This window comes from Trichosurus vulpecula, chromosome 2 (assembly GCF_011100635.1).
Source record: "Trichosurus vulpecula isolate mTriVul1 chromosome 2, mTriVul1.pri, whole genome shotgun sequence".
In the NCBI taxonomy this organism is placed as follows: domain Eukaryota; kingdom Metazoa; phylum Chordata; class Mammalia; order Diprotodontia; family Phalangeridae; genus Trichosurus; species Trichosurus vulpecula.
The window spans coordinates 317080495-317224673 of record NC_050574.1 but is presented as its reverse complement, the minus strand read 5'-3'; the positions used below and the strand labels follow the sequence as shown (position 1 = coordinate 317224673).

Genomic DNA, 144179 nt, shown 5'->3' with positions numbered 1-144179 from the left:
TGATGGATTTACCCCCAGTATAAAAAGTACCATCTATTTATACAAGAGGTGTGTATGGTTACACTCCTTCTCTGCCCTGTCTGTTTAATATGACATAGCTATGTTAGGAGCCATGTTTGACATCTCTGATTTACAGCCCGTTCATACATCCTCCACTACCCAAAAGTGACACTTAAACATTTGCTCTCAAGGATCTGAAACTCACACAAAAGTACACGTGAGTGATGACAGCCTTCATAGGATAGTTTTTTCCATGGGTATCTGCATTTTTAACCAATGGAAAAGCTTTAAGTTTTTCCAGCATGGGTATGTTGGAACCAGCTCTGAACATATCCCTAAAGTGATTGTTCACTTTTCATTGTGAGCATTTACACCTTGGGAACTGGCAGATCAATTCACAGGTAGCTTGGTTATAACAGGAACAAAGGAGCAGATGAACAAGGTGATTGGATGGACAGATGTAGAACATATCAGCTGCTCCCATTTGGGGAATGAGGAAACAACGTTCTAAATGCTAGATTAGTATTCTTTGTTCTAGGTTTGGTCACTACCCTCAATCCTACTACCCTCAATTTCTCAACCCTCATCCTAGGTCTTAATTTTTTCATTCTTAACTTTCTATTCCCCACCCCTGGCCTAGAATGTTTAGGTTGAAGGGGTTTTGATTTTCTGCCATTGGAGGAGGGAAACTAGACACATATGTGATGCCTCTCCCCTATAGGAGACCCATTTTAGTGTGGACAAATTTCAATCCACTTCCCTAAGTGGAAAAACTCTGAAAGGATTTTAAGGTAGAAGAATAGTTACTTCTTAATATTTTTAGGTGAACTAAAAAGGAGGTTTTAAATGTATTTTGATATCTTTTAGCAAATCAGAACTCTATTGTTTTGTTGATTGCCTGCATTTAAGAAAGTGATGGAAAAATTATTTTTAGGATCTCCATGCCAAGACCACCCCTTTCTTTTCACTCCTCTCTTTTTACTATTGAGAGACATCCTGTTTTCCAAAACTAACACACAACAAGCAAACTGTGCCCTCAGCCTGGCATAACAATAGTCCTTTGCATGTACCCTCTGGATGAACTCAGCCAAAGCAAAATCTCAAAATTATTTCACACCAGCATCAGGTGGTCTCTGAGCTTGGATAAGCACCTATAGTATCCATGTTCCGGTCATGAAGTTCTGCCATGAATCAAATTTGTCTCGTTGTTAGCCCTCACTGTCAGGGTTACAACTCATTGAGTAGCCATTGGTATAAGTATTGAGATTTGTCCACACTAAAGTGGGTCTCCTATAGGTGAGGGGGTGTCACTTATGTGTATAATTTCCCTCCTCCAATGGAAGAAAGCTTTCTGCTTATGAGCTTTATTAGCTCTTTGGGTTTATTTTGTTTTGTTTTTAGAGTTAAATGTGGTTTTTTAATCTGCTTGAGCTCTCTGGTTTTTTTTTTTTTAAAGAGGTAACAGCAGTTGCAGAGCTGCTGTGGCTTTTTGGTTAGGGTTGACACTATTAATAACGCAGATTAAATTTAGAAGTGATTTTTGCATAATGCGATTTGTCCACTGATGATGTGGGGAAGGGAGGGAGGCAGGAAGGAGGCCAAGGTGTGTGTGAGGGTGTCACACAGTTCCAGGACACATGGGGGCGAGGGACAGAGGAGCCACAGCTGGAGGAGGACCCTGCCAGTCTAGCCACATTTGGACCAGAACATACATGAATATGGAGAAAACACAAGGCCCATCTACACTGGTAAAAGAAATTTCCCCAAAAGGAGTTTCCTATACCTATGAAATCACAGGTATGACCTCAAATCAAATACACCTACCTCTCTCCCTTCAAAAATTGGCACAAAAAATTCTCTTGGACATGTGCTTATGAGGATTGGTCAGTAGCTTGAGTAGAGTGCTGCCTGGTAGGCAATTCATATAATTAACTCAGCCCATTAAACCTCCTTGCTGGATAATTAGAATAGTGGCAAGCTGTCTCTCACAGACTTAAGGAAGGTTACCATATAGTGTGATACAAAGGATAGTATGAGAAGTGGAAAGGGCAAGGAAGAGATCCCTTTCAGTTAGATGGAGAGGTGGCATGGGAAGGGATGAACTGCTTTGTAGAGGAAGTGGCACCTGAATTGGACCTTGAAGGAATGGAAGCAGTTCAAGTCATGAAGAAGTGAAGAAAGTTGGTGGCCCCAAAAGTAGTCATAGAATTGTACAGCTAGTCACACCAATAGCAGCAGAGGGAGTGCAGCAGACCATTGGAATGTATGTAAATATTTTTTTATCTTGGGATTGTAGGTAAAATTGGGACAAATTCTGGGATGCTACAGACCTTCAATTTATTGTGATTAGCATATTTAAGTATATATGATGGCAGTAGATTTTGCTTTTCTTTACATAAAACTTCTTTCTGACAAATTTTGGTCATTTAATTTTGAAAGTTGAAAAGTCGGCACTAGTTTACCAGGCCATCCACTGGAGAGATTTTTCATTGTGGTGGCAAAATATTGGAAATTGGGGGGATATCCATCAATTGGGAAATGGCTGAATAAGCTGTGGTATATGAATGTGATGGAATACCATTGTGCTAGAGAAATAATGAGCAGGCAGAGTTCAGAAAAACCTGGAAAGACTTGTACGAACTGATGCAGACTGAAATGAACAGAACCAGGAGAACACTGTACACAGTATTAGCAACTATGAATGACTCAGCCCTTCTCAACAACACAATGATCCAAGACAAGTACAAAGGACTCATGAAGGAAAATACTTCCACATACAGTTAAAGAACTGAGGGACTCTGAATGCTGATTGAAGCATATTTTTTCACTTATTCTTTTTCATGATTTTTTCCTTTTGATCTGTTTCTTCTTTCACAACTGTGACTAATATGGAAATATGCTTTACATGATAGGACATGTATAACCTATATTCCGCTTTTTAATGATCTCTTTGGGATACAGACTTAGTAGTGGTATTGCTGGATCAAAGAGTATGAATAGTTGTATAGCCCTTTGGGCATAGTTCCAAATTGCTCTCCAGAATGGTTGGATCAGTTCACAATTACATTACGTGATAGGACATGTATAACCTATATCAAATTGCCTACCATTTTCAGAAGAGGGGATGGGAGGGAGAAAAATTCAGAAGTCAAAATCTTGTAGAAATGAATGCTAAAAATTGTCTTGACACATAATTGGGAAAAATAAATACTGTTATAAAGAAATGCTTGTCAATTGATTTGATTTCCCTCGATTACCATTGACCTTTACCTCAAGACAAGAGCCAGTGATAATATTTTATTTTAACTGATATCCAGCTTAGAAATAAATGTAGCTCTCGATGGAAGATAAATGTATTTTAAGAAAACTGTAATGGAAATGCATTGTAGAAACTTCTATATTAATTAGATAGCTAAACATTTTTCTGAACTTAGTCAACTCTGTCACCTGGTTCATGTACTATTCATTATGGGTTTAAATCAAGGCCCAAGGGTGACTTGTGCAAACATAATTCACAGTGGCAAGTAAAGGGCATTAATGACTTGGTTTGAACTGCGATGGCTGGTTTGAGCAGTTATTAATGCCCTGATTATCAGCTTGGGGTGGGAGGAGAAGACTCTTTGAACACAAGTGTTTACCAAGAAGTCTAGGCCAGGTGCAAGAAATGGGAGACAGGTATGTTTAAGAAGTAGCAGGATAAGCTGAAACAAAATCAAGTAGGATTAACAAAGACGAAAAGGACTGGAGTTCTGGTTCCTGAGTCAAATGGCCAATGAGAAGCAAGGAAAGAAGTGATATGGGGCTATGAGCTTTGGGCCCAGAGGTCAGAGAGGCACCCCAACTGTCTCCAACTCTCACATAGCAGCATCGATTCATTTTTGTACCAGATAGTGCTGCAACCACTTTGTGCTGCAACCACTTCCCCTTCTCACAAGCTTCAAAGTGGTTGAGACAATTTCCAAGATTGCTCCAGCTGATACTGCTGGGAGCTCAGTCATGAATGTGCAGTGTGGCTTTTTCATAAAGAAATTTCCCTGGCCATTTCAACTTTTTACCCTAGCCTTAGGCCTCAATATTTTTAAACACATAACAAACTGATAGGTACTAAAACAAACCACAAGACAGTGAAAAATACCAAGTTTATCACTTTTAACCAGCTGGGAGTCCCTGGAATAGGTAAGAGCTACCAGGTTCATGGAATTCCCAGAACATCTGGGACACAAGCTACAGTCACACAGTGGGCCCCTGGTCCCAGGTGATCTGCTTCCTGATGCTAAGAAGAAGGTGAGGAAAACTGACCTGTAACCCAGGCTCTTAGAGTTAGGAACATTCTCCCTTGCTATCAGATGTGCTTGGAATCACCAGAGTTCTCATGCTGGGTGAAATTGGCTTATTTCTGAACAGCAACTGATTTAAAGATGTTAAAGGAAGGGTTTATGCTAGCATAATATAATAAGGCTTACCATCTACAATACACAAGGTTAGGGAGCCACCAAAACTGACATGAACAATTAAGCAAAATAGATTTGACCTTTCTCTCAAAATGGTTAGATTCTGCGACTTTAATCAGAAATCGGTGAGGATGGGATAGCTTTCCACATAAAAAACTTCCTATAAAGGTTTAAAAGATCCCTCACCTTTATTTAGTTGACCAAGAGGTATAGGAATATATGTAAATGGTACCATTAAACTTTTATTTGAATAATATTTTATTTTTTTCCAATTACATGTAAAAACAATTTTAAACATTCACTGTTAAAAATTTTGAGTCCCAAATTCTCTCCCCCTCCCTTCCCTTCCTTCTCATTGAGAAGGCAAGCAATTTGATGTAAATTATACATGTGTAATCATGCAAAACACATTTCCATATTACTCATATTGTAAAGAAATCATAGACAAAAAAAAACCATGAAAAAAGAATGTGAAAAATAGTATGCTTCAAACTTATAATCAGATTCCTCCATTAGTTCTTTTTCTGGAGGTGGATAGCATTTTTCATCATGAGTCCTTTAGAATTTTATTGCCAATTGATTACTGTGTTGTTAAGAATAGGTAAGTCACTCATAGTTGATAATTATACCTGTTAGTGTGTACAATGTTCTCCAGATTCTGGTCACTTCACTCTGCATCAGTTTATGCAAGTCTTCCCAGGTTTTTCTAAAATCATCTTGCTTGTCATTTCTTATGGCACAATAGTATTCTGTTACAATCATATACCACAACTTGTTCATCCATTCCCCAATTGATGGGCACAATTTCTAGTTCTTTGCCATCACAAAAAGAGCTACTATAAATATTTTCGTACAAATAGTTTCTTTCCCCTTTTTAATGATCTCTTTGGGATACAGACCTAGTAGTGGTATTGCTGGATCAAAGAGTATAAACAGTTGTATAGCCCTTTGGACATAGTTTCAAATTGCTCTCCAGAATGGTTGGATCAGTTCACAACTTCACTACGTATTAGTGAATGTGTTAGTGTATTAGTGCCCCAATTTTCCCACATCCCCTTCAACATGTATCATTTTCCTTTTCTGTCACATTAGCCAGTCTGATAGGTGTGAGGTGGTACCTCAGAGCTGTTTTAATCAATAGTGACTTGAAGCATCTTTTCATCTGACTATAGATAAATTTGATTTCTTTATCTGAAAACTACCTGTTCATATCCTTTAACCATGTATCAATCAGAGAATGACTTGTATTCTTATAAAATTGACTCAGTTCTCTATATATTTGAGAAATGAGGCCTTTATCAGAGATACTTTCTATAAAAATTGTTTCCTAATTTTCTGCTTTTTAATCCTGGTTGCATTGGCTTTGTTTCTTCCCTTATTCAGAGATCTGACAGGTAACCTATGCCCCCCTAATTTGCTTATAGTATCACCCTTTATGTCTAAATCATGTACCCATTTTGACCTAATCTTGGTACGCAGTATAAGATATTGATCTATACCTAGTTTCTGTCATACTGCTTTCTAGCTTTCCCACCAGTTTTTGTCAAATAGTGAGTTCTTGTCCCAAAATACCATTAAACTTTTGAAGAAAAAATATTACACTAATAATGTATTTTGAGATTTAAGCTCAAGTCTTCTAGAAGCAATGCTATTTTTAGTAACATAATATGGTTTTAAATATACCATTATCTAATACTATTATGTTATTCTATATCTAAGCTGTTTCTAGGAGACACACATGCACCCACGAGCACATGCGTGCATGCCTTCCCCCCTCCCAGAGACAGAGATAGAGACAGAGAGACACACTGAGAGACAGAGATCCAAACTGTCATTGTCTCCCATGTCCTCCAATATGACTCTTCCCCAAAACAATTTGAGGTAATATTTATAGGAATTTTGGACAAGGAAAAGGTCATAATATTTTAAAATGCAGTTTTGGGTTAACATTCCAGAACAATCACAGCACGGTTCTTTTGTGGACTATTTTCCTTAAAGGAGTAAGAAAGAGTTCCTTTTTGTGACCGTTATTTTAACTTTGAATACAAAAGAGATCAGTGCCCTAAGGTGGGTCACAATGCAAATCACTTCAGGTGGTAGTGAAGCAACTGTATTTTCTAGACTGAGGAAGAACCATGGGACCCTTAGTCTGTGGGGATCACAGCACCTCCCTAGGCAGGGTCAGACCCTGAGGAAGAACCACATGATGGCCCCTTAGTACAGTTGTGGGAATCACAAGACTTCCTAGGGTCGGACCCTGAGAAAGACCCAAGTGATAACAAAACCCCTAGGGAAGATAGTGTAAACCACAGAACTCCCTGAGGAAGACCAAGTGGTAACCCCACCTTAATCTGTGGGGACCACAGGGCTTTTTAGGCAGCATTAGACCCTGAGGAAGGCTTCTTACGACAACAGTAAAGATCACAGGGCTCCCCTGAAGAAGACCCAAATAGTAGCCCTCCAAGACACAGTCAGGAAATGAGCCAAAGACTTTTTTCCACAGCTCATTGCTTTTCTGGCAGCATAACCTTAGGAAGACCCATGCAATTTGCCCATTCTCACCCAATTAACTCAGCACCAGAAATGGATGAAAAAAACATTTATTATTTTCCTCATGAGAGAACAGGCACAAAGTTCACTAAGAACAGTCATATTGATATAGAAGGGGAAGAAGTAAGGGTAACTAGTTCCTCCATACTTATTTGAGTTAGGGTTAGTTTACATTCTTTACTTTTCTACATACTTTTTTTTAACTTCCACAGTTTACATAGGTAGGATAGTAAGGATACAGAAGCAAAAGTGAGATTAATTAGTTCTATCTTCCTTGTCTGAGTTAGGATTAGTCTACATTCTTTATTTTCCTACCTTTCCTCTTTAGCATATGCAAATTATGCAGATTAGTAGACCTAGACATTCGACTAGGACCTGACCCTTGAACTGTTATGATAAGCTTGAACTGGTTCAGCAGGTTTAGCCTCCCTAGCTTCCCTGACACCAGGATGGCCATTGTCTTGGTAAGTAAACTTTAAACTCAGCTATATGGATAACTTCTGTGGGAGCAAAACCAGATACCATACTATCTTTTCTTACAAATGTCTTAGCTTTTGCTCTAACTACTTTCCTGAAGGGATATTCTGAAAAGGGTTTTGGCCTAGAGAAATATTATTTCTTAAAGATTCCAGGGAAACCAAAGAAGAGGTTTTTATAAAAACATGCTTCCAAACAAACATAGTGAAAAATAACTTATTAACATAGCTATGAATAATGCGTGTAGGTATATATCCATCCTCTTTGAAGCAATATAAATTCACTTGCATTCTGGAAAGATGGCACTTGCATTTACCTAACTTCTAAGAACCAAACATGTCCTTATATACTTCTTAATAAAGGTCATGACAATCTCAAGACAGATACTATGAAATAAATCATGGAAGTTGTAGTTTAATAAGCCTTGCAACAATCTTCCCTCATGGCTGATCTCTCTGCCCAGAGAAGAGAGGGTATCCAGAGAAGGTGACTGACAGGTTCAAAGACAGGAGATAGGTCCAGAAAAATGAATATTGAGAAAAGGCCATCAGGTTTGGTAATTAAGGATTATTGCTAACTTTGAAGAGAACAGTTTCAGTTTAATGATGAGCCTGGAAACTAGATTGCAAAAGGTTTAGAACTGAGTGAGAGGAGAAGTGGTGTAGGTGCCAAGTATTGAGGAAGTTGGGGATAACTAGGAAGTTTGGGAAAGGATCCAGGAAGTGAGAGGAACGTAAGGCTACTGATTCGCCAATTTGCTGAGAATTTTGTGCATCAGTGTGATTCCCAGTCTGAGGACCCAAGCTCTAACCAATATAGATAATGGATTGTTGCGTTTGTCCTTCATTCTTGAATAGGATCATGACGTCAGGGAAATGATGACATGACTTGCAGTTGACTTTGATTTGAGTGAGGGAGGGCTGTGCAAGGTCACCAGTCTCACTTTCTCCTCCAGAGCCATCTGAGTCCAGTGGCCTGATATTCACCAGGATGACTGGAGATGGCCCAGGATACATTGGGAGACCCTGGCCCTTTTAGGCTAAGATCTTTTTAGGTTCTCACTTTGAGTGAGGTAACTCTCCTATTCAGTGAGTAGGCCTCTTTAAGAAGTTAATCAAGGGATGGCCCCTTTAATCAAAAACTCAAAAAAAAAAATCAAACTGGTAAGGGAAGACCCTCAGAGTTCCTGGCCAAAAGAGAAACAGTTACTATTTAGTATTTACAGATGTATTAGTATTTTATAGATAATGGATAATGCTTAGATGTAGGATGACCCTGGACTGTGAAATGTTGTTGATGATGGAAACAATGATGATCTTCTGTGGAAGGATTCAGCGTGAAGCAAACAGAATTTCTTTTCAAGTAAAAATATGTTTCATGGAATAATGGGGGTGAAAAAACAATAGTCACACAAAAGAGATAAGGGAATATTTGGAGATACTTTTGTTTACAAGCTTCAAGTGTGTTAAAAACCTTGAGAAAAGAGACATCAAAATCCTTCTGAAAAGGAATTTGAAATTACACAAAAAATAAAGTGATTAAAATGTCTCTAGTCTTTGACTCAGAATTTCCAGTTAGGCACAAGGAAAGGCTCTATATATACCCAAATATTCGCTATCACTTTTTGTGATAGTAAAGAAAAAGTGGATCTCCATCAACTGGGGAATAGCTAAACAAACTGTGGTATGTGGACCTGATGGAATATTACTGTTCCAAAAGAAATGATGATCACAATAAATATGGAGACCTGGGAAGCCTTATATGAACTGATGCAAAGTGAGTTAAGCAGAACCTGGAAAACAGTATACACAATGATTGCAGTAATGTAAATGGATAGAACAATCAATAAAAAAATCAATAAATATTAAGCACCTACTGCATGCCAGGCATTGTGCTAAGCATTGAAGAACAACAAAACAACTGAAACTAAAAGCTGCAAAATTATAATGACCAAGGTTGCTCCAAAAGAAAAGAGATGGGGATTGATTAGTATGGAACACTGAATATAATTTTGAGTTTTTTGTATGTTGGCTAGTTTTTTGGAACTTTTTTCCTTTCTTCCTCCTTTAAAAATATTCTTTATTACAAGGAAGAGTTTTCTAGGAAGGGTGGGAGAGAAGAACACAGCAGAAATACAAATAATAAGAAAGGACAACAATAAAATGTATATTAAAATTAAAAAAAAAAACCCAACATCCTTTCTAGAAATTTCTTAGAATCTTCCAAAAGAGGCCTGAAGGAAAAAACAGTGTTCTGTAGGGCATACGAAGGGAAATGCTGCTAATTCTAATGCATAGTGTTAAACCTGAAAATTTGGTTGAAGGAAACAACAGAGCTAGGTGATAGAAAAATCCATGTTGTTTATTATCTTCCCTTAAAGCATAGCAGAGCTAGCTTACTTGTACGTACAAGGAGTCAGAGCAGAAGCTCTGGCTGCCTGAAGAAAGCAATGAGAAAACTTATATACGTTATTTTAGCAGAGCTAGCAAGCCTGTATTACCTCATTTTTTATGACCCCCATGTATGTTTAACCATGATACAAGAAGAGGATTTTCCTTAATGGAATAGAGTTGTAAAGGATGTTGACAAAAGTCAGTTGAAACTACAGCCCAGCGTCTCTGTGTCTCATTACATTCCATAACATAGTATATACCTGTAGAATATTAAGCAAGGTAATCTCTCTTGGGGTTAGGGTAATGTCCTTAATGATCTAGCCTTGTTGACAGAGGTAAAGGTATTGCCTGAGCAAACCTTTAGAGAGAACAAAGAAGCCCAGGTCCTGGATCTTCATCCAGTTACTCATTAATACAGGCTCTGGGTCTAGTTGAAATTAAAAATGATATAAAATAGTATAATATTTTCCACAATAGCAACAAGGAAACTGGAGAAAATTTTATTCCTTTCTATTGGGGAGGCAGCCCCAGCATACTCATATTCTGAGGAGGGAGATCCCTCTGATTTTTCCGCGTCATTCAGAAACCAACACTTTCTTTCCCCAGCCCTCTCCTCATTTTAGAGATAATTATATCAGTCTCAGCATGGGTCCTGTAGGGAATGTCTGAGGCTGTCTTAGTTATTTTTCTCACAGAAAAAGTTCCTCCTAATCCTCTCTGAGTCCTTCCTCAGTCATAGTTCCCTAGCCTTCCTTCTTCTCCTTTGGGTTATATCTAATAACAATGACAGTGACAGTACCTCTTAATTCCCATGCCTTCCCTTGGCTAATTATTTCCTATGTATCTTGCATATAGCTTGTTTTTTTCCGTTTGTTTGCTTGTAGGCTCCACCATTAGAATATAAACTCTCTGAGGGCAGGGGGCCTTCTTTTGTCTCTTTTTGTATCCTCAGAATTTAGCCCAGTGCCTAGTACATTGTAGGTACTTAATAAATGTTTATTGATCAATAGATCAGCCTCAAGTAAGAATGACACTGTGAGAGAGAGAATGTCTGAGGTGGCCTTTTTTCATGAACCTCATTGCCTTATTTTGACTGTTGTAACTTAGACCTTACAGTTATTGGTGGTACTGACATATGAATTTGTACCTGTAGAAGTGAGGCTAAGTGATGGGTTATCAGCATTATTATTTGAATTACTACTATGACTGCTATTTATTGTCAATTTATTGAAACCTCAAGTGTAGCCTCCATTAAGCAGAGGAAAATTTATATTAAGTATGACTTGTATTTTGAGTTGATAGTTAATCTTTGAAACATAGTCACTTGTGGTCATATAAATCTTCATGTCAAAAGTTCAATAAGTTTTTCTTTCTTTCTTTCTTTCTTTCTTTTGTAACTTCCTTAAAAAGGGTTTGTTCCTCTCCACTCCCTGACCCTATCTGCCCAACTCTAAGATAATGGTAACTTCTGTCTACTTCTTGACCCTCCCCGCCCCGTCCCCATCCCCACCCCCTTTTTAAGATAATGGTAAATTCTGGCTAGGTTATTCTCAGGATATTTGTTAGTACCCAAACTGAGCAGATTTCATGTACCCTGTTACTTACTTTTCATTTAAGATCTCCATGTCTGTAATAAAATCCTTCAATAAACCCCATTGTAATATATGTCAGTTGAGCATTAGATTTTGTTTTCAGCATTTACTGGTGTGGAAGTAATATTTACTCTGTATACAGTATAGCTACAGTATAGCATTGAGACAGTATTTGGGGCAAAACGCTGAGGAATGGGCAGGAGTTCCTAACCACCTTTCCAATCCTTAGAATTAATCACTAGAACATAGGACAGTGGATCAGAAACGCAAATTCCTTGCTTACTCAAAGCTAGAAGGGACCTTGGAAAGCACACAGTCCAGCCCCTTGTTTTACAGGTAAAGGAGTGTGGAGTATAGATAGTTTCCTTCGATTTAGAATAACCTGCCTTTTTTTGGACATTAGTGGTAGATAGTCAGGTGCCTTCCAGCAGGGTCGTCTAAAATATCTACCCAGCATGCAGTTTCCTCATAAAACACCAGGTGGTGCTCCAAACTCAAGCTACTACCCCAGGTCTCTAAGGAAACAGTAGCTGCCTGCCTGGATCTCTGTGCATCTACCATCTGTCCACTAAGGCCTTCCCAGGCTTCTCTTGGCTTGATGTTGGGTTTAAAATGTCAAGAAACTTATCATACAATATTTTATACACTGATCAGAATTGACTTGGTTGTTGTCCCCATCCCAATAAGATTTGTGTCTCCTTCCCAACTTCACATGATCCAAAGGAATACATATTCACATAATACATTAGAGTACTGAATATAATTGTAATTAAATAATGGAACATAATCCTAGCCACACTGACTTTCTGGTCCTATCATGGTTTCATGGTGTGTTGTGGTGGGACTGTCTCAAAGAATTCAGAGTCAGACCACCTCTAATCCAAGTATAGGCATTTATTGGGAATGACACCTTCAACAGGCTGAGTTCCAAGAGGAACCAGCAACTTAGTAAGATGACAGGCAATTTTATAGTGTAATGATGCTGATTACACAACAGAAATTATTAATATTAGAAAGGCAGGAGAGGTTGTTAAGGAGTTAGGTAATGGGGAGGGATCCCTTCTATGGTTCAGTGGTCAAACATCCTGGTCATGCTGCCTTCTGATTGGTTAGCTATTGTGGTCCTGTCTTGGGCTAGATGAATGATGTGGTTGTGGTTGGACACACCTGTTTAAATATGTGAACTGGATCTGAGGGCAATGGCTAGCTAGGGGCAGTAGCTATATTGAGTCTGGGGGCAATGGCTCACTAGGGGTAGTGACTGTATTGAGTCTGGGGCCTGTGATGTGGTTAAAGCCAGATTGTGTGGTCAAATCAGGACATGCTTGCTGTTCATTGGGGCTGGGGGCAGCTTTATTAGGATTCCACCAGTTCTCTGCTTCCTACTTCCCAGTCTTCAGCTGGGCATTCTCAGTATATCTGAGTGACCTTTTAGGTGAGCACATTTCTGCATTCCACTACCAAAGTCAAGAAAAGAAAGGGGCAGAATTGTCTCATTAACATCCTCTCCAGCTCCCAGAGTTTTGACAAGCTGATCATTAGGAGAAAACCTATCTCAGACTTTTCCCAAGGGCAAAAACTTATCTTCCCTTTTTCCCTGCACCCCATTTCTGCTCAGCACATAGCTCTGCCTTCTCTGACTATGCCCTGGCAAGTCTTTGTGGTGTCTCCAGCATCTAGGAGTCCTTGGCTTTCCCAGCAGCTCAGGTGCTGCCAGACTTGACATACTCTGAAATCCTAGTTGGGGGACTGGGCTCCCAATTCCTAATTCAGAGGCAAAATTACCTCATTGGGAATCTTCAAATATCAGGCTCACTAGACACAGGTATCTCTAGAGTGTAGTTGTCATAAAGTAGTCCATGCTCCTTGTTTTAAATAAAACTAGCACATTTTGCCAATTCAGTTTACACAAATAGTTTGAAGAACTTTGCTCTTAGCTCCCTGTACTTACTGTCCTCATCTGATAGATACCTAAAGGATCCAGCAGGGGCCAAACTGTTTCAAATATAGTTTTAGATACAGATGAAGAAACTGGAACTCAGCAAAGTAACTTCACAAACTTTCAGAGCTGAAGGGGACTCCAAGGCTTGTTGTTGTTGGGGCAGCTAGGTGGTGAAGTGGATAGAGTGCTGGGCCTAGAATCAGGATGATTTATTTTTGTGAGTACAAATTGGACTTTAGAAACTTTCTAGCTGTCCTTACTAGTCGACCCTGGGCAAGTCACTTCACTTTGTTTGACTCAGTTTCTTCATCTGTAAAATGAGCTGGAGAAGGAAATGGCAAACCACTCCAGTATCTTTGACAAGAAACCCCCAAATGGGCTTACAAAGAGTCAGATAAGACTGAAAACAGCGCAACAACTTAACCGATTTTCAGAGCTGAAGGGGACTCCAGGGCTTACCTGGTCCAATTCATAGTAGAATGATAAGAGCTAACATTTCACTTTTGCAAAGTACTTTATATATATTGTCTCCTTTCATCTTCCCAACAGCCCAGTGAGGTAAGTGTTATTATTATCCCTACTTAGCTAACAAGATTAAGAGATTAATTGCCCAGGGTCACACAGCTGGTAAGAGTTTGGATTTGAACTCAGATCTTTCTAATTCTAACATTCCACGTAACACCAATTAACCACCTCTTGAAGCTGCTAGAAGCAATACTTCCCTTACAACATACTGCATAAGTGGTCACCTAACTTCTACTCTGAATACCCTCTATGGAGCCTAAATCTGCCTCTTTGTGACTTCCACTTATTGGTCCTAGCTTTCACCTGTGAGGTCTGGTAAAACAATGCCAGTCCCTGATTGACAGTCTGGTCATTTTCCTCTGGAGAAATTCCAGGTTTTCAATGTCCTACCTAAATGTAGCCCCCAAGCTGAACACAGTGGTTTTGGTATGGTCTGAGCAGGGCATATTGGGACTGTAACCTTTGTTTTGGAAATTCTGCTTCTACTAATACCAAATAAAATCTAGTTATCTCTGTTGGCAGTCAGCCAGCCCCTGGTGACTCATCTACTAAAACCATGAAGGCTTTTTCACAGGAACTGTTTACTAATCAGACCTCCTTCATCCTGTACTTGTGCAGTTGATTTTTTTAAAATTCCAAGGTAGGACTTTACCTTTAACCCTATTAAATTTCAGCTTATTAGATTTGGCACATTATTTTAACCTGTCAAGATTTTTTTTTTAAATCTCAGTTCTGTCATCTAACTCATTTTGATCCAGCTTGGCATCCTCAGTAAATTTTATATGAGCATTTCGTATAAACCCATATCTAACTCATTGATTAAAAAAAATTAAACAGAACAGGTTTAAGGATAGATCCCTGTGATGCTCCATTAGAGAACTTCCTATAGGTCAGGGTTTCTTAAGTGTGTGTGTGTGTGTGTGTGTGTGTGTGTGTGTGATGGGGTTTCTGTTTTGGCCAGAGACTCTGAGGGTCTTCCCCTCCCTGACTGATTCTTTTGTGAAGGCAAAGTAGGCCATCTTTAACCTCAGTTCTTACCTAGTCTTTAACATGGGCATTGCCTCAGACAAATTGAGACCTGGGAAAGACCTTAGCTTAAAAAGGCCAAGGTCTCCCATTGTATCCTAGGCCATTTCCAGTTGTCCTGACCTATGTCTTGCTACTGGACTCCGATGAGTCTGGATGAGAGAGCAGGGCTGATGACTTTGTACAACTTTGCCTCACACATCTAATTCACTTGCAAGTCAAAACATCACCCTATTGATATCATTGGTCCTTTTTGAGAATGAAGGCCAAACAACAATCTGTGTCTTGGACTCCTTCGGCAGTCTAATCTACCCCTTTTCAGAATAATTAGGTTAGATGCATGAAATAAAATACATAGGATTATGCAGGAAACCAATTACATTGAATTATATTTATCAAAATATTTAAAAATAAACAAGTTCACAGACCTTTGCTTTAGGTTGACTTTAATCCACCAATCCACTCTTTGCAACAGTATTCAATTAGTTACGAATATGCCTTAATGCACAGTCATTCAGATGAAAATTCTTTTTTCTTGCTCAGAATTATAGCATAAGAGGCTTTGTCATTCCTCAAATGATCACTAGGTATGTTATGTTTATAGCATTTCCCTGACCTACTAGATTAGTCATACTATCAAGAAAGGAAATGTGGTTTATCTAGTGTGACATGTCTTTTAAAAAATGCATTTTTTTTCTGATGCCTTTTGTATTTATATCACCATCATTTCTAGGGGGAAAAACTCAAATAAAATTGAATTTTGTTGTAGTTGCCCCTGGATCCCAGTGATCATTTAGGCTAGTATAGGAGACATGGAGGTGATGGATATGTTTGGAATTGATGATATCCCAGGTTTATTGAAAGTAATTAGGGGTAATGGATTGTCTAGTCTCTCTAATGCTCAGTGGGATAGTTGGAGGGGTGGGGAACTGAGCAGCTGTGATTGAAGAGGAATAATAGTATTGTGTCTGGAGGCTACAAAGATATACAAAAAATTTATACGGACAGAACTACAAAACACTATACCAATAAAGGAAGATAAATAAGAGGGTTATTTACTTCTTATACTTGACTGTGTAAAATCTGGAGTCCCAAGGTCAGAGTGCCCCTCTCCCAGTAAGGGGCCCCAAGACCTGTACTTACATGGACCAAGTTTAATACTGGGTGTCCTGACCTTTAAAAGAAGTGAGTCAGGTTCTTTTCATACTCTCTAGGTCATTATACCCCCATGCTGGAGGTAAAGCTTAGTTTTGGCTCATGTATCTGGTCTCCATAAAAGGGATTATCAGGGTTCCTTCTAGAAAGGTACTCAGTGTACAAAGTAGATCAGACACAGGGCAGTTATTTATTTCTCCTGCCACAAAAAGAATGCTTAAAACACATGTGACTAATATATGCACACTGACAAGTTCTTGTTGTTGTTGTGTTTGTCCTACATTTTTGAAGAGGACCATGGCATCAGGGAAATGATGAAGCAGCTGACTTTGATTTGAGTGAAGAGGGGCTGTGCAAGGTCACCGGCTTCACTTTCTCCTCCAGAGCCATCTGGGTCCAGTGACCTGATATTCACCAGGACTGGAGATGGCCATGATGCAATGGGAGACCTTGACCCTTTCAGGCTAAGATCTTTTCAGGTTCTTATTTTGAGTGAGGTAACACCCATTCAGTGAATAGGCCTCTTTAAGGAGTTAATCAAGGGATGGCCCCTTTAATCAAAACTCAAAAAACAAAACAAAACAGAACTGTGAGGGGAAGACCCTCAGGGTTCCTGGCCAAAACAGAAACAGTTACTATTTACTATTTACATTCACTCTGTGATGAGGGTTTGGGGTGAGAGGTGCTCGACACCCCAAAGTACCAACACGCCGGGTCCTGCCGAAAGAATTCGACTCAAGCCTTCTCAGCCAAGGGAAGGGATAAAGTTTATTAAGAGTTAGCCAAATAAGCCTGCCCCGAGAGATCCCACCCCTTGCGACGCCTGTAAGGAAAAAGGGCCAGACCCATCTGAGCTAGATTGGTTCTGACCACCCTCATGGAGGCAAGATGGAGATTATATACACAAAGGTTGTGGGAGGGATTGAGGGGTGGTCTGGGGTGACCAGAAGAGGGGTCTAGGGAGGGACTTAAGGAGGAGTCTAAGGAGGAGCTTGAAGCAACTGGGGTGAGGTCAGACTCCCGGGTGGGGGAAATAGCTGAAGGCTATATGGAAATGACAACCCATCAAGGGCTGGGGTAGCAGAGCTAGGGTATAGATATTTTGATCAGGATTAAGGATGGGAAACAGGATTAAGGGTGGGAAACAGCTGGACAATAGAGGACTGGGCAAGGTAGGCATTTGGGCTTAATGGTTATAGCCTCAGGCCAAGGCCAGGTCGAGTGGCAAGATTCAAGGAGAGTTCAAGGGTTCAAGGGGTTCCCAGAGACTGTGCCCTCATCATCTGGGCTGGGAGGGCAGGGATCTATTGTCCAATCTAGGAGCTCCCCAGTGACATTGACAAATACTTAATATGTGATATAATAGCTCATCATTCCTATTGTAATCTCCTGGGAGATTGTTACTTAAAACATTAAGAAGTGAAACACACCGTGGGATTGTAGGAGAGGAATTTTGTCTTTGCCTTCAGCTCTGTATGGTTTAAAGAACTCATTCAAGTGAGTATCTTCTAGCAAACAAGGGCCTGGTTTGGGATTATCCTCCTTCTGGTCAGCATCTTTTCCTGTGAGAAGGTGTTTCAAAGGTTACCTCCTATCGGGCAACCAGCACCTGGATCTAGGAGGAGCTCTTGATTTCTTGAACTCAGAAGTTTGCCACCAAGTCTAGAAACTCTTCTTAAGATTGATATTCAGTCGCCTGTGCTCAGATTCTTAGGGAAAGAAATACAAAGCTAAAAGGGCCACAAGGGGGAAGGGGAAAGTAGACAGAATAAGCATTTATATAGTACCTACTATGCCAGGCACTGTACTAAGTGCTTTACAAATATCTAATTTTATTAGATCTCACAAGAGATTTGTGGGTTCATCTCAGGTTCACTGAGACAAGAACACGTACTTGCAGCCATGAACTTGCAACTGTCATAGCTGTCATAGTGGAGGGGAAGAAAAAAAAAACCCTTCCCTATTTATTGGAAATCTGAATCCCAAGGCTTATATTCATAAGAAAGGAAGAAGAGAACAAAAGTAGAAGTTGCTTTTCCTTTTAAAATCCTTTGGTCAGAAGGTTCTTCCTGATCTGCAGTCAATCTTCTTCAATATGTTCTCCTGTCATAGGGAAAGAGCAAAAGGTGGCTGACTAGAAACCTCTGGCTGCATATGTCCTTTATCAAGAGTCCAAAGCACAGACCTTGCTGGCTGTGGTTAGGCCACAGGCTCAGTACTTCTTGTGGAGTGTACCTGGTAGAAATCTGGAAATCCCCTCAGTGCCTGCTCAGCTTTATTTTGAAATGTTTTTCTTTATAAAAAAAATAAAATTTATTTTTTAGATCTACATTCTCCCTCTCTCTCTCTCTGTCTCTCTCTCTCTCTCTCTCTCTCAGTTCTCTTCCCTTGCCCCTTCCCCCTCCTCAACAGTGAAACTAAAAGAAACAAAATCCCTGTTACAAACATGTACAGTCAAACAAAACAAATTCCCACATTGGCCATGTAAACAACAACAAAAAAAGGCTCTATGCTCTGAGTCAGTCACCTCCCTATCAGCATGTTTCATCTCAAGTCCTCTGGAATTTCGGTTGGTCTTTGTGTTGCTCAAAGGAATGCTCAGCTTTACTAAGAGGCCTTAGCCTGGGGGCTCCTGGAAAGGGTCAGTGTATGTTTAGGCCTGTCAGTTTTGTTAAACAGCTGATTATACTTCGTTCTAGACTTCAGGGGGGGATTGGATTTTAAATCACAGATGGATCAAGTGACATAATTGGAGATTCTCATCTTCATTTTCTTTTCAGCAAAGAACAGGAAAAGGCAATTTTCTGCTCCTAGAGTTTATAATTTCTTAATGAAAAGTAGTATTCTATTACATTTATATGTCACAGTTTTTTTTTTCCAACTATTCCCCATTGATGGTGTCCACATTTCACTTTAGTTATTTGCTACCACAGGGATTATTTCTATGAATATTTTAATATATATTAGACAACTGTTTCTGTCTGTGACCTCCTTGGGATATATGCCCAATAGTGAGATCAATGTGTCAAAGAATATGGACCATGTGGTCACTTTTCTTGCATAATTCCAAACTGATAACCATTAAGTATTGGAATGATTTACAGTTCCAACAACAATGTATTGGTCATGTTTGTGTTCCTACAACCATTCCGACATCCACTGTTTCCATTTTTTTGTCATCTCTGCCAATTTGCAAGGTGCACATTAAAACAACAAATCTCTTTTAATTTGTATTTCTTTACTATTAGTGATTTGGCAAATGTTTTCAAATGATAACAATTTGTAATTATTCTTCTGAAAACTACTTGTTCCCAATAACTTTGAATAACGTAAGAACTCTGATTAAAGCAAGAAAACATGATTCCAATGGAACCATGAAGTGTGCCTTATCTTTTGATACAGAGGTAACAAATTCAAGACACAGAATAAGACACACTTTTTCAGATACAGCCATTGTGGTAATCTGTTTTGCACATTTGTCACAAGGGTATTGTATGTCTTTTTTCTCACATTTTGTGGGGGAGTGTTGGGAGGGAGAAGGGGAATAGGGAAATTGTGAAAAGAAAAGAAAGAAAAACATTTGATTGAAATATTTAAAAAAATAAACAGAAGAGCAAAAAGGAAGGCTAGAAGGAATCACAGACAAGTAGGACAGTTTTGAAAGTTGCATTTTGAATTTATTATGTTCTTAAAAAGAAAAGTAAACTGCACATAATAGATAAAATTTAATGTAAAAAAAACCCAGCTTGTTAAATCAAAACAATTATGAGGTTTCACCTTACACCCAACAAATTGACAAAGATGACAAAATATTTGAATCATTGTTGAAGGAATTATGGAAAGAAGGTCATACTGATGCCCAATTGGTGGAATGAATTGTTGGTAAACCATTTGGGAAAATAATTTGGAATTATAGAAAGTGACTAAATGATCATGCCATTTGATCCATAGATAGTATTCTGAGGTGTGTACCCCAAGAAGGTCAAAGACAGAAAGTCAGATCCCATGTATAACAAAATATTTGTAGCAGCACTTTTTGTAGTAGCAAAGACCTGGAAACAAAGTAGATGACCATCAAATAAGAATACTAAATAAGTTGTGATACATGAGTGTGATAGAATATTACTAAGCTGAAGAAATGATTAATATAATGAATACAGAAAAGCAAGGGGAGATTTACATGAACTAAAGGGAAGTGAATTAAGCAGAACAAGGAAAACAATATAAATATTGACTATAACAATGTAACTGGAAAGACTACCACCAACAAAATAATTGAAACTGAATGTGGTGAGATTAAAAATTTGGCCCTAAAGAAAATATATGAAAAGGCACCTTCTTCCCTTCTTTGCAGAGGTGTAGAACTGTAAGTATGGACCACTGCAGATGTTAGACTTTTTTTTAATGTGTTGGTTTTATTCAATTGTTTCCCCCTCACCTTTCAAAAAATATTATAAGAGATGATTTTCTTGGAGAGGGAAGAGAAAGAGGGATACAGGGGCAAATGTAGCTGATGTACAAATAGTAGATACAATAATATTTGTTTCAAAAAGGAAATAATTTGTTTATATCTTCTGATTATATATTGAGGAATGTCTTTTATTGTGATAGATTTGTGTCAATTCTCTAGATAGTTTGGAAATCAGACTTTTATCAGTCATAATTGATACAAATATTGTTCCCACTTAAATTTTTCTTATTCTGCCTCCATTGGTTTTGTCCATGGAAAAATTTTAAAATTTTATATTTTTATATCATTAATTATAAGGATTGTTTTCCTAAGTTTGAACTCTTCTGCATCCTATTATAAATTAACTCAGTCATTGTAAAATTCTTTTTGGATATATTTTATCTTCTTTGAAAATATTTTATTTAAAATTTATATAATTGTTCCTTAGGGAAATTGTTTTAAAAGTTCTCTCTCTCTCTCTCTCTCTCTCTGTCTCTCTTTGCTTTGTCACTTTCTGTTTTGGGTATCAGGATAATATTTGCCTCACAGAGAGTTTCACAGAATGCTTTCTGCTTTCTGACTGTTTTTGAGAAGAATTTTTTAGCATAGGTATCAATTGCTCTTAGATATGACTAATTCTTGATGAACCCATGCTGAAAGATAGGAATGACTGCTTCACTTTTTAAATGCTCAGAATTTTAGAATTTTGTCAGGAAAGAAGCCAAGTTCATTGGCCTGCGGTTGAAGAGCTTCCCCAGAGTAACACAGAGTTCTGAGTAGAGCCAAGTCTGGTACCTGGGTCCTCGGACTCTTAATATAGTGTTCTTTTTGCTCTCCTATACTGTCTTCTTCTTGAAATTGTTTGTCCTTCATTTTTGAAGAGGGCCAATGACATCAAGGAGTGATGTCTTGAATTGTGAGTGAATTGGATTTAAGTGAGGAAGAGTTGAACAAAGTAGCCTTATTCTTTCCTCCAGAGTCATCAAAGTCCAGTAGCAAGACAAAAGTCAAGATGACTGATGATGGCCCATGGTGAAGTAGATTACCCTGGCATCTTTCATATCTGACCAAGCTCTAAGCATTCCACAGTACCTGCTTCAGCTGCCTTCTTGGCCATTCAGAAAAACAATTCAATTTAGCAAACACTTATTAAGTGTATACTCTATGCAAGGCACAGTGTCAGACATGGTGGGGATAAAAAGACCAAAAAGAAGCACTTGCCCTTAAGGAGCTTACATTCTACCTGGGTGATATGACATACATACATAAATAACTATAATGTATAAACAAAGTAATACAAAATTATTTCAAGGGAGAGAGAGCAATAACAGCTGGGGGTGGGATCTGTAGGAGAGGGTACCTAATTTATCCTTTGAAGAAAGCTATAAAGCAGAGATGAGGAAGGAAGTACATTCTAGACCACTTGTGTAAAGATAGAAAATGGGCTATCATGGATTTGCGGGACAATTTGACTGGAATGAAGAGTGTCTTATTCTTCTTAGGCCCAAGATGACTGGGGCAATCATAATTGGCTTTTCTAATAGCAGAGAGAAAATAAATCTCTCTTTGTTTTCAGATTTTCCGTTTACCCAGGCTCATAAAAATCAAAGTAATGTAGGAGGTAGGGAAGGAACAGTGGATCTGTGGCTCTATCTGGAACAAGAGAAGTAACAGAAAACTTTGGATTAAATTTCCCTTTCTCCTACCAATTTCTTCCCATCTGCCCTCTCCCATGGAGAGACTTTGAAAGTGTTAAGGTGTGTAATGACAGTCCTATCCTGAAGATGTTGGGAAAATGTCATCTCGATTGTGTAAATTCATACTGTTTGGTGAGAATCATAACTCTTCTCTTCTATTAATTTGTTTTGCCAAGTTGCTAGATGTCAGTGCTAATGAAGCCAAGGTCAGAGTTGTTGCCCTACTTTTCCTGCTGTTTCATGGCCCTTTGTATGATTATACTCAGTTTTGCTGAGTAAATTATTCTTGGTTTTAAGTCTATATTGAATATTGTTGAGGGAGAAATGAACCCAGGAATGTAGAAATCCCAAACCAAAGTTCCCAAGGCAAGGCCGCCTGGAATGAATTTGCAGACCCAAGCATTCTTTAAGTCAAGGAGGCAAAGATTTATTACGCTTTATGTAAATAAAGCGGGCAAGAGTTCTTAGGAAACCTGCAACCACACAGGGCTACAAGGAAAGTTTAATTACGAGATTTAGGGACGAAATCTGTCAATTAGATGTTTTGGGGGGGGATTAGGGAGTGGTTTAGGTGTGATTAAGGGGCGGTCAGTTCTTAAAGGAACATGAACTTTTTGTATCTACTGTGCAAGTATCTTACCCAGAGCTCACTGGGAAATAGTCCAAGTTGGGGCTACCTGGGGGTGTGGTTTTGCCCATGAAACGTCACTAAGTCACCAAAAGTTCATGGCTGACTGGGAATATCCAGGTGCACTCCATCACATGTCTTGTTAGATAAGATCAATGTAAGGGAGTATACATTTGACTATGCCTAGGATGTGTGTTAGACTCATCGTATCATCCGGAATCAGTCTATAATTGTGCATAGCTGCTTACCGAGGAAGAAGCAGAGATAACTTTGGGCACTCTGCCCTTTAGCTAGAGAGAGAGACTGCTAGGGCCAATGCTTTGAAGCTAGGGAGAGGTGTTATTTTAGAACTGGAGTTCGGGCACAGGCATCCAAGCAGAGGTTAAGGGGAAATGTGATGTTAGAATTAGGGTCCAAGCACAAGCACCCCATCAATATCATGTCGTAAGCCTTCTTGTTTATCATATTCCAAGCTCTCTGCTTCTTTAGAGCAGTGGATGTTAAACCATGTTTGATCCCTAGTGTGGTTCCTTGGTACTTGAATTTTTTCTTTTTGGATTCTTCCAATATTTTTTCTTTGACCTGAAAGCTCTGGATTTTGGTTATGATGTTCCTAGGAGTTTTTATTTTGGGATTTCTTTCAGGAAGTAACCAGTAGATTTTTTCTTTTTTCTTCTTTATCTTCTGATTCTGAGGGATATAAGCAATTTTCTTTCAAGATTTCTTGAAATATGATGTCTAGGGTCTTTTTGTTTTGGTTATGACTTTCAGGTGGTCTAATGACTCTTAAATTTTACTTCTTAATTTGTTTTCCAGGTTAGCTATTTTTGTTGTGAGATGCTTGACATTTTTCATCTATTTTTTTCAGTCTTTTGACTTTTAAAAATATTTTGCATTGTCTCATGGAGTCATTGGCTTCTGTTTTGCTATTCTAATTTTCAGAGTTTGTTGCTCAGGCAAAGTTTTGAACCTCATATGCCATGCTGTTAATTCCTTTTCCAATTCTTTCTCTCATAGTTTTCATTTTCTTTCAAAAATTTTCCCTCTAACTCTCTCCTTAGTTAAAAAAAGTTTTAAACTCTTAAAAAAAATTCTGCTTCAGCTCTCCCAGGAATTCTAGTTGAATTTGTATCTAAGCTGTGTTTTCCTTTGTTGCTGTGCTAGTCTTTACTAGCCCTTAGTCATTGAAAGGGTGTTGCCTCAGACAAACTGAGGCCTGGAAAAGACCTTAATTTAGAAAGGCCAATGTTTTCCACTGCATCCTGGGCAATCACCACTCATCTTGACTTTTGTCTTGCCACTGGACTTCCATGACTCTGAAGGAGAGAGCTAACAGTTCTGCCTCACTTAAATCCAATTCATGTGCAAGTCAAGACATCACCCCTGTGATGTACTTGGCCCTTTTTGAGAATGAAAGATGAAAAACAACAACAGCAAGATGTTTGTAGTCATTCTCTTCTTTTGGGTTTGTGTCTTGAGCATCTCTGTTACCATAATAGTATTTTATTGCAGGATTCTTTTTTGTTTGCTCATTCTTCCAGGCTACTTCTTGATTTCACACTTGATGTTAGGGGTTGTGTACTTCTGAAGGAAAGGTGCTGGTCCTGTTGCTGCTTTCTTGTGGGGTATTGTATTGTTTTATTTTAAGATCTCAGGGACTGCTCAGGTTGCAGACCTTCAAGATTTCAGTGCTCCTAAAGAGGTTTGAATCAGGGCAATGTATGATTGCGGGCCCCCTCATCTGACCTCTGCAAGTTGTTGACCTTGGTTTAGGACTGAGCAATAGTGGACTGCTACTAGGCTCATCCCTCGTCAGCTGGGGATGGAAAGCTCTGCTGGTTCAAAGTAACAGAACTAGAGGCCTGTTTTTTTAGGTCTGGGATTTTTACCCTGTATATCTCTTTGTAGGCTCCAGCCTGGGATAGAAGCTGCAACTGAGAGCCCACGCTATTCCTGGGTATGAGCCACATTGCTACTTCTTGCTTCTAGACTTGGCTGGTCTCCGGGATGATTCTATATTCTGGAACACCATCTCTAGGCACAGGCCCCTTTCTTAGACTACTGTGGATCTGTTACCCAGAACTGAGTAGTAAGTGACAGAATTACCACCTGTTCCTGCACCCTGCATGTGGTGCCCTAGTAAGTATAGGTCTGGGACTCCTTCTTATTCTGGTACACAGCCTCTCCCTGGGCTAGTGCTCCCCCTGTCTTGCTCCTTGTCAGACCATGTTCTCAAGCTTCACAGACATCCCTGTCTGCCTCCCTATGCCAACTTTTCTGGAAAAATGACTCATTATGAATTTTTCTTGGGTTTCCTCACAAGAATTGAATCTAGTGTGTTTCTAGAACTGTTTGGAGGAGGATTTTTTTTTTTTCAGGGAGCAATTTAGGCTGTACTTCTTTCTACTCTACCATCTTTAAATGAGCATGTCTAGCTCCCAGGCACATCTACCCTAAGACAATTATTTCAGTTCCTGGAGTAACGATACTGTGCATAGTCACTCCTTATAGTCAGGTCCATTCTGCTTCATGCTACTCTATCTTTTCAAAGTCTGAGAGAGAGCATAGCTATTTGTTATGGGAATAGCAATATAAGATACTAAATAACTATAGTAAAGGAAAAATGTGGTGAATGCTATGTTCAGTTGTGCCTGACTCGTCATGACCTCATTTGGAGTTTTCTTGGAAAGATACTAGAGTGGTTTGCCATTTCCTTCTCTAGCTGAGGAAACTGAGGCAAACAGGGCTAAGTAACTTGCCCACGGTCTCATAGCTAGTGAGTGTCTGAGGCTAGACTTGAACTCAGGAAGGTGAGTCTTTCTGATTCAAAGCCCAGTGCCCTATCCATTGTGCTACCTAGCTACCCCAAATGCTATGAGGGAGATACAAAAACATTGCACTGGGGGGTTCAGTGGTGTTTATTCCCACTATTGCAGTTAAATATCATAGCTTATGTCATACTGACTGACAGTAGATCAGAGGTGCTCTTCATTTTTTGGTGAGTGATGCCCTTTCTCCTTGACCTTCAACAAAACTCCCTTTCTGCTAGGCATGTAGAACTATAACTTGGGATTCTTTTATTTGGGGAAAGAAGAGTTGATTGCAATAAGGGGGCATGATAATGGCCCAGAGGAAAATCCACCCCATGGGTGTGGCTGTAGTAGAGAGGCACTGAACCATTCACTAGAGAAGCTGGCCTATACTCCCATGCAGGGTTAGAGGAAAGTGGATCCTAGGGTGTCATGGCAGTGGGATTCTAGGAGTGGCAGCCTGGGGCCAGACAAAGGAGTAAAACTTCACTATGCAGTACAGGCTAAAAAGAGGACTGTGAAGGGAAGGACTGTACAAAGATCATCATAGTCTTAGAGCCGGCAAGACCTTAGACATGTTCTAATCCAACTTCCTCATTTTAAGATGAGGAAACTGAAGCTCAGAAAGGCTGATAGACTTGCCCAAGATTACACAGTGAGTGAGTGCAGAGCCAGGGTTTGAATTCATATTCTTTGACCCCAAACTTGGTGCTCTTTTCACTGCACTACTGCTGCTTCCTACACAGATGGTTGATTCAGAAATGACTCCCACATTTCCCATCTGTTGACATATAATCTATCTCACTTGAAAAAAAATATTGCTAAAGGAGCATGACCATCTTAAGGAAGGAAGCATTCTCTTCTTCTCTCTCTTCCTCACCCATCTACTCACCAAATGTCACTAATTTGCATTTTGGGTGACTGGTTGGTTGGATACAACAAGATTTTATAATGTTATGATGGGGTTTGGTTAAAATGTATTAATAACAGTATCGATAATTGATCTTAGTGAGGCATCATTATGTACGTTACACTTATACTGTGAAAGGCAAGATAAAAGGTACACAAATAACAATACTGTAATATTTTAAAAAAAGATATCCCTAGCACTTATGACAGTATCTTGCACATAGTAGGCATTTACATAATTAAATAAATAATAGTTTAGTACTTATATAGTACTTTAAGGTTTGCAAAGCATTTTACAGATATTGATGCCATCCTCACAAAAACCTTAGGAGATAGGTACTATTATCATCTCCATTTTACAGATGAGGAAACTGAGGCAGATAGAAGTTAAGTTACTTGCCCAGGGTCATGCAGCAAGTGAGTATCTGAATTAGCATTTGAATTCAGATCTTCTTGACACTAAGTCCTGCACTTTATCCACTGTGTCATGAGCTGCTTCTTAATACGTATTTGTTTAATTTAATCAGTCTGAGTACTATAAGGAGTTTGAGAGGAGAAAGGTGACTTAGCAGAGGGAAAGGCAGGATCAAGGAAAGCTTCATAATACACCCACAGGTGGCATCTATAGGAAGTTCATCATCAGAAGTTCCCTATACAATACACACACGTATACACATGTTATATACAGATATACATTTAGTCATATGCATATGTACCATATATGTGTCTATATATGCATATGTATGCATGTATATGTATGTCTCACAAATCTTACCTCTGCTCCCTGTGATTTCCTTTGCATGCTATTGACTATCAACTCCATGAAGATACAGATCTTTGGATTTAGCTTTATACCTTTCTCAGTTCCTGGCACAATACTTCCTTACTTATGATAATATTAAGTCTTCCCTCAAGTTTTATTAAACTGAATTCATATCGCAGAAATAACCAGCACTTACTTACACATATAAAGATTTAAGGTTCACAAAGCATTTTGCTTTGTAAATATCTCATTTGATCTTTACAAACGGTGGCATGAAGTACATTCTACCTGTTTTATTTTCTATATTTTATAAATGATTTAGAGATTATTACTATTATTCTATTACTCCTGAAATATAAATTATTTATATATTTTATTTTCTATATTTTATAAATGAAGAAACTGAGGCTCAGATGATTTAAGTGGCCTGACCTGGGCCATGAAGAAAGGGAAATATTATCCTTTGTGGTGAGTAATAGATTTGAGGTTCAAAGTCTAGCTTTTATATTTGTGTGATCTTGGGTAAATTATGTAAACATTTAGAGCTTCGGTTTCTTCATCTTCCTCACTTATACAATTTACTTAATTCAGCAAACGTTTATTAAGCCTATACTACATTCAAGGTACTAGCTGCTGAGTGGTACCTTCAGTGAGCATACATTCCGCTGTTTGGACTCTAAGGGTCCCTTCCAGTTCTAGCTCTTACATGGAGGCTGAGAAAGGGGGAATACCTTTAAGACATGCAGAGGTGGGGAGCCTGTGGCCTCGTGGCTACCTCTGGCCTTCTAGGTCTTTGGGTGTGGCCCTTTGATGGAATCCAAACTTCACAGAACAAATCCCCCTAATAAAAGGATTTGTTCTATAAAACTTGGACTCAGTCAAAAGGCTTTACCCTTTTACAGCACAAATCCTTTTATCAAGGGGATTTGATCTGTGAAGTTTGGATCCCTTAAAAAAGGGCCGCACCCAGGACCTAGAGGGCCACAAATAGTCTTGAGACCCACAAGTTTCCCACCCCTGGGTAAGGGAAAGGCCATGGAGGAAGAAGATAATATGAGAAAGGGAGATTGAGAGTAGTCCAATGGGAAGTGAAGGAAAATGAATAGACACAAGATTTTAAAAACAGGTTGGAGACATATTGTAAAAGACTTTGAATGCTAGTCTAATAGTTTGTAGTTTTATTCAGTAGGCAGTGGGGAGGTCCTGATGTTTCTTTGGATTGTCACGTGAAAAAACCAGTGCTCTACCCTGTGAGATATTCAGTCAAGCTGAGTTTAATTGAATAATTTCTGCTGGTTCTTCCATACCATATGTTTGTTCTCACATCCCCCTCTCAGGCTTGCTGGATCATAGCAGCAACCTCCTACTGCTGACTCACTCACTGTTTCTAAAAGCTTTAGCTCTGTAGTAGGGAGGTATGGAAGCAGCAATATGACCAAGCTTCTTTTTGACTGAATAAACAACCCTCTTCCTTGTCAAACAAGCTTCTTTTCTTCTGCCCACAATTGTATGCATAGGGATGACTTTCAAAAACTTGTACATGTAAATATGCTTCTTTCCCTTGTACTAGAAAGTAGTTTTATATCCAGTGAAACATCCAAGAGTCACCTGTTGCCTGTTGGCCAGCCATTGCTTCCGTGGCTTCAGACATCCCACTGAGAGTCCTGGGGCAGGGGAGCACAAAAATAGCCTACCTCTTCATAAGTACCTTAGAAGGTACTTTAGAGGGGCAGCTAGGTGGCGCAGTGAGTAGAGCACCAGCCCTGCAATCAGGAGGACCTGAGTTCAAATGTGGCCTCAGACAAACTTGACAAACTTACCAAACTTATGTAGCTGTGTGACCTTGGGCAACTCACTTAACCCCAATTGCCCTGCCTTCCCCAGTCCAAAAATTAAAAAAAAAAAAAAGAAACAAACAAACAAAAAAAGAAGGTACTTTAGAAAGTAGCCAATGATTAGTTATGATAGATGGGAACACAGGAAGAGTTAATTTAAAATAACATGTAATGGAAAGATCTTTTTTCTTTTGTTTGAGAACGTACTTTATTTAGGAGTTTGAGCCAAACGAGTGTCAACATGGTTTAACCTGGAGACTGTTGTGAAATTCCAATTTTGTTAAAAATAGATACTTCAATAGTCCGGAACATCTATAACTTCATCAATGTAGTTACTCCTAATCATGTAGATTGTAACCTGTCTGTGCTTGTCCAGTCAGTATGATACTTGTCCGATTTCTTCTGTAATTTCACCACAGTGAATCTACTCAGCATACTAGGGGCCCTGTATCCCCTTAAAATTGCATGCATACTATGGAGCCTAAGGGCTGCCCATCTGTCATTCCTTGCTCTTGCTTCATGGTGTGTGTGTGTGTGTGTGTGTGTGTGTGTGTGTGTGCATGCGCGCGCGTGTATGTGTGTATACATACATAAACTATTATTATCATAAATATGGATTTAGAAGGAATATTACAGATCATTTATACCAAACTCTTAATTTTACAGATAAAGAAACTGAGGTAAAGAGAGGTCACTTGACCTCTAAGGTTATACAGATATTTGAGATTTGAGCTCATGTCATCTGAGTTCATAGCAAACACTATTTCCACTGTACCATCCTCTGCCTTGTCATTTATACTCTGTGTATGCATGTGTATATATGTATCTCTATGCATAAAGGTGAAGTTCTGATTTGAATGTGTTTTTTGGGGCGGATGGATGGGAATCTTTGCGTTTGGAATTTATAGGGAAAATTATTATTTGGTCTTTTGTCTTGTGGTTTAATATGGCGGGAAGTGACCTCCCTTGACTCAACAATCCCATTATTGGGCATATACTCCAAGGAAATCAAATGCAAAAAGAAAGTTCCCATGTGCCCTAAAACATTGATAGAAGCACTTTGTGGAGAGATAAAAAATTGGAAATAAAGTGTATGCATATCTACTGGGGAATGGCTAAACATACTGTGGTATATGGAGGTAATGGAAGTTTATCATGGAGTAAGAAATGAGAACTATGAGGAATTCAATGAAATTTGGTAAGACTTGTATGACTGACACAGAGTAAAATAAGCAGACCTAATGAACAATGTACACAAAAACTATAGTAATGCAAATAAAAACCAACATAAAATGGCAACCAAATTAAAAATAAATGCAATGACCAATACTGATTCCAGAGGTCAGATTACTACAAAAGTCAAATGTGTCAGACATGGAGAGAGTTGTTGTAATGGTTGGTTTTCCATTTTTAATTATTCCGAATAATTTTTTGTTGTTATAAAGGAGGGCTCCAGGGTATACAGAGGGGAAAGTATATAGAGAAATAATGTTGATATTAAAAAAAACACAAAAATAAAGTGACATCCTGGGGACTAGGGATGCCCTCTTCCACTAAGATATACCTAATTCTTATTCACAAGTCAAGATATCACTCTCATGATGTCATTGCTCTTCTTCCAGTATGAAGGATGAACAACACCAAGCAACAATTCTGAATTTGTACAGGCTGTATTCAGTCCTAGAGGACCTGGAGTATAAAGAAAGAGATCAGACTCTTTATCATTTTCTTCAGCTCTTTATACTCACACACTGGAACCCTGAGGAAAATTACTTAGGTTTGGCTAAAGTCTAGGGTCTTCCTAAAAGGTATCAGCAGATACTCAAAGTAAAATGTAAATTAGGTGTAGGATAGCTACTTATTACCTCCATGTGAAAGAAATGATTAAAATACAAAGGATTCATAAGTGTAAATTTACAAAGACTTAAAACATAAAAAGTAACACATAATTCCTTTCCTGAAGGTTGTTAATGAGCATGCTCTACATTCTAGAAAGCCTCAAAGTCTCACTATGCTGTCAGCTCATGATGAGATGTTCCTTTCAAGGAGATTTCATTTTAAGAATGTGATTTATCTGGGCACATGATCTGTTAGTAGTTCAGAGGAGAGGTCAGGACTAGAAATAAAGATTTTGGAGTCTTCTGCTTAGAGGTGATAATTAAAACTATGGGAGTGGTTAACATCAGTCAAAACAGAGAATGTAGAGTGAGAAGAGGGCTGAAGTTAGAGCCTTGGGGGATACCCACACTTAGAGAATGAGAAGTCAGTGAATCAGTAAAGACTGAGAAGGAATGGTCAAATAGGATGGAGGAAGCAAATTAGCAGAGAGAGAGGAGTCAGGGAAGTCAAGTAAAAGATTATCTGGAAGAGTATGTGCAGAAAAATTAAGGGAGATAAAGACTAAGAAAAAACCGTTATCTTTAGCCTATAAGAGGTCATTGGTGACCTTTGAGAAGAGTTTTAGTGGTGCAGTAGGGAGGGAAACCATATTATAAGAGATTGAGAAGAGAGTGGGTTACGAGGAAGTAAAAGCAGTAAATGTAGACTGTTTCACCCTTTGTCCTCAATACTCTTTATCTTGTCTGTTCTGCTTAATTTATCTCTCTCTTTCATTTCATCTTATCTCATTTTGAGCAGCTTCGTCCTCTTATATTGGTTGAATATACTTATTGATGATGGAATGTTCAACCCAGTACAGTACATGAAAGTTTGTGGTATCTTAACTTTTTCCTATAATGGTGATGGTGATGATGACAATAATGTGAGAATGAAGATGACAGTTATGAGACAGATGATGATTTATTTATTCATTCAAGAAATATTTATTAAGCATCTACTATTTACAAGGAACTAGTTCACATGCTGGTGGATTAGGAAAATAAACAGGAGTCCTCTTTAATTCATCCTCCACACAGCTTGATATTCTTAAAACATGGATCTGACCGCGTCAGTCTCCTAGCAAAATTTTTTCACTGGTTCCATATTTTCTGTAGTATAAAACATATACTCCTCAGCCTGGGTTTTACAACTTTTCACACCCTGGCTTCTACCTACTTTTCCGGCCTTATTTAATATGATTCCCTTTCCTGAAGTCTCCATTCCAGTCAAAGGAGCTTGCTAGTTATTCTCTATATAGGACATTTAATTTCCTGTTTCCCTGCCTAATTCTTTATCTCTGCCTCTTAGAATCCCTATATTCTTTCTAAGCTTTGTATAAGTTTCACAAGACCTTTTCTACATCTTGACATTGTATTACTTTGTATAGACTTTATCTGTTGTCTTGTATTACTTTGCATAGACTTTATCTGTTGTCTTGTATAACTTTCCCTTCCCTCTCAATTGGAGGTCCTTGAGGCCAGGAATACTACTACTATTTCTTCCTCCTCTTCCTCCTCCTCCTCTTCCTCCTCCTCCTCCTCCCCCTCCTCTCTCTTCTCCCCCTTCCCCTGCCCCTCCTATGGTGGAAGTACATGGAGCCTATAGAATAGAGGAATTAATGTGTAAGAAGGTCAGAAAGATAGGATGGGACAAAGTTGTAAAGAACTTTAAGTGCCAAACAGAGGTATTTGTATTTGATTATAGAAATATTAGGGAGTGTCTAGGGTTTATATGCTGATGGAAGACCAGGGTTAAAGTGTAGCTTCTGACATACACTGGCTGCATGACCCCTGACCACTGGCTTGGTGCTCCAGGCACCTCTGTAAGATAACAAATTGTAGAGCTGGTGCCAATTTGTATCAGCATAAGCCGTTTCCTCAATGGACATTCCCTATAAAAAACAACAACAAAATACTACCAAGGACCATTCCCTAGAAGGTAAATAGACAAAAGATATTAAGTAAAGATTTCTTAAAAGAATTACCAATCGTTAACAAAATTCTGAAAAATTTGATCTAAATCACTAATAATAAGAGAAATGAGAACCAAAGTAACTCTGAGATTTCACCTCACCTTCAACAAAGTGGCAAATATGTTCATATTGGAGGGACTGTGGAATGCACACTAACATATATTTTGTGGAGCTATGAATTGGTAAAATTATTCTGGAGAGCAATTTGGAATTATGCTAAAAAGAAGTAACTATGTTCATATATTTTGATCCTAGATTGCACTGCTGAGCATATAGTCCAAGGAGGCAGACACAAAGAAAGGTCTCACATACACCAAAATATTTATAGCAGCCATCTTTTTCTTCTGATAGCAAAGAACTGGGAAAAAGTGGGTTGTTTACAGTTGAGAGCACAAAAAATATAAACAAATTATGGTAGAGAAATGTAGTGGGTATAATGTACAGTAAAGAATTACCAATGTGAGGAATTCAGAAAAGCATGGGAAACTATATGAACTGAAGCAGAGTGAATTAAGCACAACTGGGAGAAAACAGGACTACAACAATGTAAATAGAAAAAATAATAAAACCATTAAATTCTGCTTTAAAAAAAAAACCAACACTGAACTTGAGTCCTTAGTTCTAGTCCTTCCCTTACCCTTTCAGCTGAGGATCTTGTCTCATACATCACTGAAAAAAATTGAGGGCATTCAACAAGAGGTTCCTCTTGTCCTCTCCTTGTTTTATATTCCTTTTACACAGGAATTCTTAACTTTTCTGTATATTGGCCTCCTTTGGCAGTCTGTTTAAGCCTATGGACTTCTCATAATTATGTTTTTAAATACATAAGATAAGTTAGGATTACAAAGGAAACCATTTATATTGAAATAATTATGTACACACACACACACACACACACACACACACACACACAGAGGCACAGAGTTCACGAGAGCCCAGGTTAAGAACGCTTGCTCTAAAATTATCCTCTAGTCTCTCCTCCTTCACTGGAATCTCTGATAAAGAGGTCTCCAGTTTTCTTCAACAGACTGCCTTCACTATCATATTTCTCTCTCTCTCATACTGTCTCTCTATAGTTATTGGTTCCTTTCCTGCTGCTTGCCAGTATGCCTGTGACTTCCCTATTCTTAAAAAAAACAAACAAACCCCAAAACCTCACTGGATTCTGCCATTCTTGGTATCTATCATTCTCTATCTCTCTTCCCCTTCTCAGCTAAATTATTTGAAGAATCCATCTACACTTGGTACTTCCACTCACTCTCCTTCTAAACTCTTTGCAATCTAGCTTCAGACCTCATCATTCAAAAGAAATTGCTCTCTTCAAAACTGCCAATGATCTCTTAATTGCCAAATCTAATGGTCTTTTCTCAATCTTTATCCATAACTTCTCTCCAGCATTTGACAGTTGGTTGACTTTATTCTGGATATTTTAAACTCTCCGAGTTTTTGTGACTCTTCTTTCTGTTGGGTCTCCTTCCACCTGCCTAAACATTCATCAGTCTCCTTCATTGAATCTTCATTTGTTTCATACTAAGTGCGGATGAGCACCCAGGGCTCTGTCTATTCTCTCTCCTTCTCTCTCCCTCTGTCTCTCTTTGTCTCAATGTCTCTGTCTCTCCCCTTTCTAGGTGATCTCACCAGCTCCCATGGGTTCAGTTATCATCCCTCTTGCCTATGATTCCAAGATCTATACATCCAGTTCTAATCTCTCTCTCATTCCCCAGTTTTGCATCACCAACTGCTTATTGTACATTTTGAACTGGATGTCCCCTCACTTATCTATTTAGTTGCCAAATTTTTTCATTTCTTTCTCCACAACGGCTCTTGTATGTGTCCCCTTAAATCTGTTCACAAGGGTCTGGACCCGATGACCTTTAAGGTCTCTTCCAGTCCCACCCGTCCCTGATTTTATGGTAAAACCAGGGAGCTATGCAGTCTCCAGGCTTGAAAGTGACTTTCTGACACATTTTGCTTATGAAAGTGACTTTCTGACACATTTTGGTGATGAAAAAAGCAAAAGGCAAAGAAACAAAGGAGCAACGTGGCTGTATCAGCACCTGCCTCTCATTCAGAGCAGAAAGGGCCAACTCTAGATCACGAAGCAATGTTTGTGTGAGGCGGGGGAGGGGTGGCAAGAGAGCAGCAGCGGCGACTGGGAGGGAGGAGGGGGAGAGGGCGGGGACGGCGCTGGGACCCAAATCCCGCGGTACCCGCGGCGCCGCCGGGGCCGGGTCCCAAAGAACGAGGCTCCCGGAGCCGAGGCTGCACAGCGCCGTGGGGCCGGCAGGGGGCGCAGTCGGGAGGTCGGCGGGCTCCCTCCTCCCTCCCTCGAGGAGGCGGGGAGGGCGCGCGGAGGAGCCGAAGCGGAGGCAGGACGGGTCGGTCCGGCAGGAGTCCGGGCCAGGGCCGGGGTCATGGGAGGTGAGGGAGAGGCCGGGGCTCGGGCGGGCTCGGGGGTTCGGGACAGTGAGATGGACTGGCTCAGGGGAGAGGGGCGGGGCGGTGGGGCTTGGGGCGCCAGCTCACCCCCACCTCCCCCTTCAGTTTTGGGGTGCAGTGCGAGGTAGGGGGGAATGGTAGGACTGGAAGAGGAGCCGGGCGAACGGAGGGGAGAGGGAGACCAGCTTGGGGGGAGGGCACGGAGGGGAGAAAGGGGGGCTGGCGGCGGGGGGAGGGAACCAGCTGGAGAGAGGCAAGGAGGAACGGGGAGGCGGGGAGCCACATTTTTCACCCCTTCCTCGTTCTCTCTCCCCCTCCCCATTCTCTTTGCTTCCTTGTCGTCTCTCCATTCTCTCTCCCCCTCCTCATTGTCTCCCCCCATTGTCCCTCTCCCCCTCCCCATTCTCTCCCCTACTCCCCATTCTTTATCTATCCCTTTCTATTTTCACTCTCTTTGCCCTTCTCTCCTCACAATTCTCTTCCCCTTCTATTCTCTCTTCTTTCCCATTCTTTCCCCTTCTTGGTTCTCTCTCCCTCCCCATTCTCTCTTTTCCCCTCTCCATTCTCTCTCTTCCTCCCCATTCTCTTTCCCTCTCCCCATTCCCTCTCCTCCCCATTCTCTCTTTCCCTCTCCCCATTCTTTCTCCTCTTCCTCCTCATTCTGTCTTTCCCTCTCCCCATTCCCTCTCCCCATTCTCTTTCCCCCCTCTCCATTCTCTCTCCTTCTCCCCATTCCCCCCCTCCCCATTCTCTTCCTCCTTGCACTCTGTTCCCCCTTCCTGCTGCAGGTGGTAGAGCAAGCTTGTCCCTCAAATTCTGAAAGGGCAGGAATGTTTCTTGGGAGGAGTTAGTCCAAGCCCTTACACCCCCCAGTCTACTGCCCCTTCTTACCAAATCTTTGAGCCCTTCTCTTTCTCTAAACCCCGGTAGTAACTTCTCTACCTACCCCCACCCCCACTTAAAGTCCACTTTTTCTCCTTCCTCGCTATCCCTGCTTCATTCTCTTCCCTTTCCTTTTCAAAACCACAAACCTCCTCACCTTTTTTCCCCTTAAATAAACCTTTGCTTTTTCCCCTTTCGTCGAAGAAGACCTTAGCATTTTTCCTTTACCTTCTGTGTTCTACCAACTCTTCCATAGCTCACACTTGCTCTCTTCTCACTCAAATTTCATTCACCTCCTTCGTTTCCCTGCCCCATCATTATTCCCCAGCATAGATCATGGGCATTATTTTTGGAATTACTTTTCCTCTCTACATGGAAAATCAAGAATCAGTTCTTTAGGTAAGAAGGTAGGAATAGCTTATCTCCATTGTGATGTTTTTCTGTGGGTTGCTCTATAGATTTTTTTGGGGGGGATATGTGTTTTTTCTTTTTAGTTGTAAACCAGTTGGTGAGGTAACATTGGCTATGCTGGGGGACAAACTGGTTAAAGTGGAGAACTAATTTATAGAGTGTGGGATTTCAATTTTTTCTAATCTTGTTTTCTGGCTTTTGGGTCTACTGTGGTAGTTCTTTTGTCAATGATTTTCTTTGAACAGGCTTATGTCGTCAAATAACTTGGATTCCCTCATGATATTAATTTCTTAAGTATGCCAAAGCCCTGATGTGGTCTTATACATATTGATAGTTTTGAGTTATTGGTAATGGAGGAGGACTTGGAGCCATTATTTCTCTCCACCTTTTTATTCACTTATTTTTCCAGTGTTCTGAAAAAAAAGGTTGATGTCTGACTGGCTCTTTGAGTAAAAAGAATGCATTATTGCAAACATCAAATAAGTAAAATCAAGGGAAAAAATCCAGCAGGAGGGCATGGGATAGGGAGAAGAGAATTTAGGCATGTTAAAACTCCAGAATGACCAAAGGATGGGCATTGGTGTACCAAATTTCACCAGAATGGAACTTATTTTATTTTTATAATAAGCATGAATGTGTGATCAAGGTATAAGTCCATCACTAGAATGTTAATGAGATATTAGCTGAACCCATTTTGGCAATAAATCATTCTTACTCAGTGATGTTGTTATTATTCACTTGTTTTAGTCATGTCTGATTCTGACCCCATTTAAGGTTTTCTTGGCAAAAACACTGGAGTGGTTTGCTGTTTCCTTCAACTCATTTTACAGATGAGGAAACTGAGGCAAACAGGGTTAAGTGTCTGGCCCAGAGTTACACAACTACTAGGTGTCTGAGGCCAGAATTGAACATATGAAGATGAAGTCGTGAAGGTGAATTCTTGACTTCAGGCCTTGTACTCTGTCCATCGAGCCTACCTACCCGATATTCAGTGATAATGCCCAATTTTTTAAATTTGTGAAAAGCACCATATGTTTTAAATTATGAGGAAGATGAAAAGCAAAAGCTTTCCTTAGCAGAGAGCATCTTAATTTTTTAATCGTGACAGCTGCTTGAGAGTACAAAACCCATTTCATAAATATTCTTTTGTCAGATTTTTTTTTTTGCGGGAAAGGCTTATATTCTGGATTAAATTGAACTGTAATGGTTTATTTTGGAAGGAGACTCAATCAGTTAAGGAGTAAATATTTATTAAGTGTCTACTGTGTGCCACGTACTATGCTAAGCCCTGGGGATAACAAAAAAGAGGTAAAAGGCATTTCTAGCCCTCAAGAAGCTAATGAGGGAGGCAACAAATAGAAGATAGGATTTTAATTAGGACTTAAAGGAAGCCAGGGAAGCCAGTAGGCAGTGATGAGGAGGGAGAGCATTCCAGGCATTGGGAACAGCCGGAGAAAATGCCAGGAATTGAGAGGTGGAATGTCTTGGCAGAACAGTAAGGATGCTGGTGTCGTTGGGTCATAGTAAGTGGACTGGAAAGGTATAAGGGAGCTAGGTTATGCAGGGCTTTGAACACTAAACAGAGAATTTTATATTGATCTTGGAGGTGATAGGAAGCCAAAGGAAAGTCCTTCGAAGGGGGCAGGGATGACAGTTGGATTTGCATTTTAGGAAAATCACTTTAGTGGCAGAATGGAGGATAGATTGGGATGGGGAAAGACCTGAGGCAGGTAGACCTATCAACAAGCTATTGCAGTAGTCCAGGACAGTCCAGGGCCTGTCCCAGAGTGGTGAAGTGTCCCGGGAAAGAAGGGGGCATGTTGGAGAGATGTTACAAAGGTGAAATCAACAGGTCTTGGCAATAGATTGTATATAGGTGATGAAAAATAGTGAGGGATAGAGGATGATTCCTAGGTTTTGAGAGACTGAGAGGATGACGTTGCCCTCGACAGTAATAGGGAAGGGGAGGAGGATTTAGGAGAGAGAATGCGCTCCATTTTGGACATGCTTACTTTAAGATACCTCCTGGCCATCCAGTTCAAGTTGTCTGAAAGGCAGTTATGCCCTCTAGGGGTATAATTCAATTTAACAAAGATTTATTAAGTTTTTATCATGTGCAAGGCATTATGCTCTGTACTGGGCATACAGAGTCTTTTCTCATGTTTACATTCCACGAGGGGATGCTACATGTACTTTAATTATAGTATAAGGCAAATTGTAGAGAGAAAGAACAGGGCCAGTTGTGGTGATAAGGGAAGGCTTCACAAACGAAGTGGCACCTGAGTTGTGTCTTGAAGGGAGAAATGGATTATGAGAGATAGAAATGAGGAAGGAATGCATTCTCAAAATAAGGGACACTCTCTGTGTGAATACCAAGAGGCCGAAGGTGAATTATTGCTCCTACAAGGAAGGACATCCTGGGGTCCATGCATAAGATCCTAGTTGAACATCTAGCGCTTTCTGCTTGGGGGATGTTTGGAGATGGAGCCTGTGAAGGAAGTACATAGAAAGTTGGGGAACTTTGTGTCTCCAAGTCTTTGAGATGGAACAGATTGCTAAGTAGCATCTGTGCAATTATTAACAGCTTAGTAGTTCAGTTTGGTTAGAATGTAGAATATGTGAAGGATAGTGATGTGGCCTTAAATGCCAGGCTAAATAAAGAGTTTATATTTTATCCTATAATAATAATAGCTACCATTTATATAGTGCATACTGTGTACCAGACACTGTGCTAAGTGCTTTACAATTATAATTTCATTTGATTCTCACAAAAACCCTGGGAGGTAGGGGCTATTATTATTTTTATTCCTATTTTATAGATGAGGAAACTGAGACAGAGCCTAAATAACTTGCCCAGGGTCACACAGCTAAGTGCTTGAGACTGGACTTGAGTTAGGTCTTCCTGACTCCAGGCCCAGTGCTCTATCCATTGTGCCACCCAGCTTCCACAAGGCAAGCTGTAGGCAATAGGAAGCTATAGAGAAGTGACATGATCAGATCTGTTTCATGTAAAGGTTACTCTGGCAGTTGTGTGGAGGCTTGATTGGAGACTGAAAGTGGAGGAAATAACTGGGAGGCTATTACAGTAGTCTAGGCAGTTGGTGATGAAGGTCTGGATTAGGCTAGTGGTCATAGTAGAAGAGGTAAATTGGAACAAGTTCATAGGCAGTGGAGAAAGAGCCAAGAGAGGATAGGATTGATAGAGGGGTTGGCCTTGTCAAGGAGAAGGGCCATCTTTTTATCACAGACTGAAGTAAAGAAGGAATGGGGGATGATATAGAGGAGTTTTGAGGTGTGATATTGGAGAGAAGAGAGATCTTACTGCACATGACTCTTTTCTCAGTAAAGCAAGAGGCAACATTTGCTGAGAGAAAGGGTGCTGAGAAGGTTTGAAACAGCTGTCGAAAGAGTGATAGAGAGTAGAGAGAATAAAAGTTTTGCTATACAACAGTGTGGGCTCAATTGAGATTAGATAATCTCCGTTAGATAATCTGAAGAAGTGGAGAAGACTGGTGTGGGTGATTCAGGGTGTAGGTAGGGCAAGAGAACAAAGAAGTCAAGTTTTGAGAACAGCGGATAGTTGGACTAGTCAGTTATAGGATCAAGACTGTGAAGAGAGGAAAAAGAAGCCAGAAGATGAGGGAATTGGTTAGGATGGAGAGACTGGGGGTTGTAAGACAGAAGGAAAGGAGGTTGTAGTGAGGGCAAAGAATAGATTTAGGAGCAAAGCAGAGGAGAAGATGAGAAAGGATAGGAGATTCTTATTATGAAGGTGACATAATTTAGGGTGATGATAAGGCCTGGGGGTGGGGTATGGTCATCCCTGTGAGTGGTTGAGGTAGATTGTTTTAGATCAGACCTGACATTACATTACTATATGAAAAACTGTTGATAAAATCCATCTCTTGGCTGTAGCCATGTCCCTTGGAGAAAGGTGAGGTGGTTGGGAGGCCTGCTGCTTCTCTTCCTTCTGTTTGATTAATGAAGGGCTATTCTGCTTTGTCTTGAAATTTGGGCTAGGTTTGGATTAAAAAAAAAAGTTAGCTACTGAGAGTTAAATTTTTTTCTTTATTACCAAACTAGAGCACCCCTCATCTATAGCCATTGTGTGTATCAAATTACAAAAAGGTGGTGAAAGTCTGATTTATAAGAATATTGACTATACTTTGATAAGAATTATATAATTCAATTAGGAAACTTTTATTGCTTATTTTGTACAAAGCATTGTGGTGGGTGCTGGAAGGCACCTTACATAAAATCATAGAATCACAGATTTAGAGCTGAAAGATCTTAGATATCATCTAGTCTAGACTTCTCAGAGGGAGAGATTTGTATGGGCCATAATAATTCACCTTTAATATTCCAAATATTTTACAAGTGTGTAAAGCACTTTCCTCATAACAATACTGTGAGCTAGCTTTTTTTTTTTAATGGATGAAGAAACTAAATCCTAGTCACATTGCTAGAAAATGTTAGAGCCATGAATCAAATCCAGATTTTTGGAGTCCAAGATTCATGCTTTTTCATCCTGTAATCCACTGTACTACTTAGGCTTTGGAATAGGAAGGCTTTGAGTAGAAAATGGGTCCTCAAGGGTTTGTTAAATTTAAGTGAATAGAGAAGAAGAAAGGTATTCAGGAGTTGGCAATATGAACAACAGCACAGAATGGGAATGATTACAGGGAGATGTTTAGTGAAGCAACCTGAATAAAACAAAGGGTGGTTACTAAGGGGCAATGAGAAATCGGTTTAGATAGGTCAAATGTAAATTTGGAGTCAAAAGATCCAAGTTTGAATCCCAGCCTTGTCACTTAACTACCTGTATGGCCCTGGGCAAGTCATTTGACCTCTGTGGACTTCAGTTTCCTTGCCTGTAAAATGAGGGTGCTGGATTAAATAACCTCTAGCATTCTTTCTGGCTCTAGATCCATGGCCCTGTGATCTTAGGAAAAAGGCCAGATTATGGAGGGAAAACCGAAAAGTCCAGGCTGAGATATTTGAGCATTTTGTGATAGGTTATAAGAAATTATTATAGTATAATTTGAAGTGGGTAGTATAGCTAAGTGAAAGTTTTTCAAGAATTAGGTAGACCTGGTCTTGTTTGTAGATTGCAAGGGAGGATTTTTCCCCAGTATATTTTTATTTCATTATATATTTCTCAATTACACGTAAAATTTTTTTTAACATTAATTAAAAAAAATTTTGAGTTCCAAATTCTTTCCCCTCTTCTCCCTCTCCTTGAGAAGGCAAGCTGTTTGAAATGGTTTATACATGTGAAGTAATGCAAAACATATTTTGCCCTGTTGCAAAAGAAAACACGGATCAAAAAAACCCCAAGAAAAATAAAGAAATTTTTAAAAGTATGCTTCAGTTTTCATTCAGACTCAGTTCTTTCTCTGGAGGTGGATAGCATTTTTCATCCTCAGTCCTTTGAAATTAATTGTTTTGGATCATTGTATTAATCAGAATAGCTAAGTCATTCACACCTGATCATCATACAATATTGCTGTTACTATGTACAGTGTTCTGGTTCTGCTTACTTCATTTTGCATCAGCTCATATGAGTTTTCCCAAGTTTTTCTGAAACCATACTGCTTGTCATTTCTTATAGCCCAATAGTTTTCCATTACAATCATATACCACACCTTGTTCAGCCATTCCCCAGTTGATGGGCATCCCCTCAATTTCCACTTCTTTTCCTCCACAAAAGGTGTTGCTATAAATAGTTTTGTACATGTGGGTCCTTTTCCTTCAGACCTAGTAGTGGTATTGCTGAGTCAAAAGACACACACAATTTTATAACCAGGGAAGGATTTTTTGCAAATCTCTTTTACTTCTACAAAGAGGCTTTTGGGGATGAGGTGAGATGACCTCCACAATCCAGAGACTCTGTGTGTATGTATGTGTGTATATTTAGATATCTGCATAAGCATTTAATATCAATAAAAAGTCATTGTAGATTCTTTAGCAGGGGAGCAAAATGATGAAAACAGCATTTTAGGAGAATGGCTTCCTGAACAGTATGCAGGGTGTATCGGAAGGTAGAATACCTTAGGCAGGAGACACTGGAAAGGGAATTGAGTAATCAGGCACAGAGGAAGTAAGGTCCTCGATTAGAGTGATTTTAGTGGGGATGAAGAGAAAGGTGAGAATGAGACCTCTTCAAAGAAATTACAGGACTGTGTTGACAGATCGATAATATGGGTGAAGTAGAAGTAAGAATTGAAGATGACGCTAGGGTTTCCGGTTTGGGAGCCTGGAAGGACTGTAGTGCTACCAATAGAAATAACTAACTAGTTCCCGTCTTCTAGTCCCGTGAGAAGTCTAGATTTCATTTGACTTCTACAGATTAATCTTGAATGTGGAGAGAGGGGACAGGACAGTTGAATAGTGAATTGGAGTCAGAATTTCATCTTTACACTTGGGAACAGCAAAGTAGTTCATTTCCTCACCTTCCTCTCTTCCAATTCTTACCTGTCAGAATATACCCCTTAAATTATGTTAGAAAACACATGATCTTCATGCAAAAGACTACAGGGAACTGTTTAGGAATATACCTCTTAAGCAAAGCAAAGGAATTTGGTGGAAATATTTTAACAAAAAAATCTCTGCATTCTGTATTTGGAGAATATGTGATTTTCTTTGCTTGTCTAGCTCTTGCGTTCTCTGAATGCTTGGTCATTTTAGAAATGAATGGGTTGAGCTGAGATAAAAAGGAGAGAAATTGAAGCATAGTAGGTACAGTATAGAATAAAGGACAAATATGTTTCCTTGAGCATATGAAATGGTAAATGGAGTCAAGGAGAGGGACATCTACAGGAATTTTATTTTAGGTCTTGATCTGTGATTTTATTGGTGTTAGGATTCCCAGTGTGAAACTGCCTGTACTTATGCAGATGGGTCAGTTTTCTGTAGTCTTACAGAGCTGCCTGGAGCACCGAAACGTATTGGACCTTAAAAAAAAATTGAAAGAAGTCAGATTTTACATATTGGTAGTACTTTCCAGTTGTTTACACTTGGGTTTTTTTGGTTACAGGGTGCATGTGTAGAGTGGAAAGAACACCAGCCACAGCTTCATCAGTCAGCTAGCTGAATGACTTCAGTTAGGTCACTTGACTTCTCTTGGCTTCAATTTCCTCTTCTGTAAAATTATTAGGTTGGAATAGATAATCTCTAAGATCCCTCTCATTTTAAAAATTGTACTATTCTATGATTTTTAACGTCTTATGTTTCAGTTATTCTGTGGAAGTTGTAATAAAAACTAAACTCTAGTTTTTAAATTGCCACTTTTCCTCCTTTCCTTCACTCAGAAAAACCCTCTTACCTATTGTGGATATGCAGTTAAATCCTTACTTATACCAGCTTTTTAAATAGTGTGAAAATGTTTTAGTTGGTGTGAAGAATGTTCCTTTTGTTTTGTCCATCATATTGTATCTTCTGCATTACTCTCAAAAAGCAAATAACCCCCCAAATAACCATGTTTTTGTTAGTGGCGGCATAGTTTCATGAAAAGATGCTGGACTTGGAATAAAGTCAGAACTGGGTTCAAATAATCTCTTTATCACTAGTTGTTTATAGCCATACTACCCTGCACCTCCCCAGCTCTTACCTGACCTCAGATGCTAAGCAGGGTTGGGTCTGTTTATTACTTGGATGGGAGACCACTGGGATTAATAACATTGTCAACTTTTTCTTGTTTAAATTCTGGGTCTGCTACTTACTACTTTTGTGACTTCTGGACAAAGTTAACCTCTCTGGGCTGAAGTTTCCTCTGAAAAAAATGGATTAGATGACCTTTAAGGTCTCATCTGACTCTTAAGTCTGATCCAGTGAAGCTGTATGACCACAGGCAAGGCTTTTAACCTCTTTGAACCTCAAATATCTTTTTTTTTTTAAGGGGTTAACAATCTTACAGCTAGGTGGCACAGTGAGTAGAGCACTAGCCCTGGAATCAGGAGGACCTGAGTTCAAATCCAGCCTCAGACACTTGACATACTTACTAGCTGTGTGACCTTGGGCAAGTCACTTAACCCCAATTGCCCTGCCTTCCCCCCTGCAAAAACCAAAAAAAAAAATTGCTCTGCATCCTCACACTGCACTATAGATGTTGGCACATAAGTTGCAACTCCTAGTATGATGACCTTTTAGCCACAGCAAGAATGGCGTGTGACTCTGGGCCAGCCGTTACAATGAGCTCCCCGGCTGAACACCCAGATGTTGATAACTACAAATTGTATTTGGTCTGTAATTCAGGGTGCTGTTTTTTTCCCTTGAACTAAGTAAATGATATTTGTATGCTGGATCAAATATCTTTTAAAAAATGTATTATATGTACATATACATATGTGTGTGTGTATGTATATATATATATATATGTTCATACACCCACACACATATATACACACACACATATCTATTATGGAGTTGTGAGGATCAAATTAATAATGTTTATAAAGTGTTTTGTGAGTTTTAAAAGGCTACATGAATTCCAGCTACTATTGTTATCCCTGTCCGTAGGATTGCTCATTCATAATGCTATATAGCACAGTGCCTGGAATATAATAAGGACTTAATAAATGCTCTATTTCACCTCTAGACTTCAATGACAGCCAGGAAGATTATCTCAGTAACACAAAGCATAAAACTTGACTGCTTATTCTTCTTATGGACTTAATCAAAATACAGGTAAGTCTAAGGGCATAGCACTGAAAATTTTTCACTTTTGGAAATTTTGGAAAGTGATCCGTTAGGGTGCTTGGTATCTGCTAGAGGGTGAAGGTAAGAAAATCAGGAGTAACCTCCTCATTGTCCTTCCTGCTGCTGTGATTCTCTTGTCCCTAATAGATCGAATTCTTTTTCTTTCTTGTCATAGTCCATACTTAGACGAGTCTGTAAGGTTCCCAGATTTAGGTTCCCTGGCTTGGATATTAAAAGCATGTAGGTGGCCCAGCTAGAGAGTTTATTAGCTAAGTTATTCACATGTTTCATAGGTGTTATGGCATTTTTTTGATTTACTTTTGGAAATTGGAATGTTCTTAGACCTAAAGTTGCATGTGTAAACTATAGGTGTTGCCTTTCTTTGTATTTCCAGTGTTTAGCAGAGCACATAGTAGGTGCTTAGTATATGTTTGTTGACTGACTGATTGACTGTTGGCTAGGAAGAACTTTGTACCTCTGTGGGCCATGGAAAGCTGTTGCCTTTGCATTTCTTGTTTGTCCTTAGAGAGTGGTTCCAGTGGGTACAGCAGCATAGGCATTCTGGCTTGCCCAGTATTCATATATGGAACTTGCCCTAATTATGGTTATTTGCATAGCTATGTCATGATTGTATGTGGAGTATCTGTGGTACTCTATAGTCATAAGTAGAATAATTAGTACCCATGTACTGAAAATTTTTATCTTTTCTGTTGCTTGAATTTCAAATGAATGTAATTTTACTACTTTTTGAAAATACTTATTTTCATATTCATATAAAAAAAGAAAAGACACTTTAACTTTGGTTATTCAAGCCATACATTTTTGGGAGAGGCTGTATACATATAAGTTAGAGCACTGCAGTTAGTCAGGCAGACCTAGGCTGAAATACTTCTTCAGATGCTTAAATAACTATGACCTTGTGTGAGTGATTTAATTATTACGAACCTCCTTTTCCTCATCTGTAAATTGGGGTTAATACCAATCTGATTGATTTATTGTAAATATCAAAAGCACTTTGCAAACCTTAAAGCACTATATGACTATGAGTTGTGGGTGTTATTATTGGAGCAGGAAGAAATTTGAAGAGGGAAGAAAGATCAAAGCTTTGGTTTTTTGTACATGGCTTAACAACTTTGAACTGTTTTCTTTGGTTCCTTTGTTTTTCTTTAATTCAGTGCCCAATTAAAACAAAGATCTGAAATGTCAAAATTTAATGCATTGTATTCAAAGGTAGGGCATAAATGGATGATTCTTGTGGATTTCCTTAAGGATGAAAAATCGGTCTCTTATTTGAGTGAGATGATTTATTATAGGGTGTGACTTGCTCAGCAGAAAAAGGAACCTATATATTATCTTTCCTTCTGTTCTCTCAATTTCCTATATTCCCAAGTTAGTACATTTTCTTCTTTTATATGTCATATTCTAGTACCCACTGATTAACTTGAAACAGCTGCATTAATTGATGGATTTTAATAACTATTTACTATAAGTAATTGTGGTTTGTTAGGCTAAGTATAGTACGTGCTTTTTACATGCTTTTTAGTTCGAAGAACATTGACTAACTGTGCAAACACTAAAAGAAGGGAATTTTACCCACTGGGACTCATTCCTTTCTCCCTACATCTGATTTGGTTCTATTCCCAGGTAGTACTTAGGCTATAAATAGAGGCTGTCACTTGAATGCCAGCAAGTGGTTGGTGAAGAAAATGAAATCCGACTTTACACTTTGGGGTATATGCCAGATAGTCAGTAGAGATTCTGTGGAGCTATGAGAATAGGGTTTTTAAGCTGGTTTGAATTTTTTTTCCCTGTTAGATTTTCATCATCAACTTTGGCTATAAGTTGTAGTTTGTCTATACTTACCAAATCCATGATTGTAGCCATATTGCTATTGAATGACACCCTTTAGGCAAGGGGTGGATGGAAGGCCAATTAAAATGAAAATTTAGAGCTGAAGTTCCATTATTTGGTGTTTGCCTTTTTTAGAAAATGCCCTATGCCTTCTTGTCTTTGCCTCTGATGGATCTCTTCTCTGTCTTGTTGGTTCTTTTCTGTGTAGCTGGATGAGATTTGACCTCTGCAGAGGTCATAGAGATCCGTATGGGGTAGATTGTAGTTGAAGCTGTGAGAATCAATGAGATTGCCAAATGAGAGTGTAGAGAGAAGAGAAAAGTTCAAAAAGGAGGCACTTAAGGGCCTACGATATGTACATTCTAACAGTATTCTACAGTGCCTTCAAAGATCGTGACTTAGATTTGCTAGTTAGTCCAATTTAGTGTCCACTTTTAAAAAAAATTTATTAAAGTTTTAAACTTCACCATAGTTGCCCTCATTATCCCTTCTAGACAGCCATCCTATATAACAAATACTATTTTTTAAAGACAAAAAAAGGAAAAAGGAAAAAAAATCAGCATAACTAATAGATACAACAGCAAAGTCTGAAAATATGTACAATGTACAATACTTCTGAACCTTCCACTTCTGCATAAAGGGTAAAGTGGGAATGGCTCCTCATATTTCTTTCAAGCTAGGAGTGCCTACTTTTTACAGCTATGTTTTATTGTCAGCAGGAGTACTTGTTAGTAAAAACCTCTGCAGTTAAGCCTCTTGAAGTCTGTTTTGGAAATAATGACATAAAACACATGAAAAGTTAAGTTCTGATATGTGAGATAAATAACATTTAAAATACTATGTAAGAACTTGCATTATTAATTGACAAATAAATGGTCTAGATGAATAATTCCTAAACTTTAAGCTCAGGCTTGTGGGGTGGGGGTAGGACTGGAGAAGAGTGTTGTGGAATTAATGCAGAGTTCACAGATCTCTATATGTGTCAAGCATTGTAATTTTGATCTTCAGCTCTAGCAAAATATGCAATTTAACTTAGTACAGTAAGTGAGAAAATGCACCTTCTGTGGACTGAATAATTCCTCACACACTATGTATGTATTGCTGTTTTTCAGATGTATGTGAGTGCTGTTGTGATTAATAACACATAACTTCATTTAATTGTTACTGAATTCATAGTAGCTTTTTGTCATCTATTTCCTCAGTCAACAGATAGTAGTTGTATAATTGTTATCATGTGAAAGCCAATACATTTTTTTTAATATCTTAAAGAGTATCGTACTCGGAATGATTGTGAGCGACTCTTCTAAACCAGTGGGCCCTAAACTTTTTCGATTGCACACCTTTCTTAATATAAAAGATTTTGAGTATCTCCTACCCAATATGTGTGTGTATAACTTATTTATAAATTGTACGTATGTGCTACCATACTAATTATTATGTACCTTAAAGCTTATAGAAAATAGAAATTAAAAAAGGATGAGCTAAAGGTGAAATAATATTTGATCAATATGGAGCCACTGGAGTTTATTGAATTAGGGGAGTGATCGGGTCAGACTTGTACTATAGGAAAATTACTGGCACCTGGATAAGAGTTTTGGGGAAAGAAGTTACTTGAGGCAGGGAGACCAGTTAGGAGGCTAGTGCAGTAGTCCAGGTGAGAGGTAGTGAAGTGGTGGCTATATGAGTAGAGAAGGGGCAGATACAAGAGACATTGTGGAGATAGAAACAGCAATATTTGACAAGTAATTGGATATATAGGGTGAGGGAGAGTGAGAAGTTGAAGATGACATCAAAGTTATGAGTCTGGGTGGTTGGAAGGGTGGCGGTACTCTAAATAGAAATAAGGAAATTTAGAAAGGCATGTTTTTGGGGGAAGGGTGCCTGCTGTAGCTACAAGGTGATCTGAGGGATAGGAGATGCGTATGCTGGTGGGAAGATTTTCCAATGGCCTCTCTGGAGCTTGACTGTGAATTCTCAGTGGTTAGATTATAACTGCCCTGAGGGACCAGTGCTTGGTGCAAAAGAGAGGAGATTGAGAACTTGAACAGTTAGAGGGAGTGGGAGAATGTTGGGGGACAAGGGTAGGTGTGGTTGTGTTGGAGATAAATTCTGTAACCTGTTCCCAAACTCTGATTAGGTGATCATCTACCCTTTGGGGTCAAGCCACACCTTTCCGGGGAGACCTGGGCCCTTCTTTGGAGATCTCTGGTCGAGACAATAGATACTATAGGGATTTGGAAGAGCATTACTGGGTAAAGTCGTGAAGTAGAGGCAGTGGATCTTAAGCTGGGCCTTGAAAGAAAGGGAGTATTTCAGTAGGCAGAAATAAGGGGGGAGAATATTCTAGGACAATAGAATGTACTGAGCTAGCAGTATGACAGTGGGAATGCACAAAGGTTGTTTGGGAGAATGAATAGACTAGTTTTGCTAAGATGCAATTCTTTACATGCAGTCAGCAAGTGAGAATGAATATTTCATGTTGATTACATGTAGCAGAGGGCGTCTATATTGAGGAATGGTGAAGCATGAAGTTGGAAAAGTTGGCTGGGGTTATAGATAACTTTGAAGGCCAGCCTAAAAGGTTTTAATTTTTTTATTCTATAGGAAGTGGAGAACTATTGAATATTTTTGAGCTATTGAAGATTATTAAAGATTGAAGAGCTATTTGAGATTTTAAGTAATCTGATCAAAGCAGTGTTTTAAAAGGACCTATATTATGGCAGGTAGGTGGTTCAGTGGCTAGAGTGCCAGGCCTCGAGTCAGAAAGACTGATCTTCCTGAGTTCAAATCTGGTCTCAGACACTTATTAGCTGTGTGACCCTGGGCAAGTTTCTTAACCCTTTTTACCTTAGTTCCTCATCTATAAAATGAGCTGGAGAAGGAGATGGCAAGCCACACCAGTATCTTTGCCAAGAAACCTCGAAATGGGGTCACGAAGAGTTAGATGTGACTGAACGACAACTGAACAACAATAACAAAAATCTCTTGAATTCTTAGTGGATGTACTTGAACATGTTAATTTGTGCTTTGATAGCAAATGCAAAGTGTTGACAGTGATCATCTAAAACCTTCCATATGCTGATGTATGTATGTGCTTATGACTCATGATCAGAATAATGTTCAACAATTGTTAGATTGGTTTGCCAAGTCTGTGTTTTGCTTTAGTTAGTCTTTCTGGCACTGACAGTGTCTTTCTATAGTGTTTTCCTTAGCAGTACCATATTCAGCTTCTGTGTTTGCTTTGACTCTGAATGTTACTGATAACTACCAAGACCTCAGAATGATCAACCCTTCTAAAAGAATGGCAGCTTAGTTGACAGAAGTCAGTGCTAGTTTCAGAAAGAGGTTATTATGAATAGAAATCAAACCAGTTCTATATGCTTTGATGCTCAACCTTTTAGTAAGTGACAGTGACATATGTTGCTGTTTTGTTACATTGACCACTTTGATATAGACTATCTGTGTAGCTTACACAAATGTGACATTTCAGAAGAAGAAATATAATACAATCCAGTAGTGCTCAGGAGGCAGATATATATATGTATATATATACACACACACATATACATATATATATATATATATATATATATACACACATATATATAGTAGAAAGTTCATTGAACTATGGAAGGGAAGGGGAAGGGAACAAGCATTTATATAGCTCTTACTATGTCTCAGGCACGGTGCTAAGCGCTTTACAAATATCTCATTTGATCCTTAAAACAACCCTGTGAGGTAGGTGCTATTATTTATTATATCCCATTTTTTAGTTGAGGAAACTAAGGCAGACAAGGGTCAAGTGACCTGCTCAGGGTCACACAGCTAGTAAGTATCTTAGGTTGGATTTGAACTCAGTTTTTCCAGACTCCAGGCCCAGTGCTCTATCCTCTGTGCCACCCACCTATCTCTTGTACATTCCATTAACTGATGTAAAAATTTTCTAAGGTCATGGAGTTTGTCTCTTTAAAGCATGATCATAGCCATGCTGTACCTTATGAATAGCATATTGCTGCATCATTCAGTTATTGAAGAGTGTAATAAACAAGTTTTAAAATGGCACAACACAGGTACAGTGATGGCAGCAGTTTTGCTATAACCCCATAGGTAATTTTGGTGTCTCTAATTCTAGATATTTTCACACCAAAAGAACAATCAGTGGGATTAGTGGTGTATTCTCTCACATATATATATGCATTGGTATACAGTTACATAGTTGTAACATTTCAATGGAAATGCTGATTTTTATAGAATGAAAGTAATGTAACATCATTTATCTGATGATTAACAGCTGCAAATATTATCTAATGTTCAACTGGTTACTACATCTGTCAAGACCTGCAGAGGCTTCTGTCTTCAAAAGTTATTTTAAGATGCAAGTTTCCATCTTGTGCCATGAAATTTCTATTTTTTTACATTTTCACCAGTTTAATGCTGTTTTCCTTTCAATTCAAGGCATTTAAAAGAACAGATTTTACTTACATAGGCAAAACAATCAGCTTTATTTTAAAAAAAACTTGTTTAAAAAAGTACATTCAATATAGTTAAATGATATATACTTTTATATCATTTTTGTTTAGGTACCTTACGTTGTTTTTGACAGCCTGAAATAGTAAAACTAGTTTCAAATGCTTTCATGTAAGGTATTTGAAGAGAGAACCTGAGAATGGGGCAGGCAGGCAATTTGGACTGACATCCTCAAAATCTAACAGGATACAACATATAAAAGTGAATATTACAACTTGATGAACCAGTAATTGAAGTCTGTTTACCTTGAAAAAGCAATCACCTGCCATCGTAAGTGGTATGTGTGGTTCAGTTGTGGGTCAGTGTGGTTAAAAGGCTGCCTGGGACCAATTCCTGCCACGCTTGAGTGAGTTTTACCACCCATGTTCCTTAGTTGTCATCATCTTAGTTTTCACATACACTGTTTTGATTTCCATTGATACTCTTTGCATCAATTATTTCTCTTTGTTACTAATTAATTAATTCTTGAATGATTTTTGATTTCAGAATAGTGACAAAAGGATCCTTTTGGCAGAATTAAAACTATTGTCAAATGAGAGAATGGATAATAGGATCATTTGGAGCCTCAGACATCATCTAGTCCAAGACTTCTTAACCTGGGGTCCGTGAATAGATTTAACTGGGTGGGGGGAGATTTGGTCTGTGAACTTGGATGGGAAAAAAATTACATCTTTATTCTCACCAACATCTAACTGATATTTAGTATTTCCTTCAATTACAGATTTAAAAAAATATTCTGGGAGGAGATCTGCAGGTTTCACCAGACCACCAAAGGGTTCTAAGACACAAAAAAGGTCAAGAAGCCTTTATCTCATCTAATCCCCTTATTTTGCAGATCAGGAACAGAATCCCAGAGAAGTTAAATGACTTTTAGAAATAGCTTTTGCTCCCTTTCTGTCCAACAGAACTCATCCTTTTATCTTTGGATTCTGAGTCCCATGCTCCTTCTACTATACCATACTTTACAAAGAAAATTATTTCATATTTTGGAGATCTAAAAACTCTATAATCCTATAGCTTTCCATAATACAAAATATGAAACTAAGATGCCATTACTCAGAATTTAAGTTGGTTATTTTTATCCAAGCATCTTTGATGTTGCAGTTAAACTCCTCATTGAGATGATCTTAAAAATCAAGAGAACTACTAAGTATGTATTCATATGTGCACCTTAGTAGAACATGTTCATAGTCACTAGACTGAAATATACTGCTGTTACTTGTTACTGCTTAATTATGTGTGATTAAAGCAGCATTGCTTATTTTACCTATAATTAAGGTTGTATGTGGTTTGATTGATGGACTTGAAAATGCTTGTTCCTAGCACTAGATTGCTATCGTAGGGAAATTTTTTGAGGGAGTTTAATGCATTGTAAAGCACTGTAAAATTATAGGATATTTAAAACATAATCAGGAATGAAGTTCCAAAAGATCAGAAGAAAACAAGTCAGACATAATTCTCTTAGAATAGTCAGGAACATTAAAGTCCAGTATGGGCTGAGGCTTGTGATAAATGTTAGTGATAATAAAAAGGCCCTTTTTTAGTTATGTTGGAGGCAAGAGAAGGAACAAGAAAGGGATAGGACTCCTGCCTGGGCTGTATAGGACAACCACGAAGAGATGGCAGTACTCAATACCGATTTTACATCTTTTTTCTACCAAGAACAATAATCCTGAGATTGGTTAAAAAAGTGGAAAAAAGTGGTTCACTGGTTGTTTTGGAAGTCCAAATAAGTGAAAAGTACCAGAGGAGCATCTTTTTGCTTTCAAGTTTGGCAGTTGGCTCAGTCAAATGCTATCACTTAAGTTTTGATGAAAATTTATGAATAGGATGACCACAATACTTTAAGTGGTCTTTGAGGAATCATTAAGAAATGATGAGAAAAAAATTAAGAAAAGATTAAGAAAAGATATGTACCATAAAAGTGGAGATAATCCCCCCCTTTTTTTTTAAAGGGGAAAGAAATTAGATTCTTCAAATAGGCCAATAAACTTGATAAAGATTCTTGGAAAAACACTAGAAGAGATTATTAAAGATGTGCTTTATGAACATATTGAAAGGGAAGTAGTGGTCACTGTTAGCCAACTTCATCATCGTAAAAGTTGGTAGTGCTTTAAGGGTTTCAAAGAGACTTACATATATTATCTAATTTCATCTTCACAACAACTTAGTGAGGTAGATGAATTTATCCATATTTTGCAGATCAGAAACTTTAGGTTCAAAGAGATTAAGATTACCCAGGGTTACACAGGTAGTACACAGCAGTTGAAGTAGAATCTGAACCCAGGTCTTCCTGACTCCAAGTACTGTGCTTGAGGATGGCATCAGATTATTGAGAGCTTTGAAAGCATAGAGGAGAAATTTATCTTTGATAGGATAGGTATTAGGAAGCCATTGAACACTATTGAGCAGAAAGATAATGATGAAAGTGGTGTTTTAGTAAGATTGGTTAGGTAGTAATGTGCAACATGGATTGTGGATTGGAGATGATTATTGCATATAATAGAATTTTTTTTTAGTTTGGATTATCTCTATTAGACTTCCCTTTTGGTTTGTTTACTTTTGGAGGCTATTGAAGACAGAAAAAAGAGAAAGAAAAGCAAAAAAGCATGTATGCTCTTATAAAAGTTTACTTACAAGGCTTTGATCTGTCAAACTCTACTAAATTTAGTTATTTATAGATACTTTAGGACTACTTTTAGCAAAACCCTTTCATTTTGTTGCATATCACTGTGCTATAATTGCAGAGTATTCTGCCATGCATCATTTGAAACAAAATCAGCAAATGTTGGTTTGCAGTTTCATTGGAAATGTTAATGAATGCTGTGAATTGGTACAAGCTGTTGCCTGAGGCTTTCAGTAAGCCAGTGGAGTCTGTTGGGCCTTCATTACTCAGAATTGAGGTTGGTTACCCCTAGCCCAAGCATCTTTGATGTTGCAGTTAAACACCCTTCATTGAGTTGATCTGAAAAAAAAAAACAAGGGGACTTGTTAAATATATGTTTATATATCCTCCTTAGTTATAGACTTAAGCTATTGTTAAAAATTATAGTAGTATATTATAAGGATCAGAAATATATTTTCACTTAATACTATCTTTCTGTTACCTATAGTGGTTTAAACTGAAGAGTGAAAGATAAGTGGAAGCATATTTCCAGCAATTTTCTAAATGCTTGAAAACTTAAATTGACTTTTTTGAAAGGGATGCTTTATTGTATTGTCTTGACTCTTTCTGGGGGTGGGTGGTGGGGAGCAGTTTCTTGGTGTTGCTAGATAGTTAGATTCCTGCTCCCTGCCCACTGTATATCCTTATTGGAGAATTCCAGTAAACTTTCATACTTAGGACTTTGAGAGCTGCTATCAATTTGATGACAATGCTATGGATGATTCACATTTCTTTTGCACTTTAAGGCTTATAAATGGCTTTCTGCATAATGAACCGGTGATAGAGGTATTGAATTATTTAAACTTTTAAAGGCTAAGATAATGTACGCATATAGTGATGTAGATACAGTGTTACTGGGAACAAAATTGCCATAGTTGATGTTTCACAGATAGGAGTATGGAAGGATTATAAATGTAATATTGGTTGGACAAGCTGTAAGTCTAAAATATTAAATCTGGCAGAAGAAGCAGCCCTGTTGCAAAGACTAGGACTAATCACCCTTTGTTCTTTTAGAGAGATAACTCATGAAGCACAACTAGCACGTCAGATATCAACAGCAATTTTATGTGAATGTTTCTAAAAAGTATTTGGACCCAGTGCCACCTTTTACACAAACTGATACCACATTATGACATCTGTGCTGATACAGGAAATTCATTCCTGGATCTATTCTCTCCTGTTGAAATAGGGTACCATCTGAAACACTGCAACAACATAGCCTCTGGACTAGATGGCATTAGATACTGGATTTTGAAGAAGATTGACCCAGAGGGGCGTATTTTAGCAACTTTTTTTTTAACACGTCACATAAATTTAATTATGTCTTGAAGGAGTGGCAGCTGTCTACCACTGTTTTAATTCATACGAAAGGCAATACAGACCTGCCCTCTGTATCCCTAGGCAGTACCTACAGTAGTAGGATCTGTCTTGTCAAAAAGACTTCATGATTAGAGTATGAGGAATGGAAATATCAGCCAGAAGGGTTCATGCCTACTGATGGCTGCAGTGAACATAGTTTCTTGCTGTAGTCTGTCTTGGATGATGCCAAGCACAAAAAGAAAATGTGTAGGGTAGCTTGGCTTGACATGACCTATGCATTTGGCTCAGCGTCACATAGTACAGTCTGGCTGGCACTAAGATAAACTGGTTTGCATGAAGTAGCTCTTAGCATTATATAAAAACTATCAGGATAGTAAGACTTCTATCTATTCTAGGGGTGGCCTTACATCAAGCATTTATATCCAGGCAGGTGTAAGGCAGGGTTGTCCTCTTAACCCCATAGTTTTTAAGCTAACCCTGAAACTAAAAATCATGCCCTGAGAAGGACGGGGTTAGTCTTTAAATTGCATGGCAGGAAAGTTAGTGTCCTAGCCTGTATAGATGATTTAGCCATAGTGGTTGACACCTGGACTCCCTTAGTAAAGTGTTGAATAATGTGAGTGAGGTTACCAGATAGGCAGGATTACATTTTAATGGGGCAAAATGTGCATCCTTGTTAATTGATGCTTGAAAAAAATGTGCTCCCACTTAATTTCGAATTCAAGATCAGGAGATTTCAGTAATGTCCAAGGAGAATAATGACCTTTACCTTGGAATCCCTGTGGAGTTCTATACCACAGATTATGACAGGGATGTGATAATATGCCCATGGATTTGGATCTCATATATGGTTAGGTTGAAATTGACACCCTGGCAGAAAGTAGATGCAGTAAATACTTTTATTCTGTTCTGCATTTTGTTCCATATTAAGAATGGCGTGGTTCCAAGAGTACTTTCAGTCTCTCAGACCAACCAATTAAGAAAAAGAAAGCCGAGAGATGGCTGTACCATTCCCAAAGAGCCAGTATTGCACTCCTATATTTCCCATATAAAATGGGTAGGTGGGGGAATGAATCTATTGCCTTTAGTCATAGCAGTAGACATTGGACAGGTGGTTCATGGGGTGAGACTGCTGGCTTCATTTGATCTGGGTTGGCCTTCCCACCATTTCCTTAGTGACATGGTGAGGAATAGAATCAAGCCTGACCCTTATGCAGAAGACTTTGCCACCTATCTGAATGGTTCCATAAAAGGAGAATTTGGAATAGAGTGCAGCAGCATCAAACATTTGGTCCTGACTGCTGATAGCCTGCTGGCAATTGTCCACAAAAATTTCATCTGATGGAGGATAAATAACAGTATCCTGTCCCCATGGATAAATGATAGACCTTTGATTCCAGGAGTGGAGAGTTTAAAACAGGCACTTAGACATTTTTATAAACAACAGCTAATTTGCAGACCTGAACAGGGTGAAGTGTGCTCAGTTACCTCTGTGACTCTGGCCTCTAGCTTTTTTTATGGGAGAAGGATCTTTTATCTGACTTGTAGATTGGCATTTTATCCACAGAGCTGAACTGGTCTGTTGTCCAGGAGATTTGGCTCTGGTGACAGGCGCTATTGTCTGTGTTGGTGGAGGGCATCAAATGAAATATACCCACAGACCTCTGTCACTCTGGTCCTCATGCCCAAAAGCGTGACTCCGTGTTAAGTAAAACTAATTAACTACTAGAGAGCTGGAAACCACTGAAGTGAGGATAACTTTGAAGGACTTGGAGAGGTACTACCACTGTCAGTATCTAGCTCAGGAAAGCTACAGAGTGCATCACAGTACACCGGTAGTTGGCGCTTTGGGAAGTTGGGATACAGCAGTGACACAGTGTTGTCTAAATTAAAAATCAGCACCATGTATGCAGACTTAATAAGGAAACTGATGGTGTAGATGGTGTAGAGACATATAGCGACTCTATCACTGGGATGAGACAGTACACAGAATGAATTTTTGAGAAGAATATTTCTTTTTTTGTCTTAGCAAGGGCAGAAAATGCCTTTTTTAGAATCCAAAGAGAAGCAACTGCATTTTTATTCCACACAGAATGTTGTTATACAATATTTCCTCTTTTAATATATATACATATATAGTTATATTTATGTAAATATATGTATACTTTTGTGTGTATACATACATATAATATATGTATATATGCATGTATTTAAAACTTATGCTTGCATGTTATGCTACTAGGTACTTAGGTGTTAAAAATTCTGAAAAGAATCTTATAACAAAAATTCCTATAAGTCTGTGCACTTTAGATGTTATCTGAATAAAAGTAAAATATCTGTATTTTACTGAGGAGGGCATTGTGCCTTAGGAAGTAAAATGATTTATCCAGAAGCACAGATGGATTAAGTATCAGATTTGGGATTTGAGCTTTGGTCTTCTGGTTCTCAATTCTGGGCTCCTTCCATTATTGTCACTAAACCTGAGGTGGCTTGGAGGCACGCTCCAAGACACTGGCATCCTGCATTCTGTTTAGAACTTTGAGCCTTTTAGGTTCTTACAGTGTGTAATTTCTGTTGACTGAGCAGTCACCCTCCCCTGTCAGCATGCTATACCACATGTCTCCCATTGTACTTGTTGGAATCTATTTTGATGTACCTGCTATTTCCTCCTGAAATTTCAAACATAATCAGATCATCTCTAGCTCATAGATATCTTGATTAGTTTTTATCCTGGGTCATTCTGTTCTGTCCTTTACATCACCTGTTTTATTATTAGCAAATTTCTCAGTGCCCTTGAACTTTTTTTTTAAATAATCCTTCCACCTTTTTTGCTTTAACTAAAATTTGGCCTTAACTTCAGAATGGCACAAATCTCTCTTCATTGGAAACTACTTCTATTCTTTTTTTACAAAGTCTGGAGGAGAGAATTCTTGTTTCTTTTTGTTATTTCTGAGGGCAGCTAGATGGCACAGTGGATAGAGTTCCTCTTCCTGAATTCAAATGTGGCTTCAGACACTACCTGTGTCACGTTAGGCAAGTCACTTAACCTCATTTGCCTCAGTTTCCTCATTTGTAAAATGAGCGGGAGAAGGAAATGGCAAATCATTCCAGTATCTTTGCCAAAAAAATCCCAAATGGGATCACAAAGAGTATAGAGCAAAATAACAAACGACAACAACATTGCTATTTCTAGCCCATTCTTTGATGATGACCCCCAATAATCAATCAATTAACAAGCAGTAATGCTGGGGATACAAAGCCAAAAAGGAAACAATCCATGTTTTCAAGGACTTTGTGTTCTTTTTTTTTTTCCTATTTTTAAAAATTTTAATATATTTAGTTTTCAGCATTGATTTTCACAGGAGTTTGAATTACAGATTTTCTCCCCATTTCTACCCCCCCCTCCAAGATGGCGTATATTCTGGTTGCCCTGTTCCCCAGTCAGCCCTCCCTTCTGTCACCCCACTCCCCTCCCATCCCCTTTTCCCTTCCTTTCTTGTGGGGCAAGATAAATTTCTACGCCCCATTGCCTGTGTATCTTATTTTCTAGTTGCATGCAAAAATTTTTTTGTTTTTGTTTTTGAACATCTATTTTTTAAAACTTTGAGTTCCAAATTCTCTCCCCTTTTCCCTTCCCACCCACCCTCCGTAAGAAGTCAAGCAATTCAACATGGGCCACATGCGTATCATTATGTATAACCCTTCCACAATACTCATGTTGTGAAAGACTAACTGTATTTTGCTTCTTCCTAACCTATCCCCCTTTATTGAATTTTCTCCCTTGACCCTGCCCCTTTTTCAAAAGTGTTTGTTTTTGATTACCTTCACCCCCATCTGCCCTCCCTTCTATCATCCCCCTTTTTTATCTTCTTCCTCCTTCTTTCCTGTGGGGTAAGATACCCAATTGAGTATGTGTGGTATTCCCTCTTCAGGTCAAATCTGATGAGGGCAAGATTCACTCATTCCCCCTCACCTGCCTTCTCTTCTCTTCCTACAGAACTGCTTTTTCTTGTCACTTTTATGCGAGATAATTTACCCCATTCTATCTCTCCTTATCTCCCTCTCTCAATATATTCCTCTCTCATCCCTTATTCATCTTCAACTCACCCTGTGCCCGCTCTCTCTCTCTCTCTCTATATATATATATACACATACACATATACATAGATACTCACATATACATATATATACGTAAACATATATATGTATATATGTATATACACATACATGCATATTCCCTTCAGCTACCCTAATACTGAGGTCTCATGAATCATACACATCATCTTTCCATGTAGGAATGTAAACAAAACAGTTCAGCTTTAGTAAGTCCCTTGAAATTTCTTTTTATTGTTCTTTTTCTTGATTACCTTTTCATGCTTCTCTTGATTCTTGTGTTTGAAAGTCAAATTTTCTGTTCAGCTCTGGTCTTTTCACTGAGAAAGCTTGAAAGTCTTCTATTTTATTGAAAGGCCGTAATTTGCCTTGGATCATGATACTCAGTTTTGCTGGGTAGGTGATTCTAGGTTTTAATCCTAGCTCCATTGACCTCCGGAATATCGTATTCCAAGCCCTTCGATCTCTTAATGTAGAAGCTGCTAGATCTTGGGTTATTCTGATTGTGTTTCCACAATACTCAAATTGTTTCTTTCTGGCTCCTTGACCTGGAAACTCTGGAATTTGGCGACAATATTCCTAGGAGATTTCTTTTTGGGATCTATTTGAGGAGGCGATCGGTGGATTCTTTCAATTTCTATTTTGCCCTCTAGAATATCATGGCAGTTCTCCTTGATAATTTCTTGAAAGATGATATCTAGGCTCTTTTTTTGATCATGGCTTTCAGGTAGTCCAGTAATTTTTAAATTCTCTCTCCTGGATCTATTTTCCAGGTCAGTGGTTTTTCCAATGCGATATTTCACATTGTCTTGCATTTTTTCACTCCTTTGGTTCTGTTTTATAATATCTTGATTTCTCATCAAGTTACTGGCTTCCACTTGCTCCAATCTCATTTTTAAGGTAGTATTTTCTTCAGTGGTCTTTTGGACCTCCTTTTCCATTTGGCTAATTCTGCCTTTCAAGGCATTCTTCTCCTCATTGACTTTTTGGAGCTCTTTTGCCATTTGAGTTAGTCTATTTTTTAAGGTGTTGTTTTCTTCAGTATATTTTTCAGTATTTTTTTGGGTCTCCTTTAGCAAGTCATTGACTTGTTTTTCGTGGTTTTCTCGCATCCTTCTCATTTCTCTTCCCAATTTTTCCTCTACTTCTCTAACTTGCTTTTCCAAATCCTTTTTGAGCTCTTCCATGGCCTGAGACCAGTTCATGTTTTTCTTGAAGGTTTTTGTTGTAGGCTCTATGACTTTGTTGACTCCTTCTGTCTGTATGTTTTGGTCTTCTTTGTCACCAAAGAAGGATTCCAGACTCTGAGACTGAATCTGGGTGCATTTTCGCTGCCTGGCCATGTTCCCAGCCAACTTACTTGACCCTTGAGTTTTTCAGCAGGGTATGACTGCTTGTAAACTAGAGCGTTCTATGTTCCAAGCTTGGGCGGATGCGCTGCCACACCAGCACTCCTCCTTCCCCAAAAACCCCCAACCCAGACTGGACTTAGATCTTCAGCAGGTTCTTCACTCCTGCTCTGATCCGCCACTTAATTCCTCCTACCAGGTGGGCCTGGGGCCAGGAGCAACTGCAGCTGTAGTTCTGTAGCTGCCCCACCTCCGCTGCCCCCGGGGTGGTAGCTGAACCACAAACTCTATCCCTGTCCCCAGCAGCTTTTCGCACTAACCTACTCTGTTGTCTTTGGTGTTTGTGGGTTGAGAAGTCTGGTAACTGCTGCAGCTCACTGATTCAGGGCGCTAGGGCACGCTCCACCCGGATCCTGGTCTGGTTGGTCCACACCGCCCACGCTGGGCTCTGCTCCACTCCCCTCCACTCCCAGCTCCGTGCAGGATAGACCTTACCCAGAGACTATCCAGGCTGTCCTGGGCTAGAGCCCTGCTTCCCTCTGCCACTTTGTGGATTCTGCAGTTCTAGAATTGGTTCAGAGCCATTTTTTATAGGTTTTTGGAGGGACTCGGCGGGGAGCTCACGCTAGTCCCTGCTTTCCAGCCGCCATCTTGGCTCCGCCCCAGGACTTTGCATTCTTTTGAGAAAAACTGTCTCCTTTGAAGTCGTGGCAATAAAATTATACCAGCCCCTCACCTCATCCTTGTGGTCAGGCAACAAGCATTTATTAAGCCTCTACTGTCTGTTAGATACTACAGTGATAAGTGCTTGGGATACAATTACAATAAACAAAACAATCCCTACTCTCAAGGAGGTTACATCTTAACAGTGCACCTCTGAGCCACTCTCAAAACTTCTTTAATATTAGAATCAGGTTCCTGGTTTTCTTCACCTAATTCCCTGCCATCACCCTCAGAGATGTTAGAATTTCTGTTGATAGCCTTTATAATAATACACTGTCCTCAGAATCACAGAATTTGAGAGTTCTACCCCAACTCATGTATGAAAGGAATCCTGACTAGAGCATATCAGACAAGTAGTCATCTAGCCTCTGCTTGAAGAACTTCAAGGAGATAGAAACCACCATCTGCTGGAGAAAACCATTCTATTTTTGGACAGCTTTCATTATATGGAAGTTTTTCCGGACACTAACCCTAAATTCTTCTCTTTGCATCTTCTACCCAGTGCTCTCTCTTCCAAAATGACAAATATTTGAAAATAGCTATCATGTGTTTCTTACCTTCTCCACTCTTCCTGTTTTAGAGTGCCTGTTTTATTATTAGCAAGTTAGTCCTCTATCCACCTCATGTCTCCTTTTTCCAAGCTAATCATGGAACCGGGGTTCCATCAACCAATCCTCATATGATAAGAACTTAAGGCTTAGAACTGAATATAATATTTTAGATGGCATCTTAACAGCATTTTATTGTCAAATATTTCTGTACAGATGATTTCCAAATCTGTAACTGCAACCCTGACCTCTCTCTGAAACTCTGACTTACATTTCCAATTGCTTATAGGGCAGATCTGGACAGAGCCATTTCAGGAGTCAATGAGGACATGAGGCAAAGGATAGCTTAATAAGCCACATGATCCAGGGCCACATGGCTTTCAGAGAAGAGGGGACAGAGGTATGCTAGCTTAGGATAGCTGTTGGAGAAGCTAACTTAACCACAGAGCACACAATTATCCAGAACAATTGGCTAGCAAGTTTCCTTCAGTTAAAGTAACCAGCACAGAGAATATGGTAGGAGAGAATTTCCAGCTACCTGAGCCATTGAGAGCTTTAGAGAAGGGTTCTGTATTTATGTAGGAGGCTTATAGTCAAATAGATCCAGGAAGCATGGGGCAGGGACAGTATTTTAACAGACCTCATAGCCAATGAAACTGAAGGGCAAGGAGGTGGCTGAAGGCTTAAAGCCCAGGTGAGGATGCTGTTAAGGCCCATAAAAAGAAATGGTTGTGCCACAAAGCAAGGGTCCTGTATACCTTGAGGAAATAGATTCCAGAAGCACTAGTTGACTAGTGCTTAGTTTAAATTACCTTGTCTAAGTACTTTGACTGTCCTAGAGCTGGATCTAGCCTCTGTCCCCGATATTTCTGGCTGAATTCTTGGATGAAACATCAAAGAGAGGAGTTAGACAAGAAAGGTGAGTAAGAAAATTGAAGGTCCCTACATATTTGCAGTTAGGAATAGATTAGCTTAGGACCTTCATATTTTCCCCTTTTAGTTATTTTTAACCATTTTCTTTTTCCTGGTAGTACTTACTTGTACAACCTTGTTAGAATAGCAAAGATTCCTTGTCATTTTTAGGCAGCAGAGTAGGATAGGAAAAAAATTTCCATTTTTCCTTGAAGTCTAGGAGTGAATGACATACTTAAACATGTATTAAGTGCTTACAGTGTGCCAGGCACTGTGAGGAGGAATGAAGGCCATCAGGAGAGTTGATGACAGTAAGAAACCAGGAAGTAAGTGAGTAAGACCAGCCCTGGCAGGTTAGCTATGGTGTCATATATTTGGAAACCAGAGTCTGTCTAGACATGTAATTTACAACTCTGAAAAGGTAAATGTGCCAAATCTTTTGATTTGGAATTGAAAACTAGTCATAGAGAGTACTTTTAAAAACATTTCTGAATTTTTATTTTTTCTCATTTATTTCATAATTGATGTTTAGTTCCCTCTTAGCTAGGTGCTATCTGAAATGTTTTGTCCTTCATTATTGGGTTCGTTATTGCCATGGCTCTGGAGTTGAATGCAAATAAGTTGAATTGAAAAAAGCAATGCTGTCAGGTCTTTAAGTTTTTAACTTGTGTGCATTTATGTGGAACTGTGATTTCATTGGTAAAGGGAACCCTGATGAGAAGACTCCAGTAAAAATCAACACTGTGGTTTATAGTCTTGGAGAGTTGGGGCACTGAAAAGTTAGGTGACTTGCCCAGGATCACTCAGCCACTGTGTGTTAGAGGTGGGTATCTTTCTGACTAAAGGATAGAAGAGCTTTCTATCCACTATACTTCCTTGCATTTTTCAAAATAATGTAAAATAATGAAAATGAATATTCAAAACAATTGACCACATGAATTCAGCTTAGATATGATAAGTGTTTATTAAATATTTTTAAATGCAAATTCTATATTACCATATTTTCAGGTGTTTTAATAAATTATTTGAAATGGCTTACTCTGATCACTACATTCTTTACCAAACTTTTTTTCATTGCTGAATAAAACATTGAGTGGAATATGTTAAAGATCGTGATTTCAGTCACCCAAGCTTTCAATCTTGGTGTGATTCTTGACTCCTCACTCTCACCCTACATGACCACTCACTTCCTAGATCTTGACATTTCTACCTTCACAACGTCTCTCTCGTGTATCCCCTTCTTTCTTCTCACAGAGCCACCACTTTAGTTCGGGCCCTTATCACCTCTCATCTGGACTCCTGCAATGGCCACCTAACTTGTTTCCCTGCTTCAGGTCTCTGCACTTCAATCCATCTTCCACACAGCTGCCAAAATGATTTTCCTAAAGTTCAGGTCTGTCACTCTCCTAATAAATAAACTCCGGTGGCTCCCAGTCACTTTTAGGATCACATATAAACTCCTCTCTTCAGTATTTAAAGCTCTATACAACCTGGCCCCAATTTGCCTTTCCCGATTTATTTCACACTGCTTCCTTTAAGACATGATAATTAGCCATACTGTCCTAACTGTACCATCTTCATGCCTATGCATTGACTATTCCGCATACTTGGAAGATACTCTCTCTTCCTCTCATTTTAGAATTCCTAATTTCCCTCAAGGCTCAGCTTGAGAGCTTTTCCTGTTTCCCTCTTCCTCAAATTACCTTATATCTGTTTTGGATGCACATGTTTTTGTCCTTGATAGAATGTAAACTCCTTGAGGGCAGGAACTATTTCAGTTTTATCTTTGTATTTCCATTGCATGATATATTGCCTTGTCCATAGTAGATTTTTAGTATTACTTTTTTGATTCATTGATTGATACCTGGGAATTCTTAGTGATTTACCTTGAAGATAAATAAATGCATATTCTTGTTCCAAAAGCAGTAATGGTTAAGTCACTAATGAACAATTTTAATCTTTTTTTTTAAAAGTTTGTGTATTATGAGTATATTGCGTATTGCTTGTGGCTAGTAGACTTGTTCACAAATCATAGGGCATACTTTGAATGGGTTTGACTTGCTTTTTGGAAGGAGCAGCTGACTCTGGGGATATGGAACTAGGGGCTTCTTTTGAGGGAATGATGACAAAAATGGAAACATGAAAACTGATTTATAGAGGTAGTTTTTATGCATTGTAAAACAATTTTACTCTACCTGGAGTGCTGACATTCCAAATTATTTACATCTGATCAGTAGTACTAGTGGTACTGATAAATTCCAATGAAAGCTTGAATAATTGACACAGAACCCAGCAATTTAAGTAGGTTGAGACACTAGTGATAATTGTTTCCTTATGGTAGAGGGAGGGAGAACATTCCAGGACAAAAACTGTGGAAAGAAATAGTGAAAGAAGAGGCTGAGTCAGCCCCCTGCATTGCTGCTGTAGGAGAAACTAGTAATTGTAGTGCTAGTTTAATATACTGAAGTAACTTAGGTATGAGGTCACAACCTGAAAGGCAGCCAGAGGAGTGAAGGGGATTGACAGCTATTCAGTATGTGGAAATGGAACAACTCATTCAGTTGCAACAACTTAGATAGAACTGACCAACGTGTTTTAGAGAAAGACTGGAGTCAGAGTTATAGGCCCTCCTGATATTCCAGATAGTAAAATGGGAATAGCACATGTTTCTAAGTGGTTTTTTTAAAAGATGATAATACAAATTTGAGAAATTATAAACCAAAATTCATCTTTTTCAAACCACTTCTTCCTCATTTCTAGTTCAGTTAATTGGCCCAGTCACAAAACTTTGCAATCACCTTTGACTCCTCCCTCCCACTAAATACAATAATTTGTTCTGCACTATGTATTCTACAACACTAATAACCTATATTTATGTAGTACTTTAGAGTTTATAAAGTCTTTTCCTTATGACCCTTTGAGATAGGTTGACTCAGAGTAGGGAAATGAATTGTTCAGAGCCATATGTACAGTGTCATAGAGGGTAGTTTAATCCAGATCTTTTGATTCCAAGCCCAGTACTCTTTCATCTGTGCCACCCTGTCTAAAATGTGTCTGACATCCTTTTTACTGTTCTCACAACCACCACCCTAATTCACATCAACATCTTTCATCTGTATTGTTGCAATAGTCACCTCTTTCTCAATCTGGCCTAGATTTGTCTACTGCCAGATTAATTTCCCTAAACCATAGCATCAGTCATGATATTTCCTGATTTGAATTAGTGGTTCTTCACTGTCCAAATTGGATTGGCCGCCACAAAAAGTCTATATTATCTGCTTGGTATTCTTTGATCTTCCTGAGATGTCATGTTAGCAAGCATTTCTTAAACTCTCTCTCTCTCTTTCTCTCTTTTCCTCTCTCTTTCTCTCTCTCTGTATATGATATATATATACTATATGTATATATAGTAATGTATAATGGATATAATATATAGTAAGATATGTGTTATATATGTATATACATATATTTCATTGTATGTGACAGACACAGAGAAATAAACTTGAATACCTGGTATTACTTTTTCAGTTCAGCTTTACTAAGCTATTACTATGGCATTGAGCTAACAAAGAAAGATAAAAATAATCACTGCCTTCAAGGGGCTCACATTATAATTAGAGAGACAACTTGCAAACAACTATGTACATATAAGATACTTAGATGGTAAATTATAAATAATCTCAGAGGAAAAGCACTAGTAGTGGAGGTTAGTGGGACCAGGGAAAGACTCTTATAGAAGGTGGAATTTGAGCCAAGTCTTGAAGAAAAGCTCAAAGCAGTGAGGTGGAGATGAGAAAGGAGAATATTTTGGTTTACTGCCAGTAAAGACGTACAGCGGAGGGAGATAGAACATCCTGTGTGAGGAGTAGTAAGAAAGACACCATCTGGATTGGAGAGTAAGTGGAAGGGAGTAAAATGTAAGAAGCTAGCTGGCTCACTGGATAGAGCACTGGGTCTGGAGTCTGGAAGACTTGAGTTCAAATGTGGCCTCAGACATTTACTAGCTGTGTGACCTTGGGCAAGATACTTAACCTTGTTTGCCTCAGTTTTCTCATCTGTAAGATGAGTTGGAAAAGGAAATGGCAACTGCTCTAGTACCTATGCCAGGAAAACTCCCAATGGGGTCATGAAGAGCTAGAGATGACTGAATATATTATTTACCATATTTTTCCTTTACTACAGTTATTCAGCATCTTGTATTGCAGTTCCCATAATAAATATCTGTGCTCTTTCTTGGACTTTGAAAAGATAGACTAGCATGAAGCAGAATGGAAGGCCAGTGTACAGTCTCCTTTTTCATTTTGCTCACAGTGGTGTAACTATGAGACTAATTTTCTTATGTAGGTCTGGAAAATGGTCTGTGAAGGTAATTTCAAAATAGGAGTTCCAAAAATATTTTGAAAATGGCAGCATTGTTGGAATAAGTTTTTAAGTCTTGTAAGGTAAATTTCTGAAGGAGGAAACACATGTCTGTGTAAGTTCTAAAGAGAAATCTCATTCCTTTATAACCACATCCCATTCAGGATCACTTGTGAGGCAGAGGTAATGATGTGGCTCATCTAGTTCGTTTCTTTAAGAAAATGATAAATTAAGATTGAAGTTCTGAATATTCTAGTTTAACTCGGGACCTAAAACTTCAGCTCTGGGTTTATATGGACTATTTTCAATCTTGGTACCTCACATAAATTGCTTTCTTTCGTTTTCAACTCCATCCAAGTTTTCCCCGAGAACATCAGAATTTGACCCATTTTGTCTTTATCTGTCAACTTGCCTGGGAACATCAGAGTATATGGCTCGTTTCTCAATCTCTAAGAAAAGGTAAAACGGCCCTCAGCTCTCATGTAAGCCCCTAGAATAACATAGAGAATAGAGGAGAGGCTTTACTTTTATCTGACAGAAAGCTCAGAGCACAAAGGACTTGTACCCAAGGTCATAAGCATCAAGACAGTTCTCTGTCCCTCTTTAGTGAAGCTCACTCCCTCCTCTCTCCCCTGAAATGTAGTCATATAGACTTAAAATAGTTTTTTAAAGATTGAAGCTGCCTCCAAAGGGAAAAGAACTGAGAGTCCATAAAGAATCAAATACCTTCTCACTGTACACCAGTACAGGTCCAGCCGGCCATACTCCACGTTATGACTATTTTTCATGATGCTTCTGACTCCTTCTTGGTTCCTCCTGGGACTTCTTTCTTTTATCTCCTGAAGCCTTGGTCCAGGACCTTGTCCCTTGGGTAGTTCTGCCTCCAGGGAATCTGTTTGTAGTCCCTCTATCCTCTCCATTTATTCTCCTTTAAAGCACAAATCCTAGGGCTTAGCTCAGCTTTCCACAACTCTTGATTTTAGTCATCCATTCTCCTAACAGTGAATCACCTAGCACTCAAGGCAACGATTCATGTTCAAGGCATTAGGAAAGTAGCTTTGTTGTTAACCTGGATAATTATGTTAAGAACTCTTTGTAAACAGAAGTGGGATTAGTTTTCTGTAATTGCTAACTTACAACTTTTCTGTAATGATTAACCCTATTTGGTTCATAAAAACAATCCTGAGCTGTTGGATGACAACTGAAACTAAGAAGATAAAATCACATAGGATGAAATGTAAAATTTATTATTTAGATTAAAAAATTAACTGCATGGGTATGAATTGGGGGAGGGGTGGTTCAATAGTTTACGTAAAAAAGATCCAGATTTTTGTTTGACTTGAAATTTAATATGCATCACAATGCACATTGAAGTGACAAAAGTCTTCAGTGAAAAAGAAGTATATTCTATGGTGCTGGACAAACTCCTTCTGAACTATTCTATTAAGTTCTGAGTGCTACAGAAAAAGATGACATTTGTAACAGAAAGAATACAAGAGGCAAAGGACCCAGGTTTCAGTCCCAGCTCTGCCACTTAACTATCCATAGGAGCTGGAATAAATCACTTAACCTCTTTAGGCCCCTGGTTTCTAATTTGTCAAAGGAAGGTTTGGACCAGGTGATCCCTAAGTTCCCTTCCAACTCTAAATTTATGGTCCTGTTATCCTAATTTAGATCATATGTAAAATAGTGAGGTTTTTTCACTGAATTATAAAATAACACCTTATGGGTCCACCTTCTACCATCCAGAATATGGTTCCTAAGACAGCAAGTGTGTCAGACAAAAAGGGCCCTTGGTACTAATGATAGATGTTAGAGAATTCATTCTCAAAACATCTTGTACTTTACTCAAAGGATGATCCCTCATGGACTCACTTGTTTTTACTGTTGATATAGAGTTATAACTAGCTTGGCTATCTAATTTTTCAAAGCTTGTAAAGCAAAACAATGAATTGAAGAGAGGCTCACTGCCAACAAGTAGGGTGAGTGTACTTGGTACCAACTGTAAGAATAGGCTCTTTCTGGGGAGGGGCTGTTTTCTTTGTCTTTATGCTATCCAGCATCTGGCACAATACCTTTCACTACAGGTACTTAATAAGTGTTTGTTAAGTTGAATTGAATGAGTAGAAGTGACCCCTAAGAGACTTAGTAATGAGGAATGCTACAGAAACATTCTAAAAAGCAGACAAATGAGCTGGAAAAGAAGCCTCCTTTACACATCTCATTTCCCATCTGACTGCTCTCCTTTTAGACTTCTTTGACTTCTCTGGCTGCACTCATTTTGGATTTTTTTGATTTCTCCACCATGCCCTTGATCCAGAGACTTTTCCTTACCCCTCCCCTCTCCTGCTCCTTTTCCCCATTCAGATTTCTTGGGTATACTGCCTTCTCCCTCTAGATTATAAGCTCTTTCAGGCCCAGGACTATCTTTTTCTGAATTTTTTTTATCCATGGCATAGAGTAAGCGTTTAATAAGTGTTTATTGACTGACCCACTAACTGGCTTTCTGTGACTATTTAGTGTAGAACAAACAGCCTTATACACTTAAGGTACCCTCTGAGGACTTCACTGCATGACATCAGTATAGATAGAGCCCCAGAATCTTGCAAGGGACCTTAGAAAATATTAAGTTCGTTCTTCTTGTTTATGGATGAAGACAAGGAAACTGAGGCTAAGTGAGATTAAGTGATTTACCCAAAATCACACAGCTGGCTAGAAGCAGAATACTTCATCATAACAAGCCTATTTCATCAAAGAAAGGTTAAATTGTGTTAATTGAACCTTTATTAGGTACTTGATACTTGATAGGTGCTGGGGACACAAAATGTGAAAAACAGCATACTCTTTGCTGTTTAAGGAGCTCATAGAAGTTTAGAATTTACTACTTTGTTTATGGAGGCAGGAAATTGTAGAAAAAGTTAAGATTTCTGTAAGAGGGGTTAAAGATTTAAAAAAAAAGTTGAAGGCTGAGAAAGGAAAGTTTCATTATCTGGAAAAAAAATGACATGTGTAGAGTGCCTTATTCCCCTGTGATGCCAGATAAATGTAGGATTACTTCATTATTATTTATTTCCAAAGCTTTTTTGAATGGAGCAAATAAAAACAATAAAAGATTTTTTGTAGACAGGGATTAGCTCTTGTCTGCCACGGCAAAGAGTGATTGAATTTTTTTCAGTCCAACCTTTCAACATATGTTTATTGCCTCTTTTATTCTAGGGCATATTTCCAGTTTGAGGTGAAACCATGAAGAGAAAGTAGAACAAATAATAATGCTTTTCCGAAATCGTTTTTTGTTGCTGCTGGTCTTGGCTGCTTTACTAGCCTTTTTGAGCATCAGTCTACAATTCTGTAAGTATGTCATTCCGGGGATCCCAGTTTTATTTTGCCTCTGTATTGCAGAGTATCGCAGAATGGAAGAAATGATTAAGGTATTCGTTCTTTATTCCCTTAGTGAATAATGAGGTGTGGTAAATCTGAGCTCTTTGTTGTGTTTATAATGTGAAAATGGAAAGTGAGTGAATATGTGTTTTCTAGTTTGTTTCAATTGTGTTTGTATATAGTTCATCCTCCCCTGCTCCCTCCTCCTTCTTTTGGCTAGTTGTGGTCTCTTTACTCTGCTTTCACAGGCTTACTAGGAATTCTCTCTGATTGACCCTCATCCCTTTTCCATTTTATCTGTTCCTGGGTCTGTGACTCTATTTTTGGTTGTTGACAAAACATTCTCTTAGTCATGAATCTTACTGATATTTGCCCCTCAGTAATTCAGTTCAGTTGGGTAACCCAAACTGTTGGAATTGCACATATGGAACTTTTTTTTTTGCAGGGGGGAAGGCAGGGCAATTGGGATTAAGTGACTTGCCCAAGGTCACACAGCTATTAAGTGTGTCAAGTGTCTGAGGCTGGATTTGAACTCAGGTCCTCCTGACTCCAGGGCCGGTGCTCTACTCACTGTGCCACCTAGCTGCCCCACATATGGAACTTTTAATGGATAGCTGTCATCCTTCTTATAATCAGTCTAGAGAAGGATTCATTGAATTATGGGAAAGAGAGCACAGTGGGATTGTGAAGGGAGCATATTCTGGGAATACGGTGTAGTTTGGGAGAAGTCAGAGTTTGGAATGAAATGACTAGGTGAGCAAATTTCTTTGTTTAAACACCAGGCTTATATAATAGATGCTTAAGAAATATTGTTGAAAACAAAATTATTGAAAATATTATTTTATCTTTTTTAAAAAAGAAAAATAATGGATCTATAGTTGGTTCATGAACTTAAAAGTGTAATACCTTAAAATGTTTGGGATGACTCAGTAGTTTGTTTATAATTTTTCATTCAAAAATTTTCCAGTCTTTGCTTAGAGTCAACTCTAGTTTTTATTTTGAAAAGTTGACAGGTACTAAAGGGTAGAAGTTAGAATAAGGGTTCATTCTATCTGCTTCATTTCTGTTTCATGAGTTGGTTTCCACGTCATTGAATTGGCTTGCTTGGTTTGCTTATATAACTCCACTGAAAGTACCTTCTGTTTTAGGACAGTCAATTTTAAGGCATACTTTTATAGGCACATTTTGCAGGGTGAATTATCCTGTGTACAAGGACTTTTTTTCTTGGATATACTGGTGATACAGAAGCATCTAAAGTTAAGACATGGATATTTTAACTTCATTTCTGCTCTTAGGTAAACTTTTATGGAAACTATTGTTTTTGTATTTCTTCCATTATTTTGGAAATTAGGTTGATCTACTTAGGTAATACTGAGGGTTATGATATAAGAAACTAGGTGGTAAAAGTTCAATTAAGTATATTCTCTGTATGACCTAAATTCTTTAGGTTTGCTGATTGTGAAATTAAATTAATTTCACATCAGTACTTTCTTTGACTAATTTGTAGATAGTGAATTAACAACATAAATATTTTTAAGTTGTATAATCAAGTATAACATCATAGGGTAATACCTTATGAAATAATATATTATGACAAGATATGTTATACTTATTTGTTTTTGTGTTTTGAAATATGGTATTCTTTGCTATGTTAATGGTTTTCTTTTTCTTATATTTTAAAGAGAGATAAGTCATAATGCTTTTTAAAATACAAAAAGTCATTCTTTGCAATAGTATTTTTCTTTTAATAAAGACACTGTTGAAATCCACTATTGAACAAACATTTTAATCATCTATGTAACAATATATTTGGTGTGTAGAGGTACAAAGAGGTATAAGATATGCTCCATTTTTTGCAAGGTAAACTTTAAAATGTTCCCGTACTACTGATACTGTGGAAATCAGATTGATTTACATATAACATACTTAGTATTATGGTGTAAGAACATAGATGGTGAAAGTTTAATTAAGTAGATTTTTTTGCATGAACTGGTCTTTAAGTGTGTTATTTAAAATAAATGAATTTTGCCCCATTGTTTTTTTTGACTAATTTTTTGAATATGAAAGTAAAAAATGAAATATTTTAATAGCTTTAAATGATAATTTTTTATTTTAATGTTTTGAATTATGGAATTGCTGGTATTTCTGACTTCATTTTTCATTCTTTAATACCACTTTTAAAATCTAAAGTCTTCCCTGAGCCCTTTGGGATCAGTATCTTTCCTAAGATCTCACAAAGGACTTTTTAAAACTTCTTTATTAAAATTATCATGTAATTTTGCATGTTATAGTTGTCTGTTTTTTGTAGGTTAGCTCCTTCCTAGACTCTGTGCTATATGAATACCAGAATGTTATAAAAGTTTTTTATGTTCTGGAGTGTGCCTAACATACCACTGCTAAGTAGGTTCTTAATAGATATGTGTTGAATTCTCAAATTTCTGATGTTAGAGTCAAAATTAAGGATATGTAAGAAGTATATATCTTTTGCTATTAGGAGAAAATACTGCGCTTAACTGACCATTGCTTGAAAATGTAATTGCTTAAATTGAATTGAGCATTTAAAAATAAAGTTGTGCATATGGTAAAGACCTTGGAGACTTAACAGATTCATCATGAATCATCACTTTATTTTTGTTTCTGCTTTTTCACTTGTAGGTGATTACCAGTTTCATGCTTTAATCTTTTATTTTTGTGTTTAGTCTTATTATGTTTCAAACATAGATAAGGAAGACAATCACTGGTCAGTTTTCTTAGCATTAACTGTGTGTGATTATATGGATTATTGTTTAAATAAACTGATGTTGAACTTCAATAACCTTAAGTGTCTGTTGTGTGCAAGGCACTGTTATAATCAAGCTTATTTTAACTTTTACCTAAAAGAAAGTTAAATAGGTTTATTGAGGGTCATAGTAAAATTCCTGAGCTCTGTTGCATGGATTTTGTGTTTCAGTAAATATCTTTCATGCTTGGTTCATTTTCAATTTTCATCCAGTACAGTAGCCTATTTTTTTTTATTAAGACTTGTAGATTGATGCCATATATAGTTAATATTTTCTAACTATTTTGAAAGAATTGGCCTTCACAGAGTCTGCTGTATGTAAGGCACAATAGGTACAAATGGAATAAGACTTAAAAAAATGGTTTAAAACCACTAGTGCCAGTTGGAATTTTTATCATAGCATTGTATAAAATCTGTTTGTTTTGTTACCAATGATCTCTTGACAAATCCAAGGGTCTTTTCTCAATCCTTACTCTGCTTGACCTCTCTGCAGCCTTTGATACTGTTGATCACTTTTTCCTCCTTGATACTCTCTTCTCTCTGGGTTTTTGGGATACCCCTCTCTCCTGGTTCACTGCCTAGCTGTATGACACCTATTTCTCTGTCTCCTTTGCTGAATCCTCTTCCAGATTATGCCTTCTAACCATAGGTGTCCTACAGGATTCTGTCTTGGACCTTCTTCTCTTCTCCCTAGAAGCTGTTTCATTTGGTGAGCTTATCAGCTGATATGGATTTAATCTCTTTGCTGATGATTCTCAAATCTACCTATCCTACCCCACTCTCTCTGCTGATCTCTAGTCTTGCATCTCCAACTGCATTTCAGATGCCTTAAACTGGATGTCCGGTAGACATCTTAAACTAAGTCCAATATTGAACTCATATCTTCCTCTAAACCCTCCCTGCCTCCTACCTTTCCTTTTTCTGTAGAGGGCAACATCATCTTCCCAGTCCTTCAGGCTCACAACCTGGAAGTCATCTTGGATGGATTCCTCACTCTCTCTCTCCGCCCCCCCACCCTCCAATCCAATCTGTTGCCACGGCCTGTCAATTTCACCTTTGCAACATTTCTCCCAGGCCCTCATCACCTCATGCCTTGATTATTGCAATAGCTACTGATGGGTCCGCCTGCCTCAAGTCTCTCGCTATTCCATTCTATCTTCTATTCATCTATTAAAGTGATATTCCCAAAGCATAGGTCCAATCATGTCATATATCTCTTGCCCATCCTAAGTAAACTCCAGTGACTCCCTCTTGCCTCAGGATCAAATACAGAGTGATCTGTTTGGCATTCAGAGCTCTTCTTAACCTAGTCTTTTCCTACCTTTCCAGTCTTCTTATACCTTACTCCCCACTACTTACTCTCTGCTCTAGTGCCACTGGCCTCTTGGCTGTTCTACAAAGAAGATACTCGATCTCTTGGCCCTGGGCATTTTCTGCGGCTGTCGCCTATGCCTGGAATGTTCTCCTGTGTCTGTTCCAACTACTGACCTTCCTGTCTTCCTCCCCAACTAAAATCCTACATTCTGTCTGAAATCTTTCCCAACTCCTCTTAATTACAGTGCCTTCCCCTTGTTAATGAATCCTATTTATTCTGTATATAGCTTGCTTTGTATATATTTGTTTTCATATTGTACCCCCCCCCATTAAATTGTAAGCTTCTTGAGGGCAGGGACCATCATTTGCCTCTTTTTTTGTAGCCCTGAGTTCAGCACAGTATTTGGCACAGAGTAAGTGCTTAATAAATATTGACTGAATGTTTCTAGTCAACAGAGGATAGTTGCTTCTGTACTTAATCCTTTGGTCCTTTGGTCCTGAAATGGGAGAAGTTTATGGGAAGAATAGGTGATAGTAGGAGAGAGTAAAGGAACTAAGAAATGAGAATACTACTTACTTGATCAATAAAGATAGCATTGAATTTCAGGAAGTAACAATGAATAGATTTGAGTTTGGTTACTGAGACTGGCTGAATGTGGTAAGCAGTAAGAATTTAGGGAGGAAGGAGACTTTTTTTTTAAAGCAGAATTACAAGATATTTGAAATTTTTATACTGTAAATTCCAAGAATATTTGCTTATGATTGCCTTCATTCTACAAATGATAGTACTTTATTTTGCCTCATTTACTTTTTGTCTGCCCTCTGCAATGGCCAGTTTTTTTGTAATGTTTGACAGTCACAAAACTGATCACTGAAATCTAAGACTCTTCTTTTTAATTTATCATCATTTTAAAAATTTTGTTTTTTTATTCTGAATTTAACAAACATCAAAAAAGTGAACATTGAAAGAAGAACAGAAAGAGAGGATTATATGAGAAACCACGAATCTCTCTTGTGTAAAGCTTTCTTAAAAAAACATTGTCAGGCATGGTAGACAATGCCTGTTGTAATCCCTGCTATAGGGGGAGGCTGAGGCTGTGGATTGCTTGAGTTTAGAAATTCTGAGTTTACCTGAGCACCTTACCTTCCAGGGTTGTTGTGGTGATCAAATGAGATAACATTTGTAAGGTGCTATATAAATGTTAGCTGCTGTTATTATTATTATTACTATTATTATTGTTATCAGCAATTTTAGCAGTGGATCTAGAGCATACATTTTTAGGTCAGCCCTGAGAGAAATCCCCTTCCCACAAATAGTGTTGTTGTTTGCCTTTATTGGTGTAGAGCTACCTTAGTTCTTTGGATTTCCTTCAATATTCTTTTTATTTGGGGCTGCTTCGATACTTAAGTGGATCCATTGGTTTGGCTATTACCTCCAGACTGTTTCACTTCCTCCTGTTCTCATCTTGTGTTACTCTACTATTTCTTTCTGTGAATCCTCCAGAGAGGATCCCTTTAACATGCTAGAAGCCTCAATCATATTGACTTTGAATATTTCCCTTAATTTTAATAATGGGGAAGATACTGAAACAAATGATCGTATTATCTTTTAGTTCAGGTTTACAGACTGAAGCATAATCCAGTACCTATTTATTTTTTTGGGCATTAGTAGTGAAAAATTGGTCTTGAATGGAAAATATCACCTAGAAGAGTACAAAGTACCTGAAAGCAAATACAATGATTCAGTAAGGAGCAAATTGTGTTGAGCAATCTAATATGCTGTGATAAAGTAATAGGAAGTACTGATATGGAGAAGCTATAGATAATCTTATCTGGATTAAAGTAAGGCTTTATTTTTATGCTCCATATTATGTTATTATTAGCAGATTAGTAAAATATAATCTAGTTCTGTGGTTTTTTAAACACTCTGCACTTGTATTCTGTGGATTGGAATTAATAATCTCGAGAATCTAGCCCAAAAGTTAGAAAATGATGGCTAGAGGAGATCTTGTATATATCCTGTTGTTAAACCAGGACTATTTCAGCAAAGGATTCAGTTGAAGCACATCCTGTTGTTAAGCCAAATCTATTTCAGCAAAGGATTTCCGTTGAACATGAAGTTGTGAGTGCCTAAATCTAGTGGATTTTGTTACTGTTGGGTGGATGAGTTGTGTTTAGGTGGTTAATTTTTGTGGCTTAGAATCAGTAGTATTCTCAGATATATTAGTTCTGTGACCAGTATTGTTTAATAATACACGATTAAAAACAAAATAGCAACCTAAAAAACCAAACCAAAAGCCCCCAGAACCTCTCAAACCTTTGCTATCAGCGTATCAGTGAAATGTAAGATTCCATTGAAAAAATGATGAAAAAGATTTCCGATGAAAAAATTGACATGGAAGTGACTTCAAAGGTAATTCACTGAACAAAATGCAATATACTTCAGAAAGAAAACAAAATAGGAAATTCAGAATTACATTGCACAATTATACCTCACATGATTACTTAATTACATTGACATTTTTTTTTAGTCCACCTTACACCAGTAACACCAGTCAAAAATGGGATGAATGGTAAAAATCGCAAGAGAATAATGCCTGATCCATTGACTGAACCTCCTGTGGTGGATCCTATTCATGAAGCTCGTATTTACTGCAATATTCCAAGCATTACTGAACGTAGTGCAGAAGGTAGGTTTTGCAATATTGTGTAACAAATTCGATGGCTAAAACAAAGTACTTTTTTCTTAGAGCTGTTTTGAAGAGTCATAAGGTTAAAATTCTTGGATTTGGGAGGGTCAGGGAGGAATAATGGTAGGAATAAGTACTTAGCCTTCCTTTCATGGAAATCAATGGGTTATAGGTAGAATTTTGCTTTGTAAACAGTTTTTTAAGGAACACTTTTTTGTATTGAAGCATTTCTCTAAAACCTAGTATATCTTAACACTGTTCCCAAAACTAATGTTTAAATTATACATTTCTTATATGTAGGTCATGCACCTTATTATTTCAAGCTAGTATCTGTTCATGTGTTAATTCGTCATGGAGATAGATACCCGCTCTATGCCATTCCTAAAACAAAGAGACCAGAAATTGACTGTACTTTGGTTGCTAACAGGTAAGCTGCTTTTAAAAAAATCTTTTCCATAATTATAATGATTTTTTGAAACTAACATGTTGTCTCCTTTGTTTTACATCACCAGCCGTTGTTGTACTTTATTTATACATTTTTATTTTTCAAAATTATAGAAGTGACATATTCAGGATCCTTTTTAAAAAATATGAATGGTAATTTTGGTTTGTTTATTTTTAAAAAATAAAATTAGGCTATAAGTTCCTTGAGGTCAGAGACTCTTGTCTTATTCTTTGTATCTTTTGGATGGCAATGTAGCACAGTGGAAAGAACATATTGGTTATGGTGTCTGGAGGCCTGGGTTCATATTTTGCTTCTGAAATTTACTACCTATGTGGCTTTGGCAGTCACTTTATCTCCTTGGGCCTCAAGTTACCTCATCTGTCAAATGACGTTTTAGCTCTAGATCCATGATTTTGTGATGCCCAACTAACATGATATCTTGCATCTTTAGCAAATATTTGAATGAATAAATGGAGAAAACATCAAGAATAGAAAATGGAAAATATGAATATAGAAATTTTAAGATCTTAAAATTATAATGGTAGTTAAGTATAAGAAAAAGTATCAAATGCTGAGGATGTATTCAGAAATGTGTAATATCCACAGGAGGTAGTGTGGTCATGTGGCTAAAGGGCTAGTCATGGTGAAGTGAAGACTTAGGTATAAGTCCTGCCTCTGACATAAACTAGTTATCTGACTGTGACTAATCATTTAACTCCTCAGAGCTCCCCAAGACTATAAATTGCAGAGCAAGTGTCATTGGTAGAGGTGATTTCCTTACCAAAAGTTACCTTAAACTAATGAGACAATAGATCTGATTTTAGAAAGTACTGACAATGGTCTTATTTTAAGTTTATTTTATATAGTAGAAATATACTTATAAATTACCTAATCAAAACACCCGGAGAAAGGATTGTACTTGATTTGGGTCCATAGAGGGTAACAGAATTGAGGTGTTATCAAATTTAATTCCTTTGGTCACTCACACCTGTTTAAAAACTCTTTGGCCTGAATTAGAACTTTTACTTCTCTCTAATGATGTGGCCTGAAATTTCATATAGTCACCAAATTGTGTTGATCACTTCCTAGTGTCAGATTTGAATCTGTCTGTACATTAGGTCTGGCTGTTTCAAATCAGTTCATTTTCCACATCCACAATGCTGTAGTATAGAACTCTGTGGCTTTTTGTTATAGGGAGATTTTCCTCTTTCCACTTATCATGTCCCTGTAGGACAATATCATATTAACTGTTAAAATTGTACTAAATCTGTCTGAACAACAAGATTATTGGATCTGTAATGGTTGGGACCTTTACTTATATGCTTATTTTGTATCCCTCAAAGTGCCTAGCACTAGGCTAGATATTTAGTAGATAACTCGTTGAATTGAATCAAATTACCTCTTGAGACTTGGATAGAAGAATATTAACTGATTTTAAGTCTTTGTAGAAAAATATTTTTCAAAGTTAATAGAATGCTGATTTTCTAGTTAGATGCTTTTTACTCTTGAATAATCATTCCATGAATTTACATGCATCAGCATTGTTACTTAATTTAAATTCCAATATAAACTATTTGAATTTACTTTCTGATAAGAATGCTACTTTTTTCTTAGTATTCCAGTGAAGAACTCATTACTTATACAGTTCATGCTGCAGCATTTTTGACTTTCTAATGGGCATGCAAAATAGCCTTGAGGGCCTATATTAAGCTTTATGCGTTAATGTTTGTGATATAAATAGATACTCAAAATGAGAAAATGAGGCCAGTTCTTTGAAATCTGTAAGAATTTTAACATTTCTATTATTTTCAGTTCAACATGCATAAGGATTTCTGATGAGGTCAAGGTCAGGTATATTTTTATTGAAGAAAAATTTATTTCATAGATTTGACTAATAAATACCAAAACTCATAATAATTTTAATGTTTAAGCAAAAAGTGTTATGCTTGAGGTTTATCCATAGAGTATACATAGTACTTAGTTTTATTAACTATTGTCCAAGAAAAGGACAATTATACAGTTAAATTAGGGCAAAATGAATTTTTATCTGCCCCTGCCTCTATCAGATCCACTAACATCAGTATAACAGTAGAATTTGTATAAGAAAGAAGCTTCTTCTGATAAAGAAATACTTGTGTCCTCCGACAGAAGTTCTGATTTGATATCTTATTAAAGGGTAGAGACGACCTTGTCTTCTTGTAGATTATGCTAGCAGCAGCTTTGGTAGGTTTAATACCAAGCTGGAAAGTCATTGATTATAGTTCTGGTGATAGACTGTATGTCTTTGGTTTAGGGGCTAGCTCAGTTAAATTCAGAGAGGTTTATCACCAGGTTGCCCACAAGTTGATTTTTTTTCTGCCTCAGCACATACTATATTTGTGGAGGGGTCAGGATCTGTATAAGTGAAAGAAGTACCCACACCAGTGAGCTCATAGATCTTTGAAATATTGAAGTAATAATTCCATAAGTGAAAATTTCTGAATATGGATTTCCTTTATATGGAGATATCTAAGATCACAAACTACCTCTTACAGGAAGAAAAAAACCTAATTGGTAATTCAGTTATTTTTAACATAAAAAAGTATTTACGACAAATCACACAGTGAAAACATGGAGAATTTAGGAAACTATTTCCTGTAACTGTCTTTAGCCATGTAACTTAAATTCGATTTCCAGATTATGCCCACAGAGCTTTTGCTTAGATTCTTAATCAGAATCCAGAGATGCTGAGAAAATCATTTTTTATATCTTGAGGGGTAACCTATAGTTTATGAAGATCTTAAAGTAGTATTAAAGTATTAAAAGCTTTGTTTTCATTTTATGAAAATGTTAATTTCCAAGATTGCAAACATTTTTGTGTATTAAGTTTTAGGAAAAAATTTGTATTTTCTGCTGTAGTGAAAAACATAATGTACCCTGTAGTATTTAGGATAACATCATTTAGTGTTATGCCAGGTTTAGCACATTATAATTTTAAGATGTACCTTTACAAAGTGAAGTTTTGAGATTTATGTTTTTTTGTCAGGTTACTGAAATCATTTTAGCATATTTAGAGCCATGATTGCATCCATTTAAAATGTCACTGTTAATGGAGTTCACGTGGTGAGAGTTTGCTGTGAGAACAGTTTGATCTTTGCCTTTTTCCTTACTGTTGCTTGTTTTTAATCTAGCCGTTAATGTCCCTCTTTCTGACACTAAGCAAACATCTGCATTTCAGTAGTCAGTTGGAAAGTGCGCGTAAATTCTTGTTATTTCATTAATCAGGGAAAATTATTTATTACTAGATATTTTGCTTTTAAACTTAATTTTATATTAATACACTGCAAAGATTAAAACCTAAGGTTTTACACTGGTTCTTTTTCTTTTTCTTGGCCAGCCAGTGGTTTGACTCAAGGTGCGTTTAAATGTGATATAAACATGCTGAAATGCTTTAGCTTTAATCATGGAAGTGAAGTGCTTATCATATGCTTTTATTCACTACAAGGTTAATTCTGTAAAAATTCTGCTTTCATCATCCCATACACCTGCTGAAAAACCTCCACTTACTCAATCTAAGCTCCCTGGCATGGCATTCAATGCCCCCTACAATCTGTCCACAGTGTTTCTAATTTTATTTTCCTCCACTCCACAGTTAAATCCTGTACTGTCCTCTGAACATGACCAGCACATTTCTACCTTTCAGGCTTTGTTCATGGCATTCCTGTTGTCTAGAGTAACTTCCCTGTCCTTCCCATCTATTTAAATCCTATTCATCTTGCAAGGCCTTGCTTAAATCTCATTCGCCCATGAAGTTTTTCCAGACCACTCCGGCTTGAAGTCCTCTCTTATTCCTTTGAAATCCTATGGCAGTTTTTGTCCGTACAACTCATGATATTTTGCGTATATATTTTACTTTCCTAACTCGATTGTAAATTTCCTTTATAGTCTTACAGGATAGGCATTCAGTTGTTTGTTTGATTTATATCAAGATGAGTTAAATATTATCATTCTATAAAGTTGAATTTTCAGCTTTATATAAGGGCAAGACACATGAAAAAATTGGAAAGTAAGAGTGTATAATAAAGTGCTAAATTATACAGTAAAATAAATATGTGAAATAGAAGTTAAAGGAAAAAATGAGTATAGTCTGAACTTTCTAAGAAAAGCTTTAAATAGGAGGTGAAGGACTCAAGCTGGGACTGGAAGAATGACAGTTGTATTGATGATTGATTTAATAATAATTAAATTTTAATATTAAAAATCTGGTAATCGGTACATCAGTTGATGATTTTATATGACAGCACGTCACCCTTAAGTTTCTGCTTGCTTCTCTCAGAAATGGTTAGGTTCATAACCCTTTGTCCAGGAGCCAGGTGGTAAACTTGATCTTTAAATATGGTCGGTGGGTGAGAGGGAATAGTTAGTGTCAAAGTCGCAGGAGCCTACTAGACCTTGATTAGCTAACTAGCTAGCTCCAGAGAAGTTGAATTAGAAAACCATGATTAGGTCTATAGAGGAGGCCTGGAATTTATAACAAAGGGAGATAACTCAAGAGCATACAGATAATTGGGAGCTGCTTGCCCATGGATGCATTTGTAGATCTAAAACTCATCGTCTTAAGCGTGGACTAAAAATGTTTATGAAGAGAGACCATAGGTATGAAAAAGCATCTAACTTTGAGCAATATGATTTCTTACAATAAACCATTCAATTTTATCAATTTGTAGTTTTAGTTGTATTATTATATAAAACATTTGTTGGACTAAAATGTATTTTGGTTTGTCCTTTTTAGGAAACCAAACCATCCTAAACTTGAAGCTTTCATCAATCACATGTCAAAAGCATCTGAAGTCTTAATGGAAGGCACTCTCAGTACCCTGCCTCTTTATCCTAGTCATTCACTGTGTGAAATGGGAGAACTCACACAGACAGGCAAGTTTCCTTTTTGTTCTTTTCAGTTTCCCAAGAATGGGTTTTCCTTTAGAGGTTGTTTTCTGTGGTGGGAAATATTACCTGGTCATGTTTTTACTTGATTATTTTTAAAGTTTTTTATTTTGAAATCTGTTGCCTTGCATGTAACTTTAATCTTCAAAAAACTTATTTGGGGACATAATGACCAAATGAGATAATGTATGTATGTTAAACACTTTGAAAACCTTAAAACTTTATATAAATGTTAGCTATCACTATGGGCTATCATCAGCTTTTGCTGCATCAGTTCTAGTGTTGACTTCCTAGCATTCATTGGGAAGAAATTTGACTTGAAAAGATTGACCCTATCCTCTACCACATCACTAGGACAAGTGAGGCAGTAATTAATCTTACTTCGGTACTTCAGGGATCTATTGCAGTTGTTCTGGGTACTCTCCCCATGTTTTAGTCAATAGTCTTCTAGAGTTAGTGTTTCCATGCAGATGATGAGCCTCCCCAAATTTAGCTAGACTGGTTGTCAAACCACAGAACACAGTCACTAAACTCTTAAACTAAGCTTTTCCAGCTTTGTGTGGAACTTATCATATTTGGTTTTTTTTTGGCATAACTTTTGAGACCCCAGTGTCACTTCTTTAATATGATGGTTAGAGTAGCAATTAGTCTCTAAAAAAAAAGAATTGTCACAGTACATCAAACCAGTAGCCCATCCAATCTGTATTTGGTTGGCTTCTGAGAAATGTATTCAAGGTTGATGATGTAAGAGAGCATAATTTTATTTGTGAATGCAGCCTCAGTTTCAAATGTTTAGGGACATTCCCTGTACATTTATTTCCAAGTCCCTTTAATTAATTAGAGATCAAAGAATTTATCAAAAATTTACTCATATAAACTTTGATATCATATGTATTTTAAATCTGCTATACTTCTTGAGGTTCAATTCAACAGCATTAAGCATCTTTTGTATATGATGCACTACATTAGGTTCTGGGGGATAATAAAACAAAATGGAAAACAGATCCTCTCCTCTATCTGGTGTTCCATTCTACTGCAGATAACAGGTTCCTCAAGTTTATATTTCACTGTAAAACAGGACTTTCTTTTTTGATAGCAGAAATACTGTTTTATCTCTTTCTGGTATTAAGGAGAGACTCACCTGTTCTAATATTTTAAGATTTGATTGCATTCAATTCAGCAAACATTAAATATATAGAACACTGTACTATTCACTTGGAAAGAGATGAAATTTAGATAAGACAGGATTCTTTTTCTCATATGGAACTTAGTCTAGTTGAGGCTATTGCATATACAAAAATAACTAAATCATAAGAAGTCCTGAGGAAAATACAAACTGTGATAAACAAGTCACTTTTTAACATATTTATGTTCTTCTTGAGTTCATAAACTTCAGTCATATCCCCTCATTGTAGTGTGAAGAATTAGGAATTTTTTTCATCTTTTCAGAGTTCCCCCACATAGTTTAGTAATTTACTTTCTCTTTTCTGGCCTTATTTGCATCTTCTTTGAGATTTGTATTCTGGGTGTCTTCTGTGGCTCATGGTTTTATGCAGAGGTGACAAGTGTTTTCCTCTTTGTTTTTCCCCCTTCTTGAGGATGGCTAGCATATTGTTTATCCTTTTTTGGCTGTAGTCAACAGCACATTTTCTACTTCTTCTTGAGTATATCAATGACTATTGGACCTCTTCTTTTGATTGTACTTGATAGATTAAAGCCACCAATTATATAAACTTAGTTTGGATTGTCTTTTCTTAAATATATTATCTTGCACATGCCTACATTAAAAATTCATCTCTTAGTTTTCTACCTAGCCATGTAGCTTTATGAAATCTGTGTGCAGTTTTTCATCATCAGCTTCCCATTTCACTACTTGGGATTGCTTAGTGGAGTCTACCAATTTTCAAATTTTACTGTACTCTGCCTTTTAAATATTAAGATAAAAGGATCTTTAAGAGTTTAAATTGCTTCTCTTGAAACAGTAGTTCCCACCAGCTCAGGAATGAGAAGGTCAAGTGAGATCAAAAAAGGAGATTACTGAATGAGAGAATAGTTGCATATTAGTAGATTTTAAAAATTTATTTACATTTGGTTAAAAGAATATATTGAGCAAGTTGAAGCTCCATTCTTTCCTACAAATTGAAGAATACTTGCTAACAGAGAAGAAAAAATCATCCCTCTGTCCTTTCTAGCTATAGACTTGGCAGCCAGTTGCTTATATGTGGTAGCTGATATTTTCGTCCTCTTGGGAGGTTCCCTGAGTAACATAAAATACAGCCAGGGACTGTTGCCCAGGGAGTTTAGGGGAATTGAGTAGAAGTTATGCTCTCTAGGAAAAGCAGGTGTGGAACAAGCATTGTCACATTACTCCTGTGACTGGAGGACAGATATCTCTCTGCCATCTCTGCCATATAAATTCACATGCAATTTTCCTTCACGAATTGATGATGGTTGTCCAGCTCACAGAGCCGAGTTGGGTTCAGATATTTGTATTTTATATTCATTTAAAAATCATAGAATTTGAGATTGATTAAACTTTTATATACTTGTCCCTCACAATACTCCCTTTTTTATGCTCTCTCTATTGTATACTTTCCTTTACCTCCTACATTCAGGAAAACTTTTGTTGTCATTTTGTTAGGTGTTGTTCAGCATTTGAAGAACGGACAGCTGTTACGAGACATTTATTTAAAGAAACACAAACTCCTTCCAAAAGACTGGACCACAAAGCATCTTTACTTAGAGACAACTGGAAAAAGTCGAACTCTCCAGAGTGGACTGGCCTTGCTCTATAGTCTTCTCCCAGATTTTGAGTGGAAGAAAATTAACTTTAGGCACCAGTGGAGCACTATCTTCTGCTCTGGAAGTTGTGATTGTCCGATGAGAAATCAATATCTAGAAAAGGAACAACGTCGCCAGTACCTATTGCGTGTTAAAAACAACCAGTTAGAGAACACTTATGTGGAAATGGCAAAAATAGTGGGGATTCCCACGAGGCAACTAAGAGCTGCTAATCCCATAGATTCTATGTTATGTCACTTTTGCCACAATGTCAGTTTTCCTTGTACCAAAAATGGCTGTATTGACATAGAGCATTTTAAAGTTATCAAGACACATCAGATAGAGGATGAGAGAGAGAGACGTGAAAGGAAACTTTATTTCAAGTATGCACTACTGGCCTCTCATCCTGTACTTAACCAGACAGTCAACCGGATGCTGCGAATTGCAGAAGGCAAGAGGGAAGAGATTTTTGTTCTTTATTCTGCTCATGATGTCACTTTGTCACCAGTTCTTAGTGCCTTGGGTATTACTGAAGCCAGGTTTCCGAGATTTGCTGCCAGATTGGTCTTTGAACTGTGGCAAGATGGAGAAAGACCTGCTGATCATTTTATCCGTATTCTTTATAATGGAGTTGATGTCACTTTCCACACCTCTTTTTGCCAGGAACACCACAAGCATTCCAGCAAGCCTATGTGCCCTCTTGAAGATTTTGTTCACTTTGTCAAAAGGGACATGTTTTCAGTCTTAAATAGTAGTAGTTATTATGATGCATGTCACAGAAAAACATTTTAAAAGAAAATCATTCTGTATTTTGTGAAATTTGTGCTGGTACAGAAGCTGACTACTTTTGGTTCTTTCTGATTCAAAAGGTACGATAGTATTGCTTTGAAAATACTTAGAAATCCCAGTTTGGGACCGTATAGGGTGATTGACTTGAATAGCAAATAATTTGCCATGATATGGTACATGATCTAGTTTGTTAATTTGGTACAGTTCTGTTTCATTGAGAAATAGAGGTACTCTGCTGTAAATTGATGTTGCTTGAAATAAATGATTTTCCTTCTTATGCCAGAGTAGATAAGTCTAGGTTGCTGATTTCAGAATTTTGTTCTCTTGACTGCCATGGTACTATAATATGTGACCAATAAACCTCATCCACTATGTTTCTTCTGTTGCGCAGATATAGGTACTCCTTAAATGGAAGTATTCCTAAATTGGATATCCAATAGCTCTTTACTGTGATATACTTGCGGAAGTAATTTGAATACCAAGAACTTTATATTGGTTCTTCCAGTTCTTTTACTAGCAACATATATCTTGGTATAATGATCTAATTACAACAGAACATGAGGAAAATGATCATTAAATCAGGATGACTCTAATAGTAAAATTATTAAGGTACTTTATGTTCAGGATGATAAAAAATACTGTGGTATAAGATCATTAAGTGTGTTTTAAATATTTGTCTGCTGTAGCGAAAGCTGGATATGCTGAAACTTTGATATGCAATTCAGTATTTTTATAGTCTAGAAAAATATTTTCTAAGACTTGTGTTAGAAATGATGTAGTACTAATCTCAATTTTCTGTATTTTCTTGATATTCAGAGGTTTATGAAAAGCCGATTTTGGATATCTTCAATGAACATATTACCAAAAAATAGCATTAGTGGGTAATTCTCTTTGACCAATTGTGGAATTGAATACATTTTAAAACCACTTTTGTCAGTTACAAATGGTAAATCTGATTTGATTTTTAAGGAGATATGTGGGGTAGGACTTCATTACCAGAATATTAAATTAATCTTTATAGTGATAGATTTTTTTATACTTTTAGAAAAGATTCTAATTTAATCTCTGATATTTGAAATAATGGTGCTAGATAAATCAGAGGAAATGTAATCTATGAGTGAGATTCTCTAGTGTTATTGGCATTCCAGACTCTTCTTTTTATTTTTTGCTCAGTGCTGCATTTGAATACACTTGTTTCTATCAATAAATTTTGGAGAAATATTTGTATATTCTGTGGTTCACGTTATGTATGCTGAGTACATTGGGTGTTTTTCAAGATTTATCTTGAATGCTTCTGTTCTTGCATAAAAGCTTAAGTGTTATCACTTGCTGGCATTTTGTTGCTAATTAGATTCTTTACAACCACCCAAGATATATCTGAATAAGAACTTCTAAATATGGCACAAATATTTAAGAATAAAGGACTGATCCAGAAGACTTTAAAAAATCAAATTACAACTATGTAGGATAGACAGGATATTTTGGATAATAACCAGCACCTAAGCATGGCAATGGATGTTGCCTCCCAAGACTTTGTGTATAAATAAAATTAAAAGACTGTGGCATTAACTCATCAGTCCCAAAGTCTGGTGGCTGGTTTGAAGCCATGGTATAGTAGAGAGAACACTATACAGATGTGGGAGTATCAGTTCTGTCTCTTAGCAGCAAGGTTATTTTAGGCAACTCACTTTACCACAACTATCCCCACCTCCTCCACACACACACACAGCCCCCTGGGCCCCTTAACTGGAAAAGGACAACACTGGATTAGATGATCTCCAAAGCTGGTCTTTTTCAGCTTTATGATTTTATGAAGTTTAAATTTGTGGCAGATTTTTACGAAAGTTTTATTAGTGATACATTCATGTTGGAAATTTAAGAGAACACTAGATGTATCTATGGGATAAGATGTTAAGATGTATTTGAGGAACCACATTGTTAACCAAAAACGATATCACAAGTCCATGAGACGTGTTGCAACTAGGTTTATTATAAGAGAAATGAACATGCATGTGGAAACTAAGCAAGTGCATAGAGTTCACAATTCATACAGAAGTTTGCGTATTTATGACAGTACAACAAAGGAAGGAGGAGAAAACAGAAATTTCCTCCTAAAAGGAAGTGGCATGGGAAAGGGAAAGGTGCAGTAAAGGTGAGAAAAGGACAAAACCCCATTTCTTAACATACACATATATATGTATATATACACATATATACACACATATATATATGTGTATGTAGTCGTGTGTATGTATGTATATACATAAAATCAGTTTCCTAGTCAGTTGAACAATTACTCTTTTTCAACTCGAGAGTCTATAAATATTTTTGTGGTGATGATTATTTTTTCTACTTAAATCATTTTAAAATGATAGAAATGAACATAATAACATACCTAAAGTTATATTGATGAGTCTATAGTCATGATTCTCAAACTTTTGGTCTCAGGACTCCTTTATACTTTTAAAAATTATTGAGGATTCCCCATAGAGTTTTTGTTATGTGGATGTTTGTGTTATGTGGGTTTTTATCAATCAATATTTACCACATTAGAAATGAAAACATCTTAGTAGTATTATGAACATAGTTTTGACCTCATGGACTTCCTGAAAGGGACTCAGGGGCTCTTGGATTGCAGTTTGAGAACCACTGGTCTACAGCACTGTAGTAGAGTTGGGCTGGCTGGAAAGATTTAGGAAATAGTGTGATTATGCAGCAGTGTACAATTTGTGAGTATAAAGTAGAAAACTTGACATTAAATTTTTGATTTTCATGTTGACTGATGGCAAGTCAAGTTTGTTTTTTTTTTTTCAGAGACATTTGAGTTAAGTGACTTGTTCAGGGTCACACAGCTAGTAAGTGTCTGAGTTCAGGTTTGAGTGCAGATCCTCCTGACTGAAGGGCCAGTGCTCTATCCACTGTACAGCCTAGCAAGGCATTTTCAGCCATATCTCTACTAGATCATTTAATTTAAAAATTTGGGTTATGCTTTATTAATGTCCATTTGTATGGTAGCCAAAAGATTTAACAACAAAAACCAAAAGAGCAAGTCCAAATAAAGAGTGACTATAGATGATGTCTGGTTAACTAGAATGGCTCTGAAATAACTAGAATGCTTCTGTGGACCTGAACCATTTGATTTCTCTGAGAAATCAACAGTCAAACTTTCCTAAGCCCTGTTGTTCATACATTTCCAATCAGTTCAGTTTAAATCAATAAACATTCATTAAGCATAATTGTGCAGATCAATGTACCACATGCTGGTAGAATTCCTGAGACTGGCCATTCTACTTTGGGACAACTCTACTTGTTAGGAAGTTTTTCCTTGCATGAAACCTAAATTTGTCTTTTTTGCAACTTCGACCATTAACCTTAGTTTTGCCCCTTTGGAACTACACAAAACAGATAAGACACATCTATTATGTGATAGCCCTTCAGATACTTGAAGGCCGTTTCTCCTCCCGCCCGCCCCCCTTCCCCCCCAATCTTCTCTCAAGTAGACATACCTAATTCAACTGGACTGACTATAGTGTGGACTTGAGGACTTTGACCTACCTTTGTCTGGACACAAAACTAGTTAATCAATGTACTTCTTAAAATATGATGTGCAGAACTAAACATAGTATTTTTTTGGGGGGGCAGTGGTAAGGGGGATGCAATCGGGGTTAGGTGACTTGCCCAGGAACACACAACTAGTAAGTGTCTGAGGCTGAATTTGAACTCAGGTCCTCCTGACTCCAGGGCCCATGTTCTGTCCACTGCACCACCTAGCTTTCTGTATGTAGTATTTCAGAAGTTGTCCAACCAGGGTGGAGAATAGTGGGGTTTTTGACTCTTCATTCCTTGATAATGTGCCTCGCAATATTGCCTAACATTGGCAGCTAAGTGGTGCCATAGTGCACAGAGCACTGGGCCTGGAGTCAGGAAGACCTGAGTTCCAATTTGGCTTCAGACACTAGCTGTGTGACCCTGAGCAAGTTACTAAACCCTTCCCAGTCTCAGTTTCCTCAACTGTAAAGTGGGGATCGTGATAGCACCCACCTTGCAGGGTTGTTATAACAACAATAATATCAGCTAGTATATTGTACTTTCTATGTGCCAGACACTATGCTGAGCACGTTACAATGATGAGCTGATTTGATCCTCACACCAATCCTGGGAGGTAGGTGCTGTCATAATTCTCATTTTAGAAATGAGGAAACTGAGGCAAACAGATTAAGTGGCTTGCACAGAATCACACAGCTTAGTGTTTGAGGGTAGATTTGAACTCAGGTCTTCTGACTCTAGACCCAGCCCTCTTTCCTCTGCACCAGGATAAATGTGATAATATTTGTAAAATGCTTAGCACAGTGCTATATATATAATATAATATATATAATAAACAGTTATTCCCAACCCTCCCTCCCCATTAATTTTCTCAGTTCTCATATTGCTGACGTTGTTGAACTTGCTGTTCACTAAAACAGCTTTTTCAGATAAGCTGCCCTCTAACCATGCCTCCCTCTTATGTGTGAAGATGCTATTTTGAATCTTAAGTGTAAAACTTGATTTTTATTGCTACTAAATTTGGCTTGATTTTGGTACAGTACTTTAGCCTATGAAGAGCTTTTCAAATTCAGACTGACATTCAGTCTGTTACCAATCCCTCTTAGCTTTGTGTAATTTATAAATTTGACAAGCATGCATCCAGATCTTGTCTAAGTCATTGATTTAAAAAAAAATTAAACAGAACAGCCTCAAGTGGAGATTCCTGGAGGCACTCTACTGCAGTTTCCAATATGACACCAAACCATGAACAATTATCCTTTTGCTCCAGCTACTCACCCAGTTCTGAATCAATACAGTTGTGCTAAGCTCTGGCCCGCAAATCCAAAGACAGCTTTATAGCTAAACTCAATTCACATTTATATAGTGCTTTCCTAACAGCAGCCTAATGAGTGAGGTAGTTCAGAGATCATACATACCCATTTTACAGACGAGGAAATCAGCTCACATGGGTTAAGTGACAAGCCCTATGGTGACCCAGTAAGTTTCAGAGCCAGGATTTGATCCAGGTCTCCAGATTACCAAGTCAGTGCTTTTTCTCTTGTACCATGTTGCCTTTCTATAGCTGAACTTGGAAGGGAATCACACCATTGATCAATCACTCTAAGGGTTTCTGAGACTGAACAAAACTTATTTATGAACAGAACACAAAATACTTTCAAACTGGCTTCCTTAGTCAGGAAAGCTCCTAGGTACATTGGAGATAAACATTTATTAAATGCCTAGTCTGAGCTAGGTTATGGGGATATAGAGACAAAGGGGAGCTCCAGCAAGATGGATGACTGAATGGTCATGCCAAAGCCCAGCTGCCATTTATCACCTTGAGGCAAGATAGGGGCCAAATAAAGTAAATCCAAAGGGGCAAAAGCAAAGTTTTCACATGGAAAAAATCTGCAGAAAAAAAGAACTGAACAAATGAGTTCAGTATGCAACCAGTATGCAATAAAGAGTATGGGGTAAAAGACAGGTGAAATCTCCAGAAAAAGGGAATGACGCTATGGTAACTACAAGTTGATTCCTAACACAGATTGGGTCTACTACAAGCAGCCTTAGAGCCATTGGAGAGCTTAATAGAAGTTGTTAGATGTAGACATAAGGTCTTAATGAATATTAAAAAAAAAGTTGATGGTTTAGAATGAAAAGGAATTACTGAGGTCTCCTGCCTGTTGGCAGAGGTGGTGGGCTATATAGATAGGTATGGAATAAGGCATACATTTTTGGACATGAACAATGTATTGATTTCTTTTTATTTGTTAAAAGGGAGGGTTCTTTTGGGTGAGAGAGAGGAATTATTGGAGACAATGGTATTAAAAAACAAAGCACTTAAAAAGGAAAAAAAGACTAACTGCAATAATGAAATTATGTAACAAAAACCAATCTAATTAGGTCAATAGCCAGAAAACTGGAAAGAATACTTGAGATCTCTAGGAGCAAAGGCAAGTCACCTTGAAGACAGAGTATAGTAAGATATTATCTATACCAAGAATTATCTTAAGATGAAACAAAAGCCTAAATACCATACTCCAGGAAATCGTAACAAAAAATTGCCCAGAAATACTGAAAATGGAGAGCAAAGCACATGGAATCCATAGGGTGTTGAGAGAAGAACCCCAAATTCAAATCATTCAGAAGTACAGACATAAAGTTCCAACATTAAACAAAGGATCTTGTAAGCAGCTTAGGAGGAAACTTTACATTTCAAAGAGAGATACTCTGAATCTCCTGACTTTATTCATCACCATGAGAAATGAAAGCAAAAGCTAAAGTGTGACATGTTATTAAAGCAAAGGAAATCAATTTCTAGCCCCTAGATAGTATTCTGTAAAACTCAACAATGAAAAAAGAATTTTATGTTCAGTATAAAGAAAAAAATTGTATCATTCTTACAAAAAAAAGATGATGTTATATATCAGCAACTTGGTATGCAAATTCAAAGAAAAGAAACAAGAATGGTAAATAAGTCCATATATCATGACAGTACTAAGCAAAAATAAAATAAAATCAATGTTTACATGCAGCAAGGAGCCTACAAGGCTAGTGGTGCCTTTTAGAAATCTTCCCTTGTCTGAGCGTCATTAAGAGAACAAAGAGAAAGCATTTACTGCAAAGCAACTGAATCAAGGTAAAAAATAATTTTTTTGGGGGGGGGAAAGGAGATGGGAAGGGGAATATGTTAATAGGATAATGTACTTGGAGTGGGAGGGAACATTGAAGGTAGTTTGGTCCAGCTCCCTTATTTTATGGATGGGGATGACTGAGGCCCAGGGTGAGTAGGGGACTGATGAATAGTTGAGCCTGGATTCAGACATGGGTCTTTAGGATTTAATGTTCACTTAATTACATGCTGCCTCCTTCATGAATTAATATTTCTACTAATGGGGTGTCATGGGTGAAGATGTTTTGAACAGAAGTTTAGGGTGGGTTAGGAAGGATCCTAAAATATGCAGCAGGGCCAGGTGCAGAAGGGATCAAGGCTTGACTGAGAACTCTCAACTTAGGTGAAGATCACTGAGAGAACAAATGACATGAATGGAAAAGGCCCATGAAAGGAAGTCAGATCCAGGCATATGCTAGAGAAAGCAAGGAGGGGGAAAGAAAGAGAACTGAATTATAATTCTGGGAAGGGGTCGCCACAGTTAAATATCATTTCAGCAAAGATGTGGGACAGTGGGGAGTGGATAGCAGGGACCCAGAAGCATGCTAAACAAGGTGAAAAATGTGAAAAAGAATAAAATAATAAGTACAATCAAGGAATCTGCTTGGCCTGGTTGGTTTGTGGGTGGTGAATTATTGAGCTCTGTTTTGGACATGTTGAGTTTGAGACATTCAGGACACTCAGTTGGAAATTTCTTAACAGGCAATTAATTGGTAGTACAGGACTTCATGAAGCTCAAACAAGAGACTGGGCCTGGATATGTTATAGATCTGGGAGGCATTGGTATAGAACTGATAATTAGACCCATGGAGGCCAATGAGGTCACCAAAGGTGAAAGTGGAGAGATGAAGAATACCAGGGGCCTAGAGCAGAGTTTTGAAGAATATCACCAGTGAGGGATGATCGGGATGATGAATTAGCAAGGGAGCCTGAGAAGGAGGAGACAAATAGGAGGAGAAGCAGGAGAGAGTGTGCCCCTAGAAGAGTGAATATTGAGGAGAAGGCTGTGGTTATGTCTTCCAAGGAATCTTGCGGGATTTTAATGTCCCTATGTAGAGTACCTGCGTGTCATTCCTGCATTTGATATAATGTCTTTCTTCTGGTTTTGTTTATAGCACGAATGTTGAGATTGATGTGATTCGGCTCTTCCAGCAGTATTTCCATTCATTGGTCACTGGATAAGGATCTCTCATTTAGAATAGCAATAAATGAAAGTTTATACAGTATAAGAATTTTGTGACCCTTTGCCACTTTGATCTCATTTCCTGCCATTCTGACACTGCTTTTGTAGAAGTAAAAGGGACTGCGCAGGACTGAAGGCCATTTTTCTTTATTTTATGACTTGCCATGGAAATTAAAAAAAAATGACCGACTGTCTACCCTGCTAGTGATGTGCTTCTTCATTCTTAGGTAGGTTGATGCTCAGGAAACAGACTTGGTCAGTCACCAGAAGCCTATTAAGGTTATATATGGTAATACAGTAAAAATCATAATCGATAAAGGAAATAAAAGATACAGACCTAAATGGAAACTAAACAATGTCTTAAATGATAAACAGAACAAGGAACAAAAAGAAAAAAATATTTATATGTAAAATATTATACCTCTATAATAGAGATAATGTAAAATTTATGAGATGAAGCTAAAGCAGACTTTAGAAAAAATTGTATATCATTAAATCGACAAAAGAGAAAAATAGGATATATGAATTGAGTATGAAAGAGAAGGAAAAAAATTGGGAAATTCCATTTAAAATAGCTACAAGATGCACAATATACATGGGCCAACACACATATTCCCCTGGAATTTGGAGATATAAATCTGAATGACATTTATTCTTTAATTTTTATAAATAAATCCCCACTTCCACTCCAGAAAAGATGCTGTTCTCTCATTTCCCCATCTTTTTCTTCTTCTTTGACATCTGATTTAAAGGACATTATTGCAACTTATTAAACTTCACCAAGTTGTCCAGATAATGCCCTGTCTGTGTAGTTTTCTGTATTTGTAGGTTGTACATCCATGCACATAGCTTTGCCATCCCTGGCTTCCCTGTTAGTCCATTCAGGAATGGTTTGGGGTCGAAGGGAATGCTCTTTATATATGCATGATTACAGAACAATGTATACAGAAGTAACAGAAGAATTAAATAATTGTAGAGAGATTTAGTGTCTACAGTTGGGCTGTACTATTACAATAAAATAGACAGACTGGGGCAATATGGATAGAACACCAGGCCTGGAGTCAGAAAGATCTGAATTCAAAGGCGGCCTCAGACATTTATTAGCTGTGAGACCCCAAGCAAGTCACTTGACCCTGTTTGCCTCAGTTTCCTCATCTGTAAAATGAGCTGAAGAAGGAAATGGCAAACCATTCCAGTATCTTTGCCAAGAAAACCCCATATGGATGAAGAGTCAGACATGACTGAAACGACTGGGCAACAATAAATTATGATAAAAATGAAGATGCTATCTAAATTAGTCTATAGATTTTGTGCCATACCATAAGATTACATAAATTAAGGAAGAATGGATGGTTTTCTGCTTATGTTGTGGAAAGAGTCAGAAATCCAGTTTGTGATGCAACAACAGATATTGGAAGCCCTTTAGTATGATGCCTCTTCCCTATGCACCCTTGACACACCCTCCATTGTTCAAGTATATGGGTCTCTCTACATATGCCTTCTCAATTCCCTTTCTTTTTTTATTTTATTTTTTATTTATTTTATTTTTTTTCAATTTTTTTCAGTTCCCTTTCTTAATGTAGTTTGTCAATAAGAAAGCTTTCCTCTCCTCTGAATGCTTTTATTCCTTTAGTAGACTTGTCCTTACAGAATAAGCTTGAACTTGAATCATTTAATTTCTCTGACAGAGCTGGCAGAGATTCTTTCCTATGTCTTTACACTGACTGTAGTGGTGTTGCAAAATACAGATGTGCTACGTACATGAAAGAAGGATGGTGAAATCAAGACCAGAGCATCTGTCTGCCTTCCAAAACTTAAATGGATCACTTCTCAGGGATTATAAATTGCTTGCCTACATAATGAAAAAGTAGAATTCAGTTTGCTCTAAAATCAATTCATACACAAATTCACATGTGATTTGTGTTCGTTATCCTCCCTCCCTCCCTCCATCCTTCCTTCCTTCCTTCCTTCCTTCCTTCCTTCCTTCCTTCCTTCCTTCCTTCCTTTCTTCCTTCCTTCCTTCCCTCCTTGCAGTAGGCCTGCTATAATGGTGGATTTCATATATGAAGGGGTGTGGGTTCTGAAATGTTTTGTGGCTAGTTGGTTAACTAGAGAGGGCCTTGGACTTGGGGTCAGAAGATCAGAGTTTAAATTTTGCTTCCAACTCAGGAACTACATGAACATAATTATAAAATGCTTTTTATACAAATGAAGTCAGATTTAAATAATTGGAGAAATATTAATTGTTCATAAGTAGGCAGAGCCAATGTAATAAAATGACAGTTCTACCTAACCTATCTACTTATTCAATGCCATCCCAATTAGACTACTCAAAACTATTTTATTGAGCTAGAAAAAATAATAATAAAATTCATTTGGAAGAATAAAAGGTCAAGAATATCAAAGGAATTAATAAAAAATGTAAAGGAAGGAGGCTTAGCAGTACCAGATCTTAAACTATATTAGAAGGCAGTAATTATTAAAACTATCTGGTACTAGCTAAGAAATAGAAATATGGATCAGTGGAACAGAGCACTACACAGCAGTAAATGATTATAATAACTTTGTTTTTAACAAATGTAAAGATTTAAGCTTTTTTAAGGTATAAGAATACAATATTTGGTAAAAATTGTTGAAAAAACTGGAATGCAGTTTGACAGAAATTGGGTATAGATCAACATCTTACACCACTTACCAAGGTAAGGTCAAAATGGATACATGATCCAAGATATAAAGGGAAATATCATAAGAAAGTTAGAAGAACATGGAACATATTACCTATCAGACATGCACAAGAGAAGAATTTATGAATTAACAAGATAGAGAGCATTGTGAGATGTAAAATAGATAATTTTAATTACATTAAATTAAAAAAGATTTTGTACAAATAAAACTTATGCAACCAAGATTATAAGGAAAACAGAAAATTTGGGAAAAAAATTATAGTTTCCGAGATAAAGGACTCAGATCTCAAAAATATAGAGAACTTTGTCAAATTTATAAGAATATGAATCATTCTCTAATTGATAAATGATCAAAGGATATGGACAGGAAGTTTTTTGATGAAGAAATCAAAACTATATATAGTCGTATAAAATGCTCTGAATCATTATTGACTAGAGAAATGCAAATTAAAACAGCTTTGAGATATCATCTCATACCTATCAGATTGGCTAAAATAATAGAAGGGGAAAATGACAGACGTTGGAGGGGAAGTGAAAACATTGGGACACCGATATATTCTTGGTGGAACTGTGAACTGTTCCAACCATTTTGGAGAACAATCTGGAATGATACCCAAGGAGTTATAAAACTGTATATACCCTTTGACCCAGCAATACCACTATTATGTCTGTTTCCCAAGGTGATTGGGAGAAAAGGAAAAGAGTCTATATGTTCTAAAATATTTATAGCAGCTCTCATTGTGGTAGCAAAGAACTGGAAATTGAAGGGATGCTTATCAACTGGGGAATGGCTGAACAAATTGTGTTGTGTGATTGTGATGGAATACTACTGCACTGTAAGAAATGGTGACCTTGTTGATTTTGAGAAAAAACATGGAAAGACTTGCATGATATAATGAAAAGTGACAGGAACAGAACCAAGAGAATATTATATTCAGTAACAGCAATATTATTCAAAGAATAATTGTTCTGAGCCCTATAAATACTCCAATCAACCGTAAGGGACTTATGAAGGAAGATGTTATATACCTCCAGATTAAGAACTGATAAATAGAAGTATTCGTAGTACGTTTTTGCATATATTTACAAATCTGCATCAAATGATGAGCTTCTCTAGTATAGGGCAGGGAGGGAGGGGGAGAGGGAGGGAGATAGTTTGGAACTTAAAATATAACAGAAAAAAAGAAAAAAAAATTGCTTCCACAGCTTACTGTGTGATCTTGAGCAAATGCCCTAATATCTGAGCCTAGTTTGCCTCACTTTTAAAATAGGATCCCACTAGCGCTGCCCACCTTACAACATTACTGTGGAAAACAAATTAAATAATGTATATGAAAACACTTTGAAAACTCTAATGTGCTATATAATTACAAATCATTGGTTGTATCATTAGCTCTGCACCAGGGCATCTATCTTTAGGGGCTGGGGGAGAGAAAGGGTCTGCGGGTTCTAGGTTGAGGAGTCAAGCCATTACTTTTTCCCCAAGGGCTTCATTGTATCTATGATAAGGGCTTTTGGGGGATCTTCTACGCTAGTCTAGGACCAGACTGCCCTCCTAACCTTATATACCTTTTTGCGAGATAAAGTGCCACTACATTGTTTAGCCAGGGAGTCATATCACCTGCCCTCAAAGTACTAGCTCCCTGTCTAATGAGAGGACATATGGTTCCTACCCTAGGCGTATTTTTGCAATGTTGTTTTAGGACCTGATCCCTACCCTTGGAAGCCCCCCAAACTAAAGAGGGCCACTGGAGAATTGGCTGAAAACCAGGCATTTTTAAAGCGTTGCTGTGGCCAAGGCTCTGTAGGGGTTTCAAAGAATTGCAGCACAGGTCAGGGAGTTTAGAGTCTAACGGGAAGTGAAGCAAATATACTTAAAAGTAATATTTTAGTATGTGATACTACATTATTACAATATTACGAATGTAAAGTAGCATATAATGTGTTAAAGGAGTCATAAAAATATAAAATGTCATAAAAGTGTCTTTGCTTTACAGAGAGGCATGAACGTGGGGCTAAGAAAGGTTATATTTTCTTCTCCCCACTTCTCAAACCTGCTTCCTCAAAAAATCCTTGGCCTCACTCATCAAAAAACTATGTTAGCTTGAGGCACAAGGTGCCAAATCTCAATAAAAATTCAATTATGGATGGATCCCTCCTTCCCACTGCTTCATCCTTGTTCCAGTACAATTCAATCCAATCTAATAAACATTTATTAAGCATCTACAACAATGATGTGCCACGCACTGTGCTAAGCACTAGGGATACTATGAATAAAAACAAAGACAGTCCCTGCCCTCAAGGAGCTTACTATCTCATAGGAGGAGACAGCACACAAAAGGATGCAGCAAAGTGGGGAGCAGTGCCAAAGGATACTGAGCACAGAGGCATCTTGCTCTGTGGAGTTTCAACCAGGAAGAGTAGCAGATGCACAGTAGAGTGAGTCAGTCATTTTAGTGCTTTATAAAGGAAGGCATTGGAAGGAGTTTGGCATTCCACTCTCCAGCCCTCCAATCAGAGGGGAGAGGAGGCTGAGAGAGGTGGTGTCAGTTCAGACTGGAGTTAGCAATAAAGTGGTGCATTTAGATGTGACAAGCTTAACCTGAGAGGGGCATCTTGTTCCCTGGAGTTGAAGCCAGGCACAGCAGCAGATACTTATTAAGTACTATGTACAAAACATGGTTCTAGGCACCAGAGATTACAAAAATAAAAATCATCTTTGCCCTCAAGGTGTTTACATTCTGTTAGGGGAATATGTACATAGATCAGTATAGTACAAGATAATTTGGGGAACCAGAGAGCACTGAGATTGGTAGGGATGGTGAATCAGGGAAGGTTTTATAGAGGAGGTGGCAACTGAGGTGAATCTTGGAGAAGGATTTCTGACAGATGGATGTGAGGAGCAAATGCATTCCAATCTTGAGGGAGGCTCTGTGGGAATACAGGAAGACAGGAGATGGAAATTGAGTTCCAGGAACAGCTACTAGTTCAATTTGGCTGGGAAACAGTGCATGAAAGGGAGAAAAGAATGGGAAGGTAGATTGAAGGCAGATTGTAGAGGACTTTAAAAGCCAAATTAAACAATCTGTATTTTACCTTAAAGACAATAGAGAGCCACTGAGCATGGGAGTGATGGACAGGACTATTTCCTTTTTTTTTTTAATGTTTAAGAACTGTTGTTATTGATAGAAATTGTTTTTGTATCACCTTCATTTCCAAATATATTTCTCACTAATCTACTATCCAGTGAGCCATCCCTTGAAACAAAGAACTAAAAAATAAAAAAAAAAACAAAAACCAGTTCATTGAAACTAATGAACATATATACCATCTGACAGAAAATGCAATATTTTACACATTTAGTTTCCTTCTTCTACAAAGAAAAGACAGATGTACTTTTAAAAAATTGTTCCCTAAGACCAAGCTTGGTCATTATGATGGTACAGTGTTCATTTCTTTTTCTCTTTTTGTTGTTCTTTCCACTAATATTGGTGAAGTGATTGTATTTTTGCTTTTCTGGTTTGGATTTCTTCATTGCCTTACTTCCTCTAAAGTCTTCCCATGCTTCTCTGATTTCTTCATAAATTACATTCATAGATTGTCAGTTTGTCTAGCTATTCCTTAATTGATGGGCATTTACTTTGTTTCCAGTTCTTTGCTATGCTATCTCGAAGAATTCTGTCATGAATATTTTGGTTTGTATTGTACTGTTATTTTTGTATTTGACCTTTTGGGGACATTTGCCTATTGGTGGGATATCTTGATCAAAAGGTATTGCTATTTCACGGTCACTTGTTTAGCACTATTCCAAATTGCTGTCCAGAATGCCTGGAACAATCCATAGCTCAATCAACAGCATATGGATGTGCCTGTCTTTCTGGTGTCCCTATTTCCTTTTGTACTATTTCCATCTTTTGGCATCTTTGTCAATTTGCTGAAAGAGGTAAAACCTCAGTTATTTTTTTTTTTTGCCTTTTTTTTTGGCAGGGCAATTGGGGTTAAGTGACTTGCCCAAGGTCACACAGCTAGTACATGGGTCAAGTGTCTGAGGTCGGATTTGAACTCAGGTCCTCCTGACTCCAGGGCCGGTGCTCTACTCACTGCACCACCTAGCTGCCCCAAAACCTCAGTTATTTTGATGTACATTTCTTTTATTATGTTATAATACAATCTTTAATATGTTGTTAATTATTTACAATTCTTCTGAGAATTATTTGTTCATATCTTCTGACCACTTATGTATTGGGGATAGATACAGGCCTGTTTAATAGGAAGATAATTGGTGGAGGCAAGGTGTAGCTAGGTGAAGGCTACGTTGGAGAAAGACGAGAATAGAAGTAAGGAAACCATTTAAGAAGTTATTACAGTGATTGAGGTAAAGGGTGTGAGGGCTGCACAAATGTAGTGGCATTATGAACAGAGAGAAGAAAACGGAAGTGAGAGATGTTGTGGAGAAGGTAGAATCAACAGGATTTAGTAAGTGATTGTATATGGTGGAATGAAGGAGAGTAAAGATCCCAAGATGGAGTTAATTATGACATCCAGTTTAGGAACCTGAGTGCCTGGGAAATTGTTGGTCCCCTCAACAGAAATAGGAAAATTTGGAGGAGGTAAGGAGTGAAGGGGTATGGGGATGGTGAGTGAATCTTTAGAGACCAGTTGAATTAAAGAAGAATTTCTTGAGTACCTACTCTGTACCCAGTCTTATTCCCATAACCCATTCTTGGTCTATGTTACCCATTTGGTTATCTTGTCACAGAAAGAACCATATTATTGTTGTTCGGTTGTTTCCAGTCACATCTGACTTTTTGTGACACCATTTAGGGTTTTCTTGGCAAGGATACTGGAGTGGTTTGCCATTTCCTTCTTCAGTTCATTTTACAGATGAGGAAACTGAGTCAAACAGGGCTAAGTGACTTGCCGAGGGCCACACAACTAGTGTCTGAGTCCAGATTTGAACTCAAGTCTTCCTGACTCCAGGCCTGGAACCGTATCCACTTCACCACCTCTGGGAGAAGTTGCCCTGGGAGAAGTATACCATACTTTTACTAGCTGCCTTGCAGCTTGTAACTTCTAGGAGAAATCATATCCATACATACCAGCCTGCTAACATGCTGAACATTTAGGGCATAGGTAATGTGACTTTGGCATCTTTAGGTGACTTGGTCTGATGGCCATATATCTACCATTGCTAGGTCTTGGTGCATTCTTTCTGTTTAATAACGTCTTTTCTGGGATTTTCCTTTCCTTTTCTAGTTTCCCATTTTGAAGTTCATTGAGTTCAATACAGGTTGTCTCAAAGTCTTAGTACTATTACACCACTTAATGTGCTCTATCCAGCACTTCTTCAACTGTGGGTTGCAACCCCAAGGTTTCTGAATGCCCAATGATCAAAAATTAATTAAAAATCAAATGTGTAATAAATCTGAGGTGTTTCTGGCAGTGCTTGTCCGTGTTGCATTGTGCAACTTCACTGCAACCTTGGTTCTGAACACATGACAAGCATATAAGGCCCTCAGGCCATGCAATACCAACAAATGCTGCCAAAACAGAAAAGGAGTTGTGAGTGGAAAAAGGTTAAGAAGCCCTGCTTTAGTACTATTTCACTTGGTGATCTGATTGGCTTCCACGAATTTAATGACCGACTCTATGCCGATGATTCTCAAATTTGTCTATCTTGTCTTAAGCCCTCTGCTGACTTCCAGTCTCACATCTTCGCCTGCCTTTCAGAATCTCTAATTGGATGTCTGGTAGATATCTTAAACTCAAAACTGAACTAATCATCTTTCCCCCTAAACTTTCTCCTCCTTCTAATTTCTCTGTTATTGTTGAGGGTAACACTATCCTCTCAGTCCCTTCAGGCTCACAAACCAGATGTCATCTTCAAATCCTCACTATCTCTCACCTCCCATAGCGATTCTGTTACCAAGGCACGTCGACTTCACCTTTATAACATTGCTCAAATGTCCCCCCTTCACTTCTCGGATACTGCCACCACCTGGGTGCAGGCCCTTGTCATCTCATATTTGGACTATTGCAATAGCTTGCTAATAAGGCCTGCCTCAAGTGTCCTCCCCCTCCCCAATTCATTCAGCTGCCAAGTGATTTTCCTAGAGCTGAAGTCTGACCATGGCACTCTCCTTCTCATTAAACTCCAATGACTCCCTATTACTTCCAGGATCAAACATAAACCCTCCATTTGGCATTCAAAGCCTTTCATAAAATAGCCCTCTCCTATCTTTTGTTTTACCCCCCAACACATACTCTTGGATGCAGTGACGCTGGTCTCCTACCTGTTCTATGAACAAGATGTTCCATCTCTTGGCTCTGTTTATTTTCTCTGGCTGTCACTCATGCCTAGAATTCTTTCCCTTCTCATTTCTACCTACTGGCTTCCTTTGAGCACCTACTAAACTACTCCTACAGGAAGCCTTTCCTAACTCCTCTTAATTTTGGGTGCCTTTCCTCTTTTAATTATTTCACTATTCATCCTGTGTATAAGCTTGTTTGTACATATTTTTTTTGTTGTCTCCCCCACTAAAATTGTGACCTCCTTGAGGGCAGGGAGTGCCTTTTACCTCTTTTTTTATCCCCACTGCTTAGCACAGTGCCTGGCACACAGTAGGTGTTTAATAAATTTTTATTGATTGGTTGATTTTTAACTTTTAACCTTAAATAACAGCTTAAAACTGCACCAAGACTTTTGTTATCATTTGTTATTTTGTTTGTTACTTTGAAGTTATCTGCATAGTATGTTGAACTCTGGAATAATAAAGTACTTTATAAACTCAATGAACAAATGTTGCTTTATTTCAAATTATCATTTCTTTGGTGATGATAATAATATTTGGTTATAGGATATGTTATCAATAATAGTGATTTTTCCCATGCATATTAGGCCTAATGTTGACAGGAGAGAAAAACAATCAGGAGTTAGAATTAAGATTTAGGATCTTGCGTCTGCTTATACTTCTCTTATTAAGACTAATGGCTTAAGTAAAAGGTTCTGCCTTCAGGAGAGGCTTTCACAGACTGGTTTCTTTCTAGTAAATGGAGGAGGGGAACACATCCACTTTCATTTACTGAATTTGGAGTTGGTATGAATGACTGAATCTTAGAATCAGAGTATGTCAGAGCTGGAAGAGACCTTAGAGATAAATTAGTCCAATCTTATTTAAGTCGATCAAAAGACATTTGCAGAGTGATGTGATGAATAGAGAACTGGCCTTGGAGCCAGGAAGATCCGGTTTCAAGACCATCCTCTGACATAGACTGACTTTGTGCCCCTGGGCAAGTCATGGTGCTCTAGGAAACTCTGTAAGACCATAAATTGCAGAGAAGGTGCTGTGCTGTATGGATAGAAGGAGTTTTTTCACTTGGAGTTCCTTATACCAATAAAATTAGAGATCTATTCCTTATTCTTTATCAATAAGGACTAGGCAAACATTTCACAGATATAGGAAATGAATTTAAAAGAAGAGGAGTAACAACTGGTTGTTGGGTAGTCATGTCTTTGTTGTCCAGTCGTTTCAGTCATGTCTAACTCTTTGTGATTCCATTTGGGATTTTCTTAGCAGAGATATTGGAGTGGTTTGCCATTCCCTTTTCTATCTCATTTTACAGTTGAGGAAACTGAGGCAAACAGGGTTAAATGACTTGCCCAGAGTCACAGCTAGCAAATATCTGAGGCCAAATTTGAACTCAGGAAGCTGAGTCTTCCTAACTCCAGGATCGGCACAGCATCCACTACACCACCTAGCTGCCCTAGTCATGTCTAGAACCCATAAAATCATAAAGGGACATCAGAGGTCATTCTTCTAGTCCAGTTCCCCCCGTCCCCTTTGTTAAAATACAAATAAGGAAGCAGACTTAGAGACAGAACATGACATAGTGAAAGAATGCTGGGACCAGAGTCAGAGGAGATGGGTTGGAATCCTGCTTCTGCCACTTTCATGACATGTATGATCTAGGGCATCAGTTAATCTCTCTGGGCCTCAGTTTCCCTATTTGTAAAGTGAGATAGTTGGACCAAATGACCTCTAAGGTCCCTTCCAGTTTTAAGTGGATGATACAATTGATTTGCCCAAAGCCACTTCATGGTAATCAGCAGAACTGGGCATTCCACCTGATGTTGTCAGATTCCTAACCCAGTCATCTTACTTTTTTACTACATTATATTATGCTGTCTTCTGGATGTGAAGGTTTATAATGTAACTGATTTATTTTGCATACATACTGGTCACCAACTTCCAAAATTCTTTGAAGCATCATGTCAGTTGTAATGTGAACTTTGCCTGTCTTTCCTGGGTGGCTTCTTTCTTTTCTCCTAATAGTGTCTGGATTGTAACTAAAGCCAGTTTTTTCATTTCTTTTTTTCTGGCAGCAGAAAATACTTCAATCTCTGCCACTAGGTGGAACCACAAATCTCTCTATATTTTCCCTGTGCCCTCGGAAACATTGTGGAGGTAAGGGAGCCCCCGGACCAACTATTTCTCTAGCCTATCTTGAGTCCAACTTGCTGATGAGAACCCTCTCCCCCAACCCAGCAGGTCCTTTTTTTCTCTCTCCTATTAAAATCCACTCCCAGGGAACATGCCGAAAAGCCTGCTTTTCAACTGGCAGATGAAGTTTGATGGCTTACCTCTCTACATGGGGGATGTTGCATTTTGGATTGGTGACAACGCCTTAAGTCACAGAAGCTAATGTTGGAAATTCAGGCGTCAACATGCCAGGCGGAGAGAGAAGTATTTGGATGGACAAGGCGGAGTGGGGGGCGGTGTTCTTGGTGTGTCTGAAATCATACTACCTAGGACAGCCACTTGTTCCATCCATGCATAAAGCTGTTTCTGAATCTAAGTAATAAGATTAGAGGTAGAATTCCAAAGAGATCCGGGCATCCCTGGCAGGGATGCATTTGTCCCAGTTGGTTTGAAATTCCCAAAGAATGGAAGCTAATTTGAGAGGGATTCTCCCCTCTGCTTTGGGTGCAATATCACATCCCCTCTCTGGGCTTCAATTTCTTCATCTGTTTAGATGAAGGGGTTTAGTGAGGGGTTTTGACCAGATGATGTCTAAGGTCTTCTGCTCTAAATCTATAGTCTAATGAAGAATTTTGAAAATAAATTGGGGGGAAATCCTCTCATTTTCAGTGTCTCTCCCCACTACTATTTCTATTTCCTAAAAAGGAAAATTGAGGAAAAATGTAATTTTTTTCTTCCCTATTTTTCTGAGTGATACAAGATCATAGAATAGTCATAGAGTTAGAGCTGAGACTTTAGAGATCATATGGTCTAACATCCTCATTTTTACAAAGGAGGAAACTGAGGCACAGAGAGAAAGAGAAGATGCACTGTTTAATTGCAATGACAGAAAGATATAAGTAAACACACAGGAAAAGATACAGAAAAACACACAAAATAGCATCTTGCCATCCTAAGAAAAGTTAAAGTTATTTGTCAGCAGATCATGTCTTTTTCCATGAATTAAAAAAAATTAGAAATATTTAGAATTAGAAAAATTAATTATTCTAATTAAATTAAATTCTAATTGAAACTAGAAATACATTCCTCTTAATTTGATTAAATTCAATAAGCATTTACTAAGTGTTTAGCAGTATGCTGTGTGCTGAGGGTATAAGGACAAAACCAAAACATTCCCTACCCCCAAAGACCTTATGTTCTAGGGGGTGCATGTGTGTGGAGGGTGTAGGGGAAGGGAAGATAAGGATACAACATTTTGTTGTTGTTGTTGAGCTGCTTCAGTCATGTCTGACTCTTAGTGACCCCTTTTGGTGTTTTCTTGGCAAAGATACTAGAGAGGTTTGCCATATTCTTCTCTAGCTCATTTTACAGATGAAGAAAGTGAGGCAAACAGGGCTAATTGACTTGCCCAGGGTCACACAGCTAGTAAGTGTCTGAGGCCAAATTTGAACTTAGATCTTCCTGCCTCCAAGCCTGGCACTCTATCCATTGTGCCACCTAGCTGCCCTGTTGAAGATACAACACACATCCGAATAAATAGATAAATATGAAATAGAAACAAAATAATTTTGGAAGAGAGAATTAATATTTGGGGGAATCAGGAAAGGTTTCACATAGCAGGTGAACCTTGAAAGGAGCTAGGGTATCCAAGAGTCAGAGGTGAGGAAAGAGAGCATTCCAAGGACGGGAGATGGCTGGACACAGACGTGGAGACAGGACCTTCTTTCCTTATCGGTTAAAATCTGGGCAATTGTAAGTATAGGAATGGAAGCATAATTAGCATAGTATGTTCAATAGGCAGCAAGGATTTCTGATCAGAGTGAAAGGTTTGTATTAGAGCACAAAAAGAAATAGAATTAAAAAGGTGGGGTGAGTCAAGTTTAGGGAGGACCTTAAAAGCCAGGCAGAGCAATTTTATGCAGTAGAAAACAGGAAGCTATTGGAAAGGCTTCTGAGGGGATTTCCTGACTTTTAAAATCTCTAGAGATGTGACCCCCTAGAGAAAAGTTGGGAAAATGTTACTGAAGGGATGAAGAAAGAGAGAAATTTCCGATTTTCGAGAGAGAAAACAAGGTTTTTTCCTCCATGTATTGTACGTGTGTGTGTGTGCGCGTGGGGGGTGTGTATAGTGTGTTTGTGTTTGAATGGGATGGGATCCTTCAATTTCAGCTTTGGATTCTCTCCATTCCTTTGAACATAGACCCCACAAGATAGTCTCCAATATCCAATGTGACCTTTTTTTTCTGAATTTTTCCTGCTTCCTCAAAGGCCCAAGCTCCTTGCAGGAGGCTCCAGAAACCTCACAGTTTTTTTTTGTTCTTTTTTTGTTATTTGATGTCCAAATGTATTCTAAAAAGGAAGGTTGTCTTTTTACAACTGCCCAGTCAGTGAGAGTGTGAATCTATGCAACTACTACCAGCAAGGAGGCTGAACTCAGTTGTTTTGTCAAATAACCAGTTATCAGCTGAAAGGTTGGCTGAATTAATCAGCTATTTCCCCTAATTCCTTTGTTTGTGAGTGTTGGTAGCCTTAAGAAGGGAAGTGAAAACAGACTTTCCGACTTATGAAACCTACCTCTTTCTTGCTCACGGTCATACTAGTAAGATGTTACAGTGACAGAAGACATTTCCTCTGACCAATCTTTTGGGTTTTTTTTTTTGGAGGGGGGAGGGCAGGGCAATTGAGGTTAAGTGACTCGCCCAAGGTCACACAGCTAGTAAGTCTGTCAGGTGTCTGAGGCTGAATTTGAACTCAGGTCCTCCTGACTCCAGGGCTGCTACTCAACTCACTGCATCACCTAACTGTCCCTCTGACCAATCTTTTGTGTGTGACAATTTCATTTATCATGAAAATACCTTTGAATGGATTGTAAGAGTTATTCTCATTTCAGGCAGTATAGTGCAGGGGAGAAACAATGGAATTAAAAGTGGAGAATTGAGATCATAGAATCATAGATTAAGAGCTAGAAGTAACTTGTCCAGAGTCACACAGACATTATGTACCAGAGAGAGGAGTTATATGTGTGTGTGTGTATACATATACATATATATATACACAAATACATATACAAATATATATACACATACTATATAATATGTATATGTATATATGTATTTCCTCAATTCATGGGGAATTCTGATGGCTGTCAGAATTGGCCATTCTGTCCACCTAGTGCTCAGTTCAGGCCTCACATTTGGGTTACTTATTATCTCCTTGCTGGCTTTGATTCCTGGTTTTCCTGAAGCCTCCGAGACATTTTACACAGAGATGCCAGACTATTCTTACTTATAAACTGCTTTCATGATGTTATATAGCTACACAAATCTCTTCAATGGCTCCCTATTTCAAATCTAAACTTTTCAGCGTGATTTTGAAGACACTTGATAATTTGGTCCCATTCTAAGTGTTAAAAGTTTTATTTTTACAATGTTTCAACATAAACATTATGCACCAGTCTGGTCTCCTCAACTGTGATATGAACAAACCATAGCCATCTCTGACTTTTGATCCCCTAGCCTATAATGTCTATATCCCTCTCCTTAACCTATCCAAATCCTACTTTCACCACCAGATGGCATGGCTAGCCACTAACTTGATCTTATTCAACAGAAGGGTTAGATGATGGGGAAATCCCATGCTTAGTCTTGTGGTTATGTCTTCATCTCACTTTTAAAAAGTGCTGAGAAAATACCAAACTTCAAGATTCAGCTCAAATCCCACCTTTGAGAAGGGGGCCTTTTTTGATCCCTGTTCCCTTTCTCCCCACTACTGTTAGTGAGTTTGCTCTGTAAAATTGGAAGATCCCCTTCCATGTACAGTTATGAACTCATCTTCTGAGTTCAAATCTGGCCTCAAATACTTACTAGCTGTGTGATCCCAGGCAAGTCATTTAACCCTGTTTGCCTCAGTTTCCTCAACTGTAAAATGAATTGGAGAAGGAAATAGCAAACCATTTCAGTATCTTTACCAAGAAAACTCCAAATGGGGTCACAAAGCATCAGCTGTGAATAAAAAAATGAATTGTTAGTTGGATGTTGGCTTTTTGAGGGCAGGGGCTGCTTCATTTTTGTTTTTCTATGCTCAGTGCCTGGCAAATAGCAGGAAATTAATAAATGCTTGTTGAATGATTGATGATCTTCTATCTCAGTTTTGATTTTCTCTAGGTGACCATGATAACTCAAGTGTGTGGATGTGGTTGGTGTGAATTTATTCAAACAGAATGAGCTCTAAGCCCCCATCTTACCAGAAATGCTTCCTCCTTCCTAAATATACATATTTTATAGTTCACATTTTGTAATCATTTCCTATAGAGCATGTTCAACTATACAGAGCATTTTATTATTGGCATTGGAATAACAAAAACAATGAATGATACTTTTAGAAACTACCACATGACTGTCTTTTCGCAGCTTCTCTTAGTCCCAGGCAACCCTCAAATGGTATATAGGCCACTCTGAACCCAGAGGTTCTAGGAAGGGCGCTCCCATGCCAGTGTGTATGCTGTTGTCAGCTTAAACTGTCTGGAGAGAACAAGCAGATTGTTAAATCTTCAGTGCGAGCATTTACACCTCAGAGATCAGCAAATGCTATAAATCAGAGCTTGATTTATTGTTTTATTGATTATATAAGACTTAAAGTGATGGAGAAAATGCTAATAATGCAGATCAAACTTAATAGTTTGTCCTGGCATGTCCCTCCTCACATTCTCTCCCCCCCACCTCCAGTTGTTAAATATTTACCAGCTCACCACTGTAATCAGGCAAAGGAATGTTGACAATACAAAACAGTTCCCAAATAGTGGTCTACTCACACCATCTACTAGAGCTGGTCATTGGATAAAGAGTCAAGAACTTTGGACCCAGGACTTGATTCCCTCTTCCTCAGAGCATGGGATCATAGGCTTAGGATCTGGTACAGACTGACATACCTTTTCTGCTCGGTATCCTGTTGCTGTTAGGGACTTCCTTGGCTGGCTCATCATTTTTGGAGCAGAGTAAATGAAGACAGTGGTAGGCCCCAGCAAGGGCTGGATTACTTTCTCCATTCTGCTCTGGCTTCTCTTACTTTGTTCTCTCATTTCCAGCAGCCAGGAGGGATGTCACATCTCTTCCCACTTTCTCCCTATCCAAGGATCTCCCAGGGCATCTCTCTCTGTTGCTTCTACCATCATTTCTGCTTTCCATTCCTGTCTTATTCCCTTACTAGGCAGCGGAAGACCCGCTACTGCTCTGTGAAAGGTGAGAGGTCAGACAGAATGAGAATTACATGACCTATACTGTAAAGTCCCACTTAATGGCCTTCCTTTTTTTTTTAAGCCTTTCTTCCAACCCTTACTGATTTCTACTTTCTCTGAATGCCTATAGAACTTATTATCTTTGTACTTAAATTTTGGCACTTATATATTATTTGTATCACAAATCTTGTCTTTCCAATTAGACTATGAGCTCCTATCAAGCTGAGATTGCATTTTGTTCTTTTTGAAAGCCTTCAGCAACTTTTTCATGTCTGAGCACCTATTATGTGCTCAATAAATACTTGTTGAATTAAATTTGAATGTACTGATTTTATTTTCATCCAAATGTTGAAGGTTAGGGTAGATACAGTCTGTGATGATCTTCACAAAGCTGGCCATGTTCAAACCTTCCATGATATGAGGATTTGTTTACACAATTTCGATTCTGTTGTTTCCTCTCTGCCCAGACAAGGACATGACTACTTACCTATACTCAAGTCAAAAGGAAGTGCTACCTGGCTCAATACATATTCATTGGCCAGTTGCTTGAATAGTCAGTATGGCAAGAGAAAGTCCTTTTTAATAGTAGATTACATTAGGATTCCTGGAGACTCATTAAGCATTTATAGTTTCCTGGAATAGTGTAGGATATTTTCCCGTTGGGTCCTACAACTGGTAGATAGAAGTCTACTTCCTGTGTTTATACATGCAACAATAAATTTTTGATGAATTATACTGGAAATTCTTTGGCTTATAGCTGGTGAGTAGGAATTCTGTTTTGTTTATTTATTTATTTTTAAAGCAAAAACCCAAGTGGGTGTTTCCCAGACTATATTTAACAACTCCCAGAGGACAAACAATTCCAGAGCTGTGCAAGAGAGAATGCTTCCCTGGGAAAACCCCTAGGTTAATGAGGCCTTCCAGGAAGACCACAGCTGTGGCCACAAGATGTGGAAACAGCTGGTCGATTCAGCCAGTTGAGGAAAATAATCAAGTCGTCAGGCAATAACTTAGCCCAACCAAGTGGGTGGGTAGCATCAAAGCATCAGGGCAGCATCAAAGCAGCATGGTACCACGAGGGGAATAAAACCACTGGACTTGGAATGAAAAGTTGTGGATTTTAGTTCTGACTGAATTACTGCTTACTTGCTTTGTGATCTTACATCAGTTAGCTTCTCTGGGCCTTGGCTCACTCATCTGTAACATGATATAACCTGTTATATCTAACCTAACTGTTTAAGCAGGAGCTTAATGTACATGGTATTTTAGGAAGGTTAGTTTGGCAATGTTCAGGACTGATTTGGCAAGTCAAGGGAGCTAATGTAATCTTAGGCTGTATTAAGAGAGGCCCAATATCCAGGAATATGGAGGTGAGAGTTTCTCTGTTCTCTGTGCTGGTCACATCACATGTGGAATATTGTGGGTGCCATAGATTAGTAATCCAGAGAGCATCTTCTGGAGAATGGTGGCAAATGGTGTGGTGATAGATGTTACACTCATGATATGTGGGACTAGATAATAGGAAAGGGGATGTTTTGACTGGAGAAGACTTTGGTGGAACATGATACTTGTTTTCAAGCACTTGAAAGACTTTCATGTGGGGAAAAAAGATCATAGATTTAGAGATGAAAAGGACTCGAGGGGCCTTCAAGTCCAACCCTTTATTTTTTACAGTTGAGAAAACTAAGACATAATTTGCCCAACCTCATATAGCTAGTGTCTGTGGCAGGATTTGAACCCAGTTCTTCCTGTCTCTAGGTCTAGTGTAAAAAAGATATCCACAGAAGGTGGATCAAGGAGCAAAGGGTGGGAGTTACAAAGATTAAATTTAGGTGTGTGCTCTTTTTGGCCTCATAGCCCAGGTTAGAGCAAAGACCCAGGTTTGAGGATTTACAGAAAATTTATACTCGGGAAGTTAGTGAAAGCTTGATCTTTCCTACTGTGTAGTGAAGTAAGCGGGCAAAAATGAAGCACACACGAAAAACATACACACACTCATATGCGACATGGTGATACAGATAGATGGAGATTCGGCTACTTGAGGTCAGGTTCACTAATATGAAGAAAATGTGTACAGTGGCAAAATCTGAATGGGAAAAAGTTGAGTAAGTCTTTTTAGGGGGGAGTCATACCTTAAAGGTAAGGCTTCTTTGGGATAGACGATCAGCACCAGATGTGGGAAGGGGCATTCTTAATTGGACCCAGATGTGGTAGGAAAATTCTCCGGGGTTGCTTATCGATACCAGACTCAAGTGAAGGAGTTTCCTTATTGGAACCAGAAATTGGGTGAAGGTTTGAGTTGGAGATTCCAGAACTGGGTGTCAATGCACAGCCACTGCAGTTGATTGGGAGCCTTGGCCAGTCAGGAATTGAAGTTATTCACAGGATCACAATGAGTCAGGGCAGAGGAAAACCACAGGCTGTGTGTTATTGCTTCCTTGTTTATGGTCATTAGGAATAGTTAGCCTCAGTGACTCCATATTGGAGTCCTATCACTTAGAACTACATCACACAACATGTTTTAAAAAATCACATTTATTACAATTGGATATAAGGAAACTCTTTCCAACAATTATAGCTCTCCAAAAATGGAAAGGGCTACTTTGGGGAGGTGGGTGGATTCTTCCTCACTGGAAGTCGTCAAGTAAAGGTTGCTTGACCACTTGCCAGGTAAGTTGTCAGAAGGGATTCTTTTTCAGGTATGGGTTGAAATAGATGGCTATTGAAATCCCTTCAAATTAATTGGGTTAATTGGAGAGAGGAGAAACTATGTACCCCAGGACATCTAAATATTGCTAAGTGGTAATATTCAGGCATAAGATGACAAGATTATAGTCATATAATAGAGTTATAGAGTGTTAGAGTTGGAAAAGACCTTTGAGATGATCTAGCTCAACTCCCTTATTTTACAAATGAGCAAACTGAGGCCCAGAGTGGGATGGTTGGGATTCGAATGGAGAAGAGGAATAAACATGCCAATTTCCGTCTTTTCTCTCTACACTTTCTCTTTCTTGGTGACCTTGATACCCATAGATTAATTATCTTCTCTATGCTAATGACTTCAAAATTTATATAACCAGCTCTCCTCTCTCCCCTGAACTTCAGTCCTGCATTACCAGTTGCCTGTTGGACATTCCAAACTGGATGTCATGAAGTCATCTTGAATTCAACATCTACAAAACAGAGCTTAATGTCTTTCCCCCTCAATCCCACCCCTCTCCAAATTTCCATATTTCTGTCAAAAGCACTCCTATTCTTCTAGTCTCTCACATTTGTAAACTAGATATTATCCTCAGATCTTCTCTTTACTTCATCCCGCACATCCAATTAGTCATCAAACCTTGCCGTTTTTTCCTTCACAGCATCTATTACATTGGACCTCTTCTCTCCACTCTCACATCTGCCACCTTAGTTCAGGTCCTCTTCCTCTCCCACCTAGATGACTCAGAATGACCTCCAAAATCTCCCCTCCCCCTTTAAGTATCTTTCCACTTCAATCCCAAAGAGATTCAGTGAATTTCTTTAAGTGCAGATTTGACCATGTTATTCTCCTACTCAGTAAACTCCAGTGGCTCCCTATTGCCTCTAGAGTAAAATATAACTTCCTTCGATTAGCTTTTAAAGTCCTTCTCAACTTGGCCTCAACCTATCATCCCAGTTTCGTTGGGAATCACTGTTGCTTCCACATTCTGTGATCCAGGTAAACTAGCTTTTTCTTTGTTCCCTACAGACATCCCCTGTCCCCATGCCTTTTCACTAATTATTCCCCATACCTGGAATGCTCTCCCTCTCCATATCTGCCTCATAGAATTGATCTCTTCCTTCAAGACACACTTAAGCACCACCTTCTATGTGAACCCTTTCCTTATGCCCTCAATTGCTAGTGCCTTCTTTCTCAAATTACCTTTTTTATGTATTTGTACTTATTTGTATTTATTCTCTTTATATTTATTCAATCAATGTTTATATAACTCAGGAGTCAAGCCTGAATCGTTTGTATAAGATTCTTTTCATTCTTAAAGAGGATGATGACTCAATGCTATATACCTGTGTGAGGGGCAGAGTTAGCCTTAGGGCTTGTGAGAGAAGACAATTTTTCTTGCTTCAGCTTTGAGAGAAGACACATATAGTTGAGGATCCTTTGGAGAAACCCAGAGAGAGAGAAGAGGATTTGGGGAGCAGAAAACATGTAGAGGAACCAGTGGCTCCATATGTCCCTGATTTTCAGCTTGCTTCCCTAGAAACTTTGGGAAATTTCCCTTTGAGATTGGACTCTCTATCTCTCTGTCTCTGTCTTTCTTGTTGAGATATCTCATTCTTTGGGATTCACTCTGAGTATTTTCTGGTATATTTTAATCAGTATAATTTCTTTGCGTTCTGTTTTCTATTGCTTGGATAAATTGATTTACTCACTATTCACTATTTTTGATGGTCTTACGTGTAACATTTGGTGGTGGGAAGGAACCAGGTCATTGGTTATAAACTTGGGATAATCTTTCCCCTTTAAGAAATAGCAACTAGACAAGCAGCTTGAACCTAAAAATCATTTTCTCTAAATTAATAATATCTTGGGTGGGGCACATAGGTATAATTCTAGTCCTGTACCCTTCCCTCTGAGGAGAGCAGAGTGACCAGCCTTGTTGGGACAATTTACTGTTCCCTTCCAGTCAAGAACTAAAGTTATCCTTGGAGAGGGGTGGGTGAGATTGCCAGGATATCTATTCTTGCTTCCCCATAAACCACATTTAGGCAACTCACATGGGCTTATGTAAAACCCACATGAGAGCACACACCTTACAGCATATTTGGATACCCTGTACTTACTGCCTCTCCTATTAGAATGTACGTCCTTTGAGAGTAGGAATCATTTCATTTGTTGTATTTGCATCCCTAGAGGTGGGCATATAGTAGGTACTTAATAAATACTTGTTGGTTGGTTGTCAAAAATTGATGTTTATAGAGTACAAAGTGCTTTTCTTGCAACAGTACTGTGAGGTAGGGGTCAGATAAAGTATTATTATTTTCGTTTTACTGGTGAGAAGCCTGAACTCCAAAAGGTTAAGTGACTAGCTAGTAAGTGTCAGAGCTAGGTTCTACACGTGGGTCTTCTGACTCTCCAAAATAATAGTTGATTCTCTGCATCACCCTACCTTGAAGTCAGTGAGCCTATGGGTCTACCAGAGGACCAGAGCATTTTCCCCTCTGAGATCAACTACTCACCAGCCAAATGCTTCTTCCTCACACTAGGCTGTGTTGACTCAGTGACCTAAGCTCTGGGCTGGGGAAGCTGTTGCTATGGGTTACCTCTATCAGCTGCTGTAGACGGTTTATAATCCTACTATTCAGCTGGCTCTCTTTGTTAACACAGCATGATCACTCCATCCCTGCCTAGCTGACTGGTGAGGATCGATCCCCAAATTGCTCAAGGAAAGAGAACCATCCCCAGAAGTCACAGTGGTTTGGAAGGGATTAAGAGTGGAGCCTGTTGTTTACTTTCCTGCTGAGGTGAGCAGATCAAATTCCAGTCCATGAGATTAGTATCCTGGACCTTTTGCTGAGGCACTCAGAAATGCCACCGTGAGTAATCTTCTCCTGTTTCTTAGCCTGCCAGTCAGATCAACAGGATCTTAGGCAGAGTTTGGCATTCCCAAAGGAAGGTGGAGTCAGTCAGTGAAGAATAATTTATAAACCATCAACTACGTGCCAGCCACTATGCTAAGTGTTGGAGACATAAAGGAAGGCCAAAAACTAGTGTCTATTTTCAAGGAGCTCACAGTCTAATGGGAGAGAGAAAACACTCATTAAACAACTGTATATAAACAGGATAAATTGGAGACAATTTTTGAGGGAAGGCACTAGGATTTTAGCTGGGCCTTGAAAGAGGCCAGAGAAGTCAGGAGACAGAGATAATGTGGAAGTGACTTGGGGTATCTTACTATGCACATGCACTTTGTATGAGAAAGGGATTTCAGACTGCACTCAAATTATGATTGATCAGAATTTATGACTCCTGGAACAGGGTTTTGAAATTCAAATAAAGCTGGAAAAGATCTTAAAGATTATTTAGTCTAGGGGTTCTTAACTGTGTGTATATGTGTGTGTTCATGTGTGTGTTGAAGTCTATCAACCCTTTGTCAGAATAAAGTTTTTAAATGCATAAAATAAAACACATAGGACTACAAAGGAAACCAATTGTATTGAAATAAAGATGTAATTTTTTCCCATTCAAGTTCATGGACCTCTTGAAATCTAATCACAGACTCCAGATTAAGGACCCCTGATCTAATCCAATTCCTTTATTTAACTGATAAGGAACTGGAGGTCCTAACTTTAAGGAGGAGATACAGGAAGTTCAGGAGCCGAACCAGAATTTCAATTTAAGACCTCTGCTTCCATAGTTAGAACTTTTTCCTTAGCATTTACCCAGGAGGCAAACTCTGGCTTAAATTTTGTATTCAGTGACTCTGTTCTATTTCCATATCAAAGAGAAGCTGAGGGACCCTACATTTTAGATGTGCCACTACAGGAGGGGAAAAATCAGAGCTCCCATTCCCCGAAGTGAGAGCTCAGCCCTAAATAGCCCAACCACCCAAGGAGGGGACTTCCCAGAGTTTCTAACTTCGAGTCAATAGGGGAGTGAGTCTGCAGAATGTTTCTTTTAAACCACATTTCTTTTGGAGAAGTGAAACGGAGCATAGGAAGATTTCACAGAACAGGTAGGGATTTATATTTTTCTTGATGGGATTTGAGAAGCTGCTTGCAAGTTTGAGGTTTCTGAAGCTTTAGCTCCTCTCTCTACGGTACAGTAACACATCCAGGGAGGTGGAGTGCCATATGGATGGAGTATTGGTCTTGGAATCAGGAAGATCTTCCTTCAGCTCCTGCCTGAGCTGTAGTTGTGGGATACTGGGCAATTTACTTAATTTTGCTGTACTCAAGTTTTCTCATCTATAAAATGGGCTTAATAATAGATAATGAATAAATAATAATAAATAATAAATAAATGAGGATAACAATGGGGATAATAATCACAGGATTTGTGAGGATCAATTGAGAGGCTGTCCATAAAAGACTTTGCAAACCTTAAGGAGCTACACAAATGTGGATTGCTTTTGTATAGATCCTCTTCCTACCCCTCCCCACCTCCTTCCCACATCATCTCTCCATTAGTACCTATCTCATAGGATTGTTGTAAGGATCAAATGAGAATGTTGAACTCTTGGTAAACTTTAGAACAGTTATAGAAATAGTTATTTTTGTTGATGCATCTGTGCACTCAGGGAGGCTGAAAATTAGGACTCGTGCTTCTGGGTAATACTCCAGAATAATTACTTTAGCAATATAGCAATGGTGTCATATGGTTACAAAGCTCTTCCACAGATATCACCTCTGACCTCTGAATGGTACAAGAATTATTTTTATCATTTTCCAGAAGAGGAAACTGAAGGGTAGTAACATTCCTGGAGCAGAATTTGAATTAAGGTTTTCTCATTCTGGGTCTAGCTAGTGTACTTTCTACCATACTATATGCCAGTAACTTAAAATATTTAGATGATGTTTGCTGCATCCCACAATATGGACTGGGTCTACACATGCATAACCAACATGGCCATTTTGGCTGTCAGTTTCCACTTGGGCAACAGAGACATATGTATTGATTGGATGAATCCAAGACCAGATTTAACTCATATTCCAGTTGGTCAGTGTGTGTGTGTGTGTGTGTGTGTGTGTGTGTGTGTAAAGTCATATGGTTTATGGCTATATGAAAGCCAAAGATGTGTGTGATTCTAAAGCAAATGGGTGATTTTAGCCCTCAAAATTTAATGTGAGTAACAAATCAGCCCAGGAACTTAGAGCTATGTTAATTTAATAATAAACTCCTTGATAGAGTTTCATACAGAAGCATTATTAGCGTCTCTGCTTTGGTTAAATCACTTTACTTCTCTGGTCTTTGGTTTTCTTATCTTTAAAATGACAGGGTTAGACTATTCACCTCTAAGGCCCTTTCTAGCTTTAATTCTGTGATCTTATGGTAGACCTTCCAAGGAAGGTACGTTCTGAGTATGAATATGAAGAAAGGCAGAAGATATACCAACATTTGTATAAAATAATATCATCATCTTAAACTGGGGGTGGTTAGCCCAGAGAAGAGAAGACTTAGGGGGGACATTATAGCGATCTATAATTATTTGAAAGTTGTCATATGGAAGAGGGATTAGAACTGTTTGCTTCTTCCTATAGGGCTGAACTATGGGCAATGGATTAAAGTTAGAGAGAAGGATATTTTTGCACAATATAAGGAAAAAGTTCTTCTCAGTTCCAATTGTCCCAAAGTGGTATGGGCTGATTTGGTCAGTATTGTGTTTCCCATCACTGGAAATCTTCTAATGAAGACTAGATGACCACTTGTCTGAGACATTGTAGATGATATATGTTGCTGTTATGGTATGGAGTTGGATAAATGACCTCTGAGCTCCCATCTAATCCTGTGATTCTGTGAAATGATTATAAATGTGGGCTTTATAGTACCAAAAGCTCAGCCTGATATAATCCTAAAGGATTATATATAAAGTTTGCAATGCTCATTCTATATATTCTCTAACTTAAGCCTTGCAAACCAGCATCAGGTTCTTGGAGGTTTTTTGTACTATTTATTATCTTCATTTTATAGACGAGGAAACTGGGACTCAGCATTTGAGTGGCTTGCTTATAGTCAAAGAACTGGTAAATATCGGGATTTGAACCTTAGTTTTCCTGGCTACAAGAACAACACTCTAATCATCATACCACATTGCTTTTTTTTGGTCCATAAAGAAAATAGAGCTGTAGTTTCTGATAACTTTGGAAAACAAAGAGCTGGTACTTTGTTATGTTGGGAAATGAGGTGAGGGAGGGCAACACTTAATTTAAAAGCTCTTCCTGGTCTTTGTTCTAGGAGGATGTTCACCGCTGTCAGGGAGTGTACACAGTTCTATTTCAGTGTCCAAACTCATCTTGCCTTTCCTTTGGTGTTATTAATATTTAATAGTTTCTTAGAAAGCATGCCAGCTATCCTTAAGCTCCAGGCCAGGCAAGGACAGGGGTAAAATGTTAGCAGTCAGTTCTACTAGAAGTGATGGGCAGCTGCCGAAAGGGGAATGGCCTGGAAAATGTTTAGGGATTTTTCCTTTTCCTCTTTTTGTATTTGATTTCTCTGTGTTTCTCTGCGTTTAAACTATTTTAAAGTATCATTCAAACTATTTTCTCTGGGTGGCCTTACCCTTGCTTCTCCTCCCTTCTCCCACTTTCCCTTGTAGTGGGGGAAAAATGTGAAGTGTTATGTGTGATCTGTCACTGGAAGGTGAGAACCTAGTGTGGAAAGCATAAGCTGCAGGGAAGGACCAGATTCGTGTCACTAGATGAAACCCAAGCATCTTCGAGGTAAGCCATGGACCAGACAAGCCTGTGAGTCTCTAGTGCTTAGAATTACCACTACAAGTTCTAGCATTTGATTGGATTTAACAAACACATATCAAAGGCCTATAATGTCCAATTCGAGGTCCTAGTGTTGTTAGAGGCTAGAGAAGGAAAAGGCCTAGTTATTGCCCTCAAAGTACTTTACTGTCTGATTAGAGAGATTTTACAAATAGGAAAGAAGGTGAGCTTGGTAGAAGGGGAAGAAGTCTAGGTTTAGAAATATTGGGTCATAGGTCTGGATCTGGAAGGGATGAAAGAGGTTGATATTTTATTTGTTAATTATTAAATTATTTATTAATTTATTAAATTTCCTTATTTTACAGATAAGGAAAATGAGACACAGAGAGCTTAAGCAATTTACTCAAGGTCACACAGTGAGTGTTTGAGGCTGGATTTGAACTTAGGTCTTTTTGGCTCCAAGTTCACTGTCCTTTCCGCTATATCATGTTGCCTCTCAAATCAAGAGAACTAGGTTCAGATCTCAGCTTTACCATTTACTAGCTGGCAAATCCTAGTTTATCTATGAAATAGATGATATCTTGACTAACTACCTCATGGACAGCTGGGCCTAGAGTCAGGAAAATCTGAGTTTAATCCAGCCCCAGATACTTAGTAGCTGTGTGACCCTGGGCAAGTCACTTGAGCCTGTTTACCTTGGTTTCTTCACCTGTAAAAGTTGCTGGAGAAGAAAATGGCAAACCACTCCAGTATCTTTCCCAAGAAAACCCTATGGACAGCATTATTGTACTATGGTCCATGGAATCACAAAGAATAGGACATGACTGAACAACAATAATATATACATACCAGGCACTATGTTAAATATTTTACAAATATTATCTCATTTGATTCTTACAACAAACTTGTGAGGTAAGTGCTTCTATTCCCATTTTTGCAGTTGAGAAAACGAGGCAAACATATTAAGTAACTTGCCCAAAGTCATACGAATAGTAAATGAGGCCAGCTTTGAATTCAGATCCTCCTAACTCCAGGTCCAACATTCAATTTGCAGCACCACCTAGCTACCCAGAATAATATAAGGCATTGGATGAAAACCAAAAGTCGACTGCCTAGCACATAGTAGGTGCTTAATAGAATCCTTGTTGATTGATAGATTGATGGCCCCCATTACCCACAGAAGAAAGTTATATTCCTAAATCACAGCTTCCAAAGAAGATGCCAAGATTCTTGCTTTCCAGGTTTTTGTGGTCTATTAGGTGAGAGAAGACACACAGAGATCACTATCACACAAAGCAGGATATTAGTACATTAAGAGAGGCACAGGATCCTAAGGGAACCCAGAGAGGGAGAAGTAACTCTTTCTTGCTTGGAGATCAGGGAGGACTTCACTAGGGAGGTGGCTTTTCACCTGGGACTTGCTAGATGGATAGGATGTAGACAGGAGGAGCAGATGGGAGGAAGGCACTTAGGGTTACAAGCATGGTTCTGAGTAAGCACATAGATGACAAAATTGTTTTTTCCAAATAGGAGAGAATGTAGCAGGAGATAAAAGCTGGAAAAGTAAGTGGAGGGTGCTTTGAACAGCAGGACTGATAAGTCAATAAGAAATTGTGACTTTGGAGTTTTTTTCCTGGAGGCAGTTGAAAATAAAACATGGTCTTGAATTGTTCTCTATTTGCTTGTTGCGTGATTGTATTTTGTTTTCCCAATAACCCTGGAGGCTTCTTCAGGGCACAGATCCTTCCTTCTTTTTAACTCCTCCACAGTTCTTAGGCCAAGGTTAGGGTCTCAGTAGACTGACCTAAAAACAGCCACTCTATAATGCAAAGATTGTTATTCCCCAGAAGGTTTTTTAAAAAATTTTTGGACACATGAATTCACTGAGGATGCAGAAATTTCATTAGGAGAGAAAGAGTTGTTCAGGAAGAACTTTAACTTGTTTAACTGTTCTCTCAGATTGATTAGCTGATAACAGTATTTTCAAGCAGAAGAAAATCAGAAGGGACTTTCTCAGCAGATACGGGTTGGACTATATGAAATCTTTTTCAACTTTGAGACTGTAATTCTGTGATGAACAACACATATTTACTATGCATGGCACTTTAAAATTTACAAAGTCATCCTTTGTCCTAGGTCAGCCTCACCTTATGACCTTTCAGAACGGAAGACTGACTCTGCCTCTTGCAGTTGAGATGGTTTAAGGTTCACGTCCAAGAAAGTAGAAAATCTGATGCTGTGTTCTTTTCTCCCTCGTGGAAATATGGATCTTAGCCTCAGGAACATGGCTGAAGAGACAATGCCGAGCTACTTGGGGGGAAAAGCCACCCCATTCAAGGTGGAAATTGTTAACCTGGCTCCTGCTTTTTATCAGCTTCCAGGCAACTACTCTGTGGAACTTGAGGAGGCCTTTTGGGCCCTCTTACCCTCACTGCGTTGGTTCTTCATTCCTTTGACTCTCTTTACCACTGCCACACTGGCCTTGAACCCTCTTCTCCTGGCTACCATCTTGTGGAAGAAGAAATTCCGGAGTGAACCCCGTTACTTGCTCTTTGCTAATGTCATGTTCTCGGATCTGGCCTATATTCTTTTCCATGTGTTGGTTTCAACAAGTAACCTTATTGGCTGGACCCTCGGGCGAATTTTCTGTGGCATCTTCACTGATGCTATATTTATCTCCTATGCAAGCACCATCTTGTCATTCACTGTCATGGTGGCAGACACTTACCTTGCTGTTATGCTCCCCCTTCGCTATCTCTCCCTCATGTCCAGTGCTACTACCAGGAAAGTAGTGGCCATGATTTGGGTGGTGTCCTGCTTTTTCCCCACCTTTCTGGTTTGGTTCAGTAAACAGCAGGATTCTAGATTGACAGATGAGCCCTTGCTGTGTATCCTGCAGCTGAATCTGAGTTCAAACTCAGACAGCAATCACTTGATCACTGTTGCCAACATTTTCATCTTTTGTGCTCTCTTTGTCTGTGCAGCTCTGATCTCCTACTGTTATGTGAAGATCTATCACACGGCCAGGACTTCAGGCCTTTGTATAAATCGTTATTCGAGGGCCAAGGGAACGTTGCTGATTCATACGATGTTAATTGTACTGTATATCAGTCCAGTGGTGGTTTTTGCTGTGGATATTATGCTGTCTAAGAACCATCCCATTGGAAACAACTCCCGATTATGGCTGATGGCCATTAACAGCGAAATACTGATGCTGCTTCCTAGAGCCCTGTTGCCTTATTTGTATGGACTGAGATATCGGCAGCTTCTCCAAACTCTCAAAGGCTTAGTCTCTAGGAAAAGGACCAGTGATATTCAAACAATTTCCCTTAGTTAGTGGGGCTCAGAGTTTAAAGTAAGGAAACTCATCAGTCACATCAAATGGGTTCAAAGACTAACTTTTCCAGATATCCAAATGATTTTGTTCTGTTATAGTGAAATGTTGTTTTCTAAAAAAGTCAAGTCAACAAGCACTTATAAAGTGCCTACTATGTGCCAGGCACTGTAGTCTCTGCTGCTAACTGCATCCCCAGTCTCTGGAGACAAAATAGGAAATATAGCTGATCCCCAAAGAGCCCTTGATTGTGAATGAACAGGAAAAGAGAAAAGTGTCAAGTACCACCTCCATCCTTCTCTTACTTTAATTCTTAGACCTTGTGGGCTTCCGTTTTGATTTGGTGACTTCTCTGACTTCGGTGAATAAGCTGTCTGAGGTGGGGAGGGGGTCAGGGGAGTTCAAGTGTAATTTTGACTTGATGGCAGGACAAAAGGCCTATAAATAGCTCAGCTATAGCTTTGCTTAGCTCTTATCTCCCTGTCCTTAACTTTATTTCAAATGACCCATAAACTGGGATTTTCTGTTAAATGTTTAGGCACCAGAAAAAGCATTTGTCAGAGAGTTTTATTTGTTACCTGATCATGAAATATAATTATTCTGGGACATTCACCAGCCTATGGAAATAGTCTTATTATTAAATGTTTTCTTTTCTATAATGGTGTTGACTTTATTGACGTTTTAGTTGTCTCATGTCTGAATTCAAGAGTGAGTTGAGCATATAGCTAATGCCTCCACTGTCTATCCTTCTTCTGCTATAAAAGAAGGCAGAAACACAACATCACAGCTAGAAAAACCTGTCAAGCACTCAAATGAATGGAATTAAAGGGAATTTGTGTCTGCTTCTTGGTGAACTAAAATGCTTGTCTTTATAATTTCCCATGCCTCTGTTGTCTTTGTTGAGACTGTAAGGTCCTAAGGGCCAGAGGTCGCATCTTTTGCTTGAACTTTTGTAGAATGGCTCAATCCTACTTCTCTCTATCTTCTCTCTCCCACGGTCCAGCCAGACCATTCTGTTCACTGTCTCTAAATATGCCTAGTTCATTCCTGTCTCAAGGGCTTTGTTCAGACTGATACCCCTGCTTAGAATGCCCCTTCACATTTGGTCTATCTATCCAAATTCTATCTACCCATGAGAATCAGCTCATATTGTAACTCCTTCATGAAGCCTTCCCAGACTACCTCAATCTATATTGAACTATTATAATACCACTTACCTAGTCCGATGTTTTTCATATTATTTTTTATATTTCATCAATCAGATTGTGAGTGCCTCCAGGGAGCGTGCCATGCCTTTTTCTATTTTTCACCCAATCCCTAGCCCTCTTTCTCACCTCCCCCTCTTCCCCACTCTGCCAACACACACACATCTTATAAGCCTTAGCATAGGACTGAGCATATAGCTCCACTCAGTAAACACTTGAGTTGAACTGAATTGAATTACTTTTATCATGTATACACAAACCACTGGAAACACAGTGAAAGACTGATTTTTAAAAAAACATTTTATTGATATTCTTTTCTTCTTTGTTTACGTCATTGTCACCCCTCCCCCCCCAAATCCTCCCTTGTTACAAAATGAGTGTAGTCAAGTAAAACAAACCGACATATAGATCATATCTGAAGACATGTAAGCCTTATTCCACACTTCTGTATCAATTCATTCAATTCTTCATGAGTTTCTCTGAATTTTTCATAATTATCATTTTTAAAAGCAAAATAAAATTCCATTAAATTCAGATACCTCACAATTAGGTATTCCTCAATTGGTGCACCCGCTTGGTTTCTAGTTCTTTGTCATTGCAAAAAAGTGTTGTTATAAATATTTTTGTCTACACTATTATCTCCCTTCTATGTCTAACCATTCACTGGTGTAAGTTATTTTTCAGTCACATCCCCAAGTTTCCATTACATACACATACGTACAGGCATATTTGAACAGAAGTATAAGTCCACAGGTAGAGACATAGAGAGACACACAGATACATTTATAGAGACCCAGACCCCGAGGGATAATACAACATTCTTTCTTTCCTTCTTCCTCTTCTTGCCTGTTCTCCTCTGTCAACCAAACCAGGTCAGCTTACTAACTTTGTCAGTGTTCGTCTCTTGGTCTCAGTTTCTTCATCTGTAAAATGATGATGTTTGGGCTAGATCTTCTTTTTTTTTTTGGTGTCAGCCTTTTTTGGTTAGTCTAGTGAAATTGATGAATCCTTACTCAGAATAATGTTCTTAAATTTATAAGATAAAACACATAGGATTACAAATTAAGCCAATTATATTGAAATATAGTTATCAAAACTTTTTTTAGAAAGTAAAAAAAAACCCAGGGGGTTCAGAAGCCCTAGACCACATGGTCTCTAAAGCGCCGTTCTGTTCTAAATCTATGTTCTGGTACAATTGTATACAATCACTGTTACCATCTCTCCATACCCTTAGTCATCAAGTATAACCCAGTAGAATATAAGGTATTGGGGGTAGAGATTGTCTTGTTTTTGTATTTTTATTTCCATTGTCTTGCCAGCAGCCTTGTACATAATGAGGTTCTTTGAACTGAAGGGGAACAATTTAACACTAATCATTCCACTCTATCAAGGAGAACCCATCTACTGAAAGGAAGGCAACATGGGCTTTACCATTAGTAGAAATGCTTCTTTCCTTCATAAATGGCTAATGGTAAAAATAAAAATTCTCCCACACTTCTATAGTGCTTTATAGATTTACAAAAATTTCTTTATAACTCTGTGACAGGTAGTGTGTCCCTAGTGAAGGGAAAAATCCATTAGACTTCCTGGCAGCAGACCTAGCTACGAGTACCAACTTAAACATTTATCAGCTGTGTGAGCCTAAAAAGAAGAGTCATTTAACCTCTATGACTCTGTTTCCTAATTTGTTGAAGAGGGATAATATTTACACTGCCTATCTCACAGGATTGTTTGGAGGAAAGTTATAGAAATGTGAGCTTAGTCCCATTTTATAAGTCATTTGGTTGGTAAATGACAGATCTGGGGGATGCAAACCCAAGTCTTCTGGATTCCAAGTTTAATATTCAGTTCCTTACTGCCTCCACATTTGAATATTTCCAAATACGTAAGTGTTTGTTGTTATGTAGACAAAACATCTAATTGCTTCTTTTCCCCTCATAGACTTAGGCTTAGTGATTCTATCTCACAGGATTTAGGTGAGTTTTTTTTAAGTCTCCAAGTCTAATAATTGCAAAAAGTCAGGGCTACACTTCTGGGGCCCTAAGACACATCTTTTAAGTTCAGGCTATGTTAATACTTAGATGGACAGGGCTACTGGATCATTTGACTGGTAGATTGTTTCACCAAACAGTAGCTGTTTCATCCAGGTGACTGTGGAAATGAAGACTCAGACAATCTGTGAAAACAAACCAGTCAAATGAGACAGCCAAATCAGTCAAATTGGTTTAGAATGAGTGAATAGAACTAAGACTGATGGACTGCATTTTTCAATTTTCATCTGATTGGTGGGCACTACAAGGACAAGCTAGAGGAGATGTGCAGGGCAGAGAAGTGGCTCATTGGAATTTAGAATTGGAAAAGGCTTTAGAATTCACTTAACTCAACTCTTAATTTTATAGACAAGGAATAAGAAGACTAGTGATATATAATTGGTGTGAACTGGTAAATGTTTATACAACAATGTTTAAAAAATGTTTTAACTGGCTCTACAAAAAATGTATGCAAGACACATTTTTAAAGTTTAATTTGCTTTTTAAACATTTGTCCTCTACTACTTTCTAAAGTCTAGACAATCAACAGAACAATAAGCCAAGCCCTAATTTGTAGTGTTTACAATTTCCGGGGTATAAATGCTCACACTAAAAAATTTAACAATTGGCTCTCACAAGCTGATTCAAGCTAGTTCCATCATGTCCCTAAAATTATATGTGGCACAAAAACTTGAAGGGATCTGTAATTTTGTGTGAATTGCCTCAATCAATACAGATCATCTATCACTAATTTAGTAGACAAGTCCTAGAGAATTCCTTGAGGCACAGAGAAATTAAGTGACTTGCCCAGGATCATAAACCAAAGGAGTGTAAGAAGCTATTGAATCTAAGACTCTTTGACTCTAAGTCCAGAGGATTCACACTTATGTGTTCCAGGTGCTGTGGTAAGCAGTTTACAATTATTATCTCATTTGATCCTCACAACAACTCTGGGAGGTAGGTGCTTTTATTCTTCCCATTTTACAGAAGAGGAAACTGAGGCAAACAGAAGTTAAGTGACTTACCCAGGTTCACACAGCTAGTAAGTGCCTGCATCAGGATTTGAACTCGGGTCTTCCTGGAGCTCTATCCACTGCCCACTTTCCTACCCTGTAGGTATATTATGTGTATGCATGCCTTTTCTGACTCCACAAAAGAACAATGTCTCAGAGCTGGGACAAACCTTAGAAGCCATCTTGTCCAGCCCCTTTGTTTTCCAAATAAAGAAGCTGAGGCCCAAAGTCACTTGTCTAAAGGTCACATTGTAGGTGGCAGAATTAGGATGTAAAGCCAGATTCTCTGGCCCCAGATCTGGCCTTTTCCATTAAACCACACTGCCTCTACTGATCAAGGCTCTGTCCCTTTATCATGGTCATTGTGGCCCATTTTCAGAATGTCCAAGTCTTTTTCTCTCATAGCTGCGTTGATATGACCCTGCATTATGTAAGTTTCCTTCATCTAACACCCAACCTAATGATCTCTGTAGCACCATACATATAAGAGTTTGAGCTCCTTGTGAGCAGGGACTATATTTTGCCTTTCTTTGTAATCCCAGAGCTTAATACAGTGACTGATCAAAATAGAGATATTTAACAGCACCAGTGCACAGCATTACACACACACATACACACAGACACACACACATGCACACACACACACACGCATACGCACACACACACGTAGGTCACCATGTCTGATACTGAAGAATAATATTTTAAAGTTAGAAAGGACTTTAAAGATCATTTAACTCAGCCTCTTCATTTTATAGGGTCAGACAGGTTAGATAACCTACCCAAGGTAACATAGCTCTTTAGCGGCAGACCCAGGATTAAAACTCAGGTCTTCTGATTCTCAGTTCAATATTCTTTCTCCATTAAGCAGTCAATGTAAGCACCTGGTTTGAGCCTAAAGACTGATGTGGCATTGCAACTCACACTGGGGGAAGATAAGCAAAGGAAACAAGAGGTCCTTGCTGGGCCTCACCTATCGTATGTGTATGGGGGAGAGTTGGTGCAAGAATCAGAAAGCTCTCTTAAGACAACGTAGCTGGTGGCCTCAAATTAGGATGTTTTCTGCCACACAGGAGTCTAAGGCTCTTGGTAATCTCTCTGTAGCGCAGACCATAGAGGTAAGGGGACAGAGCTTTGGGGAGGACCGCCATGATGTTGCAGATGGTCAGTGACAACCACATCCCAGTCTGTAGGCTTATGTGGTGATTACGGTAAAGCAGTGTTTCAATCATATATGCCAGAAAAGGGCAAAAGTATAAGAACAGTAACGTGTGGTGCATCAGGAATGTGATGCTGGCCCGGGAGGTCACGCCCTTCCAGATGCCCAACTGGCAGGTTTTCACATAGAGGCTGACGTAGCAAAAAGTAATTAGGAAGAGGCAGAGGAAGACGGAGGTAACTGAAAGCACATAGCAGAATTTGACAGCATTATCTCCAAGCAGGGTCATAACCAGAATGACTGGGAGGGAGCAGATTTGCACCGGGCAAAGTGTTGGCTCCTGTGTTGCCCACAGGATAAAGAAGAGTATGGCAGGGAAGAGGCCAGCAAAGACCCAGATGGATAAGATGAGTTTCTTGGTTCGGTGCAAGGTCAGGATGGAGGCATAATGCAGCGGCCACAGGATGGCCATGTATGTGTCTAGCACCATGGCCACAGCGGTGAGGAGGCTACCACAGTAGGTCTGTGAGATCAGGAATAGGAGGAGGACACAGGCATACTTGGGGAGTCGGAAGTCAGCCACATTCAAGATGGTTGAGAGTGTGTAGAAGAACAGGTAGAGAAGATTGTAAAGCATGGCGCTGCCCAAGATGAGGTATCGTGGTTCCTGGCGGGTATGGAAATTGGAGAAGATAGCAAACAAGATGAAGGGGATGACCACAGCAGCCACCAGCAGACCAAGGAGAGGGGGGATGAAGAAGAGCTTCATCCCTGTAACCTGGGATAGGGGAGCCCAGTCCCACGTCCTGAGCAAAGAGCTTCTATTCAAGGGCAGGGTGTCATTGGTGTCTGCCTCCCTGCTGATGACCAGGGTTGTGCTCAACAGGAAGACTGAGAAGCAGACTGTGATGTTCATCTCACGGATTGTCCTGGAGTAGCTGGGGAGAAGAAACCAACATCTTGGTTGGGAGTTGCTCAAGATGCTTACAAATTCTGGGCTGTCAGAACTGGGTCATAAGGGGCTACTACATGGGGCAGACCTGGAGAAGCCTGAAACCGAGAGTTCAGGTGGTTGGATCCTGGCTGATAGAATATGCATAGCAGGCACAGGGTTCAAGGTCAAGCAGTCAGTCAGAAAAAGGATATGTAATAATAATAATGATAATAACAATAACTGACATTTATATGACACTTTAAAGTTTGCAAAGCACTTTACATGTATGATCTCATGTAAACCTCAGTGTATACCTGTAAAGTGAATTATTACAGATTTTTTTAATGAGGAAACTGAGCTCAGAGAAATTAAATGATTTACCAGTGGTCACAAAGCTAGCAAATATCAGAGGGAGGATTTGAACTCAAGGTCTTCCAGACTGCAAGTCCATTACTCTACTATCCCAAACTGATGACCTTGAGTTCATTAGGTAAGGCTACCCGTGGAGCCTGGCCATGATCACAGGACAGGGGGAGGCAGAGAGTAAAGTCAGAGCAGGCAGGTTCTGGTTGGTATCAGAAGAGCTAAGACAAGCAAGAGGGACCCCACAGGAAGCAAGGTCTTGCTCTTGTGAGTTGGTAGACCCTAGCAATCCAGGTGGCTTAGGGCTGTGACCTGGGGACCTGGGCTGGCTGCCCAGATTTTATGCCTCTTGAAGAATATGGATGGCTAGGGATGGACAGGCATGTGATGAAAACTTTCAAGAGGTAAGGCTTACCTTTCAGGTCCTTGGATGATTGCAGCAATTGTGTAAGGCAGAGATGGGCCTATGCTGACTTGACATGGCAGTATTGGATCAGAGGAAGCAATCTAACCCCTTTATCAGGCTGGTGACCCTGGTAGAAAGTTCAAAAGTGATCAAATATTAAAGCATGTATAGCAGGTCCGAGAGATTCTTTCCCCAGCAGAAGATGGGATTCTTTCCTCCTAAGAAATAACCTGTAACAGAAAGCACCAATCCTCCCCGAGTCTGTTCAAAGAACTGGTGTCCTCAGGTCACTCTCTGCTTAGTGATCATATCCTGTTATTCATTCCTGACAATAAATCCCAGGGCCTGTATCCATTGCCCAAGCACAGCAAGGCAGCAGATGGAATATTGACTTGATTGAATAGAGGGATATAAAAAGAATGTTCTGGCAAAGAAAAGCCATAAATGGGATCAGCTGACCAGTCAGCAATTCTACGCTGGGGCCAAATTTATCGATCAGACAAAATCAATTAAAGTAATATTATTAAAAAGTCTTGTAAGTAGTGTGCCATAAGGCAGTGTGATAAAGCAGCTAGAAGGCTGGCCTTCTAGTTTGAATGACATAGGTTCAGATCCTGCCTCTGAGACATCCTGATTATGGGATCATGGGTAAGTCATTTAACCCGGCAATTCTCTAAGACCTTAAATTACATATGAGTTAACTACCTGCATCTGTGAAGGGAGTTGCCACACCAATGAAATAACAGGCCTGGATGAACTCTCTCTATGGCCTCCCTCCATTCCCCTTAGTGTTCCAGTTTGTGGTTAATGAAAACAGCAATAATGACTTACATTGATTTTTCTTAAAATGTTTTATTGACGTATTTTGTTTTTACATAACCTTCGTTTCTGACTATATTGCCGTCTGATTCCTCTTATCCGATGAGTCATGCCTTGTAAGAAAGAGGAAAAAATAAACCAGTTCATCAAAACCAACCAACACGTCGACTAGGTCTAGCAGTACATACAATGTTCCACACCCAGAGTCCCCAATCTACACAAAGGAGGGAGGTGAGTTTTTTTCTCTTCCCTGGGCAGGGAGTGGGGGGGTGGGGGGTAGGAGGGCTCAGTGCTTTGTATTTTTCATGTTCATTTTATCATTTGATCCTCTTAATCCTTTGTGGTAGGCAGGGCAGGTATTATTATCTCTACTAGGGAGAGGACTCTGAGTTCAAGAGATTTGCCCGATGACAGAGTGAAGATCAGAACCTTCTACTGATTCTCAGTTCAGAACTTTTGTGGAGGAAGTCCTAAAAATTACCTAAGATCATATAAGGGGGAGAGAGACTTTTGGGGCCATCTACTCATCCTGTTCTTAAAGAACTCATTTCTCCTTTTTTCCTTGCTCAAGTAATGCTGAATTCTGCTGGAGGGTCACGTACCTATGCAGACCAGGCTCACTGTGAACATATGTTACTTAATGTCCATTGGACCCTTGTTGCTTGATGTTCATTCTTCTTGATTAATTGTCCATCATACTTTGCACACTGTTGATTATAAACTTCTCTTTCTTCAAACTTTCTAAACCTACAAATAATCTCAGATCTGAATAATTGAAGTAATATTTATTGTTCATGGGTAGGTAAAGCCAATATAATCTTAAAAATGACAATTTTACTTAACTAATCTATTTATTTGATGTCACCCCAATTAAATTACTAAAAATTATTTTGCTGAGTTAGAAAAAATAACAACAAAGTTCATTTGGAAGAGCAAAAGTTCAGTAACTTCAAAGAAACCAGGGAAAAAGAAGTAAAGGAAGTACATTCATCAGTATCAGACCTTAAACTATATTTATTATAAGGGAGAGCATTGTTGAAATATAACAAGGATAATTTTGATAATTTTAAATTGAAATCTTCTTGTATGAATAAAACCTATGTAGCCAATAATAGATGGAATGCAGAAGATTGGGAAAAAAACTTTCCTAGACAATCTCTCAGATAGGATGTGATTGGGTTCGAATATTGCTGTGGTGTAGGAAGTGATGAGCTGGTTGGTTTAGAAAAACATAGAAAGCCTCAGGCCTATGATGGAAGATGCTGTCCACCTTCAGAGAAACAGATGACAGGTAGAAATAAGTATATACATATATGTTTGTATTTATAGATATCTACATGTATGTATATATCCATGCTTAATTATAATCTTCTTTAGGGTGAGGGGGAGAGAGAGAGGGAAAAAATAAAGAGTGCACAGCAAAGTACAAAACAAAACCAGCAAGGAAGCAAAGAAAAGCTGGGTAGCTTTGAAAACAATGTGTAATATTCATTATCTAGATTTTCTTGAAATGGAAATTTGTTTCATATTGAATCCCCTCTGCTGTGTACATAGCAATTTTTTTTCTTTTCTCATTTTATATTTAAGTTTAAAATAAAAAAATTATTAAATAAAAAGAGAAAAGAGAAAAAAGAAAAAAACTTTCCAAACCACTTCTTCCCCACTCCTTCCAAGCAAAGGTCCTTGTCTCCTACTTCATTGAGAAAAAAGAGGCTATTTGTTGAGAGCTCTCATTTTCCCCCATATCCCACCCCAAAATCTCTTTTCATTTTTTCCCCTTTTCTCCTTTTTTGTTTCTATTTTCTGATGGAGTAGACTTCTCCCTGCCAAGATTAAATCTTCCACTGTGCTCTTGCGCCCATCCACTCTCTCTCCTCTAAGCTTGCCCCCTCTATCATTCTCTCTCTTTCTGTCACCTTCAATCTCTTCTTATTCACTGGTTCTTTCTCTGCCACCTGGAAACATGATCAGGTCACCCCCACTTTAAAAACCCTCATTTGACTCTGCCATTTACTTAAGCATTAATCCTACATCTCCTCCTTTTCATAGCTAAACTCCTAGAAAGAACCATTTACACTTACTGCCTTCATTTTTTAACCCTTCATTCATAACCTGGCTTTCAATCCCAATATTTGACTGAAATTGCTCTGTTCATGGTTACCAATGATCTCTGAATTGCTAAATCTAATACCCTTTTCTCAGTTTTTCTTGACCTCTCTGTAGCTTTTGACACTGAGAATGGTCTCCTCCATTTGGCCCCTCCCTTTTCTTTTGGATTCCATGACACCGCTCCTCCCTTTCTGACTTTTTCCCCCTTCAATCGCATTTGCTAGATCACCATCACCCTCCCACTTATTCAGTGTGGTATGGGCATCTTCCAAAGCTCTGACCTATGCCCTTTTCTTTCTTTACATTCTCCTTTTTTGTGATTTTATCAGCACCCTAAGTTTAATTATCTCTATGCAGCTAACTTCTAAGTATATATATATATATATATGTATATATATATATATATATATATATTTATATCCAACCATGATCTCCCTCCTGACTTTAAGTTCCATTTTACCAACTGCCTATTAGATGTGTCCACCTGAACATCCTTTATGCATTTTAAACTCAACATGTCCAAAATAGAACTTCTATTTCTTCTAAATTAATTTCTTGTGCAAACTCCCCTGTTTCTGTGTAGGGCTGCCCCATCCTTCTGGTCACTTAGGTTCACAACCTTGCAGTCATCCTAGGTTCTTACCTCTCTCTCACCCCATATTCAATCAATAAGTCCACAAACATTTGTTGATCTGACCTTTCCAGCATCTCTCCAGTTCATTCTTTTCTCTCTCCTTGTAGCAGCTTCTATGCTAAGCGTTCAAGCTCTCCTCTTCTCTTGCTTGAAATATTGCAATAGCTTCCTCATTGGTCCCTTTGCTTTCAATTTCTCCCTTATCTAATCCACTCTTTACACAGCTGCCAAATTGATATTCCTAAAACAAATATATAACCATGTCACTCCTCTCCTCTCTGCTAAAAAATCCTCAATAGCTTCTATTGCCTCTAGGATAAAATACAAGATCTTTGGCTTGCCATTTAAAGCCCTTTACAATCTGCCTCACTTTTCTTTTCCATTTCATTCCCTATTATTCCCCTTCTCTTTTTGGCTATATTTGTTTTACTTGTACAAAAACTTTTTAATGTAATCTAAATTATCCGTTTTATACCTCAAACTGCTCTCTATCTCTTGTTTATTCATAAGTTGTTTGCCTATCCATAAATCTTTTAAATAATATGTTCTATGTTCTTCAAATTTTCTTGTAATCTCTCTCTTTATATCTAGGTCATGCATCCATTTGGACTTTATCTTGGTAAATGGTTTATTGGTCTACGCACAATTTCTGTCAGGTAGCTATCCCAATTTTCCCAATGATTTTTTTAACCAAATAATGAATTCTTAGGGTGGGGAAGGGAGAGGGGTGGGGAAGGAAGAAAAAAAGGGAAAGAAAAAGAAACTTTATTATATGTCTAAAAGGAATAGCATGAGTTGTACATAATAGTTTCATGTGCAATCATCTTTTTTTAAAATCTACTATTATAGAAATGCTTATTTTATTTCATAAATTAAAAATAAAATAAAAAATTTATTCCCCTTCCTTCACTCTGTTCCACTGAATTTGGCTTATTGTTTGTTTAAGTTCACGTCATTCTATCACCTACCTCTGTATTTTTGCCTACACTGTTTGCCAAATCTTTTATGAACTCTCCCTCCTCACCTTCTCCTCATGGAATACTTAAGTTCCTTCAAAACATGGTTGAGGTGCTTGTTACCTACTACCATGGTGTTATCATTTACTCCTTCTGGAAAATACTTAATATTGTTTGGATTTACTTAGTTATGAATATGATTTTTCCCTCTAGCGCTTATTGGCAAGCACAGAAAGACTCGGCAGGAGTTGCAGACCATGTTGTGGGTATGTGGCTTGCTCTCTGGAAGTGAGAAGAAGTTGTTATAGGAGAAATATCCCCTCTCTGAGTTCATGTGGTAGGTAACTGCTGCCTGTATTCACAACTATGCAGAAATTATGGAGGTAAAAACCTGGATTTTTATTATTATGCTCAAGCATAGGCTCGGGTCCTAGAAAATATCTGAACCCCTATTAGGATTCTAACAAGGTTTCTTATGGGCAAAATTACATCAGAGTGACAAAGAAATAATTAATTTACATATTGCAATCTTGTATGTTCCTTTTAGGCCATAAAAATTAAAGAGAAGAAAGATCCATAATTCCATACTTCCTTTGATTGTCATAAAAGTTGAACAAACTTAGTTAAACAGAGTCATAATCTTATACATCCTCTAAAAGAAACAAACTTTGTCTGGTTACAGATTAAACTACATTTAGAGGATTCACAAATAGGCTGATCGAGGAGTGGGATTTATATGTCACCAAGAAATCAGGGACAGTTGAGATTTTTCCTCTGCCTTCTTATCTAAGGAATGTTTAAGGCTCTAAGTGAATTTTAGCATCCCATGGGACAGCTTTTGGTTAGGTGAAATTAATATTAAGGCAGACTTTTAGTTAACTAAAATTTGCAGGAGGAATGGCCCTGGATCCCAAATAATAAAAGTAAATTTAAAATTCTCATAACAAGGTGAAAGGAATTTACTCCATCTGCCTCATGTAGGAGTGAGGAGTCCAGATGTATGTGGGTATGTGATTAGGGAAGATCTTGGCAGTTACCTGAAAGTCTATTTTGAGTGTCAGCCTGGTTTGATATAGGCCCTTCTAATAAAAGAATTGAAAATGTATTGATCAGACCTCTTGGCATATTGGTCCTGGATGTTCTCCCAAAAGAGCAATGACACCGCTCTCCTTGGCCTACAACGCCCTGAGAAAGAAGCCATAGCAGTATGTGATTGCTCTTGGAACTCAGCAGCAGCTGAGAGTGGTAGAGGCAGAGGAGAATAGAAGAAATAAAGGGTACTCTTGTTATTTGGCTATGTCCAGCTCTTGGTGAAAATACTGGAGTGGTTTGCCATTTCCTTCTCCAGCTCACTTTATAGATGAGGAAACGGAAGCTAACAGGGCTAGGTGATTTGCCCAGGGTCACAAAGCCAGTAAGTGTCTAAGGTCAGATTTGAACTCAGGTCTCCCTGACTTCAGGCTTGGCATTCTGTCTGCTGCACTACATAGCTGTCCCTAAAGGGTACTCTAGGATGACCCTGAGGGCCTTGAAGGAGAGGGCCAAATAATAGACACAGTCAGTTGTTGCAATACAGAGCTAGGGAAGTTAAACACATACAGCCTGCAAAACTCTGGAATCAGATTAAAATATAATCGGGAAATGTTTAACAAAATAAATAAAGACACAAAACAACATAGATAATGTTAATTTGTGGTTTTCTGAGTCAACACGCAGCCTGTTAAGGATCTGTTTCTATTTGAGTTTGATATCACTGGTGTATGAGATCAGGGCTGAGAAAGATTTTACTACCTGTTTTTTAATTTGTTATTTACTTTGCTATTCTGTCCTTATTAAATGTTTTGGCAGCTAGGTGGTGCAGTGGACAGAGTGCTGGGCCTGGAGTCAGGAAGTGTTCAAATACTGCCTTAGACCCTTATTAGCAGTGTGTCCTTGGGCAAGTCACTTAACCCTATTTGCCTCAGTTTCCTCATCTGTAAGATGAACTGGAGAGGGAAATGGCAAACCACTCCAGTATCTTTACCAAGAAAATCCCAAACTGGATCACAGAGACTTGGATATGACTGAAAGATGACTGAACAACAATGACAAAATATCAGCATGCTCTTTGAATATCATATCAATACCACAGAGGATAGAGAGCCAGCCTTGAAGTCAGGAACACCTGGATTACAGCCCTGCCTCTGACACATGCTGACTGTGTGACCCTGGACCAATCAGTGCTGCTAAGCAATACCTCAAGACTATAAATTGCAGAAGAGTTTGCCAATCTGGATCGGTAGATGGAGTTTCCACACCAGGAATTCCTTATACCATGTATTCAGACCAAAAAACCCCCAAACCAACCCCATCTCCCCACCTTTAACCTAAGATGTTGAAGGATTCTGCAGTCAGTGTTCCAATTCCATTAGCTTTAGTGGGCTGTCAAGCCACATTGCTCACTCACATGTAGCTTGAAGTTCACCAGAACCCTTAGGAGGTCAGTTTCTGGCCAGAAAGGTAATCTAAGGATGCATGGACAATGTGCCTCCTGGGTCACCCGGGTAGTGGCTTATTGTATTTAGCATTTACACAGGCCTTTTGGGTTTGATTTTTAGAAATATTAACTCATTTTATTCTTACAACAACCCAGGGAAGAAGGTGCTATTATTATGCCCCATTTTTATCGTCGCAAAAAAGAGTCAGACAGAAAGTAAGTAGCCTGCAGGATCACACAGCTAGGAAGTGTCTGAGACTGGCTTCGGACTGAGGAGTTCCTGACTCTCAGTCTAGTGCCATAATCAATGCACTATTTAGCTGCCTTACCAGTCTGCATTTATTCCTGACATAATAGAAAGACAAACGCCAAGACAACTTGGTGTCTGTTTTTCCTAGGATGAACAATTAAAGGAAAAGCTGATAAGGATTGTGACAAAGACTCTCGCACAGAGTTAACTCATTGGGGGACTTTGGGGCGGTACCTTCATCTTCCTGAGTCTCAATGGGTACTCACTTTGCTGCTTCAAATCAAAGCCCATCTGTGCCTTCCATCCCTATACATTTTTTATACATGTCCTTCTATAAATCCTCCTAAAAGGATAACAGACTAAAAACCTTTCTCTGGGTCTTTTAATATTCATCAATACTAGTGCAACACTGACTAGCCTTGTCGCCACTGCCTCAAGGCTAAGTAGGTTCCTTTTTTTTTTTTTTTTTTTTTAACTTACCCCCTACCCCCAGGGTTCTTCAGTACCCTTCAGGAGGATTGGGGGCACTAAGGTTCCCTGTTAATGGCTCCAACCCTCTTTGATGGTATTCCTTCAATTTTAGTGGGTGGTCCCCTGCACCCCAGTTCCTTTAACCATCTCTAATCATCCTGATCTCTGTCTTGCCACTGGCTCCAGAGGAGAGAGTGAGGTTGGTGACTTTGCACAGCGTTCCCTCACTTAAATCCAATTCACTTGAAAGTCATGGCATCACCTTCTTGATGTCATGGTCCTTTTCGAGAATGACAGACCAATAACAACCACCACCACCACCACCAGATTAGCTTTTAAGCAGAAATATTTGCTTCAGAAGATGTAATCACACATATGCAAATTTACTCCCCTAACAAATGGGAAGTATAATTCCCTCCCACTTACATGCTCTCTTTGTACCACAGGTCTCCGGGAAGGGGAAGGGATTAGGTTCATAGTTTAGCTTGGTTCCCATAAAGCACAGCCCCAGTTCCAAGCCTAACCGTCCCATCCCCCCTCCACTCCCCAGGCTTAATTCTCAGGCTCCCTGCTTCTCAGGGCTTTCCTGCTGAGCTGGCTGGCTGAAGCATCCTGCCTGGAATCCTGGCTCCAAGGTCACCATGACTCAAACTCAGGTCCATGAGGATTATTTTGGGTACTTAGAAACTGAGAAAGACAAATGTACAGAACAGAAACAAATACCCCCAGGCCCATTTCTTGGAGCAAGAGCTAAAAAAGGGACAGCTGGGGAAGCTCCTAGGGAACTGTAGCATGTTATGGGGGTTCAGTTCATGGTGCCCACACTGTGGGTAAATGTACCTCAGAGCAGAAAGAATAGTTGAAAGATAACTACATCTAGAGAAAAAACTGATAAATAGAAGTACATATAGAATAAATTTACATATATATGTACACATACCTATTTGTGTCTAATGGTAGCCATCTCTAGGGTGGGGTTGGGGGAGGGTAGAAAAAAAAGAAGAAAAAAAGAAATTTGCATGATAATTTTGTTGTATATTTGAAAGGAATAGCAAGTTATGCTTAGTAGATTTGTGGTTTTATGTGCAATAATCTTTTTATTGTATTATGTTACGGAAATGTTTATTTTATTCCACAAATATGTATAAATGTAAAAAAATAAAAGGGGAAAAAACAAAAGAGTGGTAGAAAAAAAGAGCTACTGGCCCCATCTGCCAGTTTTAAAGCTGCAAGTGTCTGAGGATAGATTTGAATTCAAGTCTTCCCGAGCCCAGGTCCAGTCCTCTACCTAGCTGCATCACCTAATTGGTTTTATATCTGAAATCACAATAGCTCACATTCTTATAGTGCCTTAAGGTTTACAAAAGGATAAGACAACAACTCTAGGTGGCATAAATATTATTATTCTCATTTTATAGTGAGGGAAATTGAGACACAGAGAAGCAAAATGACTTCCCGGGATTGCAAAATTGTTAAATATTTGAGCCAGGGGTAAATTCATGTCTCCTGATTCTATATCGTATAACTATACCACATACTACACCACATGGTCTCTCAGTCAGAGATATAAGTAATAATTTTGGCTTCTGGGGCAAGTGCACAAAATGCCTTTGAGTCAAATGGCAAGAAACCTTACCTTAAATCATCTTTGTAATTCATTATTTAAAGAAGTAACAAAGACAAATTCAGTTGAGCAGGAGTGGGGGAATTCATTACCATAGAGGTTTCTTTTACAATAAATTTTTGCACCCGCTAATTAGTACCTGGGAAAACCTCAGGTTGCCTTGGCCTAGTTATGACTCTTGCTTTGAGTAGTTTCCTTAAATCAATCAATCTATTAATTAATTCACATTTACTGAGGGTCTACTACATGCCCAGCCAGTCCTATGTTAGGGGATACAGAACCCTACCTTCAAAGAGCTTAGAGTCTGGTTGAGATGGCAAATCTAATCAACATGAACAGAAGGAAAATTAAGTACCTAAAACGTAAAGTACTGACTACAAATGGTGATAGGAGTTTTGAGAGGGACTTGCCCATCGTAGGCCTGAGTAATCAGGGAAGTCTTCTTGGAAGATGTAGGACTTGAATTGGACCTTGAAGGATGGATAGAGTTTAGTTCAGAGGAGGCTGGGAGTAAAGGCATTGCAGATAGGGGAAATGGCATGACCACTGCAATAGACTTAGCTTCTCTGGTTGGGAGCGAAGGGAACACAGCTGCAGGGTCTGACAGACCAGGAAGAATCTGTGGGAAGATTGAGGTTAGCTGAGGCCTTTAGGCAAACATTTCCACCCCGCCCCTCTGGAAAAGAGAGCAAATGCTGACTCACAGCTCTTTATATGGTAACTAAATATTTCTGTCTTGGTCAGAAATTCGTGGATTGTTGCTTGGGTGGGAGGGAGTCAGTGTAATATCACAGATTCAAAGACTGCCACAGCACTGTTAGCTTTAAAAAAACCCAACCTCACTGTATTATTCATCTTTCCAAAATTAAAAATAGTTGGAAAGAAGCTCAGTTTGTTGAGGACCTTGGGAGAGTGGGAGCGTGAGGTTGTTGGCTATTACAATGTCACATTTCAAACTTTAATTTCTTTTACATTAGCTGATATCATGAGGGACTAGTAACTGTTATTTATGAGTGCCAAGAGAGAAAGGTCAGCACTCCAGCTGACGAAGATGAAGATGAAGTCCTAATAGTTTTTTACAATTCCCTCCCCTCCAACTGAAAATGTCTCAAGGTATCTGACCAAGTTTTCTTTCCTCTCACCTTTTTGGTACTTGATTGTCAGTACCTCTCACTTTGGTACTTATTCAGACACCATCTTGTTGGATGAGAACTTTTAAGGTGGCATTTGGCTGTATCAAATCTAGTGCTTTTTCAAATGGCTAACAAACAATAAAGTCAGTCAAGAATTTTTCATTTCAGTTGACTGAATGACTATAAAGATGTGTTCTCTTGGCTAACAGGGTTTTCAAAGGCCTGTCCATGACCTTTTCAAACCTTTATTAAGGGTGTCCTGGATGTATGTATAGATTATTATCATGAATTTTTTAGAGATAGGAAAATAGTCATATGTGTTAGTCCATTTGACACAATTAAATTCAACAAGCAATGATTAAATGCCTAGTGTGTCACAGGCAGTGTGCTAGATGTTAGGGACAAAAAAGATGAAAAATGATACAATCCTGTTAGACAGATAATACACAGGAGGCACTGGAGACTTGGATTCCAGCCTCTATCAGGTTCATTCTTGATCTGGTCAGACAGTAAAGACAGTTTCAAAGGGGTTCGTAATAAGCTTTATTTTAGTCTAGTTTTCTCCAACACAATATTGCTGATAATGGAAGCACTACAAACTCCTACAGTATTCCCTAATCACTGGGCAGGGGCCGGCAAGAAGGGGGGACAACAACCCTTATGTCTCGATGGGGCCAGTCCAGACGGGTACAACTTGTGCATCCCCTAAAGGGTTCCCCTAAATTGCCTCAAGCCTCAATGGGGGCTGGTGGAGGCAAACACAGATTCCCCCCTCCCAAGCCTTGATGGGGGCCGACCAAGGCGCACAGCATCCCAGCTTGTGCATTCAACCATAAAGTTTCCCCAACTCACTAACTAATGCCCACCTGTTTTATAGGGCATCAGACAAAGAAGGCATATTGCCAGCAATAGCCTCACAAGTTTACATCACCTCATCCCTATATCTCACTGCGTAGTTGTAGTGGATGTTTACAGTTTCAGCGCACATGTCTATATTATTTATCCTTACATAATGCTGCGCAAGCATGGTGGTGTTTTGAACCATGAGCTTGGGAACTCATATCTAATACCTGGGAAACAGAGATTGTTATGGCCATAGATCCTGGGAAACTGAACTCTAAGAGACAATAACAAAAATCCACTTTACACACACTAAAATCTACCTTACTGACACTAAAATTCACCCTACTCACACCTGTCTGTCTTCAAGTCTACTGTCTAAAGGGGTGGAGGTGGAATGAGGGATATGACATTCACAAATAGGTATGATATGAGGTAGAATGTGATAGGGCAAAGGAAAGCCAGTGATGATGCTATGATAAATTTGGCAAGGGAGAAATCACTTTCACCTGGGGCATGTGATAAGAAAATCTTCCTGGATGAGGTGGCATTTAGTTGAGTCTTGAAGGAATGGAAGGACTGCAGAATGCTATGGGGGGCATCTTTAGCTGAGGTACAGAGATGGGAAATAGCAGGGCAAGAATAGAGGATGGAAGTTAGCCTAGTTTTTCTGGAACATAGATTCTGTGAAGGTGAGAAACATCAGATAAAGCTAGCCAGGGATGTTAAGGACGGATTGTAAAGGGTCTTGAATGCCAGTGTCAAAAATTTAAGTTAAATTATTTATGTGACCAATGGGGAACCAATGAAGGTTTTTCAGTTGAAGAGTGATGTGATATTAGCAATGAATTAGGCAAATAGATTAATGTGGAAAACTGATTAGAGAAGGGATAGACTGGAAGCAAGAAGGTCAGTTAAGAGGCTATTAATAGTAGTCTAGGCAAGAAGAGATAAGTGTCTGAACTAGGGTAATTACTATAGAAATGAAGATGACAGCCTGGATTTAAGAGGTATTGTAGAGGTAGAAACATAGGTTGTGGCATCTGCGTGGATGAATGGGGTGAGAGGCAGAAAAGAATTTCAAAGATGACTTCTAGGAACTGGAAGGAAGTACCACTAACAAAGATAGAGAAATTAATTGCTATCTGTTGTTCCGTTGTTTTTTTTCCGTCACATCCAATTTTTGGTGACCCCATTGGGGTTTTCTTGGCAAAGATACTGGAATGGTTTGTCATTTCCTTCTTTAGCACATTTCTCAGATGAGGAAACTGAGGCAAATAAGATTAAGTGAGTTGCCCAGGGTCCCACAGCTAGTAAGTGTCTGAGGCCAGATTTAAAGTCAGGAAGATGAGTCTTCCTGTCTCCAAGCTGAGCACTCTGTCCACTGTACCACCTAGCTGCCCTGATTTAAAAAAAAAAGTATGTAGCATAGTGCCTGGCACATTTGTTATTGTTCAGTCCTGTCTGATTCTCTGTGACCCCATGGGATCATACTGTCTGTGGGGTTTTCTTCACAAAGATATTGAGTGGTTTGCTATTTCCTTTTCTGGTAGAGGTTGACTTGCCAAGGGCCACAGAGCTAGTGACTGTCTGAGGCCAAATTTGGACTCAGGTCTTCCTGACTCCAGGACCAGTTCTTTATCCACTGAGCCATCTAGCTGCCTCAATTTCCTTTCCCCAACTAAATTTTAAGTCCCTTAGGTGCTCAAGAAAGGCTATTTGTTGATTGAGGACAAGGGCCCTGCTTAATTCCTCTCACCCCCAACCCCATTCCATCAGTGTCT

General features: G+C 38.5%; 3 protein-coding genes and 1 pseudogene across 9 annotated transcripts; 2 read left to right on the top strand and 2 right to left on the bottom strand.

The window, feature by feature from the left end:
- The first annotated feature begins 35256 nt into the window (after nt 1-35256).
- PXYLP1 (2-phosphoxylose phosphatase 1) lies at nt 35257-88175 on the top strand. 2 transcript variants are annotated; one of them, XM_036742812.1, is made up of 6 exons: nt 35257-35474; nt 71066-71197; nt 77852-78010; nt 78311-78437; nt 83227-83366; nt 86020-88175. In XM_036742812.1, exons 2-6 carry the CDS (start codon nt 71119-71121, stop codon nt 86949-86951), a joined length of 1437 nt encoding a protein of 478 aa, XP_036598707.1. In that variant the 5' UTR covers nt 35257-35474; nt 71066-71118; the 3' UTR covers nt 86952-88175. The 2 variants fall into 2 exon arrangements, with proteins under 2 accessions (XP_036598707.1, XP_036598708.1); XM_036742813.1 differs by lacking the exon at nt 35257-35474 and adding an exon at nt 64802-64883.
- A 7305-nt stretch (nt 88176-95480) lies between these two features.
- On the bottom strand, nt 95481-111039 carry LOC118837091 (annotated as a pseudogene).
- Nucleotides 110875-124944, top strand: GPR148 (G protein-coupled receptor 148). Of its 6 annotated transcripts, none has more exons than XM_036742896.1 (3): nt 110875-111004; nt 120525-120648; nt 122779-124944. In XM_036742896.1, the coding sequence occupies exon 3, from the start codon at nt 122876-122878 to the stop codon at nt 123977-123979; it is 1104 nt and encodes a 367-aa protein (XP_036598791.1). In that variant the 5' UTR covers nt 110875-111004; nt 120525-120648; nt 122779-122875; the 3' UTR covers nt 123980-124944. The 6 variants fall into 6 exon arrangements, with proteins under 6 accessions (XP_036598791.1, XP_036598796.1, XP_036598793.1 ...); XM_036742897.1 differs by lacking the exon at nt 110875-111004 and adding an exon at nt 116630-116733; XM_036742901.1 differs by lacking the exon at nt 120525-120648 and having other exon boundaries at nt 122805-124944.
- A 4299-nt stretch (nt 124945-129243) lies between these two features.
- Nucleotides 129244-130296, bottom strand: LOC118837090 (probable G-protein coupled receptor 148). Its single transcript, XM_036744083.1, has one exon. The coding sequence runs from the start codon at nt 130294-130296 to the stop codon at nt 129244-129246; it is 1053 nt and encodes a 350-aa protein (XP_036599978.1).
- Nucleotides 130297-144179: the final 13883 nt, after the last annotated feature.

What these genes read in the sequence shown, in the direction of transcription:
- PXYLP1 (XM_036742812.1), top strand. Translation starts at nt 71,119, where the DNA reads ATGCTTTTCCGAAATCGTTTTTTGTTGCTGCTGGTCTTGGCTGCTTTA. An exon ending in GAGCATCAGTCTACAATTCT is followed by an intron (nt 71,198 to 77,851) that starts GTAAGTATGTCA and finishes ATTTTTTTTTAG; the next exon opens with TCCACCTTACACCAGTAACA. An exon ending in TACTGAACGTAGTGCAGAAG is followed by an intron (nt 78,011 to 78,310) that starts GTAGGTTTTGCA and finishes TCTTATATGTAG; the next exon opens with GTCATGCACCTTATTATTTC.
- GPR148 (XM_036742901.1), top strand. Translation starts at nt 122,876, where the DNA reads ATGCTGTGTTCTTTTCTCCCTCGTGGAAATATGGATCTTAGCCTCAGG.
- LOC118837090 (XM_036744083.1), bottom strand. Translation starts at nt 130,296, where the DNA reads ATGAACATCACAGTCTGCTTCTCAGTCTTCCTGTTGAGCACAACCCTG.